Source organism: Peromyscus maniculatus, chromosome 9, assembly GCF_049852395.1.
Source record: "Peromyscus maniculatus bairdii isolate BWxNUB_F1_BW_parent chromosome 9, HU_Pman_BW_mat_3.1, whole genome shotgun sequence".
Lineage (NCBI taxonomy): Eukaryota > Metazoa > Chordata > Mammalia > Rodentia > Cricetidae > Peromyscus > Peromyscus maniculatus.
In genome coordinates, this window is record NC_134860.1 from 11207775 (window position 1) to 11350100 (window position 142326).

The window sequence follows — 142326 nt, forward strand, 5'->3', positions numbered from 1 at the left end:
CCAATACCTTCTAGACTCTACAGGCACCTATACCCACATGCCCATACATACACAGACACATACTTATACACATAGTTAAAAAGTAATAAAAATAAATCTTAAAGTTGGGGCTGGAGAGATGTCTCAGTGGTTAGAGATGTCTCAGTGGTTAGAGATGTCTCAGTGGTTAGAGATGTCTCAGTGGTTAGAGATGTCTCAGTGGTTAAGACCACTTGTTGCTCTTGCAGAGGACCAGGGTGGTTCAAGTCCCAGCACCCACATAGCAGCTCACAATCATCAGTAACTCCAGTTCCAGGGGATCCAACACCCTCTTCTGGCCTCCAAAGATACCGGGCACACAAGTGGTGAATAGACACACATGCAAGCAAAACACTCATACACACAAAATAAAAATAAATACATCTCTTAAAAACAGATAAATTTGCAAATGAACAAACAAAAAGTCTGGGCTGTTGGGATGGCTCAGTGGGTAGCGACATCTGCTTCCAAACATGATGACATGCGTCTGTACTTAGAATCCACGTGGTGGAAGGAGACTCCTGAAAGTTGTCCTTTGACCCCTACATGCACACCATGCATGGCGCATGTGCTCTTACACCTACCCCCCAACACACACACACGAAAAATCATAAAATAAAATAACAATTTAAAAAGAAACAAACAATCTGATCATAGTGTCTGTAGTGCCAGAGGCGGAGGCTGTATCGTGAGAAATACATACAAAATATTGGGCCACCATGTAACTAAAAGCACCTCTCCAAAAATAGAGGCGAGGCCTGCTCTTCGCCTTATGAATTCCTTTTCTATATAAAACATTTGTGTTATTCATACAACTTTGCTTAAATAAAATGACTCAGTTGCTGTTGTGCAACAGACCCAGGAAACAATGTTTCTTATTCACGGGGCACTTTGCCTCATATTTTTATTTGTGGCCATCTAGATGTCAACTATTTTTTTATGACACATGAAAGAACTTGACACAGAATAAAAATCAGCACTTGTACATCTTTTTCTGAATTTTATTTTGCTAAAAAGAATCTACGTGGAACAAAAAAAGAAGAAGAAAAGAAAAAAGAAAAACAAGAAGAAAAAAGAAAAATAAAAAACATGCAAAATAGTTTTGTGCACACCTCTAACATATATTATAGTCCACTTCAGAAAACTTACCAAAAAGAAAGGAAAAAGACCCAAAACAAGATCACTCGGGCTGAAGTTCACATTACAAAGACCAGGTTGGTGGTACAAACACTGCCAGTACAGGTCATTCTGCGCCAGAGGTGAGCGCTCATCAGCACACTAGATTAACGCCAACCTAAGAGGTGAGCGCTCATCGGCACACTAGATTATCGCCAACCTAAGAGGTGAGCGCTCATCGGCACACTAGATTAACGCCAACCTTGGAGGACAAGACAACTGTGTTCCTCCTGCCAACTAGTGAAAACTGCTGCCAGTCACAGGAAAGCCAGGAGAGTTACCTGGACGTCACATAGCCTTCATCTCAACACTACGCAGACTCACCCTGTGTGCATTCTTGAAACTAGCTCCCTTTCCCGCCACCTTTAAACTGGTTTTTGGCAGTGCTGGGGACCAAAGCTGGAGCATCCTGAATGCTAGGAACATTCCGGGCCACTGGATTATACCTAATCCCTAAAATGTTTTGTTTTTTAAAAATAAGAGTCCTTCAAGAATATACATGAACTGTTAACTAGTTAAAAAACAACTATTTAATATAGAATGATAGTGATGCTTTCCTTTGGGATATTTTGCTTTTTTTTTTTTCTTAAAGATCCTACAGAAAATGATAAATTATACAGGAGTGGTGTCTGTGCATATGTATAAAAATCTTTAAAAAGAGATTTGGGAAACATAATGGTAGGGATTTTTATTTCCCTTCTTCAAGACCAGCTCTTGATCATTAAAGAGATACTTTTTCAAAAAAATCAACTGCTTAGAACCTTTGTTTAGTCAGCAAACTCCTTATCCCTATATATTTGAACTTTCCAAAAATAAGAGACCACATAAGGTGCTGTTCTGTATCTCTGAACAAATCTCCAGGCTGTCCCAGCAGGATTTACTCAGCCTGGAGCTTTGCATCTAAAGTAAAGAAGGGCTATGTGGTAGGAGCACAGTTCGGACCTTCCCATGCTGCTTGGTGGGGATTGGGGATTCCATGCTTGGAAAACTGTGGGCTTCCTGCCAAGCTATGTCTAACTGGGAGATGACAGTCTCCTGGAAGCCTTAGTTCTCAAAAGAAAGAGGTTGAATGCATTCCTCAATAGCCTTTCAAATGTGCAAAGAGAAAAATCCAAAACAGGAGCAAAGAGAGAGGGCAGTGAGTCCGCAGAGTGCCTAAATACTGTGCTCCGGTGAGAAACACACATACCATACACACACACACACACACACACACACACACACACACACACACACACACACACACAGCCTGTTTCAATGCCATTTCCAATGTACATCCTTCCTAACAGCACTTCCTAGAAAGGAAAGTGACCGAACCATTTCCAAACCCAGAAAGGAAGCCACTTTCTTTACCTCTACCTAACCCCATGTATCTATAAAGGACTCTGAAGTCCAGGTCTATTTCAATAAATATTCTAAATCCACTCAGCTATTTTCAAACTATTGTCCCAAATGGCAAACGTATCTTTTCCGCTCCTTGCAGCAGTCAGCATGATTACATAATCGGTGTGCTGCATTTAAAGGAGCAAGCAAAGAGCAGGTGCAGCCCTGAAGGTGGGCATCCTGCAGCCCGTGCTGAGGTTGGCAGGGAGCGAGTTCCTCTCCCCATGCACAGGTGGGCCTGAGAGCCTGTTCCGCTATCCCGTGTTTGAGGCCATCTCTCTTTTCTTTCCACTGAGCCTGTCTGAGGGTGGGGATGAGGAAGATCTGGTCTGTTTGAGGGTGGAGATGAGGAAAATGTATTTCATCCCCACCCACAACGTGAGCAGTCATGGGTGGGGGTGAAATACATGCACAGAACAGTCATGCTCAGGACCTTCTTCAAGCAAAACAAAGGTTAAGCCTGACCCAGAGTCCTTTGCAAACCTCTTCTGACACATTGTAAAGCAAAACTGGAGAACCCCACTTTCCCATGACAATTCAAAAAGGAGCAAAGCCTTCCAGGGACATTGGAGGTTTCAGGCTGAAAGGGGGAGATGCAGAGAGAGCTCATCTTTTCTCAGTTGTCTATGGCATGAGCCAAAGACCTTTCTGGAGCCTCTCCATTTGCCCAGTGGTGGCCCGACATCACTTCAGATGTCTGGGATCCCCTTACAGGTTTCACATTTGTTCTACATCTGAAGTCCAGTGTGCAGAGGAAGCCCTGAGATGCTGATGGAACAGCTCTTCCTTTTTTGGTGAGGAAGGCCCAATGGGTCTTAGCTTAGGAGCTCTCAGTGCTGGCTCTAAAAATAACCCCACAGCAAATACTGTTTGGCACATCATTATGTTTGCCAAGGAGCTCTCCAGAACTCTGCTGCGTGCTTTGGATTCTCCATAACTACCCTGAGCTCTGTCCCTACACTGGTGACAGTGATGGCCAGGGAGGTGTATCATTTTTGAACATTGCTTTTTGTTTTTCATTTTTGATTTCTTGGAATCCTTTCCCAAAAGTCTGAAGTGCGGTTCCAGCCATGGATTAATTACTAGCTGGGTTTAGAATCTTCTTTTGGCTTCTAGTCTGAACTATGCAAATACATAATCTGTGTGTACAAGAAAAGACTAAAATTAGACTTCAAAAGGCTCAATCATTCCTCTCCCCCTCCCCCTCTCCCCCCAGAAGAAACATCAGCTTCTTTGACTCCTTCATTGTCGGTAGCAGGAGCAGCCCAGGCCTGGCCCGCACCAGCCACTCTGGGCCCCTACACGTTGATGGCATGTGCATGCTTCTTGCACAGTGGTTTGTCTTTCTTGGAGTAGAATGGCTGACCCTCCAGATTCACATGGCAGACCTGGGCAGGAAAACAGAGTGGTGTGAGATGGGACCTTGCACAGTGGAAGACATGAGCAGAAGATTTCAGACTAGCACAACATGGCAGACACGCTCCTAATCCCAGCATTTGGGAGGCTGATGCAGAAGGGTCTTGAGTTCAAAGACTAAACTTGGCTGTATAGTGAGGTCCTCAGAACCACATAAACCAGGCTTGATGAGCGTGCCTGTAATCCTAACGCTAGGGAGGTGGTAGTAGAAGGATCAAAAAGCTCAAGGTCATTTTAACTGCTTGAAACTCAGTCTATAAAACATATAAATAAATACCAATGTAAGATAAACATAAACATTTTGAAAAGCATAGACTCAAATAAATTAAATCTAGTGGAATAGAGAATACATGTGATTAAAAAAAATGTCTAATTCCTGCTATGCTGTGGGGAGCAGATGAAGTCCTGAGTGAATGTATATTGTTGACATGAGCAGAGGCAAGTAAAGGACCCCAATGCCTCAGACCAACAGGAATAGTAAAGACTTCCCTGATCAGGCACAGGGAAATGACAAAGCAGTCCCCTGGTCTGTGTGCAGATGTTGACTGTGGTGGTTTGAATGAAAATAGCCCTCAGGCCCATAGGGAGTGATATTATTAGGAGGTGTGGGCTTGATGGAGTAGGTGTGGTCTTGTTGGAGGAAGTGTATCACTGCAGGTGGGCTTTGAGGTTTCAGATGCTCAAGCCAGGCCCAGTGGTTCACTCTCTCTTCCTGCTGCCTGCTGATCCAGATGTAGAACTCTCAGCTCCTTCTCCAGCACTGTGTCTGCCTGTGTGCAGCCATGCTTCCTGCTGTGATGATAACAGACTAAACCTCTGAACTGTAAGCCACCCAATGTTTTCTTGTATAAGAGTGGCTATGATCATGGTGTTTCTTCACAGCAATAGAAACCCTAAGACATTGACCATGTGTAGGAAATGTGTACCACAGCTTCCTTCTCCTGGATGTTTACAGCCTGAGACTACTCCCCTATAGATATTAGCTAAACCTGCCTCCCTGTTTAGCTCTATATAATAAGCTGGCCTCCTCGATTCAGATGTATGAAATAAACTCAGTTTCTAAGCTTCTGCTGGTGCCACTCCATCAGAGAACATGATGCACCCAATCCTAACTTTTCCGTTCACGTGTTTCCTCTTTCTTCTTTTCTTGTTGCCCCAGTTAGGACAATCTCTTAAGCCATGCAAGGTTGCAGCACTATCCAAAGTATATGTGGAAGTTAAGTCAATCTCCACAGAAAGGACTAACTTTTTTTTTTTTTTTTTTTGGTTTTTTGAGACAGGGTTTCTCTGTAGCTTTGGAGCCTGTCCTAGACTAGCTCTGTAGACCAGGCTGGCCTCGAACTCACAGAGATCTGTCTGCCTCTGCCTCCCGAGTGCTGGGATTACAGGTGTGTGCCACCACCACCCCGCGATTAACATTTAAGTATATTATATTAGTAAACTAAGAAAACATCAAAAATTATTCTCACTAAATAATTAAGAAGGGAAATAAAGATCTCTCAGAGATACTATACCTATTCATATAACAAAGTAGATAAGACAAAACCCTCAATATCTCATCACCCATAATATGTCATGAGAGTAACCAAAAATTTAAGGGAAAAGAAAGTACCCAATTAAAAAAATCAGTAGTGCCCAACGGGAATGAGGCCTTACTTGTGTACTACTAGGGGCATATTAATGCAGTTTCTTTCAGAAGGAAGGTAACTGTATACATTTTTGTGATACAGCTTCCAATGGGACGCAACCATGGGGGAAAAGATCAATCACACACAGAAAAGTGTGTTCAGGAAAATATTATATGTTAAAACAAACAAACAAACAAACAAACAAACAGAGAAAAACCAAAGCTCTTTGTCCCTATGATAAATATATACAAGAGTAGTTTGGATCTGGAGACATTCTGTAATGGAGGGAACCTAATTCATCCTTTCTGAGGTCACTGTAGGATGGTCTCATTTAAGTCTCACAAAAACTTCATCTGCCTTTTCTCAATTTCACAATTCAAACACTGGGACTCAGAGAGCCCAAATATTTTGCTCAAATCACAGATGTAGTACAGCTGGGAATCATGTCCAGGGCTGTAAGAACCCAGTTCCATGGTCCTTGTTCTTGAATTCCGCAGCAAAATAGGTTGTGTTTATTTGATATGGTTCTGAGCTCCTGGCTTGGCACAGAGGGTGTCTGAGGTGTTGGGTTACCAGTATGTGGGCCAGACCCCAAGTGGGCAAGAGTCAGCTTGGAAGTCACTCTGGCTGGGATGGGCTCCAGTACAGAGGGCACTGAGCATCCCTACCAGGGAACAGAATTAGAGGCTACATCTACATCCTGACCTCAAAATAATTCTGTTGTTAATGTGACAGAATCCAGAATCACCTGTGAGGGATTGTCTTGATTACATTAAGTGATGTGGGAAGACCTATTTCAATTGTGGGTGAAACCATTCCCTAGGCAGGGTGTCTTGGAGCGGATAAAATGAAGAGAGTGAGCCAAGCAACAGCAGCAAGCATGCATTCATCACTCTCCTCTGACTGTGACCAGCTGCGTCCAGCACCCGCTGCCTTGGCTTCCCCACCATGATGGACTGCATCATGAGATAAGATAAAACCTTTTCTCTACTGAGTTGCTTTATCGGAGTATTTTATCACAGCAACAGGAAAGAAACTAAGACAAGTTCTCATAAACAGGTATCCACAGGGGTGGAGATAATTTCCCCCTGAGTTGAGCATGGTGGGGAAGTCAAGGCAGCGGGGGCTGGAGGCAGCTGGTCACAGTCAGAGGAGAGCGGTGAATGCATGCTTGCTGCTGTTCCTCGGCTCACTCTCTCCATTTTATCCACTCAACAAAGGCTGGAAAGGGACATCATGATGGCCCAGTTGGGGAACTTATACTTGGATTATCTGGGGTTTCTAGTGTTTCGTGGAAGCCAACAGACTGAAAATTACCTGGGAACACACCAGGTAGATAGAGTGATGCTGAATGCAACCAGATTTGGAGGTGGTATGTCTCCTAAGGACCCATGTGTCGGAAGCTCACCCCACCTTAGCTTTGTAGCCTTTATTTGCTATGCTTTGAACTCGGGAAGTTGCTGGCTTGTTGCATTCCCAAATTGCTCATAACTGTTAGCTCATTTTCCTGTTGAGATTCTAGATTCCATGAAGACAGATGGAGACTTGCTTCGGGATACTCCTACTCCCCAAATTCCAGGACAATTTGGCAAGCTGAATTCCTCTAAAGAATGTCTACCAGGGCCAGTGGGATGACGCAGCAGGTAAAGCGCTTGCTGTGCTAGCCTGACAGTCTGAGTTCAGTCTCTGGAACCCACGCCATGGCAGAAGGCGAGAACTGGTCCCAGGAAGGTTTCCTGACTTCCACGCTCAGGCCGTGGCACCAGAGCGCCTACTCACATACATCATTCATACACAGATACTTAACACAATGCTAATACAGTTTAACATTTTTTAAAAAATATGCCTTCACAATAATAAAGTTTAAAAAAGAAAATATGTGGGAGATAGAGAGATGGCTCATCAGTTAAGAGCACTCCCTGCTCTTGCAGAGAACCAGAGTTCGGTTCCTAGCACCCACATCAGGCAGCTCACAACCACCTATAACTCAAGCTCAAGAAGCTCTGACTCCTTCTTTTGCCTCTGTAGATACCTGCAGTCACACACACACACACACACACACACACACACACACACACACACACAGAGGCATACACACACAGAGGCATAAATATAAACTTAAAATGGTAAAAATCACACACATACACATATATACACATATATGTGTGCATATAGATATATATTTTATGTGCATATATACATACATATATATATTTTATATGTATGTATACATGCACATACATACATACATGTGACTGAACAGGAGCTGGATAGTGCATACCTATAGTTCCAGCCCTGCCTTGGGAGGTAGAGTCTGGGAAGTGGGTAATTTTCCAGTTTATTTCAATTTATTGGCATCCATGGGCCACTAGAAGCCCTGTGTGATCTTTGGCTAAATACTGAGTTCAAGAGACCAGCCTGAGCTACATAAGACTTTGTCTCAAAAAAAAAATTAACAATGTTCTATACCCCCTGATTTAGCTGATGAAGAAACAGTACAACCATAAAAGAGCTGGTCTGAATCTTTCTTATTGTTTGGTTTGGTTGGCTGGTTGGTTGATTTGTTTTGTTTTTTAATTATCATTGTTGTGTGTGAAGGTTAAAAAAAGTCAGATGAAAACATATGCTCATTAAAAATGATTTGGAGCCAGGTGGTGGTGGTGCACGCCTTTAATCCCCAGCACTCAGGAGGCAGAGCCAGGCTGATCTCTGTGAGTTCGAGGCCAGCCTGGTCTACAGAGCAAGATCCAAGATAGGCACCAAAACTACACTGAGAAACCCTCTCTCAAAAAAACAAAACAAAACAAAACAAAACAAAAAAAAAGATTTGGAAGCTGGGCATTGCAGCACAAACTTGTAACCCTATCACTTGAGAGGCTGAGACAGGAGAATTACTTCAAGTTCAGCCAAAGCTATGTGGTGAGACCTTACTGCAAACAACAAGGGGATTTAGAGCCAGGCTTGATGGTGCACACTTGCACATCCAGAACTCAAGAGGCTGTCGGGAACTTAGGCCTATTCTGGCCTACAGAGTAGACACACAAACAAGGAAGTGATTGGGTAATGTAAAATGATAGACAGAAGACTCTTGAGAAGGAGGAGGAAGAGGAAGAGGAAGAGGAGGATGAAGAGAAGGAGGGGGAAAGTCTGATTTGGGGATTTAGTAAATGGCAGATCATTTGTCTGACACATACAGAGCTCAGGGTCAACTCTTAGCACTGAGGGAGAGAGAGAGGGAGGGAGGGAGGGAGGGAGGGAGGGAGGGAGGGAGGGAGGGAGGGAGGGAGGCAGAGATAGCCCTCAGAGTTTTCTAACCTAAAGATTTCTTCCCGAACACTCGAACCGTGTTCTACTTCAGTGTCCCCACAGGGCAGTGAGTGTCACACGGGACTGGCTCAAGAGGAAGACTCTTATCCCATGTCACTTTCCAAGGACAAGATCTGCACAGTTTCTCTTGGCACATCATCTAGGCATTGCTATGGGTCTCTCGCCCTCGGCTGGTTTAAATTCTCAGAACTTTGTTCTACCCCAAACCTTACTTCCTTCTGCTTCTATTCTAGAACTTCTATGACTCCAGCACAGCAGACTCCAGGGAGCAGCCCCTCGATGACGCCTGCCAGGATCCCCTCTGCATGCAGCACAGCCCCACCCTCTCTCTTCAGCCTCTGTGCCTCTTCCTGGGCCTTCTCCGGGTCTCTTGGATCCTCCTAGACACTGGGTATCCAGTCTTGTGGTCAGTCAAGCATGCTGCAGCTTAAAAGAGTCAAAGCTTCTATGCTCTGTCTGGCTGAGCCCCAGCCATGTGGGAGACCATTCTCCAGGCAGGTAGTTACATGATGTCCCCTTTGGGGGAGAAGCCCTGACATATTTAAGGAACTTTTAAAAGCAACTAAAGAATCTGTTCAAAGAATGTTAGGAGTGGTAAGGGTTTGAATTGTGTGACTTAAAATCCATATACAGAGATCCCAGCACTCGGGAGGCAGAGGCAGGTGGATCTCTGAGTTCAGGGCCAGCCTGGTCTACAGAGCAAGTTCCAAGACAGCCAGGGCTACACAGAGAAACCCTGTCTCAAGGCTGAGGGGAGGTCATACTGGAGGAAGGTAGCCTTTGCTCTTTGCTCCAATATGACTTGTAGCCTTGTAAGAGAAGAGATGCTTGTGGAGACAGATATATACACAAAGGAGAAACCATGAGAAAATATAGATACAACTTGGGAGGTAGAGACAGGAACATCAGAAGCTCAAGGTCACGAGGCTTAATTCCAGCACTTGAGAGGAAGAGGAAGGCAGATCTCTGTGAGTTCAAGGCCAGCCTAGTCTACATAGTGAGTTCCAGGACAGCCAGGGCTACATAGTGAGACCCTGTGAAAAATCAACAATGATGTTCAAGGTCCTCCTCAGCTATAGAGTTCAAGGTCAGCCTTGGCCTGAGATACCTAACACACACACACACACACACAGAGAGAGAGAGAGAGAGAGAGAGAGAGAGAGAGAGAGAGAGAGAGAGAGAGAGAAAGAAAGAGAGAGAGAATGGAAGCAAAGACTAGAACGATATAACTAACCAGGGAATGAAAGATGGTTAGCAACCAGAGGAGAGAGAGTGTGGCTATCTATCAGCACTTTGAGTGTTGATTTCTGTCCTGCTGAACTATGAGAGGATATGTTTCTGCTGTGCCTGGTATAATAACCTTATTATGCCGGGCGGTGGTGGCGCACGCCTTTAATCCCAGCACTCGGGAGGCAGAGGCAGGCGGATCTCTGTGAGTTCGAGGCCAGCCTGGACTACCAAGTGAGTTCCAGGAAAAGGCGCAAAGCTACACAGAGAAACCCTGTCTCGAAAAACCAAAAAAAAAAAAAAAAAAAACAAAAACAACCTTATTATACCGTAGGAAACTAATACACAGTGAACACAATGTACCCCACAAAGAGTGGGGACAAAAGAGTAAAGTACAGAACTCAAAACATATGGCAGTGAACTTGATGACTAGGATTGTTGTCCATGCTAAGTACCTAAAAGATTATTCAGGCTTAAACAGATATTTCTCATCTATCTATCTATCTATCTATCTATCTATCTATCTATCTATCTATCTATCTACCTATCTATCTATCTATCTTTCTATCTATCTACCTATATATCATCTACTATCTATTTATAGACAGGGCTTTCTATATCCAAAATGGCCTTAAGTTTACTGTGTTGCCAGGTGATGGTGGCGCACACCTTTGATTCCAGCACTTGGGAGGCAGAGGCAGGCAGATATCTGTGAGTTCAAGGCCAGCCTGGTCTACAAAGTGAGTTCCAGGACAGCCAGGACTGTTACACAGAGAAACCCTGTCTCTGCAAAACAAAACAAAAATGTTTACTGTGTAACTGAGGATAACCTTGAACTTCTGACCCTCCTGCCTCCATCTCCCAAGTGCTAAGATTATGTGTATATTCTGCCACAGTTGGTTTATATGATGCTTGAGATTGAGCCCTGGGCTTCATGCATGTTAGGTTAAACACTCGATCAACTGAGCTATATCCCCAGCCCCTAAACAGCATGATTATGTCATACATACCCCAAATTCACCTTGAGTAACTCTGGTTCTTAAAATACTAATAGTTCATTTTCCTATATAAAGTTAAACTAGTTAGACTGACATTACAGAGATTTATTAGGGAATGAGTATTTCCTGTTTCTAACTCGAGTCTGGATAGTGGTAACACCGTTTCACAATCTCATCTCGGCTGAAAGCCCTCTAAAGGGAAGGCCAGTCTCCCAGGCAGATGCCCTGATGATTCAGCTAACTACACACAGTTAATAGTTAATCTCAGGCTCATCTGCTGGCCGCTGTACATCCAGCACAGGACCACTTAGGAAAGGAAAGTGATACTCATCCTGCTTTCTAAAGGCTCTACCAAGAGAAACCTTATCTCAGCCTTTCAGAGGCCTAATCAATAAGCCAGGGACTGGGGTTCATGGTGAAGCCTTCACACCACTTCCTAACCAACGCAGCATGTGTCCGGGGAAAGCCACCTGCTTCGCTAGGTCATCGTTCGCTGCCCTCACCTATTGCAGGTAAGACAACATTCTGGTTCTCCAAATCCTAGGATACTTTGCTGCTATTGGTCTGTAAATAATCGTTGGGACTACTGCTTCCTTCACCCGTGACATATCAAGACATGGCATTGGCAAACGTTAAGAGCCAGTAAGGTACCAGAGTGCCACGGTTGTATCCTTGTGTGTCAAGGGGTTGGCCGACCAGGCTGCACTTTGTCCCTTCTATCATCCTGCTCGGACAGCTGGAACTCTCGGCTAGAAACGTACCGCACAGATGAAGCAGGTGTCATGCCAGGTGTGGCCCAGGGCTTCAATAAACTTGTCGCCAGCTTCCACAGGAAAATCACATCCGTGACACTTGGTGCTGAACAGATTGATGTAGTCTGAAATCAAAGTCAAAGTGAGGCAGGCAAAAAGAGCAATCGGCTACATAGACCCAGGACCGGGACAGCCCCCACATGAGTGGGCTGGGGGAGCGAGCTTTGTCATCTCAAACAAAATACTCACTTATGTGATTGATTTTGTTTTTCACTTTTTTGGGAATTTATACCAATGTTGTATTGGCTTAGACTTGGACTTAATTACCACCTTGTGCTAGCTTGATCTGAAAATTCTTTCTGGTATCGTCATGAACTTCCTTGGGGGTGATTGTTTCTTTTATCTCTGTCTCCTCTGGTAGCCCAAAGAAGTCAATCCCCAAACAGGAATTTAAAAAGTATTCTTTATTGCCCATTCACTAGGCTTATTTTGGAAGAATGAGGGTCTTTTTTTTTTCTTTCAGATTTTATTTTATTTTTAGTTTTGTGTGTATACATGAGCCCAGGTGTCTACAGAAACCAGAAAACATTGTTGGATCCCACAGAGCTGGAGTTTGTAGGCTGTTAAAGCACATTATGTGGGTGCTGGGAACAGAACTTGGGTGCTCTGAGCAGTATGTGCTCTTTTTTTCTCCCATCTTTTTGTTTTGTTTTGTTTTCAAGACAGAGTTTCTCTGTGTAGCCCTGGATGGCCTGGAACTCGCTCTGTACTACACCAGGCTGGCCTTGAACTCAAAGACCCACCTGCCTCTGCCTCCCAAGCCCTGGGGTTAAAGGCGTGTGTCATCACAACCTGGCCAGTTTGTGCTCCTAGCTGCTGAGCTCCCTCTCCAGGCCCAAACTCTTTAAGGGGTTTTTTAGATTTTATTTATTTATTTATTTATTTTTGGTTATTTGAGACAGGTTTCTCTGTGTAGCTTTGGAGCCTTTCCTGGAACTCACTCTGTAGACCAGACTGGCCTCAAACTCACAGAGTTCTGCCAGCCTCTACCTCCCTAGTGCTGGGATTAAAGGTGTGTGCCACCACTGCCCGGATATTTTTTATTATTAATTATGTGTATGTGTGTGTGTGTGTGTGTGTGTGTGTGTGTGTGTGTGTGTGTGTGTGTATGGGGGATATTATATGCACATGAGTGCAGGTACCCATGGAGGCCAAAAGAAGGTGTTGGGTCCCCAAGAACTGGAGTTCCAGACAACTGTATGCTCTCTGACATGGGTGCTGGGCAGTGAACTTGGGGTCTCCGTAAGAACTCTATGTCCTCTTAAGCATGAGCCACCTCTGCAGTCCGTCTTTGAGACTCTTCAGTAATTCTAGAATGGCTTTTGCTTGACCATTCTTCTGTCACTGAGCATTCATGGTGACAACAATTTTTAACTACTACAAACCCTATTTGAGCTACTTGACTTGTCCTCCTGCTCCTCCCCCAACAAGGGAGATAATACTACAAAATGCTCTTCATAAACTATACTGACTACTTTCCTAACGACAGTGCTGTGATGTGAATGGGTCCCCAGGTTCACACGTTGGAAGCCTACTCCTTACTGCAATAGTGTTGGGAGGCAGAGCCAACTGGAGGCATTTAGGTCATACGGCCTCTATTTCTTGAATGAATTAATGTTATTATTGAGGGACTAGGTGCAGAAGGAGTGGGATTCTTATAAAATGAGCCTGCCTCCCATTGCCCGTTTTTTTTTCTCTCTTTTGCCCCGCACACCTTCTGCATAGGATGATGTAAGAAGACCCTTAGCAGGTGTGACCTCTTGACCATGGACTTCCCAGCCTTCAGAAGCATGAGCCAAATACATTTCTGTTTATTGTAAATCCCCCTGCCTCAGACGTTTGGTTACACTAGAACATGATGGACTAAGGCAGGTGACTTTCCTTACAAGAACCTTAGCATCAAGAATCACACCTTACTTTTGTTTGTCCTTTCAACATAACAGCTAGTTGGTGGCCAGTACTCAAAGTACGGGTGTAAATCAGTAAATAGTGAATTCACCACATTTGTGGCCAACAAGTGGGTTAGTAAACAGTGAACAAATCTGATCTTCACAATGTCTCACACAGACGGACTTTTTTTTTTTTTTTTTTTTTTTTTTTTTTTTAATTTTGGTCTCGTTTTGCGGATGAAGAAATTGAGACTCAAATAAAGGTCACAGTCCCACACCTGAGGCCTCATCATGTCTGTGCTCCTTTCTCAGAGCACATTCTACTATACGACTATAGACATTTTCTCGATTTTTCTAGAAGAGTTCCATCCCTTTGAAGACTTCATTCCTCTCTGCGTTCCCCAGCTCCCCAGATGTCCTTGTCTCTCCACTGCTCTACCACAGCTGGCTGGGTTCTGTTCACCTCCTGTGGACAGTATGTCTATTCATCGTCTCAGACCACACACTGAGAGGCAGGATGCCATCAAGCTTACAAACATGGAGTGTGAAGAAAGAAAAGGCTAGTTCAAAGTCCAGCTCCATTAAGGAATTCTTTAAACCTGGGGCAGCTTCTTAGAACTGCAGCCTTCCTATCTATATAACTACAGCACCAAACTCGGGGGACTTATCACTATTGACCAGGTAAGAAAAGCATGAAGTATTTGGCGTAAACATTAACTGTTGGCTCCTATTTTAGAACTCTTCATAAATGGTTAAAGGGGAAGAGAACCCATCCATTATTCATCCATCCATCATTCTTGAATGTCCATGCCAGTACACTCCACATTAATGACTTCGCTTAAGATTCCTTTTAATATTTATTTATTTTATGTATACTGATATTTTGTTTGCATGTATGTCTGCACACTGGAAGAAGGGATTGGATCCCATAGAGAGTTGTCAGCAGCCATGTGGGTGCTGGGAATTGAACTCAGGACCTCTGGAAGAGCAGCCAGTGCCCTTAATCACTGAGTCTCTAGCCCAAGATTGTTTAAAGTTTCCTATTACTATTATTAGTGTGTATGACTGTGCCACGGAGTTTGTGTGCAGGTCAGAGGACAACTTACGGGCTTGGCTCTCCCCTTCTACTTTATGTGGATTACAGGAACCACATTTTGGCAGCCAAGCTTTCCTGGCAAGCACCTTTACCCCCTGAATCATTTTGCTGGTCCCTGCTTAAGGTTTTTGAGGACAGAGATCTCACAGAAACGGATATAGATTATACATTCAATATATGTTCTATGGTTAAAAGATGAACAGAAGAAACAAAAATGCTTCAACTAGCCTTATTAAATAGTAATTCCTCCCCTCGCTTTTTTTTTTCATAAATTCGTTCTTAAAACAGCTTGAATCTACTTCTGGAAATTTTAGTCTTGCTTACTGATTGATTTTTCTATTTTAAACTTGATTTTGTGTAATCTGGAAGCTTTGCTTTAAAAATTGATAGCACAGATTGACTAATATTATTTTTTAAAAAAAACATTGGCATTTTCATTTACTCTATAAAGGGAGACTCTCACTAATAATCAGCCTCCTTGTTCTTTCTCATCTGATTTTCTGGTGCTGCTGTTCAGCCTCCAAGTCTGTGTTGCCCTTATAGAACCCTGCCTCAGAAAGAAGCAGGCTGTGAAGGAAGGAGGGAGGGAGGGACTGAAGAGCCCGCCAGCCAGGATGCCTGTGACTCCTGAAATTACCACAGTTCCCCACATGTTACACAAACACGTTACACTTCCAGGTACAGAGAGATGGAAGGAAGCCTGAAAAGCACCACAGGCAGGGAGGAAAGAGCGCTCTCCATTCCACACCTCGGCCCTTCCTGCTTCCATCCTCATAGCAACTCCACAAGGCAGGTGTTTACAATCTCCCGGAAGTTTAGCAGCTTTACTCAAGGTTACAAAGTCATCTCAGGGTAGAGCCAGGAATTGAATCTAGGATGCGGTCTAGAGCCAAGGCCCCCCTTCTTCAGACTAGACCCCTAAGATGACATCTAGAGCCAAGGTCCTTTTCAGAGTAGACCCCTAAGATGACATCTAGAGCCAAGGTCCTTTTCAGAGTAGACTCCTAAGATGACATCTAGAGCCAAGGTCCTTTTCAGAGTAGACCCAAGTTTCCAAGTCAATATAGCTTGAAAGATTTCTCAAGTAGTTAGGGAACCAATGTGTGACTCAAATATTAGAAACAGGGAAGGGAGCAGAGACTGGTGTATAAAGTACATTGTAACTCTGACTGCTTTTCCCCAAAAGCTGAAACCAAATGAGCAGGGGGATTAGTTCAGCTAATGTATAATAGCATGATTCAGCCATTAAAAACAAAATCAGGAGCTTGTGTGAAGCCCTTGGTTTGATTCCCAGTACCGCACATGCAACAAAATGCACAAAACCCCTTCTTTCCCCGACAGTAGGATGCGGGTGGACACAGGCGGGACTTAGTTTTCTATGCCTGCCTGTCAACCCAGATGGGAGATGGTGCAGGGTCTTCCAGCATGGTGTCCCATTGCATCCTCTCTGTACCACATCTCACATGCTTACCTTTCTCACAGTACGGCTCTCCATCCTCCATGTGGAAGAGGCTGTTTCCAAAAGGTTTCTTGCAGGCTGCACAGACGAAGCAGGTGGTATGCCACGTCTGTCTCAGAGCGTGCATCACTTCCTGGAGGGGAAAAAGAAAAAAATCCAAGTTCAGGACAGAAAATATCCCAGGGGAAAGGGAGCTTGGCTTGGCTTCTGAATCAGGCCTGGCTGCTGTCCAAGTAGCCTAGGGAACAGGGCAGGAGGGCTCACAAAGCAGGTGCTGGGGAAGGCAGGGGAGGGTGGAGAAGGGAGGTCCTGCTTATCGGGGCCACTTTGCCCAAAGGGCACTGAGAGTGAGGGCCACAGGTGGATGAGCAGTGGCCAGGCTGTGAAGCAAGGGCTTGCTTTGCAGAGCGCCAGCACCATTCGAAGCTGGTGGCATATGTGTATGCCATTGCTTGCCCCAGCTAACTAGTTCCCTGGCTCAGTAGTTAGGGGGAAACTGATTCCATTCTAGGATGGAAACGGAGTTGCCTTCTCTGTTACCAGCAACTTATTGATAGGGTTTCTAGCGGGACCCCAAAATCTTACGGGAAGGGAAGAAGTCGGTCCAGGTGAAGAAAAGACAAGGGTCGAAAGAGAGGGGTGCTGCCCACTTACCCCCATGATCTTGGTGTTGCACTTGGCACAGAGTGGGGCAAAAAACTGCTCGTAGCACCGTTCGCAGTAAACATTGTTCTGCTCCTCCACAAAGCACACATCTGCCAGGGAGTTCTTGCAGTAGGCACAGTTGAACTCTTCTGGATGCCAAGAGCGACCCATGGCTACCAGGAAAGGGCCCCTGGCATGGCAGAGAACAGCACGAAAGTGAGCCCCAGAAATTAGGACCAGATCTTTTAAGAACCCCAACAATCTTCACACGTTTACCTAGTGATGCCCACTTTGAGGGTCCTTCTAACGAAATAACATGTAATTCTGAGAAAGCTCCACGCAGAAAGACGTCCATTGTCATGTCGGTAACAACAAACAGAACCGGAAGATGGGCATGGGGGTGCACACCAGCACTTGGCAGGCAGCTCTCTAAGAGTTCAAGGCCAGTCTAGTCTACACAGTAAGTTCCAGGCTAGCCAGGACCACACAGGAGACTCTGCCATAAACAATCTGACACCTAACCAACAGAACCTGGACGCAATTCAGTATCTACCACAGAGGACCGAGCAAACACGTCCCAGGATTCAGTTCATCACAGGTTATTCTGTGAGCAGTGATGACCGGGGCCAGCTTTTATTAACTACTGAGTGCTCGGTGCTCTTCCAGAACAGTCTTACATTTGTAACAGTTCTATGAGGGAGGAACTATTGCGATGCCTGAGAATCAGTAAAGAAACAGAAGCACGGGAAGGCCCAGGAACTCATTCAAGGTCCTGGAGCCAGGAAGCGGCAGACTGCACACACACACGATGCTTCCGTTTCAGATTAGTGTTCAGAGCATCAGAAGTGCCAGAAAACTTCACGTTCTGATTTTTTTAGTTCCGTGTTTTCTAGTTCTCTGCTTGTTTGTTTGTTTTTTTGTTGTTGTTTTGTTTTGTTTTTCTTTTTTGTTGTTGTTTTGTTTTTGAGAGGATCTTACTTTCTAGCCCTGGCTAGCCTGGAACTAGCTTTTAGAAGAGTCTAGCTTTGAACTTACAGAGATATTCCTGTTTCTGCCTCTCTAGTGCTGGGGACCAAAGGTGTGTACCACCATGCCTGGCCCCTGTTTGTTTTTTAAAGAGTATGCTTTTCACATATGGAAGCACATACCATGCATATACTCAGACAAACTGCATTTAATAAGCATGGCCTGAGACCCCTGAAATATATATATATATATATATATATATATATATATATATATATATATATATATATATATTTTTTTTTTTTTTTTTTTCCCAAGACAGGGTTTCTCTGTGTATCTCTGGCCATCCTGGAACTCACTTTGTAGACCAGGCTGGCCTCGAACTCATGACTTCTAAAGAAAATTACTTGCTTTAATTTCAGTGAAGTGTCTATCAGAGCCTTAAGAGGCATGGGACTGTCTGTAGAAAGATCCAGAAGCAACTCTATAGGAAAGCTGGGTCAAAACCAGCACTGTCATCCAGCTTGCAACGTGCTCAATAAACCTACTGACAACAAGGCTGAAGATTCCCAGAACCCAGCCTTAGCCCAAGGGGGAGCTCCTGGCACCGGGCACCAAGCTGGGAGCTTCACCCACTTACCTCATGGAATCCTCCCAACTCCCCAGGGATGTGGGTGTCACACAGGCATGGAAGCTAAAGCTAATAGAGGTGAGCCCGAGAGACCCGAGGCTGCCCTGTGGGGCCGGCCTTTTGCCTCTATCTGCCCTCCCAAAGCCCGTACCTGATGACATTGTTGCAGTGCCCACAGAGGGGAGCCCGGCTGCTGGCTGGGAAGCGCTCAGCTCTCTGGAAGGTGCCCCTGGTGAGAGGGGTCACCTGTGGACCTGTTGGGTTGTAGGCTGGAGCTCCCCGGGGCAGGGTCTGCTTGCTGACAGAGGTAGTGCTCTTTCCAGGAGCAAACTTCTGAGAGAAGTTGTCATCGGTCACCCAGGGTGGGCGGCTGGCAGACTCAGCAGGGCCCCCACCGTAGGCTGCTGATGGTGTGGGGTTATAGTTTGGAGCAGGGGACGGGGTATAAGCTGGTGCAGGGGAGGGGGAATAGGTGGGAGCAGGGGAGGGGGTGTAAGCAGGAGCAGGGGAGGGGGTGTAAGCAGGAGCAGGGGAGGGGGTATAGGGAGTGGGACTGTAATTGGCTCCTGGGGACGGGCTGTAGGTAGATGCAGGCACTGTAAGCCAAAAACACCCAAAGAATACGCGTTAGGAATTCTTTCTCCCTCATCCGTCGCCCCAGCCAGAGAACCATAAAAGATGAGCTTAATATTGGAACAGTATAACTCCAATTGTTAAAGGAGAGGTAGGTGTTCGTGTGTGTGTGTGTGTGTGTGTGTGTGTGTGTGTGTGTGTGTGTGTGTTGGAAGGAATCCAGGAACTCAAGTACACTAAGCAAATGCACTACCACTAAGCTACAGACCCACATGCCTGAACTTCTCAGTGAACCAGATTTTCACTCTCAGCAAGAGCCTGGATAAACAAGGGTGGCAGCAGAGCCCTGGGGAGCCTTGCACAGGCCCCAGGAGGAATGTAGCTGTAAATATTGTGGCTGTTCAGGGTGGGGTTCTGCCAAGCTTTGGCTACTCTGGTCCTATAAAAGATGGGGAGCAAGATTAGGGAGTGTCTGGACAGGAAGTGGGTAAGAGCCGGTCAACTCAGCCTGGAGTGGAGGATGTTTCAGTGGGGCCCTGGATGGTGATCTGACTCCCAGACATCCCAATCAGAATGTGTTTGCTCTACTTGTAACTAGTCTAGTCTTCAAGACAGAGCAGATGTCCAGGAAGCTGGGTTCTCAGGTTCATGTTTCAAGTTCATCTACTATCGCTGTCTTGAAAATAAGGTTTGACTTGATTTGTGCTGGGAAGAAATTCTGTCTTGATTTGATAGGTTGCCACCTATCCTAGTCACTCAGTGAACCTGGGCAGAGGTGTGAGCACCATGCAGCCCAGGGCTAGCTGCTCAGTTGGTCTTTGGCTGGCCCTGCCAGGTCCCTGCTCCCTTCTCCTGCTCACCAACATCACCCTGTGCAGACTGAGAGTGCACATGACCCCCTAGAGGTTACCATGAGGGACAAGAATGGATTGCACTCCCACTGAAACCTCCTGCTTGCCTCCTCCGAGAGTGGAGAAACTGAGTTCATCACACAGAAAGGGCATTGTAGTTGCTAACATTCTGCCAGGGCCCTCACAACCCAAGATTGCGCTGTAGAGAACCCCACTGCAGAGACAGCTGAAGAGATATAGCTGTGTGTCCTGAGCACCTGGTCAGCCAGTTCTTTGACTATAGCAAAGATGGTTCTAGAAAGCCTCACCTCTGTTCCCAGTCTATTCTTCTGGGCAGAGCACTATTTTACCAACAAGGAAGCATTTCGTGATAGCCTCCCTGCCCACATCCAAGGGGTGAGATGGATTGTACTGAAGCAGTTCTCTCTGGATCACAGCTGGTCTCAGAACCGTGACCCTGTCTGGTCTCTTTTTCCCATCGGGTGCCCTGAGCCATCTTGGGTGGCTCCAACTCTATGCCTATTATTCCCAGATGACTGGTACTTCAGAACTGGGAAGTGCAGAGCACCTATGTATCCCCTTGCTAAACCCTCCACAGCCCTGCCCTAGAGTGATACTGGCTCCCAAAGGTGGATTCTCCAGCTGGAGTCTTCCTCCTCCCTTATGGGTGAGGCACATAGCAGGTCGGTCAACTGAGTCAGATTCGGCATTATTCCCTTTTACACTCGAGGGCTTGACAGCTCAGGGGAAGTGGCAGAGCAAGACTGTAAACCTTCCTAAACCCCAGGCTGCCTCTCTAAAGAACACAAATCCAACTTCCATTGGCGTACAACATCACGGAGAAGTCACGTTTAACACCCAGAGGAGACCCCGTGCTCTGGAAGGAAGCACAGTCCTAATCCGAGGCTTGGGACTCAGTGCTTAGAGCACCTGCCTGGCATTTTTGAGACTCTGGGCTCCCTACCTAGACTTCTCCCTCAGGAGAGCCCTGGTTTCACACTCTTCTAAGACTTTCTGGCCGTGCATCCTTGAGTAAATAAATTCATTAACCTTTCTGAGCCTGTTTCTTCATCTAAAAATGATATTGAAATAACTGTAAGGATTGAAGAATGTAAGAAACACAGTGCTTAATTAAGTACCTGATACAGTGTGTGTGTGTGTGTGTGTGTGTGTGTGTGTGTGTGTGTGTGTGTGTGTGTGTGGAGAGAGAGGGAGAGAGAGAGAGAGAGAGAGAGAGAGAGAGAGAGAGAGAGAGAGAATGTGATTGAGGGCAAGGATGGCAGGGACAGTAGCATCTGGGTTTCAGGGTTGGAATGGACTATCAGCTCATCTCAAGGCCTCCCATGGTCATGTGGCAAGCCCCGAGCAGGTGTACTGGAGGACAGCATGGGGAGGAGGTGTGATTCTCTGAAGTCGGATTGCTGGGAATTGAACCTATTTTCCGGGCTGGAATGAAGGATGCCCTGCCTACCTCCCGGGGTGTGGTGGGAACCTGCAGGAGTGACAGCACTTTGTAAAGCTGTAAGTCCCAAGCTCAAGGTGATCCACCCACTTCAACAGTTTTACCTTGCTTCCTCGGGTCCAGGGGGTCTCAAGATGGGAGGGGCAAGGGCCACTTTAGAGAAAGAGAGCGGGGATCCCACAGAACTTCAAAGCAGCTTCAGCCCTCTTTTGTACACTTTGGGATTCTCTGGAAGTTATATCTTCCTTTCTCTTTGCTTTCATCTCATTTTTTCCTATCCTTCTTTTCCTTCTTCCTCGTTTTATAAACCACAGTCCTCTGCTAAAAGTGATTACGAGCGGTAGTTTTTGCTTGTTTTTTATATGTTTGTTTGAGACAGGGTTTCTCTGTGTAGCTCTGGCTGTCCTGGAACTTGCTCTATCAACCAGGCTGGCCTCGAACTCAAAGATCCACCTGCTTCTGCCTCCTGAGTGCTGGGACTAAAGGCAAGCACCATCACATCTGGTGCCAAACCTTTTTTTTTTTTTTTTTTGCTTTTTTTGTTTTGTTTTGTTTTTACATATAGCCCAGCCTGGCCTGGAGCTTACTATGTATTCCAGGCTAGCCTCAAAAGTTCAATGATCTAGGGGCTGGAGAGATGCCTCAGCGGTTAAGAGTACTGGCTGCCATTCCAGATGTCCTGAGTTCAATTCCCAGCAACCACACGGTGACTCACAACCATCTGTAATGAGGTCTGATGCCCTCTTCTGGCCTGTATACATAATAAATAAATAAATCAAAAAAAGTTCAGTGATCCTTGTGCCTTGGCCTCTTGAGTGCTGGATTACAGGCTTGTGCCCTGACACCTCACTCTAACAGGGATTATGAGCAAAAGCCCTGTGATGTCCAAACCATGGCCTTATGTGGTCTCTAAGTACCTGAAATGCTTAGTATAAATTAAGATGTGCTATTAAGTGCAAAAATTTGAAGACTTAACAAAAGAATATAAATTGTCTCAGTAGTAATTATCTTATATTGATTATATGTTAAAAACTGTTTATTTCTTTATTGAATGTGCTCAGACATATGCCTGCATGTATGTCTCTGTACCACTCACATGCCTGGTACCTGGGGAAGCCAAAAGAGGGTGCAGATTCTCTGGAACTGGAGTAACAGATGGTTGTGGGTCCTATAGAAGAGCAGCTAGTGCTCTTGACCACTGGTCCACCTCTTCAGCCCCTTGTTTGTTTATTGTTTGAGCCAGGTCTTGGTGTTACCCAGACTGACCTCAGTGACTTTCCTGCCTCAACTTCCCAAATAGCTAGCATATACCAGCACAGTGTCTGGCTCTAAAACATTTTTAATATACTGAGCTGCATCTGGAAAGATGCCCAGTGGTTAAGAGCATGTACTACTCTGATGGAAGACAGGAGTTGGGTTCCTAACACTCATGTCTCACAGCTCTCTCTCTCTCTCTCTCTCTCTCTCTCTCTCTCTCTCTCTCCAGAACTTTTCTGTGTAACGACCCAAGCTGTCCTGGAACTCACTTTATAGACCAGGCTGGCCTCGAACTCACAGAGATTCACCTGCCTTTGCCTCCCGAGTACATGTCTCACAGCTCTTAACTTTATACTCAGGCTTCAGGGGATTCTACACCCTCTTCAGGCCTGTGTGTGGGCAGCTGCACTCAAGGGCACATACCCACACACAGCCACACACATACATACATACAATTAAAAGGGAGTGAGGAAGCTGAAGATATGGCTCTGGAGATATGGCTCAGTGGTTAAGAGCACTGGCTGCTCTTCTGGAGGACCTGGGGTTCAATTCCCAGTACCCACAAGGCAGCTCACAACTGTCTGTAATTCCAGTTCCAGGTGATCCAACACCCCCACATGCAGGCAGACCACCTATGCACATAAAATAAAATAAATATGTATATACATACATACATACATACGTGCATATATATAATCTCCTGGTGTGATGGCACACACCTTTGATCTCAGAACCAGGGAGGCAGAGGCAGGAGGATCTTTGAGTTCGAGGCCAGCCTGGTTTACAGAGTGAGTTCCAGGACAATCCCAGCTACACAGAGAAACCCTGTCTCAAAACAAGCAAACAAACAAAAATTCCCTGAAAATGTTATATGCTGAGCTAAATTAAAGTATTTAAATCAATTTCACCCCGCTTTCTTTTACTTTTTAAAACTGTAAAGATGGGTTCCTCTTGGATGGCAGCCCTCCTCGTTGAAACAGTGGCTGTTGAAGCAAGTGCTGTTGGCTTCCTCACAGAATTTTGTGTTAACAGTCTACAAGAAGGCAGAATACTTGCGAGTCAACTTTACTTGGAGAGCTTAAGCGGCCACTCAAGGTCGGCCAGCTTGCAAGCTTCCTACCTGCCCGCACCCCTCTGGGCTCCAGATCTCTCTACACCACTCTGAAGGCGGAAACAGGTTTCAGCATGCCGGTTCCAAGTCAACCGGGCCTTCGCCCACCTTACCGTCTCCTGCCCCAACCACTCCCTCTGCAGGGCAGACGTTCTCTCCCTCCCATCCGAGGCCTTTCGACTCCCTGAACCTCCTGCGTTTTCCATACCCCAACACAAGGCCTCAGAGAGGAAGGCTGGAACCCGGACCGGGTTTAGACACCCCCTTCCCACTGGGGCTACAGCGGCCGGCCGGAGGAGGACTTTCCACTTGGAGCGGCTCCTCTAGCAGATCCCTGGGAAGAGGGGTGCAGAGAGCATGGTCCCCTCTCCCTACAGTTCTTGCCTGCCTCGCCCCTCCATCCCCCCGAATGCCGGAAAAGACCTGACATCCCATCTAGGAGCCCCGGGCTGTTGCTATTTCTACGTGACGGAATTAAGCCGGTTCAAATTAGAAGGTGATATTTCATCTCTAATTGGCACGTTCAAAAGGCTCCTATCGCACTCGGCGGCCCCGGGACTGTGTAATTAAACAAGGTGATCTGAGTCACTCCGGCCCGGGGTTGGTGCTCAGCGAGCGCCCCGGTCGGTCGCCGCCCGGCCCGCGGGCCAACGTGGCCGTCCCCGGGCCCACAGTGTCCTCCGCCCACTGGTCAAGCAGGCCCGGGCCCCAGGTGTTCTGGGGAGCGGACGCCCAACCCCGGCGCCAGAGATAAGATCCCAGGGCGAACGCCACCCTGCCTCCGCCAGCCGGAAGCTGCGGCCGGGGACTGGCCTTGAGCGGACTGCTAGTGCTCGCCGGTGCCCTGGTCCCCGAAGCCCAGCAGCGGCGCAGCGGGGTGCGGACCCGCACTGCCTCCCTCCCCCGGCCTGGCAGACTGTCAGCCGCCCCCGGAGCCCCGAGAAGGAAGGGTGGAGGCAGGCCTCTCCTCCGCTCCAGGCAGGAATGAGTTAACGTCTGCACCGCCTGGGAACCGCCAAGAGGCCTGGGCTCCGGCACGTCTGGCCCGCCTCGGCCGGCCGGAGCCGGAGAAGCTACTGGAAAGCCGGGCCGCCCCCTGGCGGGCCTGGAGAGGACAGGTCAGGGAAGGTGCCGGAAGCGCCTGGCGGTGCTGCCAGGAAAGGGCTTCCTTGTGCAGTCACAAGGCCTCACCTGCACCTGACACTACTCCATCCTCCTTCTGCAAGCTTCGTCCTGGGTTTCCAGTCTGCACCGGGGCGTTTTTTTCTGTCTCCTACATAGATTTGTACCGATCCCCTTCCAAAATGCCACTTCGGCCTGTGAAGTTTTGACTTTAGAACTTCCTTTCCTTGGCCAAGAAGTGGCTTCATCTGCAGAGAGCCCCCGTCTTACTCAAGTGAGAAAGTTCAGGTCTCAGAGGTGAGGCGGTTTGCCTGTTACTTATGGCAGGCCGGGTGTTCCTCTCAAGCTGATATGCGTCCTGTCCACATTCAGTTCTCTTTATACAGCAGATTCTGTCGCCTCTCAGCAAGTGTGTGCTCCCCCAAGCAAGGCCCCCAGAGGGAAGCTTCCTAGGGTCTCACTCACATCTTAGCAGGATACACTTGGGAGGCTAGACTTTGGACGTGCTGTTCTTTACCGCAAGGCTGCTTGGCCAGTTCACACTCGTGGAACACATGCCTCTCTTCCTTCTCCCTTGAAATGACCCATACCTTTCTTAAACACGTCTGTAACCTACCCCCTCAGCTTACCATGAATTCCTGGCATGTGCGCTGGAAAAGGCCGGTTGTGTGCATGGGGCGAGGGGACGGGATGTTTGGAAAATGACACCTTTTGTTCAGTTTTGCTGTGAACTGAAAACTTCCTTTAAAAGTCTGTTAAACTGGGTGTGGTGGCACATGTTTACAATCCCAGTACTTGGGAGGTCCAGGCAGGAGGATCAACAGCCAGCCTGGGCTACATGAGCCGCCCTGCCAACAAACAGGCACACAAAAAGTCTATTAAAAGTTTTATGTGTGCTGGGCGATGGTGGTGCATGCCTTTAAACCCAGTACTTGGAAGGCAGAGGCAGGTGGATATCTGAGTTTAAGGCCCCCTTGGTCTATAGGGCTAGTTCCAGGACAGCCAGTCAGAACTGGCTACATAGAGAGACCCTGTCTCAAAAGCAAAACAAATTATATGTGTATAATAATTTTGAGGAGAGAAAGACATTTGTATTATGATAGTAAATGGAAAATCATCGTTGCTTTCTATAAACTCAAGATAACAATAACTACATGCTGAAGGTATAATGTTTCATTCTTTTTTTTCGGTTTTTCAAGACAGGGTCTGTCTGTGTAATCTTGGTTGCCCTGGAACACGCTCTGTAGACCAGGCTGGCCTTGAACTCACAGAGATCCACCTGTCTCTGCCTCCTGAGTGCTGAAATTAAAGGCGTGCGCCACCACTGCCTGGCTAGGAAGGTATAGTGATTAAGTGGAAATAATGTGCCCACCTAAAATCCTATTTTGTCAGCCCGTGAAATGTACACCAAGTGATCATTATAAGAATACTGAAGACTCATTCCCTGTGTGTACACAGCTGCCGGAGTACAGAATGCAAGTTCATGGTCTCTCTGTTGCTCCATGATGTGTTCAGCCTGCTTCCCTGCCTGCCTACCTGTCTGTCATGAGTGCATGCGTGCATGCGTGTGTGTGTGTGTGTGTGTGTGTGTGTGTGTGTGTGTGTGTGTGTGTGGCTAGGGACTGAACCCAGGGGCCTCACATGTGCGAGGCACACACTCTACCACCAAGTTGACACCTCTAGCCCCTGCCTATTTTTCTACGCCTTTGTTGGATGTCTCCTCATGGCAAGCTCAAGTCAGGCATATACAAAAGAGAAAGTCTGTCACAGCCCTGGCCTCCTAAAGTTCAGGATCAGAACCGGAAGACAGTGACTAGATGCAGGGCTTGGATGTCAAGGGCCTTCCTATAGGCAGAGCCAGAGCACATGGGGAAAAAAAAATCAGGGAGAACCTGAAACAAACAAACAAAAAAACAAAAAAACAAAACAAAAAAAACCCTGCTAGAGCATTCTTGGGTTCTTGGAGCAATGGCTGACAGGAAAGTGGGTCTCGCACCAGCCTGAGACCTACCTTGGGCTCTGAGGAAGAAGGCCCATTCTGCCTAGGAGATTAGGAAACAGGCTACCTCTCAGCCCTGGAGGAAACCCCTGGGCACTGACTGGAGGGGCCGCAGAGACAGGACTACAAGGAGTTCTGCCTGGGGCCCACTGTGAGGAGACCCCCCCCCCCCCACTGCTATGTCCTGTGTCACCGAGGAAACCAGACTGGCTGAGCAGCTTGCTCAAAGGACAAAGTGACACAGTGACCTGGCCGAAAGCCTGGGGCTTTTTTCTTAGTTTCTTGTCTTCCAGTTTGAGGCTGATCCAGATTCTCAGAGAAACAGCTTTTGACTTCGGCCACCCCGCTCTCCAATGCCCAGCCCTCTTTTCTCTCAACCCAGTCTGGAAACATCCAGCCATGAGCATCCCTTCCCTAAGAGCTAGATGGCTCCATCCCGGCCTGGTACAGCCCACCTGTCTTCCAAGGTCAAACTCGGGCTCGAGGTCTCCCTAGGACTCTACCCTGCAAGCAGGGGCGGGCAGGGAGAACTGAGTCTCCTTGACTTCTGGAGCAGATGACCCTTTGCGCCCTGCCCCCACCTCCCTCTGGCTCTCACCTGGCTGGTAAACAGAAGGCCGGATGCTGGCAGTGGTTACGACTCGGGGCTTGGGTGCAGGGGCAGCTGGACCCTCACTGTAGCTGGTGTCGGCAGAGGGTGCTGGAGAAGAGGCTGCCGCGGGGCTGTAGGCAGAGGCCTGTGGCCTGGAACCAAGACAGAAGAGTTAGAAGAAGAACCGTCCATTGGTCTCCGGTACCCAAAGCCATGGCAGGTCTGCTATCTGAGCTCTAGGCAGGACCATGACAGAAACACCCATTGGATCGTTTCCAGAGTCTACGCAGAAGCCAAAGGGTCTTAGAGGGGATGAAGCTACTCCCTTGGCTAGCGCTGCCCCCTTGGAAAAGAGAGAGGGAAGGTGCCAGCCAGGCAGAGCACATGGAAATCCCACAGAGGGATTTGTAGTCAGAGGACTGTGACCTAGGCAGAGGGAGAAGGGAGGAGAGCAGGGAGATGGAGATGGTCACAGCTACTCCCCTTTCAGGGACGCCCTGGCCACCTGGTCTCCTTATCTTATTCTTTTATGTTGCTGCTGGAAGAAGCAGTAGTCTCACGTTTTTTGAGCGGGGGGGGGGGGGGGGTGTTCTGACATTGTTCATGGGAAGAAGTGAGGAGGCCCAGCAGCTCCCCAGCAAACCACTCTACTTCTTAGACAATCGCTTCCTCCCATTGGCTCAGCTGTCAAGATTCTAGAGCAAGCAGCCTTTTCTCACATGTGGCTCAGGGGGAATGGTAGCAAGGAGATGTACCAAGCGTGCCAGTTCTTTGCCCTCAGGAGCCTGCTGAACCTCGCCTCTCTCTTGGGGGAGCTGAAGGCTCCAGGAACTCCCAGCATCCAGCAGCTTAGTCCTGCCTGATGCAGTGTTTTCCAGCCTTACTTGTTTGTGAAACCTTTTTCTTCATTTCAAACGGATGAATATCTTTCCCTCCTTACATGCTCTGTATCCTAAAGAGGACCTTGACCACACCCAGCAAATGGGCCATTGGCGAGATGCTGGAGAAACGAACCTTAGAAATACACCCCAACCTTTGGCATCCTGTGTCTCTCCCATCTCTTCCCTATGGGCTTACTAGACCTGCTGGGCCAAGCTGTGGAATGAAGGGTTGCCTTATTGTCCTGGTCTCTGGAAGGGATGGCCCTGGCATAACAATCTGCCACTGATAACCTGAGTGGACCCAAGGAAGTCTGGGTACTGTCCCAGGCAGAGGTAAAGTAATCTTCAGAGCAGCATCCCATCCCTGGGGGGCTATGCATCCTTCCTTTCCCTTCCCACAACATTTATAGTTAAGGCTTCCTCTGCCCTTCTGTGGCTAGATCCCTGAGCTAAGGGCAGAGGAGTAAGCACACTGGTGGGAAGGAGGACACAGTACGCAAAGGGTGCCCAGCTTCTGTGTGGCTGGATGAAGCTACAGGCCAGTGGGTCAGGGCCAGACTTTCCCACCACTGGGGAATACCTTGCCTGCATCCTGGATTGGCACGGGGAAAGGAAGCAGAAGCCGAAGACATCCGGTGAAGGGCCAAGGTGTACATCCAATGAGCACCTCTAGCTCCAGCTCTTTTTGAGCCCACGTGTAAGGAAGGGAGGCATCTGTGCTCAGAGCACACTCCCTGACCCCTCCCAGTGTAGCCCAGTGCCCTGTGGAATCCTCCTCTGCCCTCTTGGTAAGGTCATGAAAAGGAAGAATTCACCCTCATGGGGGTCTCCTAAGGCCATCAGCAGTGAGTGGGCAGCCCAGACACGGAGGCCTGGAGCATGGAGCTGGAGTTTGCCCTTCAGTGAGAGATAGGGTTGGGGCTAGACTACTCGTGGACTTCGGCAGCCAGGACTTCTCTTTCCCTGTGCACGTTGGAAGGCTTCCCCCACCTCTCCACAACAGGGACATTTCTCATCTTGCATCAGAGCTCCTGCTCTGTGAAGGAAACAAGGCCCTAACGAGAGGAGGGTCTGCAGAGGAAGAGTGGAGGCAGTCTGCTTGAGCCTGTCCTAGGCAAATGGGACAGAAGCACTCTGGCAGCCAGGACCAGGCTCCCCCCGCCCCCCAGTGATTGAACTGGGCTGGAGAAAGGCTGGGCTTGCCACCACATGGGATGCTGGGAAGCTGCCTCAGGCTGCACTATGACCCTATACACCATGACCCAAAGAGGCATCTTTTCCCTGGGTGCTGGGGAGTCTGGGTCCCGGCCCAACAACAGTTGAGCAGTTCCTGGAAGCCTGCAAAACACAACTGGGCCAAGCCTGCTCTGGAGTGACCCACCCAGCCTCCCTCTTCCTCCTCCCTGCATGCCCCCTTCCTTTGGCCTCTGTTTTGGTCGGTACCCAGGAAGATAGGCTGAGACACCGGAATTTAAAGTACTTATTTTAACTGTTTCATGTGTGCTAGGTGCTTTATGGACGAGTCTTCCCAATAATGACCTCAATATACATGTGCATCTTTAGACATCATAGCTGATGAGGGAACTGAGGTTCAGAGGTTAAATCACTTTCTCAGGGTTTCAAATAGTAAAGTTCTGCACAGAGTGGGAGATTTAAATCCGAGTACGATGGGGACATCTGAAGTTAGACTGTTTCTACACCAAGGGAAGAAAAGGATGAGGAGGCGGGCAAGTTAGCAGCTAAGCTGTCTGACCTGACTAGTTCAACGTTCCCACCTCCCAGGAGCCTGCCTTGATTTCCTCCAGCCCATGTGGATGACTGTCATCTTCCTTTTCTGTGTTCTAAGAACAGACTGCATAGTGTTCCTTTGATATGTGTGATGTGTTGCTCATGTTCACATGTATGTGTGTGTGTGCGTGTGCGTGCGCGTGCCCATGGATGTGCATGACTTTTATCTATCACCAGGGATGTTCCCCTGGCCGGTGGAGGGTGGAGGGGGCTGCAGAGCAATAACAAAACTCTCATTAATCATGGCTGGTGTACCCCACAAAATGCATCCTGACTTCCCCTTCACACTCCGCACCAAGTAGTAGCAGCCTTGGCTTCTTCGGAAAACATCAGGGACCTAACTATTTGGACTTCGCTGCCCACAAAGAGGCTTGCAGTGGAACCTTTCTTGCCTCCTTTTCCCAGTGTTAGGTCTGGCATCTGTGGACCACCAGTTACCTCGGACTCTCCACAGGGCTTGAGGCAGGACCTGCAGCAGAGGCAGTAGCAGCATGGGCAGCAGCAGCTGTGGCCAGGGTTGGCGAGGCCGCAATGGGAGAGGCAGCAGCAGGCGGCTGGGCAGAAGCAGGCAGCAGCGGGGTAGAGGCCTGGCTGGTGCACACTGGAGCATGCTCAATAGGGGTGCTGATGGGGTGGGATCAAAAAGACAACAGGTCATGTGGGCCCCAGGTCTGGGGAGGCCCTCTCCATGGTGTGGGGTGAATGGAAAGTTCTGGATACGAAGCAGGATGCAGGTGTGTGACAGGGAACATCCTAAGGTGCTGGGAAAGAGCTCCTCTGGAATCCCAGCAGGGCATGATCAGACCTCAGGGAGGGGCCTGGCAACATGATCTTGGAGGGATGTTTACCCCTCAGTCTTTCAGTACTTCCTGGTTTTTCTTTCCCAGTGAACCTCAATGCAGTGGGGAAACACATTAAGTTATCAACCCGGTCCCTTCCTGTCCAGTTTGCCTTTGCCTTCTCCCTCATGCTTGCACATTCAGTCGGGGGCATAAATTACATCTGGGAAAGGAGGCTATAGCCTCCTTTCCCTCAAAAAGATATTTGAGTTTAAAAGTCCTAGGCTTGCCGGGCGTTGGTGGCGCACGCCTTTAATCCCAGCACTCGGGAGGCAGAGCCAGGCGGATCTCTGTGAGTTCGAGGCCAGCCTGGGCTACCAAGTGAGCTCCAGGAAAGGCGCAAAGCTACACAGAGAAACCCTGTCTCAAAAAACAAAAAACAAAAAACAAAAAACAAAAACAAAACAAAACAAAAAAAAGTCCTAGGCTCTAGGGCCACAAGAAGGTGGGCTTTAGCCCAGGGCACTGACGATACATCTGACGGAAGGTGGACAGACAGAAGCTACCATGGAAAGCAGACCAAGGGTACATGAACCAGAAGGGGTAATGTGGTCAAGGACCATTCAGGGATACAGAAATTTGTGCCCCTTTTCGTGACATACTCTGAGGAGTGGCAGGACCTATAGGGAGGGCACAGGTAGACCCTACTGAGCTGATAGAGCCTCATGTCACCAGGTATCTGGGTGTGCTACCCATTCAAGAGTGACGTGAACTTGGCTCTAAGCACATATAGAGCTGAAGGCTCTTTCTACTGAGAAGCAAGCAGCCTCTCTGCCTGTGTAGAGCAGTGTAATCAGGTAGGATGGACATACCCAGTACCAGCCTTTGCTAGCAGGTAGACCAGATGCCCACATGCCTCCACCCGAATGCCTGGGTATTCTGAGAGCCCAGACTGTCCCAAAAGTCCTCTAAGAAGGCAGATCAGTCAGAGTTTGGATTGAGAGGATTAGTTCTGCTCCCTGGGAATGGGACAGAGAATAAAAACTCAGCCATAGGGCTGGGGAGATGTCTTGGTCAGTAAAATGCTCACTGCTTAAGTGTGAGGACTTGAATTCAGATGCCTAGCACCCACATAAGAAACGTAAAAAGCCAGGTGCAGCAGCCTGAAATTCTAGCACAGGGAAAACAAGAGAAGAGGATCTCTGGGGCTTGCTAGCCAGCTGATCTTCAGGTTCAGTGGGAGACCCTGTCTCAAAAACTAAAGTAGACAGCAACTGAGGAAGACACTTGACATTGACCTCTGGCTTCCAGACACATGCATAGAATTGTGCATGTATACCCCTTCCCCAACAAGCACTCACTACAATCTACAATTCCGGCCCTCCCACACAAGCCGTGAGAAAACAGAGAGACACACATCCTGTCTTGTCCTTTCCTCTTTCTCCCCCTCTCCCCCCTCTCCTCTCCTCTCCCCACCCCCTCAACTGCTCTAACACCTGTATTCAAGTCATTCTCCTGCTTCAGCTTCCCTGTTAATTGGGACCACAGGAAGGAACCACCATACCCAGCTCATTCTTAGATCTTTGACTGACATTTCTCTTTGTAACAATAGCAATAGAACATACGAAACTTCTACAAGTTGTAGTAGCTCCCCCAGAACCAGGCCATTTATTTGCTCACGTTATACTGTGTTTCCACCATTATTCCTTTAAGATCTCACAACAGCCCTCCGATGGGGGCTAATCAACCCTATTTAATAAGTGAGGAAATGGAAACAGAATTCATCTACCCAAGGTTCTGGAACTTACCCATGGGAACAAAATGACTGAGGGTCAGTTTGACTTTCAGCCTTAACCAGTGTTTCACAGAGGAAGAAAGAGACCTCTTCTTGTGGTCAGCCAAGATGATCTGTCTCTGTTCAAAGGCTGGACCCAGTAACATCTCAGCACTTTCCTCTTCCACGTGCTCCACAGTGCCAAGTCAGCCCGTTCTCCCCTTTTTCCCTCCCCCCTCCCTGGATGATTCGTCTTATAGGTCTCATCTGGAGACCAGGGACCCGGGGTTGAGAGACACGGCCTCTCCGGTGAAACATCACACAGCTAGGTAAACTGGTGGTACACACCAATTATCCCAGCATTTGGCTGGCTTTGTGAGTTTGAGGCCAGCCTGGGCAGCACATAGCGAGTTCCAGGACAATCTGGACTATATCGTGAGACCCTGTCTTAAAACAAAACCAGCAGAAAATATCACACAGCAGCTTCTAGTTTGGAAGTGGGGTTGAGACTGATTTCCAGCAAGTTCCCTGGTAATGCTGATGCTGTTGGCCTATGGACCACACATGGAGGAGCAAATTGTGAGATATCTCTGTCTGTCCCAGATAGGAATGCCAGGAAGCCACAAGCCGCTTACCCAAGCATCTCCTAAATGACCTCCATTCAGTTGGAAAGGAAAAAGGTACAAAACAGAAGGGTTAGAGCTGGAGAAGCAGTGAAGTCGTGGGCTGGCTATCCCATAGCGAAGAGCGCATTCAAATGGGCCCGTGTTAGCTACGTCCTGCCCAAGACTGTCATGGTTTAGTTGTCAGAGAGGAGGCCTTGGACAGTGCTGTCCTTGACACTTCTATGAGGCCACTTGCCCATCCTCTGTGAAACACCTTTGCTCCTGAAATCCATGCTGATTACGTGGCTATCCCAGAGAAACTGTAGACCTCGAACGCTCCTAAGCTGGCTGTTGGAGGCCTCCTCACAGGGTGGCCAAGTATGGGAAGGCTCAGGGTGACATAGACCGTCGTGCCCCTCCCTGGTTCCGTCCCACATTTCCAGTGGACCACTGGAAACTGAAGACCCTGCCCAGGGTGGGAGTGATGGAAAATGTCCGGGCTATGCGAAGAAGACACTGGCTGTCTGTCCCCTTTGTCCCAGTGTGCTACAGCCCAGCATATCTGCAGCTTTCCCTAGCAATAGTTCCGAATGAAGCCTGGATTTCAGGCAATGAAGATGGAGTAGGCCCCAGAAAAGTTCACCATTGACCACAGAGCTGGGACAAAGGTTACCATCAGGGATGCATGGGCACGCACATGTGCCTGCTACTCTGTTCTTGCTGAGTGCATCCTATCTAGGATCACACTCTTTCCCAACACCAAGCAGTCACCAGGGTCTAGAGAGGGGAGAAGAGACATCAAAGTACATCCTGAAGGATCTTGGGTTCTTGTTCCACGTCAGTTTCTGCATGAGGTTCCACGAGTCTCCAGAAATTCCAAAAAGTAGGCACCAGCAAGCAAGCATTACAGAGAACTTACATAGCCTCGGCCTTAGTCCTAAAGAGATGCCCACGAGATCGCCCCGGCCTGGCCTACAATTCCACAGCTGCTTCCTGACTTGTCATACACTCAGATTCTTTTTTTCATTTTTCATGAAAAATGTTTGGTGTTGGGCAAAGAATTCAGGGCCTTATATATGTGCTAAGCACACACTCTACCCCCAAATCCATAATTCAGTTTAAACAGCCAGTTAAAAATAAAACCCAAGCAAACGAGACTCAGATCTGCCTAAGGGAGAGTGTGGCCAGACAGCATTGTGCAGCTGCGGTCCCCCTTTCGATCTGGGAGGTATCAAGGTGGCCCCATGCCTTCACTCTGTGGGGTGAATTGGAGTTCTGTTGACGTTGTGGTTGGTGGCTGTGGTATGTCTGCAACAGAGGGGGCTGATAGCGGAGGTGTCAGGTCTGGGGATTTGTGGTCACTGGACTCAGGTTGGAACTGTTGGTAACGGGGATACTATGATTGGTCCTGGTGGTGTGGAAGAGGATTCGCCATGATTAGGATGTTCATGCTGCCTGTGTTAGCTAAGACAGTGAAGTATGACAATTTCTGTTGATTGGATGATGAGAGAACATCACTCAGGTGTTAGGCATAAAACTGTTCATGCTGCTATCCACCTAGTGGATATTCTACCTTTCATTTTGGTGACTATAGCTCAGGGCAGTTCAGCTAATGCCACTTTGTAACGAGGCCAGGGCCCCCAATACACCCTGGGCTTTGGGAATGTTGCCTATCAGCTGCAGTGGGAATAGTGTCCTGCAAACTTTGCCCATTCCATGTTGCCCTCAAAATATATTCCAGATCCCATAGCCTGGAACTCTACATCTGGATCCCAGCTCTTCATGACCTTCTCTGCGGCCATTCATCCTGGTCAAAATGATTATTCTGGGATCTTCCATTCTGTTCTTTGACTCACCATGTCTGTGCCCTCAGATTAGATGGCCAGCCGGCCCTGTCTAAACATACCCCATCCCTCAAGACCAAGAACACTAACCTCTTCTTCCAGGAAGCCTTATCCTTCAGTTAGAGGGGCTCCTCCCTCTGAAGTCCACAATATCAACCTTGTATTGTGGTTACAGTTACACAGTCCTTTCCGAGTCTATTAGCATTCTTGGTACCCAGGAGCCTCACTCATAGATGTAGGGTGCTAAGTGAGGGAAACACTATTTACTTTGAGGATTTTATGTACGTCCTCGGCCTGGAGCCATACAAGGTGCTGCTCACAGTGGCCTGGAGGAGCTGAGAGGCACCAGGCTGCTAGAAAGCAAACATTTTAGTGCTTTAACTAATGGGCTCCAAGAGAGTACTAACAGTCTCGGGACTGGTGACAGAGGTTTAGGGTCCAACGACTTGGAGTGATCTCCTCAGGTCCTTTCCCACCCACAGGTTACCCACTGTCTGGGACCACTACTACCTCTGTGTCTAGCCGCCTCCTACCCTGCAACCTACTCTGGGACCTCACAAGTCATCAGTCCAAATACGGGTGAGTTCCAGCTTGCCTAGATGAAGGTAGACGTCTCTTGTCCTCCCCCGGGTGTATCCCCCAGCCAGGATGACGATTGTTTGGACTTGCCCTGGCCCTGGCTTCAGGCTGTTAGAAGAAGGAAGGGGTAGGAGGCGAAGGAGGAACAGGCTGGTAGAGAGATTAGAGAGAGCATCTCAGGGGTGGGTAGGAGTGAGCAGCTTCCCCGGCTGGCCATTCCAGATGAGCTCACCAGAAAGAAAGGGTGTTTTCAGACAGCAGGGTGGGAGCAGGGTTCCAGCCATCCAGCCTCAGGGGAGGTAGGGCATCCTCAGAGTTGGTCCTCTGTACCTCCTTCATTTTCCAAATGCCATCGTCCTTATGTCCTCAGCCTATGATTCCGTGGAGCGAGGAACCAGGGTGCTTGTAGGGCAGGTGGGTGGAGGGTTGGCTTTGAAACAGTAACCCTGCTGGTGGGGGCTAGCACTCTTCAGTCAGGCTGCTCGGACCAGCTTGGCTAAGTGCTCCAGAGTAGCACAAGGCCACAGGTGGGGCCCAGAGGAGGAGCCAGCTGGAGGCCGCCCCCCACACTCCTGTCACCAAGACTCTGCTAGGCCCTTCCATCTCCCTGTCACCGACCCCCACCTCCATCCCCTGGGCTGTCCTGTAAACGGTCCCATTGTCTAGGTGTGCCTGTCGGAGTACTTCTCAGATGATGCTGGGCATAAGGATGGCCCGGGTGAGAGGCTTTTAGCATATTTCCTGACGGTGAGAGAAGATGGTGCCACCTTTCAGTCATAGCTGGGCGTGGAGGAGAAGCCACAGTCCTGGGGCAGCCCCCATCCACATTGCCAGGGAGAGGCAGACAGACTATCCCGTGTGGATCCCTCATCCTGGGCCCTTAGCCTGGGGCGTAGGGAAGCAGGGTGAGCAGAGCTGCGTGGGGCCTCACCTGCTGGACACTGTCCCTGCCTCTCTGTTGGCCATACCTATCCTGTCTGTCCCAGACACTGTCCTTGAAGGCCCTCCCAAGGTGGGGTGCAGGCATACACGCAGGCACAGCATGATTGGGGCTTGGTTTGTTCATTTCAGATCCTCTTTATTTCAAAACAAGCATGCTTATATGTACATGAGAAAGAACTATGAAGCCAGCACACAGGTACAGAGAAGAGGGTGCCCACTCAGGACCCTGATCTGCAGGCAACGTGTTCCAGGTGAGTATAAGGCCAGGTGCTGAGTGGGGTGGGCGCATGGGCAGTGGCCAGTACATTTTCATACTGCGTTAGGCCAGCAAACCCTGTCTTGTCCCCTCTGGACTACAGCTAAGGATTTACACAGGGGTGTTCAGAGGCTCTGCTTGTGGGAGCTGGGGTGGTCACACTGGGGTGGGGAGTGGAGAGGTAGGAAGGAGGGGCTGAGTGCGTGGCACTGGCCCCCAGCTGTCAGCTCTGGGATAGGCAGAGAGCAGAAGTACTACCGGAAGCTACCAGAGGTGCCCCCCACACAGCCGTTCATTATCAAGCATCACCATGGGGCTCACATGCCAGATCTGTGTGGGAGGGGGGTGGGGGTCCAGCCTGCCATGGGTCAGGGGAATCCAGGCAGCCTTTTAGCTTTTAACATTAAGGATTTGGGCTGAAAGGCCGTGGTGCCAGTTGCGCAATTTGGCAAAACGTGGGCTGTTACGTTCCGTTTCAAACCTTTCCCTGTGGCACAGAGACAGAGACAGAGAGAGAGACAGAAACAGAGACAGAGAAACAGAAAGAGAAAGAAAGGGAGAAAGAGAGGGGTTAGGGGACATGTCCACCATTTCCCTGCCTGAAGCTGGGATAGCATGAGGGGTGGGGATGGACGGTGCCATCCTTAGGGTACTTACTCTCCAGAGGGCAGGCTTGGGCTGGATGGGGCAAGACTAGAGTTCTGGGACAAAATGGAGGGACTGAAGTCCCTGCCTTGCTTGGAGGGGGAATAGGGGCCTGGTTAGTGGGCCAATGGGCAGAATGGGCAAAGGGAGGCAGGCTCCCTGGCCCACGTGGCTAGGGCTGGGCAGAGCTGCTTTGGCTGTGGGCTCTTGGAACTGAACCAACCAGGCAGGCAGGCCCGGAACAGTCTCTGTCCTCTAGCTGGGCACCAAGAAGAAGGAACACTTAACTTCTATGATGAGGACTGTGGGTAGACCTGTCACCTCCCTGTACTGCCTGGCATTCCTCACCTTCACCATCTCCAGAGAGAAGCCTTCACATGCTACCCTGGGCTCCTGCAGGCCCAGGCCTGAGAACAGCCCAGGCCTACCCCAGCTCACAAGCACACACACATACTCACTGTCTCAGAAACAAAGGGGCTGGACTTACTACTTCCTGTCAGTGGGGCCTCTGGGAGGCCCGACCCACAGCTGGCCAGGTGAAGGTGCAGTGCAGGCCCCCCGTGGCCAGAACGCAGAAAGGGAAGAGCAGCGAGAGGCCGGCCAGTGATGCTGGGATGCTAACCCTCCCGACAGAAGGGCCTCGAACACCTCCATAGCAGAGGTGGCAGGGACCACATCTAACCACAAACGTAGTGCCCTCAACCTGAACCGAGACACAGTTTTTAAAAAGTAATGCTGGCATTGTCGTCCAGAGGTAGAACTGTGAATAGTTAACTAAGTAAAAACAAAAATCAAAATCTAACTGCTGTATCCACATCATGGGATACTACTTAACAGTAAAAAGGAACAAATGAATCATAGGCTGAATAACCTTGATCCAAAATGCATGGGACAGAACTGTTTTGGATTTCGGATCGTTTGGGGATATTTGCACATATATAATGAGATATCTTGGGGACCCAACATAAAATTCATGTATATCGCATATACACTTGCTACACCCAACTCAAATGTAATATTTTTATGAGACCTGTGTTTTGCCCCTCCCACGGCTCCAGTCCCGGAGATTGAACCCGGGGTCTCGTGCATGTAGGCAAGCCCCCTGCCACTGAGCTACACCCCAGCCTGGCACCCGAGTCTATTGTTTCTGTTTTTCTTTTTGGGACAAGGTCTTGCTATGTAATAGCTGGTCTGGAATTCTCTGGTCTGGACCAGGCTAGCCTCGAACTCACAGAGATCCGCTTGCCTCTGCTTCCCAAGTGCTGGGATTAAAAGCATGCATCACCACTGCCTGGCCTAGCATCATTGACATAAGGTCAAAGGTAAAATTTTCCACCTTTGGTGTTCATGGTGCTCAGAAAAGTTTTGGGTTTGGGGCACTTAGGATTTTGGAATCAGTGTGTGTGTGTGTGTGTGTGTGTGTGTGTGTGTGTGTGTGTGTGTAATTTTGTACTGATTCATTTAACAACTTAGATAAAGTCCAAAGGAATTTTGTGGATAGAAAAAGCCAACCCCAAAATGGTCCTATACTATTTGGTTCATTGCTGGTCACTGGTAAGGGGGTGGGCAGGGTGTGTGTGTGACTGTATGGAGACATGTGAAACAGTCTTAGGTGTGAGACAGTCTGTGTTTGTGGTTGAAGTGATGTCATCATTACCAGTGTGACATTGTGCTAAGACTTTGCCAGTGGAAATGCAAGTGGGGAAAAGGCACAAGAGTCTCTCTGTTCTCTCTCTCTCTCCATTCTCTCTCTCTCTCTTGTTGTTTACATTTTATTTTTGTGTTTTGTTTTTTGTTTTGGATAGGTTTTCTCTGTGTAATCCTGGCTGTCCTGGAATTCAATCTATAGACCAGGGTGGTGTCGAACTCAGAGATCCACCAGCCTCTGCCTCCTGAGCACTGGGATTCAAGGCATGTGCCACCAATGCCCAGCATCTCTGTCATTTCTTACAACTGAAAGTAAATTGGCAATTGCCTCAAAATGAAACGCCCAATTTTAAAAATGAGTTGCCAGCGTGCACAAACCAGAGAGACTGACCTGGGGCACAGCTGGTCTTACAGTTACACATGGTCACGATCACCAGGGCATGGTCCTTGCATCCCCACATTGCCATGTTCACAGAGGTCGTTTCCCGTCTGCATGACCTGGCATGCTCTCACCCTACTCCTTGAATCCAGCACACTGGAACTCTATAAGGTTGTCACACAAAGGTGGCGGCCACGAGTTGCTAACATAGTTGTAATACACTGGTCTGATCCAACCTTTGCACTGTACCAAGAGACTCAGATGTCCACATGAGTAATCCAAAGCCACACACAAGTTCAACAGCAAAAACCATCTAAGTGCGGAGCCTTTTCCCCGGCCACACACCTGCCCCTCGAAGACCAGGGTGAATGGATGAAAGAAGTGCAGGCGAAGACCTTGTGGCAAGGCCCACACAGCCCTGCCTGCACTCACCGTCGTCTCATAGAGACTTTGGAGGTGCAAAATGAGACAGGGCTAGTTGCCAGTGAATTTCCAGTTTAAACAAAGTCCACCGAGGCTCAACGACAGTTTGACATCAGTGTTCAATGACAAAGTGAAGGGCATTTCTAGAACCTCTGTGAATCTCGAGAACCTACTCTGTTTGGTACAGTGGGGGAGTTCCTGGCTAGCCAAAGCGAAGACAAGAAGAGGAATGCACAGAGACGAGGGAGAGCAAGAGACAGGAAGGAAGGAGGCCTCCCGGGCCTGCTCAGGCTACGGTGCTGGGACGACCCAGTGTCTCCAGCTGCGGCTTTCAGACTTGCCAGCGTGCCAGGACACTAGGGGCCAATGTGGGAGGAGAAACGAGCAGGGTGGTAGCTGTCATCAGCCCACAGGATGGATCAGCAAGTCCCAGGGCTCAGCCTCCAACTCTGGAGTCAGGGTGTGGCTCTGACCACCGAGGAGCGGGTCCCCTGAGCAGTCCCAAGGCAGCACATGAGGACAAACATGCTTTCTTCTGCTCACATGGCCACTTGAGTGAGTGCGCCTAGGGCCCCAGTGGCTGCAGACTTGACTTGGCACTTGAACGGAACGAGGGCATGCACAGCCTCTGCCCCAGAGCCCTGGGCTGCTGGGATTTGGGGACATGAAAGACTCTGTCGACGAGGATAACTCTCAACAAGCTAAAGTCAGGAAAAGAGACAGAATCAAGAGGCTTGCACCCTCTGGTCCTGGGGGTGGGGGGAGTCTGCTGGAACCTCAGAGTCTCCACCCGAAGGACCTGGAATCCTGGGAGGGACGGCCTGGGGCTAAGTCAAGAAGCAGGCTGAAGCCTCTCCTTGGGAGCTCTTGTAGGATTTTCTTCTGTGGAAACCCCATGGCAGTGCCTGCTAATGTTCCAGGGGAACAGGAAACAGATGGGCTCACAACAGGGCGTACGCTTAGCGTGACTAGTATGCATATTGGACAGAAGAAGAGCACGAAGTGACCAGAAGAGGTGACGGAGGCCATGAAGGAAGGATGCTGTGTCTTGTAGAGGGGAGAAAAAGGCCTCCAGTTGACTTCCTGATGGAAAGAGTTTGGGGTGTAAGCTGTTGACTGTGTCAGGGAGGTGCCATAAAGACCCCTCTATTGAGTCTTGGGGGAAGTCTGCATTACCCCCTTGGACAGCTGTGTGGGTGGCGTCCATGAAGAGGGTGAGGAAAACACAGAAAGAGCATGGGGGGCCTGCGGAGCGCAGGAGGAGCGGAGAGCTGAGAGCTCAGCCTCACGAGCCAGCTGACTCTCCACATCGGAGCTAAATGCAGCAGCATTGTCCTTGGTACTGTTCGCGCACAAAGGAGCGAAGAGGTTAAACGCATTTCCGGGACTACATGCCACCCTTCACAGGGCTGGGAGGAGCCCACTCCCAGCCAGAAAGTGGGAGCAGCTTGGCTTGGCAAAAACACAAGTTCAACAATCAAATGCACATGGAGTCCCAGCTGGCCCCAGAGCCCTACTCTTCTCGAGTTCTGTGGCCACCGTGTGTGGTTAGCGAGTACAGAAAGCTTGGCTGAGGGTGGAACATGCCTTTGAGTCCCAGACCCTCCCAGAGAGGCCATCACAGGACCCCCTGGCCCCAGACAGACCGTCCAAGAACATGCAGATGTCACACTCACTACCAGAAGTAGACAGATAATCACACAGGCCCCATGCCTCACCATGGAAGGCCCTGACAGGTTCCAGTGGGTTTCAAGCCAGCCATGCCCCCACTCATGCCCAGGGCTACAGCTCCTAACAGGGCACAGGCAGTAGGCAAGTGGTGGTGGTCCCAGACTTGCCACTGACCAGGAGACCATGCCCTGAGATGCCTAGCCCTATACAAGCCCCTCCTGGTGCCAAGGGCTTGTAGTTCCCTGCAGCAGCTGTTACACTTGGAGCAATTTCTAGAACTGGTGCCTCGTGTGCATGGGCCGGTGAATCTAGGGGCCGGGTCTTCACGCCTAGCCTGGCCCTCTGAGTGCCTGCTCACAGTGCCAAGCCTTCAGACTCACAAGGGGACAAGCCCAAAGATGAGTGTGCAGGCGAGGCGTTGGCTCACTGCCCTCACAGGGAGAGATGCCCTCATTTCTCCAAAGCCCAGTGAAGGCCAAAGCAGCCCTGCCCCTGCCCAGGAAGGGAGCCAGGGGAGCCGAGATTCCCCACTCTTGAATCTACCTCACTGGGAAAGCCACCGAAGCCCGCATCTGCCGAAACCCTTTAAGGGCTGAGCTTTTCGAATACATAAACACGAAAGGTTCTTTCTGTGAGTCATGTGGCCTGGGGGCTCCCCGGGGAGGGATGAGGTTAGAAGACAAGGCGTGGAACCCAAGTCTAGGCACCTACCTGGATCTTCGCAGAGCCTCTTCGTCAGGGTCTTGCACTGTGGGAGAAAGAAGTTGGTCAGGAGGATTCACACTGAACATAGGAAGAGAGTCCACTAGAGCTCTGAGGACAGTTCGGTCCCCAGGAATCAGCCAGGCCCTGAACACTTCCGACACCATCTTGTCAGGGCTGGCAATGAGAGTGTGCGTGCGTGCCAGGCCTCTGCCACGGGGAGTTGAGAGGACACGATGCAGTGGAGAGGGGGTGGTCCCAGAGGGACCGCAGGTCCTCTTCTCCCAGTCGTGAGCCATCACCTCGCGGGAAACTGTACGGCAAGGCTTCTGCTCACGTTTGGAGTTAGCGGTTAACGTGGAAGGCCCGCCTAGGGACTCAGAGGCTCTCTCCCAGCTGCCAACTCTATCAGTGTTAGTTAACCATCGAAGGCAGGTGGCTTGACTCCTCCGCTCCCATAGGCTTTACGACTGTGCGGGAGCCGGGCCCACTCCGTCTCACCGCCCCTCCCTCGCTTTACACTGTGCGGGAGCCGGGCCCACCCCGTCTCACGTCCCCCCTCGCTTTACACTGTGCGGGAGCCGGGCCCACCCCGTCTCACCCCCCCCCCTCGCTTTACACTGTGCAGGAGCCGGGCCCACCCCGTCTCACCCCCCCCCCCCACGTCCACGCTTCCACTCACTGTATTCCGTCCCTGTCATCTGGGCCAGGATGCGGAAGGAGCGGGACTGCAGGTTGGAGGAGCGGCGGGCCCACTCGTCAGCCTCGTCTTCCGGCTTGCTTTGGTTTTTGATCACGGCCTGGTACACTGGAGAGGCGCTGTCCACGGCCAAGTCTTTCACGGGGAGGCTCCTGGAGGGCAGGAAGGGGTGTGGGCGGAGGCCAGGCTGGAACTCAGACCCCCCCCCCACCCGACCACCACCTTGTTCTCCCACTGCATCCCGCCCTCCCCACAGCTGGACCCACTGTTTTCACCCACTGTTATCGGAAGAGCTGAGAAGCCTGGGGTCTCGGCTCTCGGGAGCTCAGAGGTGAGGGAAGGCCCAGTGGGGCAGTGGCTCTTCTTGCCCATGAGGTTTCTATCCTTCCTTCTGGCCCCACCCCAGTGCTAATCCTGGCCTGAACAAGTTCCCACCCCATAGGCCAGAGTCCCTTTAGGAAAGGAGAAGGTAGTTCCCCTTGAAGTGATTTTTAGCTTTCCCTGAGAGCCAGCTCTGCATGGGGCAGGGTGAGAACAGCCTGCCTGAGGGACCTGCTCAGGACCCATCCCATGGCCTCCCCACACCCGCAGATCCAGACAGGGAGCTGCCGCAAGATGCCTGGGGCTTCCTGGGGCTTCGGGCTCAGCTGCAGGAGACAGCCTGGCTACCAAGTGTGAAACAAGGCGGGACATTTTGCTCAGCACTGGCATGATCGGCACGGACACTGGGAGTTAGAGCTGCAGGTGGAGGTAGGATTTAGGAATGCGGCTGCAGGCATGGTCTCGGCCCCAAAGCGGCATAGTCTTTTGAGGGGAACCTGGTCCCTGAGCTCCCGGGGTCTGACGTATAATGGGTGCTCAAAGTTCTTAGCTGAATGAATTTTTCAACTCCAGATCAAAGCCAGCAGGGATCCCAGGGCCCCTCAGGTGCTGGAATTTCCAGCTGCCTGGAGTGGATTTGTGACGCCCAGAAAGCCTCTCAGATGTCACAGGTGCTCAGGCCAGGCCTATGGCAGTAACCGCCTGCCAGCTAGCCCTTTCCGCTAACAGATGTTGAAACTGAGGTCCAGAGAGGTCAACTGACTAGTGCCAGGCTATAGTGGACAGGGGCGCCACTGGATGATAACTTAGGTGGCCCAGCCCCCAGCCCAATGTCCTTTTTGTTCCCTTCTGCTGTGGTTAGTTTTTATTTCACCTTTATTTCTTTGGAAGCAGAATCTTGCTATGTAGCCATCCTTGCCCCATCCCCCTGAGTACTGAGATTATGTACCACCGTTCCTGGTTTGCCCTGTGTCCTTTCTGTCAGGTGTTTTATGGTCAGGAAGCTCAAAGGCCATGTCTGCCTACCAGGGACTTCACAACTCAGATGCTCTGACCACATGGAGACACAGCCCAGCTGAGGCATGCCCTAGCTCGCACCCTCCTGCCTGGCTCCATCTGCCCCAGTGGCGACTGGCTAGCTGGGACAGCATTTCCCTAGTCCACACATCTCTCCGAGGAGCTGGCTAGAACTGGCCTAGTTTCCCAGGATTGGTTCCTTAGGCTCGGCTCAGCGTGAGTTATAAGAGTGCAGAGAGTAAAAGGATGGAGGGCGAGCAGCCCTGTTCCTTCCCGAAGACTTTCTCTCTAGCCTAGAGAGCCAGGGACTGTCAGATTGTGATGGAGATCGGTTGTGGGCCACCCAGATTCCTCTGGGGTCCATCCAGGGAGAGGCTTACAGCTGCGCGAGAACCGAAGGAAAGACTGGGTTCTTGTTCTTTGCGCAGAAAGCCGTTTCTCATACAGGAAAGATTGTAAGGGTTCCTGAGGTCTTTGGGCACAACCAGATCTCTTTGGTTCTTGTGGGCTCTGGGCTTTCTAAAAGAGCAGCCTATGACTTTGTAACATTCTGGCACTGAATAACAGCCCGGTGTGCATTCTGACCCCCAAGTGCGCCATGTCCCAGGAAGCTAGGAAAGGCTGGGAAAACCTCACCAAAGCCTGGCAAGGAGAAGGCAGGAATGAAGCCTCAGGCTGGGATGGGAGCACTGTGAATACCACCACTAGATTTCCATAGCCACATCGACATGGGCGGACTTCAAAAGACAAGCATCTGCCTGTGGAGGCTGCAGGGGATGCCGTGTGGCTGCGAGGTGGGGGTGAGGAAAAAGGTGGCCAGGGCGCACGGGCTGACCACTTGTCCTCAGACACATCCCACCAAGCCCACACACCATCCTGCAACAACTAGACAGATGACCAGACAGACACTGCGGGTCTACTTACGCCAGCGGCGACGCCCTGCCAAGCAGAAGGAAACCCAGCCGCGAGTGCGCATCCATCATGGGATAGCAGAGGGGCAGCGCACGCAAGAGAGCGGGGTTAGGACCAGAAATGAGTTAGGGGAGTGGGGTGGGTGAAGGAAGAAGAGAGAGAAAAAGAAAACTGTCAGTGAGGAAGGAACCGTGGAAATTGACAGCAGAAACGGAACACGTTATGGTCAGGAGGATTCCTCACTGCACCATAGCAGCGGCAGCTCAGCGCGCTTGAGCTAAAAGGAAGGGGAAAGGTTGATCCTTTCCAGGCACGCTAGCAAAACAAGAGGCAGGGGAGGGAAGGGAACGGCGAGAGACAGCTAGGTTAATCGACAGAGCACCGTAGTCTCCAAACCACAGGTGCCCCACAACAAAATCAAATAATAGTTTCCCCAGTATGCAGAAAGTGAAGTGTGATGAGCAGGTCGTCCATCATTTCCCAGTTGACTTTCCCTTGGTGACTCCTACCTACTGCTTTTCAGGGCACACCAAGGACCATGTGACAAATGGTAACTTTTGGGCTTAGTCAGGCAGATTTGCTTTTCTGGGTATACATGAGCTAATGGCTGTTTTTAAAAGTTGCATGGTCATTTTTTTTTTCTTTGAATGAACGTTTAAGTAAATCAACACAGTCCAGATGTCTGCAAGGGCTGCCTGCAATCATGAACGCTGCAGGTTTTGGACTAAGTGGCTGCAAAATGGACAACCTCTGCCCCCTGGTGGTCGATGGGAAGTAGTACCTCTCTGAGACGAGGTCAGACTCCAAAAATGGAGCTCGGGACATGTAGCTGGGTGCCTTATCCTCAGGCCTCTGCGTGTATACCAAATGGCCACAAGTGTTTGTCCTTGTCCTGGAGGAACTGCCTGGGACATTTCTGTGTCCCTCTTACAGTATCGGCTTTTATAGTTTCAGAAAAAAAGTTTAATATCCCCTTAGGCTTTTTCTCCTGAGTTGCTGGGAATCTCTGATCTAGGGATAATATATTGCCTTTGCCTAGAGGTAAGCTCGGCACTGTGACATTCCCCAACAGAAAAAAAGTAATGGCCTTCCTCCTTCAGGCCCCCCACTTGTGTGTGTGTGTGTGTGTGTGTGTGTGTGTGTGTGTGTGTGCATGTGTGTGCATGCATGTGTGCATGTGTGTGTGTGTAAGAAAACAAATGAGAGAGACAGATCAAAACAAGAAACAATAGAGAGGAAGACTGAGAAAAGAGACAGATACAGAGAGGAGAAGAGAGGTACACAGAGGAACAGAGACAAAGACAGACAGAAATGAGGGAGGAGAAGATAGAAGAGATAATGGCCCTGTTAACACCTGAATAGTACCAGCATCCTCTGAGTTTCTACCAGCTCTGTCCCTAGTCCACCCTCAAGTTCCCCCACCAAGCGAGTAGACCAAGCCCAGGAACCAAGGACATTTTAAACCCCACAGCTCTGAAGCCAGGCTTCCTGGGGCAAAGAGGAAGAGAGAGGTGCCCATCATGAGGTTGACTGCCAATGGCACCCAAGGCCTCTTCCAATACCAAACCCACCAAGTGCTAGACTGACGCTCATTGCTAGAAGAGCAGGACAATGTCCTCCACTCCCCCAGCATGGCTTTAGTTACAAGAGGCCCGGGGAGTCCCCGGGGCTCCTTTAAAAGCACCGCAGAAGTCTCCAACCAGCCCCTCTCATGAAGCCTGGGACACGCAGGGTCTCACAACCCCTTCGAGGAAACACAACATTCTGCGTTTTGCCACTTCTACAGCTGAACGCAGGGCCGACTCTGAAGAGAGAGAGGGCAACACATGCTGAAAGTCCCTGGTGAAGGCTGGCCCACCTCCTCCACGGGCCTGAGCCCGGGAGGTGCTAGGTGAGAGAAGAGAGCTGGTCCTGTGAGTGCTTGGCAGCCTCCGTAGGCATGTGATGCTGGTAGGCGCTTACCCACTGAAGTCACTGCCCTGGGCCTGGGCCTGCCCAGCGATGGCATCCATGATGGCATCCTGCGAGTACATGCTGATTGGGGTGTTGTACTGTGCGTGGATGATGGTAGCCTTGCCGCCCAGACCCTTCACCTCAATGGGCTTGTGGGTGGACAGGGCTGAGTCCTTCAGGACGCTGGGGTTGAAGCGTTCCTGGTAGTCGGCGCTGAGGAGGGCGGGCAGGAAAGGTAGGGGAGGGGTGGAGGAGGGAAGGGAGGAGAGAGGGCAACAGGTGATGGTTACATGGGAAATCAAGGCCAGGGAGGCTGGTGGGAATGTGGAGAGAGATCTCCCAAAGCTGAGGTCTTGGCCCAAGTAAGTTACCCAAGTTCCCCCACCGTGGGCTGTCTGGGTGTGGCCAGGAAAATTCTTGGCCTCTCCCGAGACCCTGGGCAGAAGATCTTTCATGCCCACCTGAATCAACTCTCCCAGCTCCCTTTCAGGCTCCACTTCAGCCTGAACTCCCTCTTAGGGTCAGCAGGGGCACCAGGCATGGTGCCCACTCCCATGGCACACCGCAGCATGGAGAAGCAGACACAAGAGGGGTCAGGGGAGTGGGACTTGGGAAGAGGACAGAAGCTGGGCCATGTGACAGAAGAGGCAGCAGCACAAGCAGATTCTAGAACGTTCCAAAGGCGAAAAGCAGTCACACTGGGTGCACTCGGAGACGCCGAGGTTCTGAGCAAAGTTCCTCCGTGAAGGGGCTTATCCTGCCAGTCATTCCTCTGTGGCCTGGGACTCTTCTTCCAGATCCTTCGGTGTGTGAGCTTATTCCTTGGAGGATGGCTCAGGCTGCCCAGGCCCCCCTTGTCCAGCATGCTGTAGCTTGCCAGCCTCTACCCATCCAGGTTCTTCCCTTCAACAGGTAGGTGCATGCCCAAGCAGAGATAAAATCACATGTAGTCCTTCTCAGGGGTCCCACTGGGACAGAAAAGTCTCCAGACCCACGCAGGCCAGTGACAGTGCAGCACAGCCCCCCCCCCCCCCCACACACACACCTGAATTAACCTGCAAGCTGCTGGAGCGGGAAATTGGGAGGAAAATTGAGACCATCCCATAGACACCCATCCCTTGCGATGGCTTCCCTCCAGACTCCAGCAAACACCGGTGCAGGCTCACCCAGGGCACAATGCACCCCCACTCACACATGCACCTATGCACACATGCCGACAGGCACACGCCATCCACACCCAACAGATGGCAGGTGCATGCTGGAAGGGCACACGGGGACACACACATGCTGTCCTTGGATACTAACTTGGCTGGAGAATTGGCTACCACCTAGAAGGAGAGGAAAGAGCAAAGAAGACAGAGAAGTCAGAGAGAGGCTTCTACGGGGGAGTGCGAATGCGGGGGACCGTCTTCAGACTGGCCATGACGGAGGCCGCACTGGCAAAACCTCAGTCTGCAAGAAGTAAGAATCAAGGGAGGCGAGAGTGCAGAGCCGGGAATCGGCTCTCTGGAACCCTTGGTTTGGGTGGGAGGTGCCAGGACTCCCTCTGTGGTGGACCCCAGCACTCCCAGCTTTGCCAGGGGGAAGAGATTTCATGTCCGTCTCAAGAACTCCTGTAGAGGTACATGGATCACATAGGTAGACCCTGGCTGTAGACCCTGGAGAGAAAGCTGAGCTACAGACCGGTGGCTGCTTCAAGAAGGACTGAGGCCCCGGGTTCCTTCTGGCTAGATCCCCCAACTGCAAAAGGCCGCAGTGCAGCCCTGTTCGTGGGGACAGCTTATGCATTCATGGCCCAAGGAGGCGTTGCAGTGCTGTTCTGTGGGCAGCAGGATTATCCATGGACCCTGGGCCCTACTCTCTCTCCCACAGGACAGGCCAACAGCCCTGGTCACTCCTCCCGGAGCAGGGAGTTGATACAGTCCCCAGTGACCATTCCAAAGGCCTTGTGGGCCATCAGTGAGGCAGGAGGAGGCCCAGGAGGAGTGCATGTCCAAGGCTTGCTTAGGAAAGCCCCCAGCAGGGGCCCCCGGCATATCCTCACCCTGATAGGACAATGAGCCTCTTGGAATACGAATTTCTTTGGGGAAGCATTATCTGTATGATGCTTCTCTAAATGTAGAATGCCTGTGGTGGCAGACCCTGTGGCCCTGTCTAGCACTCAAGATGAGAGCACATGGAGGGAAATGGACGTCTCCAAATAGCCTGCTTTCCTACATCTGTCCACTACAAACTCTGGAAGAGGGAAACTTAGCCCCAGTTAGCCTGGACCTGGTCACCCCACCACCAGGGTGCTAGGAAGCCAAAAACTCCCAACCCCAGAGAGCCTGTGGTGTATCTGCACAGGCCCAGGTCCCCCACTGTCTCAGAGCTGATAAAATTCCTCCTGTCGTCCCATGCTGGAAATAGCCACAAGTGGATCTATATTAGGAAAAGGCCAGCTTGGCTTTGGCATTTCCTCTCCATGTTTGGCTAGTGCTGACAGCTGCAGAGTCGGCTCCGGTGATGACCAGGCAGCCCAGTGTCCCTGCAGAGGGCAGTGTGGACCTGGCTGGGTGGGGGCTGCCTCTGCGCTGTGCGGCAGCCAACTCCTTTGACACTAACGTCCCCTGCTAAGTTCTCGCCCCATCCCAAGGCTTGGATGCCCACGGCACACACAGTTCAGAGAGGAGCTAGGCCTCAGAGCTCAGGAGGAGGCACCAGGCAGGGGTGCAGTGGCTGCCCAGGGCCACTCTGAGCCAGGCTTGCTCGTGGGGCCACGGAAGGTGAGGCGTGGAGCCTGCAGGTTGTTCAGGCCTTTCTGTCCTTGATCTCCACTGGTTCCCTCCATGTCTCCCCAGAGATCCAGTTGCCAAGAATCAAGCCACAGGCTTCTCAGAGGAGAGGAAGGAAGGAAGGAAGGGGCTTCCTTTTGGAGCATGACAGAACAGAGGTCAGTCCCTAACCTTGACTCTTCTCAACATTGTAACTCTGGGCACGTTCCTCCATCTCCATTCTATTCATAAGAAGGAAGTGGGGAAACTGGAGAAGACGGCTCCATGGTTAAGAGCATCGGCGGCGCTGGGCGGCAGTGGCGGCGCTGGGCGGTGGTGGTGCACGCCTTTAATCTCAGCACTCGGGAGGCAGAGGCAGGCGGATCTCTGTGAGTTTGAGGCCAGCCTGGTCTACAGAGTGAGATCCAGAACAGGCACCAAAACTACACTAAAGGGAGAAACCCTGCCCTGAAAAATCAGAGAAAGGGCTGGAGAGATGGCTCAGAGGTTAAGAGCACTGACTGCTCTTCCAAAGGTTCTGAGTTCAATTCCCAGCAACCACATGGTGGCTCACAACCATCTTCTGGCCTGCAGGCACACATGCAGGCAGAACACAGTATACATAATAAATAAACAAACAAACAAACAAATAAATAAATAAATCTTAAAAAAAAAAAGAGAGAGAGCATTGGCTGCTCTTCCAGAAGACCGGAATTTAATTCCCAGCACCCACATGGCAGTTCACAACCATCTGTAACTCCAGTTCTAGGGGATCTGATACCTTCTTCTGGTGGTGCCCAGACATACATGCAGACAAAACGTGTAAAAATAAAATAAAATTTAAAAAAATAAAAAAGACTGAAGTGAGGGTTTCCACCTTGCAGATGGGTCCTGCCAGGTCACTGTTCCCCGAGTCTAAGCCCTCAGCATGGGATGTACGCACTAGATGGGCACGGTGATGTACGCACTAGATGGGCACGGTGATGTACGCACTAGATGGGCACGGTGAACTGCCAGCTCTGTTGCTTTTGAGCAGTGAGACACTTAGCAAATCGGGGCCTCAGGCCAGCCGAGGTCCCACCCCTCTCCGCCTACAGCTGTTGACACTGACCACCACATCAGCTCTTACTTTGAACAAAGCACCGACCTCACTTCCTCCTCTGGTCCACCTTCCCCCTGAAGACACTGTTGGATCCCACTTCTCTGATCATCAAGTGAGAATTTCCTGCATTTGCTAAGTAGATTCTGGACATCATCTGCACCAAAGGACTGGCACCCAGGAGTCTGGGCGAGGGGGTGAGGGTGGGAGGCGGTGGTGGCGGAACAGGGCTCCTGACCTCCTAGCTTCCCTGTTCCATCTCAAATCAAGATGGAATCGGGCAGATCGAGTGCTAGTTCTTCTGTCTGCCTCTTACTAGCTGTATGAGCTGGGGTCAATTTCACACTATATCTGACTTGTTAAGATGAAGGACATCAAGCCCACCTCAGAAGTTAATGACGAAGCCAGTTCCTATGGGGCTGGAGAGATGGCTCAGCAGTTAAGAGCACTGACTGCTCTTCCAAAGGAGCTGGGTTTGATTCCCAGCACCCACATGGCAGCTCACAACTGTCTGTAACTCCAGTCCTAGGGGATCAGACAGTCTCTTAGATATGCATGCCGGCAAAACACCCGTACACATAAAGTAAATTAATTAATAAAAAAGAGCCAGTTCCTAGCTCAGAGTCAGAGCTCAGCCACGAAGACATTGTCATCATTTCAAGTGGGCTCTCAGGATTCCCAGTCAACCAGAAGGCAACTTTTTTGCCTGGGGAGGGTCCAGAAGGGACCAGAAAGACCTACCCATCAGAGGCAGAAAAAGGAGGCCATCTTTATCCTGCCATTCCTAAAATTTTCTGCTTCCTTACTGGGAAAACCTTGGCTTGGGGAAGTCATGATGTGCTAGAGGCTGGCCTTGCTCAGATTCCAGAAGGAGCTGGGGAAATTGAGAAATCAGAGAGCTCTGGTCTAGTGGACACAGAAGAGCCAAGGATGTGGCTGGGGCCACGCTGATGGGGTTCCTGTGTTGACGCTCGCTCGACTCTCAGCTGGGAGAGTCCAGGCAATCAATGAGTATGTGTCGTGAGTGTGTGACAGGTGCCATTCTTTCTCCTCGCAGTAACCTGAAGACAACCACGTGGCTCCTCTCACTGAGACACTGGGCTACCATGCCTCGACTCAGCCAGCGGTGCCTTTGGCACCTAGAGATAAGCACACCCATGGCACAGGGCAGTAGCAGAGTCACCATGAGACCAGAGGGGAGACCTGGCAGCCGATACGTGCTCATATGCGGATCCCTCCTTTCTCTGCCTTCGGTAACCTAGATCCATGTGTCTTCAACCCCTGCTCCCATGGAGTCTCACTGGCCAGACTGGGGGGCCAGAGGTGGGCTGTTGTTTTCCACAGACCCTCTCTCCTCGGAGTTCTGCTTCCTTGCTGTCCGCCCAGCCTGGGTCAGTCCTGCAAACCGCCTCCTCTCATGCCATTGCCCAGTCTCTCTTTGGGTACTTCCTGCGCTTCCTCCTCTGGGTAGCCTTCCTAGAGCACTCTCATCATTAGAGAACTTTCTTTCTTTCGCTTTTTTGTTTTTGTTTTGAGACAAGGTCTCTCTGTGTAGCCCTGGCTGTCCTGGAACTCACTCTGTAGACCAGGCTGGCCTATAATTCAGGGATCTGCCTACCTCTGCCTCCTGAGTGCTGGGGTTAAAGGTGTGAGCCACCACCGTCCAGCTGAGAATTTACTTTCTTCCCTGTTCTTGCCGTAGGGACCCCAGGGATGTGGGGACTAGTCTTTCTTTTAGAACTTTAGTTCCCAAAGGCAGTGGGCAGTGTCATCTCATGGGATGGAATGTGACCTGGAGTAAAGATTTGGGGGGTCAGAGTCTCCTATATGCAGGCTTAGCTCCATCACGTAGTAGCTGGACATCTGGACCTCAGCTTAACCTTTTCTGAGCCTCAGTTTCAATTTCTGAAGAAAGCTGACATGTCACTCCAGAGTGGTTGTATGAAGCAATGATATGCATGGCTGACAGCAAACGTCAGTGGGATCCCGGCTGGTGTTGCTCTCGGCTGGCACTACCTCATGGGCTCAGGGCTGGCTGTGGTGAGACCCCTTCCTCCCCCTGACCACCTGACCAGGCTGTTGTAGTGAGCACTGACGACCCAGGTGCCTCCAGACCAGATGGCAGGATGCCCTTTACCTACCCTCCTAGGAGTCCGGCACCTGAGGCCTTCCCTCGGAGGCCCATCTGATACATCTGAGCCATCTCCCTCAGGGTCTCTGCTGAGTACAGGCCAATGGGGTTGTTATATTGTCTCGGTTGGCTGGGGCCTGGCAGAACTTTGGGGCTGACTGTGCCCTGTACACCCTCTGGGCTGGCCTTGGCCACTGGGCTGCCCTGAGGAAGGACAGGCTCCAGGGCCTCCATGTGTGGGGTGCAGACAGAGGTCTGGGAGAAGGAGGAGCTAAAGGTGTCCCCGAACTCCAGGGTGCCTGGGCTGGCCCTCGCCTCAGGGCTGGGGCTGGGAGTCACCAGGCTGCCGTTCGTGTCCAGAGCAGGGTCCTGGCATAGGGCAGCACCATGCAGAGGAGAGAGAAGACAGTGGTTAGAGGGCCACACACGGCTGTGCTTCCGTGTGGACCTGGAACAGACATGTTAGTGTGAGCACCTGTGGCCCACCACCCACAGCCTGCAGCCTGCTGCACGAAGCACCCAGACGGGCCACGGGGAAGGAAGGTCCTTTGCAAGAGGAGCGGCAGAGGGAAGCCTGTGGTTCCTGGTCCAGAGGCTGGCATCCGCCTGGACAGAATGCCAAGCTCCTCCCAGAAAGCCAGGCCTGCCCCCAAGGACTAAGAAGGAGGGTGTGGGGCTCAGGGGAGAGTACGGTACCACTGTCCCGTCTAGGGGCCTCTTTTCCCTTTGAATGGGTACCCTGTGAGTGCAAACAAGCCTCCTGATTCACTGGCCCAACCTGGAGAAGACCCTTCATAACCAGGGCTGGCTGACATTTGGGGTGGAGGTACAGAGGGCAACCTAAGGAAGCAGCTGGCTGTTTGGCCATCTCTGTCTACCTTGGCAATTTCTCCCAGCAGCCCTCTGTCCAGTTCCCCAATCTATGACACCCCCCCCCACTCCCACCACTGTGAGCCTTTTCTTCCCATCTCGCCTGCTGTCCAGTCTCCCCATTGGACAGACTGGAGTCAGTCTACAGTTGTAGTGTGAGAATGGGTAAGGGAGCTCTGGGTAGGCCTTCCCAGGCTTAGGTTAGACCCTTGGACCAGCCTTCCCAATTGTAAGTTAGACCCTTGGACCAGCCTTCCCAGGCTTAGGTTAGGCCCTTGGACCAGCCTTCCCAGGCTTAGGTTAGACCCTTAGACCAGCCTTCCCAGGCTTAGGTTAGACCTTGGACCAGCCTTCCCAGGCTTAGGTTAGACCTTGGACCAGCCTTCCCAAGCTTAGGTTAGGCCCTTGGACCAGCCTTCCCAGGCTTAGGTTAGACCCTTGGACCAGCCTTCCCAGGCTTAGGTTAGACCTTGGGCCAGCCTTCCCAAGTGTAAGTTAGGCCCTTGGGCCCATAGCTTAGAGAAGATTTGGGAAGGATTCTGGCTCTAGTGGTGAGATTTGGGGCCAGGGCTCAGCTGCCCCTCCACTCCTGGGCTAGCCTCTAGGACTATAACTAGCCTTCCTAATGGACAGAGGGGTCTGTAGCTGTGAGAGATGGGTAGACACTTAGAAACTGGAAGCATCTGTGTGGAGGAAAAACCCTGAGGGCCAGTGAGGTCCCTTCACACCTTGGGGGGCCTCCTGGGGTGACTGACTCAAGCTGGGTCCTTTCCCAGCAGCTCTAGTCTCGGTGTTCCCAGACGATGAGGGTCAGAGCCCTCTAGACAGACGCCTGGTTCCTGTTGGACTAGAATGGCTGTCCCTCTTCCCAGCACACTGCTTTCCAAACTGGGTTCTTCTCAGAACAGCTGCTGGACCTGGGATGGTGGCTTGGGCCCAGGGAGGTATCCCCACAACTGGATGTGTCTTAGGTAAGGGGACTCAAACACTTCTCATGAGAGTCAGCAGTGGTAAGGACAGGCAGGCAGGGTTACACTCCAGGAACCGTGGCTGGTCAGCACCTACCTTCTGGTGGGGAATCACTGGCAGTGGGGACTGGATAGGGGGCGCTGCTGTGGAGATGGCAATGGGACGCTTGGACCTAGAGAAGCCAGAAACAAGAGCCAGTGAGGACACTTGCTCCTGGCCAGCAGGGGAGACCGAGAGATGGACAGTGGAGTCACAGGGCCCAAGTGCACATCAACCCATGCGCTAGGTCTCCTAAGGGAGGCCCTGGGCTTGACCAGGAGAAGGAGTCATAACCCTGGGGTTTTCTCATCAGCACTCATGGGCCTCTTCTGCATGCGGTGAGGGCAGGGTTGCCTGAGGAAAGAGGAAGCAGGGCCTCCAGGTCCAGCCCTCCATATACCTGTGGCACTGTGGCCACGCTCTCTGCCTAAGCCACTGCCGTAAAGCAAGGCAATGGTAGCTTGACCAGAATTTCAGCTCACCCCTCCTGTACACTTCTGTAGCACAGGGCTGGACCCACGCAAATGCTGAGGACGACCTCTCTTTTGTCCCCATCGCGTGCCTACACCAAACCTGTGTCCCCTTCTCTGGAGGGCTTCCACCTACTTCTGCAGGGTAAGGCTCAGGTTGTAGCTGGCAGACTTGATCTTGTTCTGGGCCTCCAGGTGGGTCATGGTGTCCGTGTTGACCCCATCAATGGCCACCACAAGGTCTCCTTGGCTGAGCTGGGACTGGGCTGCCTTGCTGCCTGGAGTGATCTGGTCAGATAGCAGAGAAAGGACGAGTCAGGAAAGGATCGCCTGTAGTGCCCAGCAGATGCCCATTACACTGTTCATTCCCAATGGCTGGCACTGGCTGCTCACCAAGCCTGTTTTCTCTCTCTCTCTCTCTCTCTCTCTCTCTCTCTCTCTCTCTCTCTCTCTCTCTCTCTCTCTCTCTAGTTTTTCCAGACAGGGGATCTCTCTGTAACAGCCCTGGCTGTCCTGGAACTTACTCTGTAGACCAGGCTGGCTTTGAACTCATAGAGATCCACCTGCCTCTGCCTCCTGAGTGCTGAGATTAAAGGCATGTGCTACCACCGTCTAGCTTCCTAGGACTTTTTGACAGCCATCAAAGGACCAGCTTTGGCCAGGGAATGCTGGTGGACGTATCACACACCACTGCCAGGTCTTTCCTCAGTAACCACCACTAGAATCCTGCACGTTGCTTGTTGACTGACTAAATGCACATGTTCGAGAGAAGGATAGCCAAAAATGATTACTGGAAAGGGCCTGGATCCCAGAGTCACTACCTGGAGCAGGCGTGGTATGTCAGGCTCCTTAAATGAGGAATAAACTCCCACTGTGCTAGGCCATCGACATTTGGGGGCTATATATTGCACCAATTAACCTATTACCGCCCACACCCTGCAAAGCCCTAGAGTACTTTCCAGTCCCAGAAATGAGGGTGAGACTTGGCACCTTCCTGTCCCCAGTCATTCCAGGCATTGCCAAGCCAAAGGGCAGCATCCAAGCACCAGGTGCTCCACGCTACCGAGGACAGGTACACAGAAAACTATCAGAGCCATCAGCCCTGCTTGGGTGAGAACAGGGCAGGCTGTGACGTGAGGTAGGCTAAAGGCTCTCTGGCTACCCGCATACCTATGAAAGGAAAAGTATAATCATGAAGCTAGTTCCTCATTCCTGTGACCCACTGACACCAAAAATAATGTCTGGAGGCTCCATCTTTGACTGCACGAAATGCCACTGAGACTTCACTCTGGAAACACCGCATGGGGTGTTGGGAAAGCTACACCCACTGTTACATGGGAAGCTGTGGTGGCTCACACTGAACTTTCAATGGCATCATACACAATACCAGATTTTGCATAGCCACCCCTTAGGAGCAGTACTTTGAGTGCTGTGGTGACCCTACCCACAGTGACATCTTCTGAGATGCAAACTTCCGGAAGGTCTGGTGACATCATTTAGAGTGGGTTCATGGAATGGTTACTGACTGAGGGGACAAGCGGGGGTGTGGGTGGGGGGTGGGGACAGCCCGTTAGTGTGTGGTACATACGCATAGAAGTGTTTTAGGAGCTGACCCTGTGACAGTAGGCAGTCCCTCTGTGATACCACATGGAATGTGACACGGGCCTTATCCTCAAGGACATCACGGGAAAGAGGAGGCTCTGAGCCCCCCTCCCCCATTGCCAGATGGCTGGAGGCTGCCGCTTAGCTCTGTCCCCTTACCTGCCCAAGTTCTCCTGGCGTCTCTGGCCACATCCTACCCACCTTCCTGGCTGTGCTGCATGAATAAGACTAGTCACTGATGCTGTCAGAAGCTGGATTTTGGTTAAGGTCTGGGGACCATCCTGAAAGACGATCACAGATGACCTGGGGACAGTTTTATGTTCCATGCGCCCAGCCTGTGTGGCCTCTGGTCAAGCTCTAGGCATGGATGGAAGCCTCCTTCCACGTTCCTTAAAGGGAATTATACACAAATCAAGGTGCTCTGCAGTCATTGTGCCCAGAGAATGAAGGATTTTGTTGTAACTTTATCACTGGTCCCAGAGCTGGTCCTACACCCTGTGGGTGATGACAAGACCAACTGCCAACTGCTGTCACCAGCCTTTGCGGTCCCAGGTATCTTCTTTTTTTTTTCTCCCGAGATAAGTTTCTTTGTGTAGCCTTGACTATCCTGGAACTCATGCTGTAGACCGGGCTGGCCTTGAACTCATGGAGATCCACCTGCCTCTGCCTCCCGAGTGCTGGGGATTAAAGGCGTGTGCCGTTACACCCCACTCCAAGTGTCTTCTCAAACACTGCCCACTTGTACCCAGAACATTCCTCTTCTGGACCCCAAATGGCCAGGCAAAGAACAGTAAATGAAAGCGTCCATGGCCAAGAAAACACACCTGATCTGCAAAGCTCACTCTCCAGATGCCAGAGGGGCATCATAGAACCATCATTATCCCTTAATACCATCATTATCCCCTAGCCCGCCACCACAGGAAGCCCATGGTAAGAGAAGTGTGTTGCTGTCTTGAATGCAGAGGTGAAAAATACTGACAGAGGCTGGAGAGATGGCTCAGTCACTAAGTGTTTGCTGTGCGAGCGGGAGGACCCGGGTTCGAGCCCTGGCACACAACTGAAAAACAGGTGTAGGCATATGCTTATAATTCCAGGGCTGGGAAGGCAGAGACGGATGGATTCCGAGGGCTTGCCGGCCAGCCAGCCTCCCTGAATAGGCGAGTCCCAGGTCAATGAGAGAACCTGTTCCAAAAAACAAGGTGAATGACTTCGGAGGTACAATACCCAAAGTTATCTTCTGATAGACACACACACACACACACACACACACACACACACACACACACACACACACACACACACACACACACACGAGGAAAAAACAAGATGCTTTCCTAGGCCAGAGGCCTCTTGCTGCCATGCAGAAAGTACACCTGGCCTCCTGCCTTTCGGCGCAGGGCTGTGCTATCTCTAACAACTTACTACAGTAATCTTTAAGCTGAAAAACATGAACACCCAATTCTCATCATCACTGTCCAACCATAACACCCGACTCTTCCACCTTATCACACTTCACTTTCACGACTCTCCATCCACCAAGCCATCTTACTTTAGAAGCACTTCGAAGGCAGAGGAAAACACCCGGGATAAAGTTTCCAGCACCACGCTGTCCTAGCGGACTGCCCAGGCCCCACAACTGGCTACCCCGTGGCAGGACGTTCCTAGGGAAAGCTATCTCATAGCAAAGCTGCCCTGGGGTGTGCCATCCCTTAAAATGCTCTCCATAGCAGGACATCCCTACAGGACGATACCCCGATGCTCCTCACTATCCGTGGAATAGGAATTGCTCCTTGCAGCAAATAGTTCGGGGTGAGGTAGAGGGAAGCAGCTACCAAGGCCACACAGAAGGGTGGGGCTCCAAAGCCAGAAGGGATACCGCCGGGCAGGACGGGAGTGTTCAGATCGTGATGCCAGTGTAAGCAAGGGCATCAGGGTGACATCCAAAGGAGGCCGGGCCCGGTCAGCCGGTGCCAGCTGCAGGCCATCAGGAATGCCGTGTCTTTAGAGCTGCCTGGTGACATATTTCTCCCTAGAGCATGGCCAACTTGTACTTATTCTTCCCTGTGCCTGGCCCTGTCTGATATCCAGGCGTGTGTGGGCTGGGGTAATCCTTCCTCCAGAGGCCTGGTCAGTCGCCAAACATTCCAGAGGGAGCCACCAGGCTGGATCCCCCTGTTCCTGGCGTCAGTCTCCCTGCATCTGTGTCTGCCCATCAGGGCTCAGCTGGCCTGGCCCTTGGCTGCCCTAAGCGGGGCTCAGTGTCCCTCAAGCAGGGGTGAGATATTCACATATGGGGAGATGTCCTTCTTTTCTGCTCAAGTGTCCTTAGAGAAGGAGGCCAGATGGAGGCAGGGATGCTAAAGACAGCCAAGGACCATCAGATCCCTTCCCTCCACCACAGGAGCAGCCTTGGCTGGCTGGGGGAGGGGACTGGCACTGTTGGACCCTTGCCTAGAGCCCAGGGCTCATGAAAAAAGTTCATGCGTTTCTTCTCTAACTTTACACCTTCCTTTCTCTGTTGACTTTGTCTCAGAAAAGTATCAAAGCTCACACGTTCTTGGAGACACTTGTTTTTTTTTTTTTTTTTTTTTTTTAAAGTCTTTCTATATCTTTTTGAGCATTTAAAATTCTCTCTGGATGAGTGTTTCATTCCTACCTAATGTTTCAAATGTTTCAAGCTGACAGTCACTTTTCAGTGTTGATCTGAACACTAAGCAGAGCCTAGAGGGGCCTCAGGGTGGGATACCAAGGACAAACTGGGCCAAGACTAGCCACTCGGGCCCTGCTTGCTGCGCCATGACCCTAAGAAACCCCACATCGCTGGTCCCAGAAGCACTGTCCTCCACCTTGTGGGTGACACAACAAGACTAACTGTTGTCACCAGCCTTTGAAGTCCCAGGCGTCTTCCTAAACCCTGCCCACCTTGTGCCCAGAGCGCCCCTCTTGTAGACCCCATATGTGTCAGCCGGGCAAGGACAACAGAGGAATAAAGGCCATGGTGGCCAAGAGGACACATCTGATTTTCAAGGCACAACCCACTCTCCGGAGGCAGCCCCAGGGTAGCTGATGTCATGGCCACTGTCATGCCTAGGAGGAAGGTGACAAAGGAAAGCATGTGGACACGGAATGGGTCAACTTAAGTCTGCTTTGGTTGACTTCACATTCCGGTGAGTGCCCAGAGCACAGGGCAAGGCCTTCCTCTGGGGCGTGGTGTGAGGACTGCATTGTTAAACAGGCTATGACATAAGGATGCTGCAAAGCTGAGACAGTTTTGATGGAATCTCTAATCCAAGGGAGCTTAAGTTCTGACTCCAACCTCCTTCTCCCTAGAAGCCCCAGAGAGTCAAGGACTGCCCTGGGGCGCAGCAGGTGTGTGATCGGTATGGCTGTACCCCAGGGTTCCATGAGAAACAAGACAGAGCAGACAGAAGGTGGAAGGCAAGGGGTCAGCCCCCAGGGACCAGTCCCGAGCAAGCCTACTATTCCTAGAAGGGTGTGGTGGACTAGCAGGGATTCTGTCCAGGGTCTTAGGGAATCGAGGTGCCATGCAGCGGTTCAAAGCTCCCATGCCACGACCTCCTGACCCGCTAGCTCCCTGGAAGCAGGGAGGACAGCCGCAGCCTCTCTGGGGCACCTGGACTCTACAGGCATGTTTAGCATCCCTCCCCATATTCAGAAGCACATAGGCCCTGCCTTCCTTCTCCGTGTGACTTGTCAGGTGGGGTGGAGCTGGCTAAGGGCAGGTAACAGGCCTAGAAGGAGCGAAACCTTCCCAGGCCCTTCTTTGAAGCCTGGCAGGGATTTCCCCTAAAGTCCTAAGTGCATTTAAACCCTGTGGGATTAAATTACCACGTGCCAGCCTGGCTCTTTCCCCATCTGGCTTTTCCTGGGGCCTTGACCCAGTCCTCGGCTTTTTTCTGAGAACTTCTGTCTCCCAGTGGTCTCAACCTCTATTCCATCTCTGCCGTATAAGTAAGCCAGGCTCTCCTATGCCCTGCTTGGCTTGTCCAAATAGTAGCTCCCACTTCACCTCTCTCCCTTCTGTGCTCTCAGAGTTCCCTCAAGAAGTGACCATGGGTCCCCCCACTCCTCCATATCCCATCTCTCACACTCCAACACCTGGCCTTGGCAACTAATTGTCCACACATACTAACGATCTCTCTCTCTCTCTCTCTCTCTCTCTCTCTCTCTCTCTCTCTCTCTCTCTCTCTCTCTCTGTGTGTGTGTGTGTGTGTGTGTTTTGCGGGTCTTCCTCTGTTTCTCCAGGTTCTGACACTGTTCCTCTCTGTTTCTCTAACAAATTGCCCGGGATTCTTGTGTGTACTTGGCCCTGGAAAACCGGCTTCATGCTTCCAAGGGTGGTTCCCATGAAAGCAGGACCCTGGCTCCAGCAGAGTGGAGAAGCCATGTTTGGGACTGGGAAGCCTGGAGGTAAGGACCTGAGGGCCTTCACAATCGGGGGATTTCCTCCTGTCCCTGGTGCCTCTGTTCTCCTCATATCTGCTGTCCCCACAGTCTCCCGTCTCCCCACAGCATCTGCCCCGATTCCTGTCTACCCGTAGAGTTGCCCTTGGCTTGTGTTCTGATTCGGGGACCTACAAGGACCCCCTCCTAGGACCTAGTGGGCCTCTGGTCTGCTTCCTTCAGGGCCTTCAAGGGGTCAGAGGTGAGTCTGAGTCACAGGAGGACCTGGAGAGATGCACCTCTAAGAATGCAGTCTTCAGCTAGGACTGTTCCTTATCTTCCAGCCAGATAGATGGTTGCCTGACCTTCAACAGAGCTATAAACAGCACGGCCTGTCAGCACTGCTAGGCGCTGCCGAGAACGGCTCAAGATGCTTCGCTCCAGGGGCCTGGAAATTCCAGGAATTGCCAGCACAGCCACCCCCCAGAATAGTTTCACACTGTCCTCCCTTCTCTTCCCAAGGGTTCTCTGCTCTCAGCGTCCCCATCTCAGCTAGGAGAGTTCAATAATGCTGAAACTGAAGCCCGAGGGAGGCGGAAGGCCTCTGGACTGTGGCCCAGGCAAGCCTGCCAGGTAGGATGGAGGTCCCGAGAGCAAAGGCCTTCTAATAAGGAGGCAGGCCTGACCCAGCCCACAGCCCCTCTGCACACTAGCCTCACAGCCAGCCTCCTTTCCACACTTGCACTCTCCCAAGTGTGGACCGCACTCTCCCATTTCACAGGTGAGACAATTCAGGCTGTGCTAGAATGGAACAGAGACACTTGCTTCTTTCCTAAGGCAGAGGGTGCCCCAGCCACGAGGGGGCAAGGCCCCACACCCAGCTCCAGCATCTGGCCAGAGGCAGGGGCCCGGTGAGGGCTGGACCTGTTGATCTGCTTCCTCAACTCTGCTTCATGGAGAACTGGCTAAGGTAGGGGAGGGGTGGGGGAGAGGCCAGCTCAGGTTGCAGGCCTCTGCACCTGTCCAGGATAAATAAAGGCATTTGCGCTCCACCCTAGAGTGTCCCTCCTGAACCCCACCTCTGCAGAGTCCCAGGCTTAAGCTCACTGAAAGAGGGTCTTGGGGGGTCTTCTGCTCAGGTTGATGCCATAGTGCCTGTGTGGAGGGTGTGGGCAAGGGGATAGCCAAGCTATCACCCAACATGCAGGTGGCAGCTGCTCTTCCTGGGAGGAACACATACCTGCTTTTGAGAGAGGCCAGCTTCCACCGGGGCCTAGAGACTGACAGGCAAAGGACCAGGCTTGGGAGTTAAGCTGTGCCAGGACATGTGAGTGCTACCCAGGGGCATCTCTATCCCGTGCAAGCCTTAGTTTGCTGGGCTCCAAGTTGGTAACCCCAGACTTCCTGCCTGACCACCCCTCACAATTGCAGTGACTGTGCTTGAAGCAGGGGACTGCTGAAGATGGATGGCGTCATGGCACTGTGTCTCTGTGAGTAGACTGTTTCTGGTCCAGAAGGTACTTGTAAGCCTCAGCAGCAAATGCCACAGGCCTGGTGTTCACGGAGTCTGTCTTTCCATCGGCACTGGGCCTGACATGCCCAAGCCGGGGGTGCCAAGCCCACTGTATCTGTGGCCCACTAGTTGTATTTTCCAGGAGACTGCAAGACCTGACAAGACCATTGCTCCGGCCACCCTGCTCCAGGTGATTTGAGGTATGCATCAGAAAAGAGCCCATCTCCCAATGCCCTGGCTTCTATTTTGAAATGTCTCCCTAGCTTTAGCTTCCAGCACACCCCAACTACCCCCTCTTTGAATGAGGATGTTCTTCCTGCTGTCTAGCTTAAAGCCTCTGTGCTGTCATTTAAGCCCTGGCCATCCGGGGCCAGGTGGTGCATAGGTCCTGAGTGAGGTCATTGGCTTTTCTGGGTGTCACTGATCCTGGAGATGAATTTGTTCCCATTAGACAGAGCAGGGCACACCAGCAATGAGCCTTGGGGATGGTGGGCTCAATTCTAGGCACTGGAGGCTGGAGGGTACAGGAGGATGATTCAAGAGAACCCATCTTATACAGGGAGGAAACTCATAGCCATGGGGGTGGGGATTGTGCAGAGCCTGGGCTGGGGGTAGCCACTGGACTCACATGCCCACATGTCACCACATCGTCAAGCAGAATGTACATGGTTTAGGGTGTCCTCTTAATAGGGGCCCTGTGGTTTTCAGGGCAGTAGGTCTGGAGGGCAGAGACTCCAGATCTACAGCTGAGAGGTGAGGACAACGTCCTTCCCCAAAGGCCACTCTAAGTGCCCAGCTTAAAGGTAGTCTAAGGAACAAGATTGCTTCAGTGGAAATACTGGGCCCTGCCCCTCTGTCAAGCGCCTCCAGGCTTCCCCACTAACCCTGAGTGCTAGCCCCAGGTCTGAGGCAAGTCTCTGGCACTCTGTGGAAGAAAGAGCCATCCAATATACCTGATTCCACCCTCCAACTTCACAGTGACATCCTGGAGTCTAACCTTGCCCCTTAAGCCAGCCCAGATCAGTCCTGCCAGGGGCTCAGCCACCAAGCAGGTTATACTTGTTCCCTGTGTGCTTCTCAGTACCCTAAGCCATGGGGCCTTCTGTCCCAGATCTAGCAGCACTTACTTGTAGGGTGCCTTATCTAACAAGTACTGAGCCGATAGCAACAGGCATGGCCCAGGTGCTGGGACTATAGCAATAAAGACCCTCCTCTCTTCCTTTCAAGCATGTTTACTTGTTTTCTCTGGGCCTCAGTTTCTCCAACCAATGGGAACTACCCTCATAACACCTTAGGTTCAGTGCCATTTCCATTGGGCAGAGCTGTTTCTCACCATATACTACAAGACCCAGGGGCCATTGCCCCAGCCTAGCAGGGCAAAGGTGTGAGACAGGCACCCCTGGGCTCAAATGAGGAAGACAGGCTCAGCCCAAGAGGCAGGTGGTGCGACGTTCCTGCCAGGCCCACTACGGCAGGGAGAGGAGGGGTTGCTGTGGTGGTCTGGGGACACTAGGGACCAGCAACCAGTCTAGCCTGGACTTACATCATGACAGCAAGGCAGCGGGATGACAGTCCGTCCACTCACCTGCCTGGTACCTGCCTTCCTTATGCTGGGAATGCTCTTTTCTATGCAACTACCTGCTTTTAGGGAGGGACTCCAAGCTTGGGAGCACCCCAAGCCTACCCTGCTAGTGAAGGGCTTAGGGAGGCCCCGCGCTCTCTGCCCACACGCCTACCCACCCTGCAAACTCAGCATTTTCTCCTCTGCTCAAAATGCCAGCTATTTGCCCATGACGTCTTGCTTAGGTGGGCAAAGTCCGGGGAACACCCTGGGGTGGGGGAGCAAATTCAGCTGTGGCCAAGATCAGACCAGTCCAGTCCTAGACCCCAGACCAGGAATAGGGCAAGCTCTGCTTTCCAAGAGCCCTGGGGAAGACAGACTGACTGACTGACAGACAGATGGACATGAGCATGCCCTCCTCCAAGAATGCCCTGCCCCTTTGGGAATAAGGCTGTGGGCAATGTGCACTTACCCGGGAGATAGTGAGGGGCATATTGAAGTCCTTGCCTCCCTGAAGACGGAAGCCCCAGGGCCCGGGCCCTGTCAGAGTCACACTGTAGGACATACTGGTGCTGACAGCGACGGCCTTCTCTGCAGACAAATAGTACGAAGAGTCAGGTAAGAGGACACTCATGCACCCTGTCTTTCCAGCCTCTAGCTCTGTTCCCGGCCCCAGAACCCCGACCCCTGGCCTTGCCTGCTCTCTGCCTGGCCAGGCTGTGCAGAGCTCCTGGGAGGCTCCTAAGAATAGCTGAGAGCGAATGCCATCGACACTGATATCGGCCCTTGGTGCGCCCATAAATGGACTGTAACCCTACACTGGGCCCGCCTGCCTGTGGCCTCCCAGCCAGTCCACCATGACTCACACGGTTAATATAGTCCCTGGGGAGGGGTGTCAGGCACCCAGAACACCCATCCCCAAGGGGTAGGCAGGGAGGACGGCCCCCTTTGTGCCCTCTGCAGAGCCCACACACCCTTATCTAATCAGTGGGTCCACTCTGGATCCTCTTCTGGGTAGGAGTTTTGCTATTCTGTTGTTCCTGGGAAGGACCACGATTTGGCCCCTTATCCATCGTGGGGCCCTGCGGGCGGGGCCTTGGACTTAGCTTGGCCTCCACAGGTCTGAAAAATCTTCAGTTCAGAAGAGTGCTGATTGGCCCCCGGATCACTTTTATGGGACCAGACATAAAAATGACCATGTAATGGTAGTACTTTGAACTTGGCCAAGTTCAGAAAAGGGCTCTTCACACTGGCTTCCGTGGGGTCCTAAGGGGCTGCCACCTTGGATTGTAAGAGCTGAGGTTCAGAGAAGTTAAACATTCTCCAAGGTCACACAGGGAATGCACTCGGGTCCCACTGGAGCCTGGACTCATTTTAATGAGACTCATGTCAGATAATGGCTCCTAGTGGCTGTAGACATCTTCCAAAACCCTGGCCTGGGGGCAGGGGTGCTGCTTGACCCCTGGGGAAAAGGCCTAAAGCCAGGTCTGGGGTTGCCCCACCCCTCCAGACCCTCTGGGGCCCAGGCAGTTATTCCTGGCTCTCCCGTTCTCATTTGTGCCCTGGAAAAGTTGACAGTAGCATGGAAAGCCACAGCTGCCAGCACTGCGTGCCAGGCCCCATGCCCTTTGCGCAGGGATGACAGGGGGCAGGGAGAAGTGCCATTTGTTCAGCTGCTAGGACAGAGAGCCACAGGGACAGGGGAGGGAAGCATGTGTGGCATGCTCAGCCTGTACCCCAGAGACAGTGTGCTCTGGGTGGGGGCCTTGGTCCTTTGGGCCTTCAGCCAGCACGGCATTCTCATTAAGACACCCCTAGAAGCCCACCTTCCCCCCAAGAAAGACTTCAGATCTCATGTAGTCTGGCGACAGATCGAGGTTCACTCTGGCTCCCAGCTCGGGAAACCGAGGTTCGGGGAAGACGGATGATGGGTTGGCTTCTTGCTGGCCTTCTCAAAGACGCTAACCTGGAGGACTCAATGCGGGTCTGGATGTCAGTAATTTCCTAGCTGCCACAACTCCAGCCTTACACCCTGAGCCCGGCGTACATAGGGTGCATAAGAGTGCTGATGTCGCAGGGTCATTTAATAATTCCCTCGAGGTCACAAAAATAGCAAGTGGCGGAAGCCAGGGAGGGACTTGCCCTCTTTCCCTTTGTTTTGCTTCCTCCTCTTTGTACCATGCAACTCCACCTGCAAGGGCTAGGAGGTCAGCACCCCACCCCATCCCATCCCATCCCATCCCATCCCATCCCATCCCATCCCATCCCATCCCATCCCATCCCATCCCATCCCATCCCTTCGCCTACACCATCCCATCCTATCCCATCCCATCTCATCCTCTACACCATTCCATCCCATCCCTTCCTCTACTCCATCCCATCTATCCCTAGCTCTGGCCTTGTCACCCAGGCCCCTCTGTCCGTCCCAGCTGGGGAAGATCCAGCCACACAGCATAACCAGAAAGAAAGGGCTGACCCTGGCCCTGGAGCCCCAGCAAGGCTGACCTGGAGCTGAAGGCTCTTTCTCTGGAGTCTGGCACTGCCTGGTGACTTGCTTCTGGGTAAGGGAGGGGTGGTGGGAAGATGTTCTTAAAGGGGCAGGCCAGCCTCCCTCTGCCTCCCCTGGGAGACCCGAAGCCAGTTGGAGAGCAGCTGGTACCCATGGGCTGGGCGAAGCTCCACATCTCCCTGGGGAGGAGCGGGGCGGGGCGGGGCGAGGGGGGGGGGCGCGAACGGCCTTTGTCCCTCCTCTGTTTTGCTCTCCTACAGTTTGAAATGGATTTTCAGGAGTGAGAGTCGCTAGGAAAGGGAAAAAGAAGTTGCTGGAGACATGGAGACAAGGCCCAGGTCTCTTCTCCAACAGAAGCACCAGTAGACATGTTTATCACAAAAGACCTTGTTTATTGTATTTCTGTGCCCTGTCAGATCCACATCTGGAAGGAACTTAGACACGAAACATTAAGGGCAGGGTGTGCATACATGTGCTTGGTGTGCATACAGATAGGTACCTAAGTGCCTGTACATGTGAGTGTGGGCCACAGTGTGAATGCTAGGGGATAGCTAGAGGTGAAGGAGTATTTCTAGTGTGCAAAGCAAAGTCTGTGTCCAACTTGTGACCACTGGCCACAGGGGACGCCGGGCTGAGCTTTCTGAACCAATGAGCTGTGCAGCCTGGTCACAAAGGCTAGCCAAGATGCTTGGCTCGTAAATAACTGATGAGTCCCCCAGTGCCATCGCTATTGTCGTCGCCGCCTGGACAATCGCAGCATACAGTGTCTGAGGAGAGGCAGCGGCTGCTGGAAGTGAAGCAGCAGAGAGAGCCTGGGTCCCTGCTTTGGGCAGAGCCCGGGTGAGGCTGCCGAGCTAAGTAGTGAGGACCCCCTTCAAGACAGGAGTTTCACAGTGTGGGAAGGGCCGGAGCTGTGCATCCAGAGTAGCACAGGTTCCAGGCTTGTGAGATAATCCCGGGTCTGTGCATGTGATAGGGAGGTGATGGGCTGGACAAGGAGCAGAAGAAATGGAGGGCCGGTGGGCATCCTACATCCCGAGGTCCAGGCTGGGGAGCTGTCCCTTGGTCTGAAAATAAACAGTACACGTCTGTTCATCTCTGGGATTGTCTCACAGGGGCAGCCTTCTGATGCCTCTTCACACTTGAGAACACTGACAGGTGACGATAACTACGTAGATGGGCCCAGGCTGAGCTGGGCAGTGGTGGCGCACGCCTTTAGTTCCGGCACTCCGGGGGCAGAGGCAGGCAGATCTCTGTGAGTTCAAGGCCAGCCTGGTCTACAGAGATCCAGGACAGGCACCAAAGCTACACAGAGAAACCCTGTCTCAAAAATAAGGGGTGGAGGGGCTGGAGAGACGGCTCAGAGGTTAAGAGCACCAACTGCTTTTCCTGAGGTCCTGAGTTCAATTCCCAGCAACCACATGGTGGCTCATAACCATCTGTAATGAGATCTGGTGCCCTCTTCTGTATACATAATGAATAAATAAATCTTTAAAAATATAAAAAAGGGGGGGGGGTCAGGCTGTGGTCAAGGTTGGGGTGGACCTTCTCAAGGATCACACCTCGAACAAGGAGCCATAAAAGCCTTAGGCTGTTTTCAGGATAACCTCTGGGATATCCTCAGGCCCTTGGACTCCTGAGGCTCAGACTCCCATGCTCCCTCCCCAGTTCATCTTTCTTCTGTAATCCTGTATGTGTGTGAGGCCCGGCAGCTCTTTATCTCTGCTGCCCTAACTCACTCACCCTTTTCCTGCCCTGTAGCACTGGCCTCCTATGAAAGTACACCTCACAGGCTTACTGTACCCACCACAGCCTCCCTGGGGTCACATCAGAAGGGCCTGGCTACACTGCTGGGTGATTAAGCCCCTCTCTGTCTCTTTGCTCCTTAGGGTCTGGAGACCCCACCCAGATCATCACTCTTACCACCTGCCCCCCTTCCTTTCTACATCCCCAATGTTGTCCCCAGGGTCTCATTGCATGCTCTCAAAGTCAGCCTCTCTCTCTCTCTCTCTCTCTCTCTCTCTCTCTCTCTCTCTCTCTCCACACACACACACACACACACACACACACACACACACACACACACAGTTCCAGGACACCAAGTTCCTTTGACTGATCCCAAGTGTGATCACTGAGGATGTTCACACAGACAGCTCAACCCCTTCCCCCAGGGAAGCCCAGGGAGTTGCCTCTGTGTGCCTGTGGTTTTTGATTTTTTTTTTTTTCATAACAGGCTTTCTCTGTGTCATTTTGGTGCCTGTCCTGGATCTCACTCTGTAGCCCAGGCTGGCTTCAAACTCACAGAGATCCACCTGGCTCTGCCTCCGAGTGCTGGGATTAAAGGCGTGCGCCGCCGCCGCCGCCGCCGCCACCACCACCCGGCTTCTTTGTGTGCTTGTGACTTGATGGCAGTGCTTGCCACTTGTGTTTGTCAACTGCTGATGGCTGACCCTCCATGCTAAGAGCCCTCCCGCCCCCCCACCCACCCCGTGGTCCTGCCTCCATCCAGGATAGATATTATGTCTTCAACCATTCCCCAATCACCGTCGGCCCCTGTGGCTCTGCGTAGCGCCTGGGATACAACATGGGGGGACAGGAGCTCCCCAACAACTGCAGGAGCAGCGCCAGGCATAGGGAAGCAGCATAGGGCGGAAGACGGGACACGCCCACGATCCCAGAGTGGCTAAGGAAGCCCCAGAATAATACCCAGCGGCTGACAGGGACTGCGCATGCGGGAGAGGAGGGCAGGGGAACTGCCAGCTGAGGGGAGGCTGCCTGGGCGCCTGTGCTCATGGCATTTCCAGTGTTCCAAAATACGGCCTTCTCGAACACCATCGACATTCCATAGGCACTGGGGCTGACAGCTGGCCTTCTTTTTATAGCTGCGAGTATTCTGGGGGACCTCTTGAGCTCAGGGCATTGGCGGCGAGTACTGATACAGCTTGCAGCGTCCACCCCAGGTATGTCCAGCATCAAAATCACACAGAAAGGTGTGTGCCATCTACACTCCATCACCCAGACGACACAGAGGCATCGCAGTGACGGAGAGCATATGCCAGGAACGTGGGTCCCACATGCACGAGCTGTTCTCTGACACAGACCGCACATCTTCATGAGCACATGCAATTACAGCTCTGCATCTGTCATGGCACCACATGCCAACAGCACTCCACGCACACATAGTTACACAGTCACATGCACATACTCCCCCGGTCATAGACCACGCTCGGACCCTGCTAGGGAAGTCTGGGAGTCACAGAGCCCTCCAGGCGGACAAAGCAAAGCTGGGGTGTATGGGAAGGGGTGATTCTGAGAGCCTGTTCACACGGCAAGCCTGCCTTTCAGACTGCTTGGCCTGGCTCCCTACCCTTTCACAGATTGGCAGGTACTAGGTCCAGGCACCCTGGGAGTCTTGGATTCCTGTACCTGGGGGCTGGAAGGAGCCTTGACTTCCCTATCTTCCAGGTCTTGACTGCAGGACGATGGCCCACTTGTTTGTGGGGCGGCTCCCCACGCAGCTGTTCCTTCTGTGTCTGTCCATCCCTGGGAAGGTGGGAGAGCAACTTCGAGGTGAGAGGAACAACTTACAGCATACTCGTACCCCACCCCACCTGCGCCCCAGCCTCCACACTGGTATTCAGTGATGGGGACCCATGACATCATTTGCAAAGTTGTGGTCACCAGAGCCCAGGAAAATACTACCCGTGTTGGCAGTGTTTGTCTGCTTCAGCATGTGGGTATTTAGATAGGCGGCCTTCATAAGAGTCAAGGCCTCGGTTAGCAAAGAAGGCAGACTCCTCATTTTCTGTTTGTGGTATAGAGACCCCCAGGAAGCCCTACAGCTTAATGGAAGGCCTCGAGGATAGAACGGTGGGAGAGAGCTGGGCAGTCCAGCCGTGCTGGCTCTCAGATCACACAGTGAGTGTGTGGTGGGCCAAGGCTTGAAGCCAGGTCTGATCCCAGGCTAGTGCCCCCACCCTTTCCTGCAGGTTGTAGCTCTTCACACCTCCTGTAAGGTGATGGCTGAGTGCTAAGGAACAAGGACCCTGGCTCAGCTCTTGCCATGGAGAAAGGGGTGACTTAGAAAGCCCCTGTTTAGACTGGACTACTGCTGGGTGGCTTCATACCACCCACCCCTCTCTGTCTGGGTATTCCTGGTTGTCATGGAGGTGACACACTGGGCGTTAGAAGAGGTGAAGTGTCCCCCAGTCTAATATGTGGCCTTGCCAACCAGGTCCAGGTCCCTGAGGGCTGGCCGGGAAAGGAAAGGTGAGGTACCAGCCAATGAGGGCCCAGCATCCTTACCACCTCACTCTCAGAACCCAGGGACTCTTGACGCTTCCGTCCAGAGATCCAGCTGAGGTCGGAGGACTGGCTACTCAGTGTGGAGCGATGGGTAGAGCGGTAGCTGAGGGAGGGGTGCCTGTGCTGGCCCGACACTCCAAGAAGGACCCCGAGGCAGGGCAGGTGCTGGGCAATGGCTGCCCTGCAGGAGTCACAGATCTGGTTAGAGTGAAGGGACGTGACCGGGAAGAGGGAAGGACAGACTGATCCAGGGCTAGAGTTGGCGAACAGACAGATGCTGGTAATGGGGACAGACAGACAGCTAGGTAAGAGACTGATGGGATTAACAACAGATCCAGGGTGTGGTAAACACAAAGGGACAGCCTTGGGGTAGTGGGTCCAACCAAGCAGACATCGCTTCAAGTCCTGGTTGCCCTGGGCCGCATCTCTGGGAATGGATGCCATGGACACACTTAAGTACTGTAGGCTGGACTGAGTGAGGTCTGCACCAGGAGATTAGCTGAAAACGACTCTGAGGGTCCACAGCAGTGCCTGGCTGCCATTCTTCTTAGTAAAGCTCGAACCTGACCACAGTACCTCAGGATGCTGCCAGTCTGGGGGCTTGCCTTTGCGTAGGAAGTACTGCTAATAACCCACCCTGGCTGCCTTATGACATAGCTCTGTAGTTAGGACTGGCTTCCTCCCTTGTAGGATACGGGAAAGAAGAGGGGGCGTGCCAACTGCAGACCCTTCCCAGTGTTGCTGGCTGCACCAAGACGCTCGTGACCCCCCCAACTAATACACATACAAGAAATCAGAGGGAGACAGATAACCTCTGCCTTCTTCTGCAGGCTTAGGCCCTCCATGCCCGAGGTGGGCTTGGAGGCCTGGAGGAGGCCGCACCTGTACTTGGGGTGGGTGATGGCGTAAATGATGGGGTTGTGGATGGCAGAAGCCTTGGCGATGACAGCTGGCACCGAGCTCATGTAGGGCGTCAGGACGTGCGAGTACCTAGGATAGAGAAGGTGTGGGGTCCCCCCTCTTCATACCCCCAGTTGTCTCTATGCCCAACTCTGCCAAGGCCCAAACTAAACCGACATGGCCAACCCAGCCCCTTAGCGAGAGACTGGCAGGAGCTGTGAGGATTCTGGTTGAGGGTGGGTAGGAAGCGGAGTAAGGATGGTTGAGGGTGGGCTTCTGGGAGGAAGGCATGTCACACCTGCAGAGGAAGTGGCTAGGTCCCACTGTCCCTCAGAACCTGTGCGGCTGGCAGTACCTCTCTGTGGCACTCAGTTGTCCCTGGTCTTCCGATCCCACATGCCATGCCACCAAACCCTCACCCCATCTTGTACACTGTCCCCTTGGAAGTCCTAGAGAAACTTCTGGTAGGCCCCTGGAGGAGACTGCATTATTACTACTCAAGAAGACTGGCACCTGAATAGTTCAAAGTACCAAAATCTCATTCTCACAGAAGTGCTTTGGAAACCTAGTCCATGTGCATGCTGCTGAAGGTGCCATGGTTACCAGAATCAAGCCACGGAAGGTACTAGAGAGAACCTCTTAGGGATCCATTCTTAAGCAGCAGCAGCCCTGGCTGTGTGCCTATGGCTCAGGCTGAGAGGGAACCTGAACCTCGATATATCTGTACGTTCCCAAGGAGATGGAAGGACCCCAGATTGCCTGTGTGTCGTCAGGGCTCCCCTAGTAAATCTCTGAAGCTTCCAGGAACCAGGTAAGCCTTGTGGGGTGAGGCCTGTCACATGGGGAGGGTGCCAGGATGCCTGGTTTGGGCCAGGCTGGAGGGAGAGGGAACCTGGATCTGTGCCTTAATCCCCTATCCCAGTGCTATGGCTCCTGCTCACCCAGCAAAGGCCACCAGGGCCACAGTGGAGTAGGGAGCCCAGGAGAGCACGAAGAGGAGGATGACAATCAGTGCGACCTTGGCCATCTTCCACTCACTCTGCAGCCGGTGCCACTGCCGCCGCCGTTGAGGGGACTCACTGCGGTCCTCACAGGCCCTAGGAAGGTTGCATCTGGGTTGTCACAAGTACCAGGGTCACAGCCACTGGGCACACATAGGAGGCGTCATCCTTTCCCACCCTGACAGCTCTGACTTCCAGAAAGTCCTTCCGCTGAGCATCAGCTGCCCTCCAGGGGTTCTGCCAGGAGCACAGTCTACCAGCCCTCCTCAGAGGACCTTGTCCCTGGGAACTTTCCTGGGTAGCCTCTCCCCGTAAGCACGGGAGTTCACCGATCTCAACCTATCTGCATCCGAGTACGTTCTGATGGGCGGGCCCCACCTTCTTTGGGTCAGCTCTTCACAGCACACTCACCGGCCTGTCTCTCGGATGGCCCTGAAGATGAAGATGTAGCAGCAGATGATGATGAGCAGGGGGAGGAAGAATACGAAGCAGAAGAGCAGCATGGTATAGGCGCGCACCCGGGGCGTGAAGGTCATGTAGTCCCAGGAGCAGGACGTCAGCAGCCCCTCGGGCACGTAGGCACCTGGGAGCCAGGGACAGGGGCTCAGCCCTCACCATGTCGTTGCTTAAGGCACCTTGCTCAGTAGGGGCCTCAAACGCCGAGCTTGGGGTTCCTGGGCACAACCTGGCCTCAGCCGCAAGCCTGCCCTGCCCAGAACCGAGGAAGCCAGAGACGGTTGAGAGATGTGAAGGGAGATTCCCGAGTTGGCTCTAGTGGGAACCTTGCCGCTTGTCCTGCCCGCTGAGGCCTCACAGGCCCAGCCCCTGGCTGGTCTGACTGGCTACAAACTCAGCATTAAACATGCCTCACTTGCTCCCACCCAATAACCCCCGTATTTGGTGACAGGCACCCTGACTGATCCTCTAGTCCCTGGCAAAGCACCCCGAGCTTCCCCCAGTGCTGGCTGTACCCCTGAACATCCATCTGACTTGAGACTTAGGTGATCCCTGAGGCCCTCTGCCAGCCGGCCAGCCCAACCTTCCCTTAAACCTCCTCTCTCAGCCTATCTACCCCTCCGCCAATAGCCCCGGCCCACTTACTCCAGCCAAAGAAGGGTGGCAGACTCCACGCCAGAGCATAGAGCCAGACACCCAGCAAGACAAGTGCTGTCCGTCTTTTGGATCCCATCCCGATGGTGGCCAGGGGACGTGTGATCACCAGATAGCGGTCCAGGGCTATGGCGGTCAGGGTGATCATGGACGTGATGCCGAAGACAGCCCCACAGAAGGCATAGAACTCGCAACCTGTGGGTAAACCCACTTCCCTAAGTCCCTGGGGAAGAAATTCCCGAAGGATGGAATACAGGACCAAGCCATCTCCACCCTGTTGCTTGCCACATCTGGCCGGGCTGGCAGGGCTCTCGGGACCAGAACCCCATCTTTCCTCCTCACTCAGTCACGGGGTTCAGGGTGCTGCCCACTGTGCCCAGCAAGAGCAAGCCACCTCATCTGGGCTACCTTCCACCCCTGTGGCATCCCTCTGTTAAGACCCCTTCCTCCCTATAGCAAAAAGGAACCCCAGGTGTCTACCTGTCTCCCCAAAGAGCCACTTCTTATAGAGGCTGCTGGCAAAGAAGACCGGGGCCTGAGTGAATGACATGAGGAAGTCGCTGACTGCGAGGTTGATGATGAACATGTTGGCCGGTGTCCGCAGGCCTCTGTTCCTGTGAGGTCAGAGAAGTCAGGGCATGCTTCCTAGGACCTCCGGAGCTGTGGGAGCCTGCCTTCCCTCACCCTCAGCTATTCATGCATACACATATACATTCGTGCTAATATGCTAAACGTACATGGACGCACAAACATGTCGCGCATGCACAAACCCCACACACATGAACAGACACAGGCTGGGGCTCCTGGGCCACAGGCATGTCTCTCAGTCCAGCAGGTATCACCAGTGCTATGGGCTAAGGGATCTCCCATGGTCAGTCCCTCAGAGTGAAGGGAGGAAGAGTGTCTCCAGAAACAGCTGTGCAGCCCGGAGGCTGGCTCTCGGTCACACCCTTTCTTTGTCTCCCCCTCTGGATTATTCCCTCTGTGTGGCTCACTCTGACCCCTTGGACAATCCTTTCTGGCCACAGTGTCCCAACAGCGTCCCTCTGGCTACCCCTCCCACTTGCTCTGACACCTTCTTGCTATCTTCTCGGGCCTCCTCCTCCTCTTCTTCCCTGACTCCTTTTTCTTTCTCCTCTTCCTCCTTCTGCTGCTCAGTTCGGCCCTGCCCCACCCAGCCCGTCTCTTTACTGTTGACTTTTGAGGTGGCAAAGGACCCAAGACCTGTAACTCTGACTGTGGGACAGTTATCTTCACAACCCTCTTCTAGCACTATCCATCTGAATATTCGCTCCTATGGGAGCGCACAAACAGGAGGAAGTACGGTGATGAGAAAGCCATAGTCCACGTGGCAGAGCAGAGACGTGGGCTCAAGGAGAACAAATGACGGCCTCGGTCCTTCCACTGGTCTGTGACGGAGCCTGAAGTCTGTGCTCACTTCCCAACCTGCCTGTGCCAGCCAGCGGGGCAGGTGGGGAGGGGAGCCAGGGTGGCTGCTAGGACCGGCTGCTGGGAGTTAGAGGGTCCTGGTGTCCAGGGATGCTCTTCAAGGTAGAGGAAGGATTCCTCTGGGAGCAGAGGATGCCAGAGGTGAGCTGAGAGCAGGGTAGAATGAACAGAGACCTGAAGGTCCCGGAGTACCTGCCTGCCTCGGAGGGTACGCCTGAAGCCCAGTGGGCATGCCTGTGCTAGTCAAGGTTCCCTGGGCCATTTTTTCCCTTTTCATCAGCTTGAAAGTTGGTGCCTAGACCTGATACTATAGAAGGTGTGGTCCTTGCTTCTCTGCCCATTCTACGGTGCCCTGGATAGAACTGGGTGACACTTTGCCCTTGTATTCTGCCCTCTCTGCATGGCTGGATATGCACAGTGCCCTTGACCCAACCCCACCAACCAGGCACCTGCAGAAGGTGTAGATGACTGTCAGATTGCCCAGCATCCCTGTGAGCCCCACCAGCAGGATCACCGTACCCAGGATATAGTGAGCATGGTCTGGGACATTGACCGTGGGGAAGGGGACCCAGGCAGCAGCCTCAGGTCCAGACACCTATGGAGGGAGAAAGAGGAGGGCATCACCTACAGATGTCCCTGGAAAGGAAAAGTAAGTTCCCAATGAGGCAAGTGGGGAAACGGAGGTACAGGTGAAAAGCTATGGCCAAGCCACAGGAGAGACAAGTACAGATCTTCCAAATTTAAACCCCAGACCCATTTATGTGCAGGTGCCTGGCTCTTAGGAAGGTGAGCGGCTCAGTCCCTGCTGGAGGCTGGCAGGACAGGCGTGTGCCTGCAGAACAGGGACAGCTTGAGTGACATTGAGTAGAAACGGCTCCTGGGCACTGCCCTCCCGATGTATGGATACCCCACAGCAAGCCTCAAGGGAGAGCATGCAACCCTGTAACGTAACTGAGGACTGACATCGAAGCCTGACAGAGGAGGGAGGAAACTTTCCATTAGAAAGAAAGGTTCCTCCGGGTCACTGCAGAGAGGTCACTGCCCTGGGAGGTTAGGATACAAAGATGAGAAGGATATCTCCCAGGAAAAGGGAGTGGTCTGCTCTTTGTCCTGCCCAGCATCCCACTCTGGCCTGTACAAATCCAGAAGCCCAGGGCATACCTTTTTCTCTATAACACCTCCACAGGACATCTAGCCAATGTCTGGAAAGACTAGATGTCACCAAGGGCAGGGCAGGGCCTGCCTTTCTGGTCCTCTAGTGGTCTCTGCCAATGAAGACATTGCCTATCCCCTCTTTTCTCAGCCAGTTTGTAAGGAAAGCCCAGAGAAGTTCAGTGGTGCCCATGGTCTTTCACCTAAGCTCAGACCCTTTCTATCTCCCTTTTTGTCAAAGTCGGGGTAGGAGACGGGGTTGGGGACTGGGTCTCTGTGCACACACATGCTCCCCAAACTTACCGTGGGGCTTACAGGTAGAAGCTGGGCTCTTGCAGAGACGTTCTGAGTGCTGTTCCAATGGCTGTGTAGGGCAGGGCTGGCCATCAAGCTGGGGCCCTGAGTTAAGCCTGGTGGGGCTCTGGGCCCTGAAGGAGAGTCCATTGTAAGGCAAAGCGGTACCTGCTTGGGCTCGGAGAAGTTAAGGGCAGGGAGAGCTCTGGGACTTGTCCCCGGACTTCCAGTGCTACTCAATCCTTAACACTGCGGCCTGGCCCGCTCGCTGCCTGGCCTGCTCGCTGCCTGGTCCACTTGCTGCTGCTCTCCTGCCCAGCATAGATCCAGCCTGGAGCTGCCCTTCAGGGGCTGACTGCTCAATGTCTGATGAAGCGCAAAGGAATGAGTGTCACAGAGGCAGGATTCCTCCACACTTTTAAGTAGCCGTACTGGGTAGGGAGGGGACTACACATGCTCAGTGGCTCCCTGCTTCTGGCTGTCTCCTAAGTGGGTCCCTGGTGGGTCCCACATGATGGGAGTGACATGAATATGTGTGTATATATATACATGTGGATGTTTAAGGGACACTGGCATGCTCAGCTCCTGGATACTGGGCAGGAGGCTTTGTCCTTTGTACTCCCTTTCTTCCTAGAACTCAAGAACGGCCCTGTTGTTCTGGGAGTCATGGTGGTCACTGGGGAAGAAAACCTATGTAAGGTCCGTGAGTCCATGGCATCTTCACACCGCCCTGCCTGAAGGAAGAGTCTCCAGTGTCACATGGTATTCAGGGACAAGAAGTGGTATTTATGTAGGTGCAGGGCTATGTACCTGCCATCTCAGTGAAAAGGATCACTTGAATTCATCAGTTCGAGACCAACCTGGGCAACATATCAATACTTTGTCTGAAAAAAAAAGTAGATCCGGGGCTGGAGAGACAGCTCAGGGGTTAAGAGCATGTGCTAGTCCTTTAAGAGGATCCAAGTTTGGAACCCAGCACCTATGTTTCTAACGCCAGCCTCTGACTCCCTCTTCTGGCCTCTCCCAGTAACTGCACTCACATGCAGACACCCACATGCAGATACACACACTTACACACAATAAAAAATACCTTTAAAAAAATTGGTTTTTACTGGGGAGACTAAACCACCAAGGCTCACCAGGTATATGCTGTCCCCTTCTTATGTCTGAGTACATGGGCCAAGCTTCTGTTACACCATGGAGCCAAGTTGGGGGTCAGTCACCCACTGGTTCCTACTGTCCCTTTCCGGTGATGCTCCACAACAGTCTGACCTTGGAGCACTGAGCAGCCAAGCTCAGGTACTAGACTGTCAGATCATGGCTGCCAGAGGAGAAAGGAAGTGTCTGTGAACACCAGCTTCCGGTACCTTGGGACTTTCCTGAAAGTTAGCTTCCGAACCTGGCAAAGGGTTAGGGAGGCTTGATCACGTGGAAAGTGGGGGTCACAGGCAGTGTCTTATGCTGGGGGGAAGAGCAGCCATTGAACCTGCCTCCTTGAGAAAGCATACAGTTCTGGCCACCAGCCTCTGCTCACATGCGGCTCCCCAAACCTTGCCTGTCCCCTACTCTGGATTGCAGCTCAAACAGGTTGTCAGCGTCATCAAGGAAGCTCTCCCAAGGACCTGGGATGGTCACAATCACCTGTGCATCCTCTTCAGGGGCCATCAGAGATGCCATTGGATCGGGCCCCTCTCTCCTGGGGCCACAGACAGCCTTGTTTTGCTTCCTTCTGGGATCCCCTGTATAGTGCACTGTACCAGGAACCACAAAGTCCCCTTGGCCCTGCTTTTCAAGGTGTGGCCTGAGGGCCAGCCACTCAAAGCCTGTGGGACTCAGGTGATTTGCGGTGGTAGGATGGACTTCTTTGCCTGGGGCTGGAAGGGCTACAGGAGGGAAGGAATCCCGGGGGTGTCATAGAAGGAAGGTGCTCCCGTGTGGGGTGCCGCTGGAACGGTGCTGTAGAGTGGGGTTGGGGTGCAGAGAACCCACCGCTGTCTTCTTCGGCCTCCTGCTTCAGCAGGTGCCAGCACTCCCCTGGAAGTCTGCTAAAGGGCTGGGAAGACTGGTGCCTGTGACCCTGAGCTGCAGGGGGATGGTGCAAACTGGCATGGGCTAGCCTCCACCCCTCATCTGGAGGCTCATCTCCCCACCCTTACTACCCACCTGGAACTGGAACCAGCGGGGGTCACTGGGCTGCAATTCACTTGCTGCAAGCTTGTTCTTAGATTCCCTCACTCGCCCCGGCTCAGGGGCCCCCTTCCAAGTGGTGGTTTGAGCCAGGGGAGGGGCAGTGGCGCCAACTTTTGGCTTTGACTAGATTCTGTGGTGTCTCTGTTTATCCCGGGCCACCCTTCTGCTCACCCTGGTTTCAGCATCTGTGACTGATCCCACTTGTACCCCACCCTCACCCCACTCCTAGCCACTGGCCTAAGGGAGACCAAGGGCTTACAGCTCAGCACTGCCTGAAGTCTGCTCTTCTCGCCTCCACAGCATGCCTGGCTGGAGGTGAGAAAAGCTCTTTAGGCCTCTCCTCCCCAGAGGTGCAGCCAGGGGCATGGGAAGTGGGAAGCTCAGAGGGTTGAGAGCTGGGTGAGAGGCTGCCACAGAGACGGGAGTGTGTTGTTCATTTAATGTTAGGCCAGCAGTGGGCGAAGGGAAGGGGCGAGACTGCGCTCGGGGAACATAATCAATCTGGTAACACAGGGCCCCATGCTGACTTTGTTTAAGGGTGTCCAAGTCCCAGAATGCTTGTAGAAAAGTCCTGAAAGTCCTCACCAGAAAAATCTGATTGCGAAGTCAGTAGGGTAGGAGGCTCCTGGCCCCTGGCCAACCATCATTTATGGCCACAGCATCCACAGCACAGACATCTCAAATCCATTCGAGGCAGTGGTATTGTAATTCCAGTTTCAAGCCTTCCAGTCCTCCTCTGGGGATTGGCTTCCCCACCCATGGCCTATATGGTTACCCAAAGGCTCCTGGGAAATTCCAAAGAGCTGTTTCCAAGGGAATATTCAATGTCATAACAGGCACCTGGCCAACAGCTCACCTGGGCTTCCTTTACCTGGAATCTGGCAAACCCCTTGAGAATGGGAGCCTCCTTCTCCTCATGGCCCAGGGGAGGGGCTAGAAACAAAAACCTCTCCAGCGGCCTTTTGCTGTGTGTGGTACCTGTGCATCTCTTCCTCCTTCCCTGACCTGGGCCTGAGGATGCTATTCCCAGTCTAGTCTACCCAAGGAGCCAGAGGCATGACCGGGACCCTGTTAATGCCCTGAGACATCCAAAATAACTTGTTTCCTCTAGATTTCTCCTCCTCTGGATGATACCCCAGGCCATTACATGATGCTCTTCAGCATTTCCCCCGAGTCCCTTCCTTAGAACCCTGCGTTAGCCAAAGGAAGCAGGTAAAGGAAACTGGGAATTCCCAGGAGGCATGGAGAATGTGACAGTCTACATACCCTGTGAGGCCATTTCCTGTCCCCACAGAACACCTGCACCACTTCCTAATGGTGCCCACATTCCTGGCCCAGAGTGCTGGCCCCAGGTACTCAGCCCTGCCCCCAATGATGGAAGTATTTAGTCTATCTGTGCTGTCCTGGTGAGTGCAGTCTGGGGCACTCCAATGTCATTCCAAGAGTGGCATTCATTCATTAAGCTCCAATAGTGCAGATTGCCATCAGATACAACAGCTGCCCTGGGTGAGCTCAGGGTCTAATTTGGGAGGGGGTGATGTCGTCATATCCCAGAAAGCAGAAGCCTGTTCTTCCCTCAGCCAAGCATTCTATAGGGAAGTACAGGTAAGAGAAAGTGAGACAGAGGAATTAGGAAACACAAAGTCAAGGAAGCGAAAGCAAAGCCCCTGATTCAAACTTTTAGCTTGAAAACTGACCACACACCCAAGATGGACATGTGGGTATAGAAAACTTGCCATACGGGTGGGGTGACCCGTGTTTCACATCCCACTGCCCACCGGAAGTGATTGCATGTTGCCAGATTTAAAAACTGAAACGCGTTCCTTAGGGTTTCATTGCTTCCTTGTTCATGCACAAAGCACCATGGCCTATGCAGAGGCTTACGATTTACACAGACATCGACGATTTAGGGTTCTGTACTGGAACAGAGGGAAAATACTGTGTTTTCCAATGTAGTTCTGCTGATCCAAGTCATTTCGTACAGAGTAAGGCATCTGTGTGAGGAGGGAAAAGGAGGAAGGTGCTGTGCCCATTTTGATGTATGACAGTCTAGAGTAATTTCTGACGGCCGAGAGAGCAGAGGTATCAAAGACAGATGAAGCAGGATGGAAATCTACGGGGACTCTCAGAGACATTCTCAGCCGGAGTATTCTGCCACAGAACTGCGTACCTGGGTCCGCTCGGGCTCCACCCCACCAGCCCCGGCTTATCTCGGCACAACCCTAGGACGGTTCTGCATGGAAGCTGCATTTATCTTTTGCTGTGGTTGTCCACATGCCAGCTTTACAGCAAAACCTCAAAGCTGCAGGCAGTGCAGATTTTCTTGTCTCCTCAGCCCAGCACTGTCCTCAAGACACTAGGAAACAAAAAGTCAAGACTTGTGAGTAAAGTACCCAAAACAAACTTTTAACTTGAAAACTGACCGCACACATAAGATAGGCGTGCGGGCATAGAAAAACCTGCCATGTGGGTGACCACATGTTTCACACACCTTGAGCCCATCCCTCTGCCCCTCACAAGCAGGTGACCTATAGCATTACAGCTTTGCTGCTGTCTGCCCCAAAGGTCTGCGTAGTGACACAGAACCACACGCCTCTGAGCTCCTTGCCCACAGGCTGAACATAGAGCTATGTACCACGTGATATGATGCTCATGGACCATCACAAATGGTGACCCCATAAGGTTATCCACCCAGTGACATGTTGTGAATGTGCTTTGCGATACTGGCAACGCAGTGAAATCACCTATATACAGACTTCCTGGAACATATCCCTTTCAAAAGCAAAGCACAACTATACTGAGACCTGCCTCCGAGGCCTCCCAACTGCTTTAAGAAACACATGGTAGTGCTGGACACTTGCCTTACCCAGAGTCCAGGTTCCACCTTTGTAAGGCTGTGGAGATGAGGCAACATATTGCCGTTCCCCAGGATCATTAAGTCTGTACAGCACACCCTCCAGGTGATTTCCTGGGGCTTTTCAAAATGTCTGCATCTGAGTCCATCATCAGAGACTCTGATTTAGTTGGCACTGGAAGCTTTTAAAAACGCTGCCTGTCAGGCATCTCTGGAGAGATGGCTCAGCAGTTAAGAGCACTGGCTACTCTTCAAGAGGTCCTGAGTTCAAGTCCCAGCAACCACTTGGTGGCTCACAGCCATCTGTAATGAGATCTGATGCCCTCTTCTGGCATGCAGGTATACATGCAGACAGAACACTGTCTACACAACAAATAAATCTTTTTTAAAAAAGGCTGCCTGCCATTTGCATCTCCTACTGCTCTAGGTCAATGCCAGGCATCCAACACCCACGACTTACAGGAGATTCCCATCACAGCCTCTCATGCACTGCCGATGCCCGGGCTCCCGCCTCTTTCCCTGCCCTTGATGCAGCTGGGGCCGAGAGTAGACGTCCATTTTCTTTGCTCTGCAGCTGCCAAGGCCTAGATTCAGACCCCTGCCTGGTCTGTCTGAGCCCCTGACAGATGGGGACAATGGGTGGTGATGACAGACCAGACACTTGGTGTATCAGGAGCTGAAGGGCATGGGAGGGGAGTCTGGTGAATAGAGCTGTGATGGGCACAAGCTGTGAGGCAGAGGGATCAGACTGAGAGGACCAGGTTCTCAGCCTGGGTTGTGTGGGTTGAACTCAAGGCAACTGTCTCAGTTAGGGTTTTTATTGCTGTGAAGAGAACCATGACCACGGCAACTCTTTTTTTTTTCTTTTTTAAGGTTTATTTATTTATTATGTATACAGTGTTTTGCCTACATGTATGCCTGCAGGCTAGAAGAAGGCACGAGATCTCATTACAGATGGTTGTGAGCCACCATGTAACTGCCTGGAATTGAACTCAGGATCTCTGGAAGAGCAACTCATGCTCTTAACCTCTGAGTCATCTCTCCATCACAACTCTTACAAAGGAAAACACATAACTGGGCCTGGCTTACAGTTCAGAGGTTTAGTTCATTATCATCATGGCCAGAAGTAAGGCAGCAGGCAGACATGGTGCTAGAGAAGGAGCTGAGAGTTCTACATCTTGACTCACAGGTAACAGGAAGTGGTCGGAGACACAGGGTGATGCTGGAGCATATATGAGACCTCAAAACCCTCCTCCACATTGACACACTCACTCCAATAAGACTATACACACTCAAAGAAGGCCACATTCTCTAATAGTGACACTGCCCTTGTGGGCCATTTTCCTTTCAAACCACCACAGCAACCATGAATTTGGATGAGACAAAGAAAAAGAAAAATGAACATTATTCTTCCCATTAACCTTTAGTTTAATGGTGGTTTGGTTTTGCCCTCCATGATGAGCACGGGCAAACCCCACACTGTGGTACTTACTGTGTGACTGTGATAACAAACCCACACCGTGTTACATATTACTCACGACTGTAATGAGTGCTATGACTGGAAATCATGAGCCGGAGTAAGCTGCAGACATCACTACATTAAATTATGCTTCTGCTCAGATGTGAGGTCCGACCTTTTTGTTGAAGCACGTTGATCATCCAGGCACAAATCCACCATTTGACCTCTTAGTAACAATATTTCAGTGTTCTTTGTTGTAGTTGTTGGCTGTTTTTACTCTTTTCCTCTTTGGCTCTTTTGGCAGCCTGCCATCCAGCACCCAAATAAATACATGGAGGCTTATTCTTATTTATAAATGCCCAGCCTTAGCTTGTCTTGGTTCTAACCAGCTCTTCTTTCTTTTTTCTTTCTTTCTTGTTTCTTTCTATCTTCCTTCCTTTCTCTCTCTCTCTCTCTCTCTCTCTCTCTCTCTCTCTCTCTCTCTCTCTCTCTCTTTCTTAAAGATTAATTTATTTATTGTGTATACAGTGTTCTGTCTGCATGTGTGCCTGCAGGCCAGAAGAGGGCACCGGATCTGAATCTCATTACCGACGGTTATGAGCCATTATGTGGTTGCTGGGAACTGAACTCAGGACCTCTGGAAGAGCAAGCAGTGCTCTAAACCACTGAACCATCTCTCCAGCCCCTTAGCTAGTTTTTCTTAACATAAATTACCCCACCTAATTTTTGCCTTTGGGCTTTTACCTTTCTTTATTTCTGTATATTTTTCTTTCCTTCTTATCCCATGTCTGGCTGTGTGGCTGGGTGGCTGGCCCCTTCTTTTCTCAATCCTCAATCTGCTCCTCCCAGATTTCTATTTATTCTCTCTGCCTGCCAGGCCCTCCTGTCCTTTCTCTTGTCTTGCTATTGGCTGTTCAGCTCTTTATTAGACCAATCAGGTGTTTTAGACAGGCACAGTAACACAGTTTCACAGACTTAAACAAATGCAACATAAAAGAATGCAACCCATCTTTGCATCATTAAACAGATGTTCCACAGCATAAACAAATGTAACACAAATTAATATCCACAACACTTTGTAATCTTGTGTATTTTATTTATGTATCAGACAACACTCCTGGAGCTAAGTAAGATGGCCCAGTGGGTAAACAGTTGCAGTACAAGTCTGGTGACCAGAATTTGATCCCTAGAACCCAGGTGGAAGGAGAAAGCTGAGGCTTCACATGAGCATCTGGCCGCCACATGTGCACCACGGCTCATGCCACCCACACATACACAGACACATCATATATGGGCAGGCACACACACATACACAAAGTGATGTAAGAACACTCCCAGAAGTGGTGATGGTGGAGTGTGCTTGGGATCCCAGCACTAAAGAGGTCAAGGAAATAAGATCAGGAGCTAAGAGCAGCCCAGGCTATAGTGAGTCTGCATGGAGACCTGTCTCTAAAAGCAAAACAAAACCAAGGCCAACAACAAACCCTACCGGAACTGGGTGTGGTGGTGTATAGAAGGCCAACACTCAGAACCCTGAGGGAGGAGGACCTGGAATATGAAGTTAGCTGGGCTACATAGACAGAGCTGGTTTAAAAAAAAATGAAAACAAAACCAAACATTCCTGAAAAATTCCCCGTGAGCATCTCAGAACTCAAGGCGGGCACAGACAAGGCTCAGAGCTATGGAGCCAAAGATAAAGTAGCGGGTGTCAGAGCCATGATTGCAGGGGGTAGAGGCGGCTCCCTCTGGGACCTCCACCCACTGCCTGGGGGTCCTCAGATCTGCTTCTTCTATTAGGGAGGTGCCTGGACGCGTCGGGTCCTCCGAGACCTTTCATCTGCACCCCTGAGCCCCGGGATCTGGCTTGTTGCCCATCTTCCCACATCCTGGCATCAGCTCTAATTCCTCGGAGCTTGCAGAGCCACAGAGCCACCTGTGTAGGTGGGGAATCTTTAGGAGGCTCTGGCCACCCCAAGACCAATGAGGTGCAGGGTTTGGTATCCCCCGAAGCAGAGACTGATAGTGATCTGAACTTGGGACAGTGCCTTACCTCAGGGACAGGGCGCGACAGGCAGAGCATGGCACTGGAGAAAAACACTGAGGATGACTGCTAAAGTAGAGTGTGACAGTGAACGCTTGTAGCTCTCTCTCCCTGTAGAGATACAAGGAATGCAAGCCCAGGGCTGTGCCCTGAAACCAGGCCTCAGAAAGCAACCCTCACAGCCCATCCTGTCCTCTGCGCTTCTCACTTTGAAAGTCCGCGGTCCCCACTAGGAACCTTGGTTTTTCTCTAGTCATTAGAAAAGCTCCAAGAGTCACAGTTCTGCTAGCAAAAACCTCACAGTTGCTCCCCAAGGACTCCCAAGATTTCACATCAACTTGAAGAACAGGGGACCCTTATCCGCAAGTACAGCAGAGAACTTTGTGTCCCCAGCAGAGGGCAGGGGTGAGTCATCTGAATGGTACTCAAGTCTGGGACAGGGTAGGGAGTTGTGGCAAACTCCTGAGTTGAATTTGTACTTTTGGTTTTCACAATCTAAGAGATGAACACATCCTTTAGAAATGAAAGGTTTCTATGAAAGCTTGTTCCCTGATCCATCCCTCCAGCCCTGTAGTCCCGCCTCCTTGAAATCTGGTTTAGGATTTGTGGAAAGGGACTTTTCCTCTTGTCAGCTGACCCCCCAAAGCAGTAACTGAGAGGTTTAAAGGTACCAACTTTCTGGAAGGACTGTCACTGAGCTGCTGCATAGCCTTCCAAAGCTTCAAAGGAGCTCACACTTGGCCTTGATCTGAAGCCATCATCCTTTAAGCCACATTCAAGAGACCTGCAGAGGTGCTTTTCTTCCTATGGGTCTGGCAGCAGACTGTCCCTCTGAAATAAAATCAACCCCTTGTGACTAGGGATGTAGCTGAATTGGTAGAGTGCATGCCTAACATGTCCAATACCGTGGGTTCAATCCCCAGCAACACACACACACCACCACCACCACCACCACCACAACAACAACAACAACAACACTCACAAAGGGTATAATGGCATATGCCTATAATACCAGTACTCAATAAGTACAGAAAACCCAAAAGTTCAAGGTTACCCTAGGATCAGTATAGAGTTCAAGCTACCCTAGGCTAATGGAGACCTGTCTTTAAAAAAGCATAATTTTTTGCTATCTAGACCACTAACTTGGTCCACCAATCAGCCTGTCCTAGGCAGCCTTTGCGTACGACAATAGAATGCCTGAGGAAGCTCAAGGGTCTGTATTAGTTAGCTTTATCAAAGGGTCTCCCAGCTGCAACCTCGTCGTGATGGAGGTTCATATGCATGGGAGTACTTACACTACCAAACAAAAAGTCAGAGACTGGAGTACCACAATCCCATCTCCCCAGGGACCTAAGGGCTTCCCATCAGCCCCACCTCCTAAAGTGATTCCCAAGGGAGCCACCTTGAGGACCAAACCTTCAATTACAATGGATCCTTGAACACATGATTAAGTCAAATCTAAACCATAGCATAATATATCACTATGACGGACAGTAACAAGCGATAGTCCATCAAGTGATAACCAAAGCTTTAAGCAAGGTTGACAAGAGGCTCACCGGCAGCATGCATCTAGGCATTGTAGTTTCTGAGTAGATAGATGGGATCAATGGCCTCATGTGATGGAATGCTTCTTGACTTAAAGAATAAGTCCATTACCTGAGGGGTGGAGGGTGGCGCACACCTTTAACCCCAGTACTCAGGAAGCAGAGGCAGGAGGATCTCTGAGTTTGAGGGCAACCTGGTCTACAAAATGAGTTCCAGGACAGTCGGGATTACACAGAGAAATCCTGTCTTGGTGTGTGTGTGTGTGTGTGTGTGTGTGTGTGTGTGTGTGTGCGCGCGCGCACAGGGTGTTGGGGGTTGGGAGAGGGGATGGGGGGTGGGGAGTGGGGGTGTGGAGGCAGCAAGCAAAAGCCAGAGGAATGGACCTCCTGACCAAAGGAGGACATGAAAAGGAATTTAACTCCTTGGCTATTGAGGTTTGAGGTGATTGGAGCTGTGTTTACCCGATTCTTCTACTTAAATGTTCAAGCTAGCAATTCTTCTCATATGGCATGAGGGACATAAATGTCCCTAAAGTCTCCTGTGGAATCATTCAATGAGTATTTTAGACACCTGACTTCTTGAGTCTGGGGGTGTGGCTCAATGACAGAACACTTAACTTAGCATATGTGAGACCCTGACAGCCTAAGGTCCCTAGGATCTCAAACAAAAACAACCCCCAAAACAAACCACCTCATTTCTTGAGGCCGCAAGACCAAACAGTCTTGAGAAATCCATTTCCCGGCTCGGTGTCCTAAAGCTCTTGAGGAAGTAAGTTTTCAGATGATGCACTTACTGTAGGTGGAAATGGCGACCCAGCTGACCCCTGTGTGGAGGTGCAAGGCTGGTGTGGCACTGAGGGGCACCCAAAGCCCTGCACGCCAAAGGGTGGGAAAAGCAAACAGCTCTGGCATTTGCCACATGGTCACAAAGGACTAGGTTACAGACAAAGAATCTGAAAGGATGGTTTCTTAACAAAGCAGGGCGATTCTAATAGATTCAAAGAAACTTAAAACTTATATAATGACTCAAATAGACTTCTTGGAGCAATCAAGGGAATTTGATCTCTGCCTCAACAGTAGATGTTTTAAAGGAGCCATTGCTTTTTTAAAAATGAGGTAATGGTACGGTTGGTGGTTGTGTCAAACCTTCTTGGATAGACATATAATGCCTAGAGTTTTCTTTAATATTTTGAAGAAATACAGTACAGGAGATGGGGATGAGATGGGAAGGAAGCGTGTGTGAGAGAGAGTGGGGGTCTGGAGGAAACAATTGGCTGAAGCTGATAATCAGCTATGTGGTGTGTACTTGAGGATGTCTATATTTTTCTTTTGCTGCTGTTGTTTTTACTTTCTTTTGAGACAGGGTCTTATTATGTAGATCTGGCTGTCCTGGATCTCACTATATAGACCAGGCTGGCCTTGAACTCACAGAGATCTGCCTGCCTCTGCCTCCTGAGTGCTGGGATTAAAGGTGTGTGCCAGCATGCCCAGGTATGCGTTCTTTCTAACCACTACATCCTCCCATAAAAACAAAAGATATTCAACATTTGTGGTTTAAACTGAGGTAATTTAAAGACCATCTCCTAGCGAGGCGTTCATTGGAAGGAGTGGAGTCTGACTCCTCTGATAATTGATAGCTCTGCACAGCTCTTAGTAACTTGGCTAAAGTCACGTGGCATCTAAACAGTGGAGCTGGTGTTTACTCTTCAGCAGTTCACTCCTGAGCTCTTGCCCTAAGCCGTCCATGGTATGCTGAGTCAGAGCCAATCCCTTCAGAACCAGAAACTCTCTATCCTATCCCTGTGGCGGAGTTTGAGTTTTGGTCATCAATCACTCACAAATGAGCATTTTTTGCTGGGTAGTGGCTGATTAGTCTCCAGCGTTTGGTGCGCCATGGACATCGTCGGTGTGCTGTAAGAAAGGAAAAAAGAGCACGTGTCAACCTGAGGGTCATTTCGATGGCTCAGCTAGGAGACATGCTCCTGGGTCCTGGAGAAGTGGTGCGTGGTCAGCTTTGCTGTGGTAGCAAACAGTGGTTTATAAACATGTACATGTGTGGCAGTGTCCACATGGCTGTGGTGGAGGCTGGCTATCTCTTTCATTTCAGAACTAGCTTGGACAAGCAAGAGAGAGTGGAACTTCTTAATACCCCTCAGTTTTTCTGCCCAGCTGTGATATAAAATGCATGCTCCTGTAGCATTCCACTCACCAGAGCAGGTCAAGGAACTGACTGTACCTTTGAGAAGAAGCTTCAGATCACGTGAATAATCCTCTTAGGGGGCACAGAGCACATGGTTGGCATCAGTGATCCAATTACTTGCATATCTCAGGATAGTAACTATAGATGCAGGACGGGATGGGGCTGTTGCTGGTATTTTTCCTTTCTCGTGTTTCTCATTTGTTCAGTATTTGTATATATTGTTATAACTCAACACCCATTCAGTTAGACTGAATCATAGTGTCTGGAGGAGCTTGCCTTCTCTACTACCTGGCCTGGAGCATGTTGGACAGCTCTTCTGAAGGGAAATCCCACCACTCATCTTGAATCAGTTATCTGTTCACTTGACTTTTGTTTGTGCATTTGTTTTGAGACAGGATCTCTCTACACAGCCCTGCCTGTCCTGGGACTCACTCTGTAGACAGGCTGCCTAGGACTCTCAGAGATCCACCTGCCTCTGCCTCCCCAGTGCTGGGATTAAAAGAGTCTGCCATCAAGCCCAGACCACTTGACTTCCAAAAAATTATTTTACTATTTTTTTGTGCGTGTGTGTGTGTGTGTGTGTGTGTGTGTGTGTGTGTGTGTACACGCGCACATGCTCAGGTACCTGTTCAAATACCAAGTGTTTAGGTACCCGAAGAGGCCAGAAGAGGGCACCAGATCCCTTGGAACTGGAGTTACAAGCAGTTGTGAATCCATTGGATGTTAGTACTGGGAATTGAACTTGGATCTTCTGGAAGAGCAGCAAGCTCACTTAACTGAGTCACCTCTCCAATTACCACTTAATTTCTTTTTAAATAGGTCCACATCGCTTTGCTTTCTCTTACCACATTTCTGGTAGGTCATTAAGCACCCTTAAGCATTAATGAAAATACCTACAGGAAAGAGGCCAACAAGTTCCAGGTGCTCATAGAGACCTCTTCAATCCAAGTGATGTGTTACTTCTATTGGTAACATTTCCAGTGTAACAGGCAGGGCATTTGCTTTCATTTCCAGCATTTGATTTTGTTATTCACCTTTTGTTACTGAACTAACAAATACTTATTTTCCAGTCAAGCAGAACCACACCGCAATTGGCCAGTTTCACTTCTCTGTGTGGTGTGATTATTTCTCTGTGTCTCTTCTCTTAGGTCTTATTCTTTATTGTTTATGGCTGTAAGATATCTCACCTTATGAGAGCAACATATTTTATTTAAACTAATCTTCTAGTACTTTTTAATTCCATTATAAGTTGACTTACAAATTAATAACTTCAAACAGCCACAATTACATCAATAAAATACATATTAAATAAGGCATTGTACCTAACAACTGCAATTTTTTAAAAAGATTTATTTATTATGTATACAGCTTTCTGTCTGTATGTCTGCTTGCAGGCCAGAATAGGGCACCTGATCTCATTATGGGTGGCTGTGAACCACCACGTAGTTGCTGGGAATTGAACCCAGGACCTCTGGAAGAGCAGTCAGTGCTCTTAACCACTGAGCCATCCATCTCTCCAGCCCCACAATTGCAAATTTTGTAAATTTTTTTCAAGGGCATAAAGGTCATTTTCTGGGCTGCAAAATAGATCTCAACAGACTGGAAAAGCAGTGTCTTGTGATTACAAAGTAATTAAATGCTCCATAACAAAATCATAAATAGAAAGTCTATGTGTGTCTAGAATTCATTCAGGGGCACTAGGAATTGAACCCCGGGTACACATGCTAGACAAGCACTTTACCACTGAGCTGCCTCCTTGAGCTCAGGCCTGCAATACAAACACTTGGGAGGTGGAGGCACATGTATCAGTATTCTAAGGTCATACACAGCAAGTTCAAGGTCAGCCTGGACTGAGTAAGACTGTCTCAAATCTCAAACAAGCTGAGGAGTGTAGATGTAACCAACCGTCTTATTAAATAAGAAATACAGAACCAATGCAAAGAAGAAAGCCAAGAGGTCAGAGCTAAAAGTTAAAACCTTACCCTTCCTCCTATGGTCGTCCTACCTCTCCGAAAGAGAGCTACTTCCTGTGTTAAAGTCTTTATAAAGAATAAAGACTTTCTGTTCTGCCTTCTCATTGGTTGTAAACCCAACCACATGACCGCCTCATCACTGCCTGTCTGTACAGACCTCCAGGTCTTCTATGGTTGGTATTGAGATTAAAGGCGTGTGTCTCCAATGCTGGCTGTATCCCTGAACACACAGAGACTTACGTAGTTCTGCCTCCCAAGTGCTGGGATTAAAGGTATGCACCACCACCACCCAGCTTTCCTATGGCTTGCTAATAGCTCTGACCCCCGGGCAACTTTATTTATTAACATACAAATAACATTTTAGTACAAATAAAACATCACCATAGAGGAGATCGATGCTCTTCTCTTATTGGAGCTCCCTGAGAAGAACTCTGGTTGCATGAAGTTTACTTAGGGATGTCACTGAAATGCAGAAGTGAGGGAGAGGCAAGAGTGTGAAGTGGGAGCAGGAAAACCAATAGAGACGGTGAGTGGTCCTGCTGTGGCTACGGGGGTCCTCTGAAGGGCCTACAGAATGGATGGGGACGCTAGAGGCATGTCCACAGGCATGCACCTAAGACAGAGAAGCAGAGGCCCCGGTGCCTAACATGGTACTCTGCTAACTTGCATGGAACTGTCTAGAGCAGTGTTTCTCAACCTCCCTAATGCTGCAACCCTTTAGTACAGTAGCTCTTCAGGTTGTGGTGACCCCAACCATAAACTTATTTTTGTTGCTACTTCTTAACGGTAATTTTGCTGCTGTTATGAAATGTAATATAAATATCTGTGTTTTCTGATGATCTCAGACAATTCTGTGAAAGGGCTTTTTACCTCCAGGGGTCGTGACCCCCAGGGTGAGAACATCTTGTCTAAAGTTTTGAATAATATATGTGGGTTGTAGAGAAAGCACAATACAGCTCCTTGAGGTACAGTAGTACCTCAACCATTGTAACCAAAGTCACTCCAGGACCTGAAAGGGCAGGAGTCAGAGAAACCTGGGTATCACAGCTGTAAAAAGAGGGTCTTCCTGGAGGGGAGCAGCAACGTAGAACCTCGCAAGCAAGGAGGAAAGGACAAAGGGAGGGAGAGGGTGTATACACTCCGCCCCACTCTCTCTGTCCTCTGCTCCCTTGCTCAAGACACCAGGTCCTTCCTGGAAAGTGGATGAGCCATGAGCCACTTAAACAAAACAACACAAAACTGTGTGTGTGTGTGTGTGTGTGTGTGTGTGTGTGTGTGTGTGCACTGCAGGTGCCCTTGGAGGCCAGAAGAAGGTGTTGAATACTCTACAGCTGGATTTACAGTTAGCTGTGGTTGCTGAGAACCAAATGCAGGACCTCTACCCGAACAATGCATGCTCTTAACCACTGAACCATTCAGTCTAGACCCAAGACCACACATTCACTGTTACTATTTCACTAATAAACATTTCAGGTTTTATGGGATAAACTATGCTCTTAGAAACTAAAAGCAACAGATAACACAATATGATATGGCTGCATTCTAATCAAACTCTTTACAGACCCCAAAATGTAAATTTCTTATACTTTCTAAATGGCATGAAATATCATTTAGATTAAATTGTTATGGTTGTTGTTTGACGCAGAGTCTCCCTGTGTAGGTCAGGCTGGCCTTGAACTCTGGTCCCCTTTCCTTCCTTCCCTCTCTCCTTGCCAGGTTGCTAAGGTTGCTGCTTTCCCTCCTGGGGAGATTCATTCGTGGTCATACTTGGTTTTCTCCGATGCCTGCTCTTCCGGGCCCAGGTGTGCTCTCAGCTCCTGGGTGTTTAGTCCCAGGACACTGCACCTGCACTGTCTTTACTGGTCTCTTTTCACACACACACACACACACACACACACACACACACACACACACACACACGAGTGATTCTCAACCTGTGGGTCATGACCCCTTTGGTGAGCAAACAACCTTTTCACGGGGGGGGGGGGGGGGTGCAGATCAGATATCCTGTGTATCAGATGTTTACATTATGGTTCGTAACCGTGCCAAATTATAGTTATGAAGTAAGCAACAAAAATAATTTATGGTTGGGGGTCACCACCACGTGAGTTATCGAAGCATTAGGAAGGTTGAGAACCACTGCCATACATCATTATGAATGGTCCCATTTAATAAGCATTTGCTGTTTTGGAGACAGGCTCTCAAGAAGTTCGGGCTGGCCTTGAACTTGCTGTATAGCCAAGCACGACTTTGAACTTCTAAGTCTCTTGCTTCCTTAGTGTTGGAATTACAGGTTCGTCAGTGTGGCGTATGGGGTGCTGGGGCTCAAACCCAGGGCTTTGTGTATGCTAGACAAGCATTCCACCAACTGAGCCTCATCCCACTTCAGGAGGGGTGCAGACCTGCCTGTAACCCCAGCTCTGGAGAAGCAGCCTCGGGGAAAAGTCAAGGCCAGTCTAGTCTCCAGAGTTTCAAAGCTGCATAGAGAAACCCTGTCGTAAAACAAAGCAAACAGAAACCAAAGACAAACACAAAAAAGAGTTCCAGTTCATGTGTCACCTGTCTGTCACCACACCGATCCGCTCTGTCACCCAGGGTTTCTCTCACCCTGCCTTCTGCATGAGTTCACTGGCTCAGAAGAGTCTCTTGAAGTTTATGCTCTAGGTTTTACTATTGTCGTGGGTCATTTAATATTTTTTTTATTTTTGTGGCTCCATTCCTTCCAAGACGGAAACACTTTCCTTCAGAGCTGATTGTCTCGCTGTCTGGAAGCACCAGCCACATTGGCTTCCGTCTGTCCTGACACATCGAGAGCTTCAGATGTCCGGGTAGCCACCCCACTCATTCTCTCCTAATGAGGGGGGCACTTGTCTCTTTGTCCCTCCATCTTGCTGGCAGGTACAAGATGCCTGTCTGACCTAACCCTGGGATCTATCTTGAGATACAGGAGGGAGCCCATCCCTCTTCCCTGGTGGACCCTCGCTCTGCTCCGAGTCAGAAGAAGCTGCGACCTGGCCAGGTGGTGGCACACACCTTTAATCCCAGCACTCAAGAGGCAAAGCCAAGCAGATCTCTGTGAATTCGAGACCAGCCTGATCTACAGAGTGAGATCCAGGACAGGCACCAAAACTACACAGAGAAACCCTGTCTTGAAAAGAAGAAGAAGGAGAAGGAGGAGGAGGAGAAGAAGAGGAAGCAGAAGAAGAAAGAAGAAGAAGAAGAAGAAGAAGAAGAAGAAGAAGAAGAAGAAGAAGAAGAAGAAGAAGAAGCTGCAACCTTAGTATCTGAGCTAACTGAACATCTGATTTAGGAGTGTGATGGTCCCCCTTATCTGAGGGACCTGTGTTTCAAGATGTTCCATGAATGCCTGAACGCACTGATTGCACTAGGTATGCTGGTTTTTCCTACACGTACCCATGATAAAATTTAATTTACATTAAGCACAGTGAGAGATTAATAATAGCCAATAATAAATTTGAAAAATTGTAACCACACATAATAAAAGTATTTTAAAATTTATCATTTGGCTGGGTATTTAGCTCAGTGGTAGACTGTAGGCTCCTCATGAGGGGTGGGGAGCTGTATGAATTTATACCTCACACTACAAAACATTAAAATTCAAAATACATATGAATTTTCTAATTGGGGGGCATTTTTCATTTAATATTTTAGGATCCCAGTTGACATTGAAAGTTCAAATAGAGACCATTGTTACTTTTGTGGTAAGTAGCTGACTGCCAGCCAATCACAGCTTCCAGCCAATCACAGACAGCCTGCTAGCTGAATCATATCCCAATAGATCAGACTGTGAGTTGTGACCGGAGCACCTTGCCTGATCCTGCCGGAGATCCTGTTCTCGGAGCCTACCCTGATTCCGAGGGACTCCCTTGTCACTACTGTCTGTTCTTGCGGAGCTGAGACTGAGAAACTGAGTCTTCAATTCTCCTCTCCTTCTCAAGGCCAATCACGCACCCTCCTCCATTCTTCTCTCAAGCGCTTCTTCAGGAACCCCAGGCTCCCTGGTAGGAATGAGAGGTCAGATACTGATGTGGAAACTGAGTCTCTGCCCTTAGACACACATGTGGCGACTCGGAACAACACATTCCCAGCTTCGGATCAGTTACAAGAGTGCCTTACCCCACTGGGAAAGAAAAATGCATAGGGGCTGAATCCTGAGCTACGATGAGTCTAAAGGTCACTTAAGACTGTATGACCAGGGCTGTCCTGTTGTGTGCATACACCTGTTAAATGGGCTCTTGATGGGGTACCTGTCTATAAACTCATTTCCAAGGTCAGTATTCTTGGAATCTGACCTCAGTGACCCAGGAGCAAATGAACTCATTCTGGGGAGAAGCCCTAGATCCCGCAGATGTGACTATAACTCTTTAGGGGTAAAGAAATAATATATTAAATAATAAATAAATAATAAATAAATAAATAAATAATAAATAAATAAAATAAATAACCTATTTATTTCAGCCACTCATCTGTATAAATCACTTTCATTTGCCTCTGGGAACACGCTGTAGATTGCATCAGGGGGCTCCTGATGGGTTTGGCCAGTGGGAAGGACCACAAGAGGTGAGTGGAGGGGAGCAAGGATGGGGACTATCTCCCTCCCTCCCCCTCCCCCCTTCCTCCCCCTCACCCCTCACCCTGGCCACAGCTTCTCTCTCCACACAGCTCTGCTGATGGCCACTGCCTAGCTTTCTCCCAGACCTGCCCCATCAGGGAAGCAGTGCTCTGTAAGGAGCCCTACTGGCTGCCTTAGCCCTAGGCCTCAGTTTTGCCAACAGTCTCTTTCTCAAAGTCTCTTCAAATTACACATGTGAGCGCACCACCTTTCCCCTGTCAGGAAACTAATTCAGTGTCTAATATTTAACTCTGTGGATATTAAAGCGATTTCCTTCCAGCCCGACCATCAGCCACCGTGGCTTGGACCTGGTGGTCATGGCAATGAAATAAACAGAATAGTACAGTGATATCTGCATCTAGGGTGTTAACACACACCAGCAGAAGGAGGTGGAGGAGAGTCGGAGGGCACTCGCTTGATGTTCTAACCATGACTCCATCCCGCCTCTCAGCTGTTCATGATTTTGGGGGGCGCTAGAGTACACAGGAAGTGGAAAGTTAACTGAATTTGGGTGCCACGGTGCAGCTCCTGTAAGGTTCCACCCAAGATGGGGTAAACATTTTCAAAGATACAGCTGTCTTTGGGTCACCCACACGTCTGCAAATACCGCCCCACCCCCAACAAGTAATCTGTCAACCTCAAATCACAGCTCTCACCTCAGAGGGAATAAGAGTTTGCTCTGGAGCCCAAAGTGGGTGACAATGTCCCCAGGAACACAGAGTTGGGTTACCCGAGGTACTGTGTTTGATGTGTGAAGAATGAGACCCCACTTTCTATTGGGGAATGCCGAAGACTCAGAGCATCAAGGAAGAGAGGCCGTTTTTGTTTCACAACCTTGCGGAGTCTGGAGTGATCTCAGACGAACCTCAGGTGTGCCAAGTGAGCACACAAAACAGTTTTTATAACTGTGTGCAGGTCCCTTCCTGCCTTCCCACAGGAGCTGAGCACTTAGCGGGTACACACTTACACGTCATCTGCCGCTTATGGCTATCTATTTCTCAGCAAAAACAATTCGTGGGTTTGTCTTGTGGTGATATTTTATTTGTGCTTTAATAAATAAAGCTTGCCTGGAGATCAGAGGTAAAAGGCCAGCCATTAAAAGTAAACACAGAAGTCGGGCAGCAGTAGCACACGCCCTTAATCCTATCACTCGGCAGGCAGGATCTCTGTGTGTTCAAAGCCATACTGGAAACAGAGCCAGGTGTGGTGGCATGCACCTTAAAATTCTAACACTAGTTAACCATGGAGGTCTGGAGGTCTGTACAGACAGACAGGAAGTGTCAGAGCTGGGCAGAAAGAGGAAGTGATGTAGCTGAGTGGAGAGAGCAAATCAGATGGCAGAACAGTAAGTCTAATTTAAAGTACTTTTGTCTGAAGATGAACCACTTTATTTTGTTTCTTACACAATATGTATCACACACAAAAAAACCCTAACCAACCAAACAAAAAAGCCAGTTAGTTCAATCCAACTATTAGCAAAGCTTTCAAAAACATAAAAGCTAAAAAAAAAAAAAAAAAAAGAAAAAAAAAAAGTAAGTATATTGGGCAGTGGTGGTGCACACACCTTTAATCCCAGTGCTTGGGAGGCCGAGGCAGGCCTATCTCTGTGAGTTCGAGGCCAGCCTAGTCTACAGGGCAAGTTCCAGGATAGCCAAGACTACACAGAGAAACCCTGTCTTGGAAAACAACAACAACAAACCACCACAAACAAATAAACACAATATGTAACAGTTTTGTGAAATTTTTGTGGCTATAGACCAAAGGAAATCATAAATCAAGGTGCTGTATCCAGTGGTAGGAAAAGTAGATAAGCAGGTGGAGAGTGGGAATTTCTGCTGTGGGCTCCAGGCACTGTCTGATGACACTGTTAGCTTGGGGTTGGTAGAAACTAGTGATCGATAAAGTTAATCCTTTTTAAAAAGGCTTCATGTGACAGTCTCAAAGATGCAAAGATGCCAGACAAAGGTGGGGGATGGATGCCTACGAAGGGCACTGAAGTAGCCCAAGACATTTGGCTCTGCATCTGTAACATTCCAACTCTCCACATCACAACATTCTAATCAGTTTTGCAAATCTTTAACGCAGATGTGACACCCCCCAGCCCCCACTCCCCCACCCCCTTACTCCCCCACCCCCCCACCCCCACCCCCATGCGCTCTGGGAATGTCGGTTCACAGACTGTAATTAACTCACCTACTCAACAAGTTGGATTTGGGGGCAACGTTCTTTGGCTTGGCGTTGGTCGCCCATCTGGGGCAAACTGACACGTGTTCATATCTCCTTAGAAGAGTCGTATAACAGCCAAAAAGCCCCGTAGTTTTGGATATGCCTTTAATGTGCTGATACTTCTAAATTTCTTGAGACAAGGTTTCTCTCTATGTAGCGCATGGCCTTAAACCCCAGGAGTCCTGCCTTCTGCTCCTGAGTGTAGGCATGCACCAGGACACCCGGCGCATTTCTGAACTGTGAGGTAGCAGCTTTGAAGGCTGTCTGCATTGTTACCGTCACACTACATTCCAGAGAGGCCCTTAATACCCCAGGGCATCTTTCTGGCCAAGCAGCAAAGTGCTCTGCTCCTGCTCCCTCAGGAGCAGTGTCTAGGAGTGCACAGAACCATGGCAGCGGAGGTCGTGTGTGTGTGTGTGTGTGTGTGTGTGTGTGTGTGTGTGTGTGTGTGTGTGTGTATGCATGCGTCCGCTCCACTCAAGTTCCTTCTGAGTATAGCAACTCTAAGCAGAACCATGTCCACTGGGAACAGACCAGGTCTCCCTTCTACAGCCACCCATTGAGGAAGCCTGGAGCACACCCAGCAGAAAGAGAAGGGTTCCTGGCATCGATGGGGGAGGTGACCGGCACACCTGCACATTCCTGGGAAAGGGGGGGGGCGGTAGACAGTGCTGCAGGGTGATGGGATGCAGGGTGATGGGAACCTGAACCCCATGTTTGCTCCTGTCCCAGTGGGGCCAGGCACCCCGAGTGTGCACATGCTCACAGGTACCTCCACATTGCCTGAGGACTGGGATCTTGTCCGGTACACAGGCATGAAGTCCCCACCCCAGTCCCACAGGGACGAGTGGTTTGCCAGGGCAGCCAGCACCTTTACTGTGGCGTCATCTCACCAGCACCTCTAGGGACCTTTGCTATCAGCTCCGCCTTCTACACAATACGATACTGAGTCTGGGATGAGGAGCTTGAGAAGCAATCCTCCGAGACTAGGACGGATGGAGCTAGGTGTGTCACAGGCTGGTCAGCAGGCAGGGACCAAAGCAGAGACAGACTCTGAGAAGACAGGGAGGGAGGTTTGCCCAGTGCCACTCTGTGGGTGATGAAGTAATTGTATTGAGACTACCCGGGAGGTCTCTCTCTCTCTCTCTCTCTCTCTCTCTCTCTCTCTCTCTCTCTCTCTCTCTCTCAGATTTATTTATTATGTATACAGTGTTCTGCCTGCATGCCAGAAGAGGGCGCCAGTTCTCATTACAGATGGTTGGGAGCCCCCATGTGGTTGCTGGGAACTGAACTCAGGATCTCTGTAACCACTGAGCCATCTCTCCAGCGCCCTGGGAGGTCTCTTGATTTTTTTTTTATGTGTATGAATGTCTTGATTGATGATTGATGTGGGAAGGTCCAGCCAATTGTCCAGGGTGATATAAGAAAGCAAGTTAAGCAAAGCTACAAGAAAACAAGCCAGTAAGCAGCATTTCTCTGTGACACCCTACACTCAACTACGTCAACACAGGCGTGCAGAAGCCAAGAATTCCTTTGAGGATTTGGAGCACTGGGAGTTGGCAGTATTACATTATCTGCCCGGTGTACATGAAGCTCCTTTCTCTGGCCACACAGCTCCCAGCCTTGGGTACATCATGTCTTAGCTCTACCAGCCAGAGCCCATCTGCTTCATGGTCAAGGGGTGGATCCTGGAGAGTTCCACCCAAGGAGCATCCCACCTATGGAAGAGTCTGAGTCCACCCAGCGAGGACTACACACAGCTCTGAAAAGTGCAGCCTGGGTAGCCGCAGTGGTGGGAAAGGCAGAGAAGAGACCTGGGGCATCCCTTCCCACCCCCAAGCCTGCTCCAGGCAAAACACACATGGCCTTGCTAAACCTCTTCTCTGGATGGGACCCACATGGAAGAGAGTGCTGACTCCCCCAGAGCTGTACTCCGTCCTTCACACCATGACACACATGCACGACACACACACATGCACACCCCAAAATATGATACAAAGGGTAAATACAAAGAATGGAATCCCGGGGAGGTTCAAGTCACCGGTAAGACAGGACACTCAGCACCAAGAGAGGAGGAGGTGTATCGAAGGGACAGCTGTAGTGGCTGTGTCTCCTGCCCACGAGCCCGGATTCTTCAGAGGCAAACTGGCAGATCCAGGAGAGAGGGATCTACCAGCTTCCAGTAAGACGGCTTCAAGAACTGGTTAACAGATAATAACTGTGTTTTTCTGCCCTGATGGCTCCTATTGGGCATCTGTCTAGATGTTTTGAATGTCCTTGTTGGAGGGCGGGTTCAGATCCAAGTTTGCCTCCATAGTCACTGGGATGGATTTGCCCTAATCTACCACAGGAGCAAAGATCCTCACATTCTTCAAAAGTAGATTTCAATTCTCCTCTCTGGGGAAGTCTACCCAACATCTCAAATGTTCCATTTCCAGACGACCTCTTTTCTCTGTTGTATTTACCTCCCGAGGGCTGAGATAACAGGTGTGCACCACCACGCCCGATTGTATGCAGTGCTGGGGGTCAAACCCAGGCTTTTATGAATACTAGGCAAGCACTCTACTGACTGAGTTACATCCTGAGCCCCAGAAGTTGATTTTGACAGACTAGAAACAGGGAAATAGAGGGCAGGGAGCCTTTCATGGGCAGCTAGCTCACTATATCTCCAAACTGTCAAAAGACACAAGCCCACCTCTCTGCCACTTCATGTTCATGTTGGCCTTGGCTGAGGAGTGAGTGTCAGGTGTGGTGGGGGTGGGGCCTGTCTCTAGGGGAACCCCGATTTTTTTTTTGGTTTTTCGAGACAGGGTTTCTCTGTGTATCTTTGCGCCTTTCCTGGAGCTCACTTGGTAGCCCAGGCTGGCCTCGAACTCACCGAGATCCGCCTGGCTCTGCCTCCCCAGTGCTGGGATTAAAGGCGTGCGCCACCACCGCCCGGCGAACCCCGATTTTTTTTAAGGATACTGCAGAGGCAGCCGCACTACAACCAGCCTGCCACTGGGTGGCACTGCAGCACCTCAGGAAGGGGACCTCAAACCAGGGGAGCTGGGCAGAGGGCTCTATACCTGCTGCTTCTGCGCTAGAGTTACTACAGACAGGTACAAGACATAGTAACGGCATGTAACAAATAAAATCAAAGAAAAAGAGGCTGGCAACTTGAGAGTGGGGGGGTCATGGGAAGGGATTCGAGGGAGGGTAGCTGGGAGGGGCTGGAGAGAAGAAAGAGGGAAGGGTGTGTAATTCTATTTCAATTAAAAACATTTTTTTAAATAAAACATAAAGTTAAAAATAAAATAAATATTTTGAAGCAAAAATTTAAAAATAAGAACTAGTTCCTGCCCTCCGGGAGCCCACAGTGGAACAAATGCTTAGATAACAAATTACTTGCTCCAATAATAGACATAATTACTTGCTTCAGCAGAAGAACAAGGAGCGGCGGGCTCCATCTGAAGGGCCCAGGGGAGGGGCCAGCGTTTGATTCGGCTGTAGCCCGTTCTAGGACGGCACGTCTCCGGGGTGCTTCTCACCCAGAGCCCTTTGAGCAGGCGCCTTGGGAGGAGGGGTTGGGAGTGAGCTCCAGGGAAGTCTTGTAGAGTTCCAAGGAGGGGCAACTCTAGGTCGCTGAGGGCTGGTGGACCCTGTCGGTGTCCTGACGCAGGCGGCATAAAGTGGGCCACTCTGTCTAGGGCCTCATCACACCACCCGGGGTGCCTTCTGCTCCCTTACAGCACTTATCTACGCTCCTGGTTTCGGGACAACTAGAACATTCTGAATAACATTAATTGTTCCACTTAGCCCCTCTTATTCCTGGGAAAGGAAAGCAAGTGGCCTTCTGTCCTCACAGGGTGGGGCTGGACCTCATGACCCAGGTTTCCAGCCTGCACTTGACCTTGACCCAGGAGCTCTCGGGGCTCAGTGACTACATCTGTAGAAAGGGTCCTTCCTGGTGGGTTGTAGGAGGTGGGAATTCTCCTCTGGTGGGTTGTAGGAGGTGGGAATAGCATAGGATGGGATTCTCCTCTGCTAACTTCAGCAAGGAAGGCACCATAAGAGGCCAGCATGTCTTTGTCCACAGCATCAGTAAATACGAGGGCCCAGCTTTGCAGTATAGGCAGTTTAATACTCAGTAGATACATTTTCACTAAATACTTAAAGAAGGGGCTGTAAGGTTTCAACCCTGGATCAAACAGCTGAGGTGTCTATTGAACACATCAAAGCAGACCTGGCTGCCAGGTTCTCCCAGCATCCCTCAGTCCCTACCTGTTACAGGGCCCTCCTGGCTGGTACACCTGGCCCACTACCCTGAACTCGCCAGCCAATGGGGCTGGGAAGCTCTTCCCAGACATTTTTCGTTACCTGTTCCTTTGGACATTTGGACCTTCTGGCTGCTGAACCTGGTTCTGCTTCCCACCCCCTGTCTTCCCCCCTCCCCACAGGGCCCAGCTCAGGATCATGTCCACTCTGGACTTTCCCAGATGTGGCTGACTCTGGCTATACTCTCCCATAAATCTACAATAAAATTTCTCCTCTATCATACCTAGGAGAAGCCATGTATCTTTTTCTTTTCCTCTTTATTTATTTTTTCATTCAAGGACAAATCTAGATTTTCATCAGGGTACAGTGGCGTGTGCTTCTAACATGAACATCCTGGAGGATTATTGCAAGTTTGAGGCCACCTTTGTCTGGTATTAGACCAGTCAGGATGATAGAACAAGATTCTGTCTCAAAAAAAAAAAAAAAGAGCAAATGAATAAAAATTTGTAAAGTCCATGTTTTCACATCCTCTCTTTAGAACTTAACTGTCATGGGGTTGAAACTCATATTCAAATGTTTTAACTAAAGTCATTTTGGAGAATCAAAACTCAAATGGAGATGGAGTGGCTAAGCTTTTGGGTTTTGTTGTTTTTGTTGGAGACGAGGTCTCACTGTGTTATCCACGCTGAACCTGTGGCAATTTTCCTGGAGTGGCTGAGGTTTGAGACAGGCCCCTCCAAAGCTGCTCGACATGGTTGGTGAGCGCCCAGGGGACGCTGGACTCCATGCCCCTGTCACCGTCATAGGGAATGCCTGTCACCCCATGTCAGAGCGTGGCACTTCAAGCAGATCCTCGGCCTTTCCTGCCGTCAAGTGCCTGTGACCTGTGACTCTGGGGATCTCAGGTGGGAACTCCCAGGCCTGGTGCTTCACAGGGATAGGGGGCTCCTAATGTACCCCTTCCCAGTGTCCAGCCTCAGAACTAGCTTTGCTCACCCCTGCTGGGGAGCCCAGGTTTTCCATTTATTGTATTACACATCAAATGGTTGCAGGGTCCGGTGATGCTTTTGTTTTGATCTTTTGTTCGGGGGGCGTGGGAACTGGAGCGATTTAAGGGAGACAAAGCCGATTACACTCCTGTCTATCTCTGTTTTTGCCTCTGCTTGCTCCAAAACAATTCATTTTGAAAAACACATCTATTTTGGTGACACATGTTTGAGAACCCCACATTTGGGAGGCAGAGGCAGGTGGATTTCCTTATGGTCTGGTCTGCCCTAGTGAATTCCAGGGCAGCCAGGGTGGCACAGGGAGAATCTGTCGTCGAGCTGGGACTTGGTGGTACAAGCCTTTAATCGCAGTACTTGGGAGGCAGGCGGGATCTCCATGAATCTAGGCCAGCCTGGTCTACAGAGTGAGTTCCAGAATAGCCAGGGCTGCACAGAGAAACCCTATCCTGAAAAACAAAAATAAAAACAAAGAAAAGAAAGAAAGAGAGAAAGGAAAGGAAAGAAAAGAAAAAAAACTGAAAGAGAGGAATTAGAGAGGGATACAGGGCGGATGGTGGTGGTGCATGCCTTTAACTCCAGCACTCGGGAGGCAGAGCCAGGCAGATCTCTGTGAGTTCGAGGCCTACAGAGTGAGATCCAGGACAGGCACCAAAACTACACAGAGAAACCCTGTCTCCAAAAAACCAAAAAATAAAAATAAAGAGGGATACAGTAATCAGATCAAGGCATACACTTGACACAAGCTTTGGCTACAACCCTCTGCAGGCAGATTCTATGTAATTAGCCTCCAAGTTAACAAGGAGCTATTGGTTCAAACCAGATGGTGTTCTTCAACTTTATGTGCCTATACCTGAACACGGAGCAGGGAGACTGAGGGCCCCCGCACATGCAGCCAAGTCAGGAAATATGCTGCAGGCCACAGGAAGGAAGAAGGAATTCAGTTGAATATGGTAAAGCTATACCTGGACGTATCAAGGAATTCTTCCAGAGGAAAGCCAGGTCTCAAGGAGTACTTGGTGTTATTTGGCTTTTAATAGATCAGCTGTTTCCTGCTATGAATTTCTTGTGTGCTCTCATAGCTTCCCCAAGAACTTCTAACAGTGTGGATGGATCATTCCTTGGGCATATACATTTAAGGTATTTGGTGCCTCAAGGCTTCTGCTCCATTTTTATCATTTAAATTAGATGTCTGCCTTCTGCAACTATCCCCTTTAGCAAGCATCCAAACCTAGGGCCAGGTCCAAACAAAGCATCCAAGGACAAGTGGCCAACAGAATAGAATAGATGGTCAAGACCACCTGCTAGGCTCCTGAGGCCCCTGAATTAAGGTAAACACCCATATGGAGACAGAGATGAGGCTCACATTAGGTACATAGCTTTGCTTCTTGTGCAAATTAAGCTCAGACCCTCCTTTCTTACACAGCCTTAGTGGCATCCCCAGATTCCCCCCTCCGGCAATTAACTCAGAAAAAAAAAAAGGGCTTTTTGCATATTAGGTGCAGTGAAGCTATGAAGCTGGTTTCCTAGCTCTGAGCAGAGTTCTCCCACCCTGCCAGAAAAAGGTGACATAGGAAAATAGAGGCAATTTTATTTTAGTGACTTATAGACTCTTTTACCTAACCACCTGTAAGATTGTAGTTTGAGCACATTTATGAAAAACTTGTAACATTTCACCTAATCACCTCTAGGAATATATTTTGAGCACATAAATTCCCTTTTGTCTGATATATTAACTGATTTTAGCTCTTAGTTGACCTCCTCCTTGAACCACTCCCCTTTTGGGTTGTAAAAGAAAGCCTGACAGTCACTGCCTGAGGAAAACTCCTACCCGCCTTGATGACCCTGAGGGAACTCAAGCCTGGTGACCTTGCCTTAGGCAGAGCATTGCTACTGCATGGGTATATAACTGCAAACATCAGAGAACTTGGGAACTAGATTGGAGAACTGGATGGAGAACTGAAAGGACAAGATGGGAGATGAGGAAGCACCTGACGGGGAAGAACTAGGCAGGGAAGAGCGAGATGAGAAAGACCAAGATGGGCCAGAGCTAAGATGAAGGAATCAAGATAGCATTTAGAGGGAGCAGCAGCAAGATGCAGAGAGACTCAGGCAAGAAAGGAGCTAAGTAAGAGAGCAGAAAAGAAGCAGTGTAGAGAGAGAACTGACTCAGGAAAATAAAGTGAATGAACTAAAAAGTTTCATGTACGTAGATTCATTTAATATCGTCAAAGATTAGTGTAACTGAAGTTTTCTCTGGTCCTGCCCAGCCCCACGGACCCCACAGCCACTTATAAAATAATCACTCAGAAGCTTACATTAATTAAACTGCTTGGCCATTAGCTCAGGCCTACCACTGACTAGTTCTTACACTTAAACTCAGCCCACTTCTGTTAATCTATATGCTGCCAAGTGTTCCATGGCTTTACATGTGTGCCATTACATGCTGCTCCCTGGACTGCAGGCTGGCATCTCCCCTGACTCAGCCTTCCTCTTCCCAGAATTCTCCTCTCTCTTTGTCCCACCTATATGTCCTGCCTGGCTACTGGCCAATCAGCTTTTTATTTATCAGCCAATCTGAGCAACACATTCACAGCATACAGACCATCCCGCAGCAGATTAGAATATCAGCTGGTTGTAGATTCTTCCATGGACCCTGGGAGAGAGCTATCAAGGGGCTGGACCCCAACAGACCTTGTCAGAAGCAATTCCAGCTCTGTCTACAGTTAATCCAAGTCTCGCTTTACGAACTTCAGACAAGCTTTCCATTTAACTCCTATGCTAATAGGTCATTGTCTTTCTCGGTGGGAACAGCATTGCTGAAGACTCCCCAGGAGGAAAAGCAATTAATATCTTTAGTGACATAAAATGATGAATTTAACTGATATTTTAAATAAGATGAGGTATACAAAACTTGATTATAAAGCTGGTGAGATGGTTCCGTGGGTAAAAGCACTTGTTAAACAAGCTGATGACCTGGGTTTAAATTCCAGAACTCACATTAAATTAATAATAATAATAATGTCTTTTTTTTTCTCGAGACAGGGTTTCTCTGTGTAGCTTTGCGCCTTTCTTTCTTTCTTTTTTTTTTTTTTTTTGGTTTTTTTTCGAGACAGGGTTTCTCTGTGTAGCTTTGAGCCTTTTCCTGGAGCTCACTTGGTAGCCCAGGCTGGCCTCAAACTCACAGAGATCCGCCTGGCTCTGCCTCCCGAGTGCTGGGATTAAAGGCGTGCGCCACCACTGCCCGGCTAATAATAATAATGTCTTAGTTAAGGTTTTTATTGATGTGAGGAGACACCATGACCACAGCAACTCTTATAAGAAAAACATTTAATTGAGGTGGCTCATTTACAGTTTTGGAGGCTCAGTCCATTATGATCATGATGCTGTGCAGGCAGATGTGGTGCTGGAGCTGAGAGTGCTACATCCTGGAGGCAACAGGAAGTCAACTGACTGTCACACTAAGGGAATCTTGAGCAAAAGAGACTTCAAAGCCCACCCCCACGGTGACACCTCCTAATAGTGCCACTCCCTTTGGGGGCCATTTTCTTTCAAACCACCACCACCAATAATAATAATAATAATAATAATAATAATAATAATAATAATAATGTGTATCCCACCTATAATCCCAGCACTCCTACAGATAGATGAAAAGTGGAAACAGGAAACTTGACCAACAGTTTCATATAGACAGTACAGCAGTTGAAGCAAGGGAGACTGTTTTTTTTTTTTTTTTTTTTTTTTTGGTTTTTCGAGACAGGGTTTCTCTGTGTAGCTTTGCGCCTCTCCTGGAACTCACTTGGTAGCCCAGGCTGGCCTCGAACTCACAGAGATCCGCCTGCCTCTGCCTCCCAAGTGCTGGGATTAAAGGCGTGCGCCGCCACTGCCCGGCTGGGAGACTGTTTTAAAAACAAGGCAGAAGGAGAGAACTGATTCCCAAAAAGTTGTTGTGAAGTAGCACACACACACACACACACACACACACACACACACGCACGCACGCACACACACACACACACACACACACACACACACACACAAATTGATCACAAATAACTTGCTGAGTATTAGATGACCTTTTCTGCAGCAAACCAAAACTATGATATTGATAGAACATGGTGAGAAACCTGTAGCTCACATCTGCAATCCCACCACTTTAGAGGCAGATGTAGGAAGACTGTGAGTTTGAGGCTAACCTGGGCTACACTGCTAGACCCTTAAATGAAAAAAGATGATGAGAAAGTCTTTCCTTATGGCACCAAATTCATGAAGAAGGAACCTATCCAAAGATGGGTAAAGATGTTGGAAAGATGACCGCATTAGATGACCTGAGTCTAAGCTAGAAAAGGATAATGTTCTGGTATAAACGTTCTGGTAGCTAGCATATGAGCCAACTCCAGTCAATCATCACTTCAAATTTCCACTGTGGGCAGAACCATTCCCTGGGCAGGTGGTCCTAGGTTCTATGAGGAAGCTAGCTGAACAGAAGCCTGAGAGATCTGGAGAATGAGCTAGCAAGCAGCATTCTTCCACAGTTTCTGCTTTGAGTTCCTGTTTAAGTTCCTGTGAAAACTTCCCTCAAAGACAGACTGTGAGGTGGAAGTGTAAACCAAAGCAACCCTTCCCTCCCTCCCTCCCTAAGTTGCTTTTGGTCAAGTTTGTGGGTTTGGTGTTTCATCTTTTTTTATCACAGCAACAGAAGTCAAACTAGAAGAGCTTGGAAGAAGAATTCCTGAGGTCATCCTAGGTATTTCTAAGAGTCTTGGCTGACTATTAAGATGTGAATGTATGCTGGGCGGTGGTGGCACACACCTATAGTGTAAGACTCCACAAGGATCAGTAAAGAGCAACCTCGGTCCCTATGCTAATTCCCTGCCAGGTTCCACCCTCCTGAATGCTTAAGGGAAGTTCCTTGTCTGTGTATCCTGAATAATGGGCATTAACAGCTTAGATGCAAGATTGTAAAACATCAGTAGCGAACTTCTGCCCTCCAGGGTCCTCCCATTGTGCTGTAAGCCTGTATTTAAGACCTCCTACCCCCTTCAAGAAATGACATTCAACATTTAAAATCATATATATATATATATATATTTGTATGAATACTGCGAATGTGATTAATATCATGAGTGTAATTAATGAATATCATGAGTGTAATTTTAAAAAATAAATAAAAAAAAAAAATTAAAAAAAAAAAAAGAGCAACCTCGGAGCTGGATGCGTTTGCATTCTAACAGAATAGGGAGCTCTAATTAATCACTTGATGCTTTCATTAGAAGCCCTGGATAACTTTGACTTAATAAAATGGCTACACTATGCCCAGATTATAGGCTTTTCTTTAAAATAAAAATTGAAATTAAAATATAGTTAAATCATTTTCCCTTTTCCCTTTCCTCCTTTCAACCGTCCTTGTGTATGTTGTGCCCAGATCATGACCCCCAGAGAGACCACCAAAGACGAGCATGCCGGAATGCAAAAGCAAGGTTTAATTCTGGATATACAAGCCTAGACAGGGACTTCGTCCAATAGATCCAACGCAGTGGAGGCTGGAGGAAGTGCCCACCTATCTGCAAGCTCAGCTTTTAAAGGGAAAAATCACAAGGTTACATCATTTAGGGGTGCTAGTACGGGTACAATTCTGATTGGTTCACTTCTAGGGACTTCTAGAAATTACTTCTAAGGGAGTGGTTGCCCGCCACCATTTCTCATTGGCTGCCCTCAGGTGGGGGCATTTCTGTGGTCAGTTACCCTGGAAACCGGGGAGAGGACATTCCATAGTCTGGCAGGCATTACCTTGTGACTCTGTACTTTTATACTTCCTGGTTTCTGGAATCTGAACTGACTGGCTTCAGTAACTAATGGCCTATTCCCAAAAGGAGAAATCCTAGGCCTTAATTTTAGGGAGAAAGCATTTTGGTCTTATTTCTAAGATGGCTCATTTTGGTCTCACGGTGTATACATTTTTTGTTTTTGTTTTTGTTTTTTGAGACAGGGTTTCTCTGTGTAGCCTTTGGAGTCTGTCCTGGAACACACTCTGTACCGTGTATTCATTCTTAAATAGGTGGATACAAACTGCCCAGTCCTTATAATGTTACTTGTATGTATATAATTTCAGGGTTGACCACTTGGTACTAGATAACCAGTTGGGATGCTCTTTCCTGGGAAATACTATTTCTCTTGCTCTCAGCATTCCAGAGTTGCCTGTAGTTCTTTATCTCAGGGTAGGGCCCCATGAGATAGATTTCTTCCTTCCATGGTAGCATGACATCATGATAACATGATAGCATAACTATTGGTGTTGTCCTTGTTCAGACATTTCTAGGAGGAGCCATAATCCATAGCAGACATTTTGTTTCTCTGACTCTTTCAATCTTCCTACCTGCCTCTTCCATGTGTTATAGACAGATCAGTTGGAACTGGGCACCGCGTGATCACTTGCTCTCTTGGTGTGGTTTTCTGCAATGGTCTCCATCTGTTGCAAAGAGAAATGTCTTTATTGATGGGTGAGAGCTAGATTTTTATCTGAAGACTTGGAGTTTGTAGCTGCAGATGAGATAGGACATTTGACCTTTGCCCTTCAGGGACTAGGCTACCTCATTCAACATAATCTTCTCTAATTCTATCCACTTACCTGAAAGTTTCATGATTTCATTTTTTAACAGCTTAATAGTATTCCATAGTGTATATGTACCACATTTTCATTACCCATTCTTCAGCTGAAAAACATTTAGGTTGTTTCTATTTCCTGGCTATTGGATATAAAGAAGCAACGAATATGACTGAGCAAGTCTGTATAGAGTGTGATGTCGAGTCCTTTGGGTATATACCAAGGAATGGTAGAGCTGGGGTGCGTGGTAGGTTTTATTTTTAGCCTTCTGAAGGTTGTCCACACTGGTCTCCAGGATGGCTGGACCAGTTAGTAATCCCCCCAACTGTGACTGGGGTTCTCTTTATCCCACACTCTCTCCAGCACTTATTGTCAGTTGTTTCGTTGATCTTGGCTGTTCTGACTGGGGTAAGAAATTGTTTGGATTTGTATTTTCCTAATTCCTAGAGGTGATGGACATTTTTTGAGATTTTTTTTAAAGCCATTTTTATTTCTTCTTTTGAGAACTTTCTGTTCAGGTCCCAGGCCCATTTTTCAAATGGGTCACTTTGACATTTTGTGTTTTGAGTTCCTTATATATTTTGGATATTAACCCTCTGTCAGCTGTAAAGCTGGCAAAGACTCTCCCCTACTCTATGAAACTCCTCCTCACCTGGTTGATTGTTTCTTTAGTGTGCAGAAGCCTTTAGTTCTATGAGGTCCTGTATAGGCTTTCTTAACCCACTTTGTTACTGCTTTAAAAGGGCCTAAGTGAGTTGCAGGCAATTGACTCTAAAAAGAAAGATTTGAAAATGTATATACTTGCCAGGCAGTGGTGGCACACGCCTTTAATCCCAGCACTCCCGGGAGGCAGAGCCAGGTGGATCTCTGTGAGTTCAAGGTCCACCTGGGCTACAGAGTGAGTTCTAGGAAAGGAGCAAAGCTACACAGAGAAACCCTGTCTCAAAAAACAAAACAAAAATGTATCTACTCAACAATTAAAAAGTAGATGATGTCTAGCATTTACTCAACATTGCTAGACAAGGAAAGACACACACACACACACACACACACACACACACACACACACACACACTACATCTTATAGTAATAAAAACAGACAATGGAAACGAGGCAGATGAAGAGACCCAACTTTTGCTGGGGTGCAGGCCATGGCAAGAGCTGAACATTGTTAAAAGAGTCATTTTATTAAAAAGCTTTTAAGGGACCGACAGGATGGCTTCCCAGGTACTGCCAAGCCCGAGGAGGAAAGTTTGATTCCCCAGATCCACACAGTAGAGGGAGAGAACTGACTCAGACAAGTTGTCCTCTGATTTCTACACATACACCAAAGTTCACACACTCGCTCACATCCACAAAACAAACTAAAATGTAGACAGCTATTAAAATCAGTATCACTGCCAATGGTAAGTTCTTACTCTAAGAACTTCTGGTGTTTATTTTCTTGTGAAAAAGCAAAGATGTTGGGCATGGAGCAGCTGTGGCCTCTCCCTTTCTGTCCTTGGGTAAAGGACTGTTAGTCCAACAGCCATGTAAACACCATTATACCAGCACTGGCTGTGTTGAACACTGCTGGACATCTTGGGGATGCTAGATGATAACCACAGCTGAGTGCTTCTTCTCCCAAGGGTGTGGCCCCACCACAACTATTTTAAGCAGCTAATGATGGTCTTTCCCTGTAGCCATTTTCATCAAGACCAGAGGGGGAGCACTTCCACTGAGAGCCAACTAGAGGAACCCTTGGGACTGGTACACAAGGGGAAATGCGGTGATTGGTCTGAAAACGACCAACCCTCCGTTTGCATGAAAGGCCCCTGTGATTGGCACAAGCTCATCTCTTCTGTCCACACAGGCAAGCTGCTTCGGCTCCATTTGTGAACTGACCAGGAGCCACTTTCCTGTGCTGCAGCCCCTGGTGCTGCAACATTAAGTCCAATAAGAAACTTCTCTCGGAGGCTGGAGAGATGCCTCAACAGTTAAGAGTCACTGACTGCCCTTCCAGAGGACCCGGGTTCAATTCCCAGCACCCATATGACAGCTCACAGCTGTCTGTAGCTCCGGTTCCAGGGGACTGGACACCTTTGGGAAAACACCAATGCACATAAAATAAAAATAAATAAATTTAAAAAAAAGAGAGAAGCTCCTCTTAAGAGGCCTTTTCTTGCCTGCTTTCAGTAGAGCGAGCAGAGCTACTGACATGAAGAAAAAGTGGCAGTGGACAGTGGACATTGGGGGCCGAGCAGCTGGCAGGCTGAAGCACAGCATCCCAGAGCCGGAGAATTACCAGCAACCTTGACAGTGGCCGAAGCAGAGCCTTGAGTGAAGTGTCACTGGGGGAGCAGTGGTAACGGTAGTGGCAGAGGCCACAGCATCAGCAACATCTGTAGTAGAAGCAGCAGCTGTGGCCTTAAGGCCTTCGGCACCCCAGGCTCCCAGCTGCAAACACTGGCCACTGGCAGGGACTGGAAAACACTCATACCTGGCCAAAGCTGCAATGCTTTCCCTACAACCTGCAACCGTTTCCATGCCGACCAGTGGTTCTCAACATGTGGGTTGCGTCCCCCCACAGGGGTCACATCTCAGATATTTACATTATGATTCGTAACAGTAGCAATTTTACAGTTATGAAGTAGCAATGAAATAATTTAATGGTTGGGGGCCACCACGACACGAGGAACTGTATCAAAGGGTCGCAGCATTATGGAGGTTGGGAACCGCTGATGTAGACAAAGGGGAGAGAACTCTATCAAGGGCTGAGGAAACCCAACAGTCCAGACCCACACAGGAGCTGTAACATTTGTTAAAGTAGGACTAAGCATTCCAGAACCACTAGAGGGCACTACTGGCCTCTGCTCCCAACTGTCTGCTGCCTCTAAAATCTGTCAAAGACCAGCACACAGTTTCTTGTCTTCACAAGCTTTCTTTTCTTTGTTTCCTTCCTTCCTTTCTTTGTGGTTCTGAGGATCAAACTAAGGTCTCACACATACTAGACAAGCACTCTCATCCCCAACATTTTGTTTTGTTTTGTTTTATTTAGGGACATGGTTTGCTAAGGCACCCAGGCTGGCCTTGAACTAATTTTATAGCTCAAACAGGCCTTGACCGCACAAATCCTCCAGCCTCAGCTTCCAAAGTAGCTAGGCTCATCGACCTGCTCCACCAGGCCTGGCTGCCCTCACATGATCTCTCTGTGGGTAAAGCAAAAGGACCAGCCAGATGGGTCATCAACAGGCAAGAATATTAAAGCAGTCATATAGATTCTTTCAAGTATTTTAAATGAAATATGAGTAAGATAAATACAATTTTAAAAGACTGGAAATGGTGAGCAGTTTCCAGTGACCTCTGAGACACTAGCCAATAACCTAGCCTGTTCATCACTGTAAATCTAAACCTATGAGAAACATACAACATAAGAGTAGTTGAAGAAGCCAGTTGGTGGTGGTGCACACCTTTAATTCCAGCACTCAGGAGGCAGAGGCAGGCGGTTCTCTGTGAGTTTGAGGCCAGCCTGAGCTACAGAGTGAGTTCCAGGACAGGCTCCAAAGCTACACAGAGAAACCCTGCCTCAAATAAATAAATAAATAAATAAATAGTTGAAGAGATAATGGCTCAAAAAGTATTTTCAGGGGGCTGGAGAGATGGCTTAGCACTTAGGAGTACTGGCTGCTCTTTCAGAGGACCCAGGTTCAATTACCCGCACCCACATGGCAGCTCATAACTGTCTATAATTCCTGTTTCAGGGGATCTGATATCTTCACTCAGACATGCATACAGGCAAAACATGAATGCACATGAAATAAAAATAAATAAGTTATTTTTTTAAAAGTATTTTCAAACCAGATGTGGAGGCACTTGCCTGTAATCCTAGCACTCAAGAGGCAGAAGCAGGAGTTTCTAGACTTGGAATTCAGGCTCAGCTTCCATGCTTCTATAGAAGACCTTATCTTGAAGAAAAGAAAGCCTCGTAAGTCATGAAAACAGCATGACTGTAGACCTGAGAGCCTCAAGAAAGATGAAGCAGGTGAACCACACACCACCACCAAGACACATTAGTAACAAAATTGCTGAAAGCCAACATGTGATTAGAAGAAAGGATTAACAATCATCTGGAGATGAGAAGAAGGAACAAGATAAGAAGAACCAAGACTTCTTCCTTACAGAAACTAGGCAAGAGTACACCAGAGAGGAGCTCCCTCCCTCTCCCTCCCTCTGTCCATTCTTTTTTTTATCATTTTGTGAGAGGGAATCACATTCTGTAGTCCTGAATGGCCTCAAACTCATGATCCTCCTGCTTCAACCTCCAAAGCTGTAAGATTGCAGACATTCACCACCAGTCTTGGCCATTTAAAAACATCTTTAAAAGACTAAAAATTTTGTCTGCCTGGGATCTCATATCTCTAATATCACTTATAAATTAAAGTAAGAACAATTTTTCAGGCACTGCATAGAGGAGCACTGAATAAATTTGTCTTGAGTTGGCTGATTCAGCAAGAACTAACAAAAGGAATGATTCAAACAGAAAAAAAATGAACATAGAAACTTTGATCTAAAGAAAGAAAAGAATGGCACATAAAAAGATGGAGATGCTTGGTGCTACCATGCCCTGTGATTCAAGTCATTAGGAAACTACAACAATCTAATCCAAGAAGGATGGCAAAGGGCACAGACCAATCAGCAATGAAGGTATGGGTCACTTTTCCAGGAAAAGAACCATGACCATCTCATGTGCTTTTAGAGGGTAAAAGAAATACAGAATGTATAGTAGAGAAATGTAATTTTAAATACCATCTAAGGCCATGTGACCAGTTGCAGAAATGAGGATTACAACGGAAAAAAAAAAGATGGAGATAATGAAATAATAGGTAAAATGTGTGAAAATGCTAGCGAAGTGTGCAGAAGAAGGAAAATTTGTGTATGCCATTTAAAATTTCTTATAGTTTGCATTAGGTGGTATGAGATCATTTGAAGGTAGACCAAGAAGTTGAAGGTATGTACTGAGTACCCTAGAGCAGACATAAATACTGATGAGATGGAGAGGTAGCACTAATAAGCCAACAGAAGAAATAGAATCAAGTATAAAAAGTAATTCAGCTGGGTAGTAGTAGGGCACACCTTTAATTCCAGCACTGGGGAGACAGAGGCAGGTGGATCTCTGAGTTTGAGGCCAGTCCTGGTCTATAGAATGAGTTCCAGGACAGCCAGAGCTACACAGAGAAGCCCTGACTTGAAAAACCAATAAGAAACAAACAAAAAAAACAAAACAAAACAAAAAACCCAGAAAACAAAAAGTAATTCAAACTCAGAAATAAAAGAAGAACAGATGACAGAAACAGAAACCAAATAGAAGATAGTAGATTTAAATCTAATCATAGCAATTATTACAATGAATGTAAATGGTCTAAACATTGCAATTGGAGGCAGAGGATACCAGATTGATTAGAAAAGCAATATCAAGCCATATGTTATATGTAAGAAACACTAATTTATGATTGTTGGGGTAAAACCAAGGTCTGGTCCATGTTAGTCAAATTATCCACCACTCAAGTCAGAAAATTCTATTTAAACATAAAAGTATAGATAGGTTTCAAGAAAAACAGTGTAAAATATATACTATGCAAACAATAATCATTAGGAAGCTAGAACAGCTATAATAGTATTAGACAACATAAAACAAAAAATACTGTACGACTAGATGAAATGTATTATGTCATGACAAAGGTGTCAACCCGTACAGAGAAACATGAAAATCCTAAAGAGCAGAGCTCCCAAAATATTATCAAAATGAAAAAGCTAAGAAAACAGATAAATCTGCATTGTAGCTGGAAATAAACATGCCTTGTTCAGTATATCAACACAAGTGGAAATAAAATTAGTAAGGCGCACGCCTTTAATCCCAGCACTCGGGAGGCAGAGCCAGGCGGATCTCTGTGAGTTCGAGGCCAGCCTGGTCTCCAAAGCGAGTTCCATGAAAGGTGCAAAGCTACACAGAGAAACCCTGTCTCGAAAACCAAAACCAAAACCAAAACCAAAAACAAAAACAAAAAAAAAAAAAGAACAGAGAAACCTTGAAAACATTGCCAACTTAATTTAATTGAAAGTCATAGGCCACTGTAAAATAGAGATAATCATGTTAAGAGAATCAAACCAACCTGAGAACAATAAATATAGTACGTTTTCTCCTATTTGTGGCTTTCAGATTTTATATAGATACATAGAATCATGTATGTATACATATGACATGAAAGTAGAAACGAAACTTGTAGCTGGAGTTTTTCTGCTTTGCCCACAGTCAGGACAAATCTTTGTCACCCGCCAGTCCCACAGCCACTCTAGACCCAACCAAGTAAACACAAAGACTTATATTGCTTACAAACTGTATGGCCGTGGCAGGCTTCTTGCTAACTGTTCTTTTATCTTAAATTAATCCATTTCCATAAATCTATACCTTGCCACGTGGCTGGTGGCTTACTGGCGTCTTCACATGCTGCTTGTCATGGCGGCGGCTGCAGTGTCTCCCCCTCAGCCTTCTGCTTCCCAGAATTCTCCTCTCTCCTTGTCCCATCTACTTCCTGCCTGGCCACTGGCCAACCAGTGTTTTATTTATTGACCAATCAGAGCAATTTGACATACAGACCGTCCCACAGCAGAAACTGCCTAGGCCCAGGACCCTAGGGGAACCAAGGGGACTCATGGGGTAGAAGGAAAGGGAGAGAGAGTAAGTGATCTGGGGGAAAGCACTCAAAGCACATTATATATTTGTGTGAAAATGGCCTCATGTAACCCAGGACCACATACAATGTATACACCATTGAAAAGAAAGAGGGGGAAACAATGAAGAATATAACAATAGAAATAATTAAGGCCTTAAATCTGATTTAAAACTATAACTAAAGCCCAAGATCCTTTAATTTTAATGTCTTTTATTACTAAAAATTATTATAATGAGGTTCTTATAATTAAAAAGTATAACATTGAATTAGGAACAAATTTTTGCTAATATAAAAATATGCTGCCTTATGCCATATCACCATAAACAAATTTTCACAATATCAAAAGTACTATAGGGGTTGGAGAGATGGCTCAGTGGTTAAGAGCACTGGCTGCTCTTCCAGAGGTCCTGAGTTCAAGTCCCAGCACCCACGTGGTGGCTCAAAATTATCTATAGTGCGATCTGATGCTCTCTTCTGGCATGCAGGCGTACATGCAGATAGAGCACTCAGACATAAAATAAATAAATAAATCTTAAAAGTACTACAATTATGTAAATACAAAATGAAGCCAAGAGAAAAGTCTGTAAAAAGTGACTAGAACTCAGTGATCCAGCAGTGAGGCTACCATGTCCGTTATTGGAATTCAATTAAGAATTAGTAGGTAAATAGCTTTAAATGATAAATTAATATCAGAAATACACTAGAGACTGGCGAGATGCCTCACAAGGTAAAGGTATTTGCCATTTGCCACCAAGCTTGACAACCTGTGTTCTGTCCCCGGAACCCACATGGTGGAAGACCCACCTCCTGTAAGTCATCTCAGACCTGCACACAGGCCATGGCATGTGTGTACAGACACATGAAATAAATGAATGCAAGGGGAGAAAAGAAATGCAAGTAGAAAATACCTCAATATTTGCTAATTGTCCAACATATCTGAACAATCAGGGACATGAGAAATAAACAACACGGAAAATAATAAAATATACTGAACAGATTGAAAATAAATTACAGTATATCAAAACATATGGGATGAGGGTAAATTATTGCCAACACAGAAAATTAGAGCTGAGTTTTTATACTAAAAAATAAAAAAGGTATAACACTGATAATTTAATCAGGTACTTGGAGAAGATAGAAAAACTGAATCCCAAATAATAGAATAAAGGAAATGCGCTAAATAGAAAACAAATATCGCCGGGCAGTGGTGGCGCACGCCTTTAATCCCAGCACTCGGGAGGCAGAACCAGGCGGATCTCTGTGAGTTCGAGGCCAGCCTGGTCTCCATAAGCGAGTTCCAGGAAAGGCGCAAAGCTACACAGAGAAACCCTGTCTCGAAAAACCAAAAAAAAAAAAAAAAAAAAAAAAAATCAAGAAAAATAAATTTAAAAGCCTAGTTCATGAAAAAATATTAATCAAATTGACAAAATTGTAATTGGACAGATCAAGATTTAAAAGAGAAAATTTTAATTACCAATATTAAGAATTAGCCAGGCAATAGTGATGCACGCCTTTAATCCTAGCACTCAGGAGGCAGAGACAGGTGGATTTCTAGTTCGAGGCCAGTCTGGTCTACAGAGTGAGTTCTAGGACAGCCAAGACTACACAGAGAAACCCTGTCTCTAAAAAGCCAAACAACCAAACCAAAACAACAACAACAACAAAGGAGAGAGGGACATATCTGCACATTCACTGGGTATTAAAAGTAGTGAGGCTAGAAAGAAATCTCAGAGATTAAGACCACTTGCTGGTTTTGCAGTATTGGGCCCCATAAGGCCGGGGCATGAGGCCCAGCATAACTTCCCGAGCCTAGCTCGAGTTTGGAGACCTGTCTTCGGGCATGACTTCCACATATGAGTGACCCAGCTCAACCCAGAATCACCTCTGCCTAGTAACTGCTGAGATAGCATCACCTCATTGGCCCGCTATCCTCACCGCATCCCTCGTCACCCCCAACCTATATAAGTCCACTCCTGATGCAATAAAACAAGTTCCTGCTTTGACAAGACTCCCAGCTCAGTGTGCTTCTCTCAGGTGGACAGGGGAGGTCTGGGCCATTAACACTCACCTGATCCTGCTCAGCTCCAGGGAGAGACTGGCTGGACCGGTCCTACCTCCTCCCGACCTGTCCCTGTCGGTCAGCTCATGAGCAGAGGGCCTGGGTTCAAGTCCCAGTACCCACATGGTAGCTTACACCCTTTGTAATTCTGTGCCAGAGCATCTGATGCCCTCTTCTGGGCATCCTCAAGCATGAGACATACACATGATGAATATACATGTGTGCAAGCAAAACACTCATACACATAAGAGAAGAAATCTAAACAACAATAAAAAACAAACAAAAAAACTCCAAGTGGATTGTAAGATGATGGGAATGAGACTTCCTGGAAGGAAGCTGGGTCTGCAAAGACTGATAGACCCATTAGAGCTGCAGTGATAAGGAGAAGGTTGGAATGTTGCAGGTCCAGAGGCTAATTACACTTTATCTTGAACTAGATCAACCTGGGTTTCTTTTCTTTATGTGAAGCCTAAACAATCCCAAATGCAATGAATATAGTATTATTAAGGTCTGAGAGTGAATTGCTAAATAATATTGTGATCTAATAGGTAGACATCTTCTAAGTTTATTACAAAAGAAAATGCTGGGGCTGGAGAGATGGCTCATGGGTAAGAATGTTCACAGAGCCAGGCAGTGGTAGCACACTCCTTTAATCTCATCACTCGGGGTTAGAGGCAGGCAGATCTCTATGTCTTGCTCTATGTCTACAGAGCAGATTCCAGAACAGCCAGGGATACACACGAGAAACCCTGTCTCAAAACAACAACAACACACAAACAAACAACAAAAGAATGCTCACTGCTCTGCAGAGGACTCCACTTCAGTTTCCAGCACCCAAATAAGACAGCTCACAGTGACCTACATAACTCTAGAGGACCCAATGCCCTCTTCAGACAGATCTCAAACACCTGTACTCAGGTGCTTTCACCCACACTCAGACAAACATATACACACATATTTAAAAAAAAAGAATAACTTTGAGTGTGGCAATTAGAGGCCCTGACTTAGTGGCAGGGACTCTAGACCACAGTGGCCACTGATAAACTAATCTTGGAGAAGATATTGCTAGATAGAGAAAAGGAAAAAGAACATAAGATATATCTGTTTCTCCTACAGTCTCAAGATATCATTATTCAAGATCAATGTCAAAGTCAAGAGAAAGAAAACCAAGGAGCTGGAGCTGAAGCAAAGCCAGTACTGGTCCAGGAAGAGAACACACTGGAGACACCGCATAGTCAAATAGCAAAATAAAAGCCAGCTTCATGATAAGCAGCAGCTTCAAACAGGCAAGAAGACCGAAGTCCAAAGATAAATCTCCCAAGAGTCTCAGTCCGAGGAACACGGTGACAAAGAACATTCTGATAAAGGGAGAGAAGGACAAAATTCTTTTGAAAACCTCTAGGATGGACACAGATTCAAAGTATGTCATCTGGGGGTAGAAGTCACTCAAGACCAGATCTCATGAAAGGCCATTGCAGCAGAAGCAGGAACTGCGGCAGACCTGTGAGCTAAAGCATGCAGGGAGGACAGCAAGACCGCAGACCCACACGGAGAGGAATGGGGGTGGGCTTCGTGTCTTGGGTGCGTGGAACAATTACAGGTTGAAAAGATGACATATTTATTTGATGTAGGGATTTTATAGACTTCCTACTCTGGTGTCAGCTCCCTGTTCACCAAACAGCTACTTCCAGCTTGCATGGGTATTGCTTTGACTTTAATTTTCCCATTAAACTTGACAAGACTAGGACAATAAATAAACAAACAATAGAAATAAAATGCAGATGATCTCTTAAAACAAAAATGAAGAACTAAATATTTGAAAAGAGAGTTAGGGAGCAAGAGCTGGAGAGATGGTTCCGTGATGGCTCTTTTCTTCAAACCAGATGGTCTGACACATGACGGGAGGAGAAGATTGACTCTCATACATTGTCCTCTGACAAACTATATGTCACACACACACACACACCAAATAAATAAATGTATTTTTCCAAAACTACGATTAATTAATTTTGGGAAAGAATACACATAGATCAAGAGTGGACTTGAGAGCCCAAGAATAAGCTCTCACACTTATGGTCAGTTGATATTGGCACCATGTCAAGACAGTGGCTGGAAAGGTAGCGTAGCAGTTGAGAGTACTTGCTGTTCTCTTTAGAGGATCTGAGTTCTGATCCCAGCAACCACATGGCAACTATAAACACCAGGTGTGTTTGTGGTGCACATATATAAATGCAGGCAAAACACTCATACACATAAGATAAAGTCAACCGTTTTTAAATGTTAGGACACTTCAATGGAATAGGATGATCTTTCAAACAACAGGTATTGGGGAGAATTGGATACCCACATGGGAGAATGGAGTTGGATGTTTATCTTATGCCCTACAGAAAAATGAGCTCCAGCTGGATTATTTTTCGAAGTATAAGAGCTGCAACTAGGCTGGATGGTGATGGCCCATGCTTTTGATCTCAGCACTCCGGAGGCAGAGGCAGGTAATCTCCGAGTTCAAGGCCAGTCTGGTCTACAGAGCAAGTTCCAGGACAGCCAGAGATACTTGGGAAAACCTTGTCTAAAAATCCAAAAACAACAACAATAAAACAAACAAACAAAAAGAGCTACAACTACAAAACTCCTAGAAGAAACCATGGACTGAAACCTTCCTCACTTTGGGGTAGGCCAGGGTGACTTAAAGACAACGAAAGCACAAGAAAAAAGAAGCAAAAGAGTACACCAGACCTTGTCAGTGTCCCCCAAAGGACCCAAAGGCAGCAGCATCAAGATGGTGAAGAGAGAGCCCACAGATGGGAGAAGACAGTGACAAATCACATGTTAAACACTGTGAATTCCTAGAATCTACCAAGCATTCCTACAGCCTAACAATAAGGCGACTAAAAAGTTAAAAATAGGCAGAAGGCTCAAACAGACATTTCTCCAAAGACATGCAAATCGCCAATAAGCAAATGAAAAATTTGCAACATTAAGGAAATGAAAATCAGAACCATGAAGAGCTGGGCGAGGTAGCGCAGCACTTGAGAAACTGAGGCAGGAGAATGGGCGTTTGAGGCCAGCCTATGCTGCAGAGGAAGGCCTGTCTCAAAAAACCAAGACAACAAACCAACAAAAAAGAAACAAAATAGCCGGGCGGTGGTGGCACAAGCCTTTGATCCCAGCACTCGGGAGGCAGAGCCAGGTGCATCTCTGTGAGTTCGAGGCTAGCCTGGCTTACAGAGCTAGTTCCAGGATAGACTCCAAAGCTACACAGAGAAACCCTGTGTCAAGAAAAAAAAAAAAAAAAAAAAAAAAAAAACTCACAGTGAGACATTCCTCACACTCACTCAATGGCTGTCGGCTTTTGCTTCTTTGACTCATGGTTTTGCTCTGTAACCTAGACTGCTCTAGAGTTCAAGATCCTCAAGGCCCAGTCTCCATCTCCTTAGAGTTGGGATTAGATGTGTCTGCCATTTCACCCAGCTTTATGCAGTTTTTCAAAAATGAATAATAACAAATGTTGACAGAGTGAGAAAAAAAGTTGGACCTTCATCTTTTGTTTTGTTTCGTTTTGTTTTTTGAGACAGGGTAGCCTTGGCTGTCCTGGAACTAGCTCTATAGACCAGGCTGGCCTCGAACTCACTGAGGTCTGCCTGTCTCTGCCTCCTGAGTGGCAAGATTAAAGGCCTGCGCCACCACTGCCTGGCTTGTTGACCTTCGTCTTACTGGTGGGAATATAAAATTGTGTAACTTCTGTGCAAAAATCAGTTCTGAAGTTTCTAAAAAAATTAAACATAAATATATTCAATTATAATATTCAAATGCATAATACATAGTTATATAAATATAAAGTTATCCCTTTACCCAGAAACTCACTAACTACTTATCCAAGAGTATTGAAGTTCAGGTGCTGGGGATATAAGTTAGTGAAGGGTGCTTGCTCAGCACACAGAAGGCTCTGGGTTCTGTACACAGTACCACAAAAGGAAGGAAAGCAAGCAAGCATATACTCATACAAAAATGTGCACGTGATTATCCATAGCATTATTCTTTTTTAAAATAATTTATTCATTTTTATTTTATGTGCATGTCTGTATTTATATATATGTATACACATATATAAATGTATAAAAATTTATATATATATTTTTTAGTGTATGTATGTCTGTGTGAGGGTGTCTAGTATCCTAGAACTGGAGTTACAGACAGTTGTGAGCTGCCATGTGGGTCCTGGGAATTGAACCCGGGTCCTCTGGAAGAACAGTCAGTGCTCTTAACCGCTGAGCCATCTCTCCAGCCCCAGCATTATTCTTAATAAAGGAAAAGGGTAGTTTGAATGTGTACGAATAAGCTTGATGAGGATACATTGAAGAATTATTCAATAATAAAATATAATGAAATACTGATTGTGTACGTCATGGATAATAACAAGCATTTTATTGATCGATAATATAGCTTAAAGGTAGAATACTTGCCTAGTACTTGTAAGGTTCTGGGTTCCATCCCCAGCCAGAGAAAAGCACAGTAGACTAAGTGAAAACCTTGAGCTACAAATTATGATTCCATCCATAGGAATTATCTGGAATAAGCAAATCAAGAGAGAGGGAATGTAGTTAATGATTGCAAGAGCTTAGGGGGAGGGGCTCTGGGCTAGCCTTGAGCTCTCTGTGTAGCCCAGGGTGGTCTCAAACTCATGATCTTCTTGCTTCAACTTCTTGAGCTTTGGAATTACAGGAAATGTCCCTACAGTTCCCTCCCTCCCTCTTTTTGTTCCTCTTTCCTTCCTTTGGCAAGGTCTAACCTTGTGACCTGAATGGATTTTTTTTTTCCCTTGGGGAGAAGGGTTGGATAAGGTCTCCTGTATCTGAGGCTGGCCTGAGGCTCCTTCTTTGGTAGGATGACCTCGACCTTCTGAGGCCCTTGTTTCCACATCCGCCTCCCCAGGGCTGGGATCACAGGTGTGACCCACCATGCCCAGTTTACGAGGCGCTGGAGACTGAACCTAGGGCTTTGGACAAGCTAGGCAAGCACTCTGCCAGCTGAGCTACAGCCTCAGCCCCCAGCTGTATACTTTTAAAGAATAGTGTTTATGATCTTTAAATGATTTTTTAAATAATTTTTTAAAATTAAATCATTTTATGATTTTTTAATGATTATTTTTATTGCATTCATTAATTTATTCACTTATATATTTAAGGTGTGTGTGTGTGTGTGTGTGTGTGTGTGTGTGTGTGTGTGTATGTGTGTGTATGCATACACCTTAGCATACTTGTGGATCAGAGATCAGAGGATAACTTACAGGAGTTGACTCTCTACTTCCATCATGTGGGTCCCAGGAATTTAACTCAGGGCATCTGCTTAGTAATAAGTCCTTTCACTCTGCATCATCTTAATCAGTCTTGACTCATTGCTTTAAAATGGATCACACTGATTGTAGTAGCACAGGCCTGCAATCCCATCGCTTGAGGGGCCAAAGTAGGGGGATTTTGCATTTGAGGCTAACCTGGGGTACATAGTGAAGTCTTGTTTTCAAAACAAAACAGGGGGCCCAGCTGCCGATCCTGCCAAGCCCAACAACTTGGAGGCATTGGTGAGATTGCCCTACTGATCAACCTGTTCAACTGAGATCCATTTGGGAGAGGTTTCAGAAGCCTGCAGCCTTCAGGAAACAAGATCAGCTGAAGAGTGGGTGAATGACCTGAGAATGCAAGAGAAGGAGCCCTCCAGCCACTGACCCAGATCACCAGTCATAAGCCTACACTATACCGACTGGGAACAGGCAAGGCCCCATCTCTGGACGGGCAGACCAGGTCTCTAGCCCCTAGGCCCCAGCCATCACACACACACACACACACACACACACACACACACACACACACACACACACACAGCCCCTACAAACCTAACAACCACCAGAGTCACAAGGCCAACCTCCGCTGATTGGGAGCAACTGCTCCCTGAGACAGAACCCACTAACACTGATTGGACTAAGCTGCTCCCAGAGAAACAGAGCCCAACAGCACCAATTCGACCAAGACTATCAATTGAAACAAGAGAGGCCCCCTCAGACACAGACACCGCCTGCACTGAGCAGAGGAAGAGATGAGTAGATGCCAGTGCAAAAATATAGACAACATAAAGACCTATATATATCAGAATCTAGGGATTCTATTCAATGCAATCCCAACACAATTTTTCACAGACTTGGAAAGAGCAATACTCAACTTTATATGGAAAAACAAAAAACCCATAATAGCTAAAAGAATCCTGTACAATAAAGCAACCTCTGGAGGTATCACCATCCCTGACCCCAAGCTCTACTATAGAGCTACAGTAATAAAAAACAGCTTGGTATTGGCATAAAAACAGACATACAGACCAATGGAAACAAATTGAAGACCCTGACATTAATTCATACACCTACGAACACCTGATTTTTGACAAAGAAGCCAAAACTATACAATGGAAAAAAGAAAGTATCTTCAACAAATGGTGCTGGCATAACTTGATGTCAACATGTAAAAGATTACAAATAGGGCTGGAGAGATGGCTCAGTGGTTAAGAGCACTGACTACTCTTCCAAAGGACCTAAGTTCAATTCCTAGCACCCACATGGCAGCTCACAACTGTCTGTAACTCCAGTTCCAGGGCATCTGACACCTTCACACCAATGTGCACAAAATAAAGTTAAATAAATTATTTTTTTTAAAAAAAGATTGCAAGTAGATCCACATCTGTCACCATGCACAAAACTCAAGTCCAAGTAGATCAAAGACATCAACATAAATTCAGTTACACTGAACTTGATAGAAGAGAAAGTAGGAAGTACTCTTGAACACATTGGCACAGGAGACCACTCCCTAAATATAACACCAGTAGCACAGACACTGAGAGCAACAATTAATAAATGGGACCTCTTGAAACTGAGAAACTTCTGTAAGGCAAAGGACACGATCAATAAGACAAAAAGACAGCCTACAGAATGGGAAAAAATCTTCACCAACCCCACATCTGACAGAGGACTGATCTCCACAGTATATAAAGAACTCAAGAAACTAGACATCAAGATACTGAACAATCCAATTAAAAAATGGGCTAAAGAACTAAACAGAGAATTCTCAAAAGAAGAATCTCAAATGGATGAAAGACATTTAAGGAATGCTCAACATCCTTAGTCATCAGAGAAATGCAAATCAAAACGACTCTGAGATACCACCTTATACCTGTCAGAATGGCTATGATCAAAAATATTAATGACAGTCAGTGTTGGAGAGGATGCGGAGCAAAGGGAACACTCCTCCACTGTTGGTGGGAATTCAAGCTTGTACAACCACTGTGGAAATCATTATGGTGGTTTCTCAGAAAATTGGAACAAACTGCTCTTTTTATTTTTTATTTTTTTAATTAATTTATTTTTATTTTATGTGTATTGGTGTTTTGCCTGCATGCATGTCTGTGTGGGAATGCCAGATCCCCCAGAACTGGAGTTGCAGGCAGTTGTGAGCTGCTGTGTAGGTGCTGGAGATTGAACCTGGGTCCTCTGGAAGAGCAGTCAGTGCTCTTAACCACTGAACCATCTCTCCAGCCCCCCAAACTGCTCTTTTTAAAAAGATAATTTATTGCTGGGATGGTGGTGCACACCTTTAATCCCAGCATTTGGGAGGCAGAGGCAGGTGGATCTTAGTGAGTTCAAGGTCAGCCTGGTCTACAGAGAGAGTTCCAGGACAGCCAGAGATACATAGAGAAACCCTGTCTCAAAAAAAAAAAAAAAAAAAAAAAAGATGATTTTTTTTTGTTTTGTTTTGTTTTGTTTTTTCAAGACAGGGTTTCTCTGTGTAGCTTTGCGCCTTTCCTGGGACTCACAGATCCGCCTGGCTCTGCCTCCCGAGTGCTGGGATTAAAGGCGTGCGCCACCACTGCCCGGCAAAAGATGATTTTTTAAAATGCTGTATTTTTATTTTATGTGCTTTGGTGTTTTGCCTGCATGTGTGTCTGTGTGAGGGTGTCGGGTCTCCAAATCTGAATTTACAGACAGCTGTGAGCTGCCATGTGGGTTCTGGGAGTCGAACCTGGGCCCTCTGGAAGAGCAGTCAGTGCTCTTAACCACTAAGCCATCTCTCCAGCCCCCTGTTTTTATCTTATGTGTATGAGTGTTTGTCTGCATGTATGTCTGCCTCCACATGTGTGCCTGGTATTCACAGAGGCCAGAAGGCGTCAGATCTGGAACTGGGATAACAGGTGGTTGTAAGCCTTCATGTGTGTTGGGGAATTGAACGCAGGTCCTCTGGAAGAGCAGCCAGGGCTCTTAACTGCTGAGTCATCTCTCTAGTCCCCACAAATTGCTCTTGAACTTAGAGAAACACTCAGTTTCACTCCCAATAGGAGAAATGCATATCTAAGCCACACTGGGATCACAAGCCTCACCTATCAGATTGGCAAAAATTCAAAAACCTGACAACACAGCTTGAGAGCTGTGGGAAAGCAACATGCTCATGCATAGTTTGTCCAGGTGCATAACAGTACCACCCCACAGAGAAGAATTTGGCAACATCCAACAAAATCACAAAGCATATACTTGGATCCAGCAAATTCACTTCTAAGAGTGTATATAGCAAATATTCTTCATATGGGCAAAATGAAGTACTTTTCCTATGAAATTAAATTTGAATCTTTTCATGCAATGTAAAATTGTTTACTTCATTACTATTTTTTTCTACAGCTTATTTATTATAAGATAAAATTCATTTATTGTAAGATTGTTTTTAAAAGCAAAATCCTGGAATTTCTCCTAAATGTCTAGGTATTGGTGATTGGTTAAATAAGCCATGGTTCACCTACATACTAGATGGAAGTACTCAAAAAATGAGTTGGTGGGGACTGGCTAGAGAAATGGCCTACCAATTAACCACACTGACCTCATTTGCAGAAGGGGACTCAATTCTCAGCACCCACATGTTGGCTGATAACCATCCATAAATCCAGTTCCAAGGGATTTGACATCCTCCAAGAGCACCATGCAGGCAAATACTCATACATATAAAATAAAATGAAATGAAATGAAATGAAATAAAAATAAAATAAAATAAAAAATTGCAGGGTAGTCTTTAATCCCAGCACTTGGGAGGCAGAGGCAGGCAGATCTCTGTGAGTTCTAGGCCAGCCTGGTCTACAGAGTGAAATCCAGGGCAGGCACCAGAGCTACACAGAGAAACCCTGTCTCAAAAAAAAATCCTAGCACTCGGGAGGCAGAGTGAGTTCCAGGACAGGCCCCAAAGCTATACAGAGAAACCCTGTCTCAAAAATCAAAACAAAATAGAAATAGCAAATAAATAAATAAATAAATAAATAAATAAAATCCTTTTTTTTTTTTTTTATTAAAAAAAATGAGTAAGAGGGAGGGCCTGTAATCCCAGCTACTTGGGAGACTAGGGCAGAAAGACTGCAAGTTCAAGCATGCCCTGGACAAGTCTTCAATTTCATATGCACATGCAATGTATGGTGATTATATTCCACCTTATTTTTTTATTTTTTTTTTTTTATTATTTTTTTTTTTTTATTTTTTTTATTTTTTTTGGTTTTTCGAGACAGGGTTTCTCTGTGTAGCTTTGCGCCTTTCCTGGAGCTCACTTGGTAGCCCAGGCTGGCCTCGAACTCACAGAGATCCACCTGGCTCTGCCTCCCGAGTGCTGGGATTAAAGGCGTGCGCCACCAACGCCCGGCTCACCTTATTTTTTTAAATGAACATAATATTTGCAATTGTAACCAGTTTTAAGTTCACAATTCAGTGGTGTGAATAGAAGGAAATTCTTTTATATATTGGTTACTTTTTTTTGATTTAATAAAGTTTTATTTTTCCAAGTGTACAGCTGATTAAACCTGTTCAAGCATCTTCACCAGCAGCTGAAGCATCTCCACACTTTGTGTTTTGGTGAAAAATTACTTGGGTTCTATGCTATGAAATCAGCTTGATAAGTCCTTTGCTAAATAGCTCCTGAAGGGCTGCCCTGGCCGAAGAAGTGCAAATCTTTAGTCTCTCAGAGACCACAGCTGGAGTGATGAGCTTGTAGGTGGGAACCTCCCTACAGAGTTTGTCGTATGCAGCTTTGTCAAACAGGACCAGATTGTTGAGCTTGTCCTGAACTCTGCCTTTGGACCACTTCTTCTTTTTGACCTTGCCACACCAGACTTATTTACTGGGTCTTTGTCTTTTTTGCCTGACTTTCCGGCATCTTTCTTCTTCTTGTCATCCTTGGGTGGCATGATGAAGCTCGGAGAGTGGTGACAACCACTGCAGCCTCCCTAAGATGTCAGGAAAAAAGGAAACTTGGTTACTTTTGTATTGCTGTGACAAAACGCCATGACTAAGCCGAAGGCTTTATTAGAGGCTTACAGTTCCGGAGGGCTGAGAGCCCATCACCACCGTGGCGGGGAGCATGGCAGCGGAGAGACAAGAATGGCAATGGAGCAGCACCTGAGAGCTCACATCCTGGTCCACAAACAGGAAGCAGAGAACACACTGGGGATGGTGGGAAGCTTTTGAATCCTCAAAGCCCTTCCCTGTGACACACTTCCTCCAAAGAGACCACACCTCCTAATTCTTCTCAAACAGTTCCACCAACTGGGGCCAAGTAGTCAAGCACATGAACACATGGGGCCATTCTCATTCAAACCACCAACTCCATTCCCTCACCCCATAGGCTTGTGGCCATATTGTAATTCAAAACGCATTTAACCCAGTATCAAAAGTCTGCATTGTCTTTCAGTCTCAAGACTTTTTAAAAGTCCAAGTCTTTTCTGAGACTCAGGCCAATCTCTTAATTGCAGCCTCCTGTAAAATCAAAAATAAAATTACATACTTCCAACATACAATGGCACAGAATATGCATCGCCATTCTAAAGGGAAGACTGGGGCATAGTGGGCTGACCAGAGGAAGGCTGAAACCCACCAGGGCAAACCCCCAATCCTGTAGCTCCATGTCTAATGTCAAAGGGTTCTCCCCTTTGATGGCGTTTCCTTTCCAGCTTTGCTGCCTGAAAGACACACCTTTATTTGAGGACGTTTTCATTTCCGGTAGAGCCATCTTATCAGATATCCCATGGCTCCAGCACCTCTAACATCTTGGCATCTTGGCTAAAATCTAGGCTTCACTTTCACAGCTTTCAAACTTTGGCTTCTTAGGGTCACCATGCAAGGACTGCCCTGCTGTACACTCCTGCCTCTTTGGTTCTCTGTAACAATGATGGAAGACTCCACAATCCCTTTATCCTTGTATCCTTCATGACTCTAAAGCTAGAGCCATGTGGGTGACCTCACCAAGTTCAGCTGCCGGCATGGGTGGAGCCTGGTCCTCTTGAATTGCATTTGCAGCAATTTTCACATTTTCTTTTCAGGAGCAGAAAATTCCTCAGGCCTTTTTCTTTTACAGGTTGGAAGCTGGGTGGGGTCTTGCTCCAAGGACCGCTCCCTTTATTCCATGGGGGGCCAGGCCTTTCCTTAATCTCCTCCTCATCTTTTTCCAAACAGGTGTTGGCTCCTGCATTAACTACCCTACTCTTTTTCTTGTCAAACTGTCCATTTTTTCATTTCTTTTTACCCTGCTTGCTCTTTTCCTCCTCCTCCTCCTCCTCCTCCTCCTCCTCCTCCTCCTCCCTCTTCTTCTTCTTCTTCTTCTTTTTTTTTTTTTTTTTTTTTGACAGGGTTTCTCTGTGTAGCTTTGCGCCTTTCCTGGATCTTGCTCTGTAGACCAGGCTGGCCTCGAACTCACAGAGATCTGCCTGCCTCTGCCTCCCAAGTGCTGGGATTAAAGGCGTGCGCCGCCACCGCCGCCGCCGCCGCCGCCGCCGCCGCCGCCGCCGCCGCCACCGCCGCCACCACCGCCCAGCGCTCTTTTTCATCATAGACCTGCTTAAGAGTGATCACTAATAACCACCTGGCACAGTCAGTATTAGGCTGCCTTGAAATCCTTTCTACCAAAGAAAGTGGTCCATTATTTTGAAATTTAACCTCAGACAAATTCTAAAGACAAGGGCCACATTCTTTGCCCAAAAATCACAAGAATGGTGTCTACCCCAGTTGCTCACGTTGCCCTCTGAAGCCTCTTGAGCTAGGCCTCCACAGTTTCATGACTCTCAGCATGGCTGACTGCCAAGCTTCTACTGGGCTGGCTCATTAAGCTCTGCTTACAGTATTCAACTACATTCCTTCAAAAACCATCATGGTCAAGTTTTCCTAGCAGAGGAGGAGATGGAGGTGGAAGTGGAGAAGCTAGTGATTATACGAGAGGAGGAAGCACTAGTAGATGTAGGTTTTTGTTTTTAAGGTTCAAAAGACAGGAAAAATAGTTTGAAGGGTGGAAGTGTGAATCATAGCTTTTTCTGTACATTGAGCACATTGGTTCATTCACTTAACACATAGTCATTGAACAGATAAAGGTGAAGTAAACACACATATATAATATCCTTTCCTAGAAACTCCAATAGATTCCTTAGAGCTACAATAATAGGGCTTAAAATTACTCTTTAAATATTTGTGTTGGTTTTAATAAGTGGCAAGAAAGGTCACGAGGCACAACAAAACCCATTATCTGAGCAGCGTTTTATTAGAAGGGGGAGGGGGACAGGACGGGATGGGACAGAAGATAGCGTGACCAGGCCTGTGGAAGACAGAGAGAGAGAGAGAGAGAGGGAGGGAGGGAGGGAGGGAGGGAGGGAGGGAGGGAGGGAGGAAGAAGAAGGAGAAGAAGGAAGAAGAGGAAGAGCAGGGAGGGAGTCTGTGATCCGCTTCTTATGGATTCCCCTGCACATGCGCATATGGGCTTATGAGCTACGCCACGCATGTGCAGATGGTGTGACCACACTGTGTGCATTGCACAATTACGCAGCACAGGGATTACGTAGGAGCTAAGGCCCTTACTTGGCTACTAAACTGCGCATGTACAGTGGCCCGAATTCCAACAATTTGGATTGATTTTTTTTTTTTGAGTTAAAAAGTTTAGATTCAGTTTATTTGTTATACAGTAAGTACACCACCAGCTTTATCACAAGACCTGTCAGTGTCCAATGCCTCATGTCATCCAGGAGAGATTTATAATGTGCACTTTTTAAAATAAAAAAAAGGTCTCCATTTGTTTGTGTGCATGCATGTGTATGTGTTCGTGAGCAGGCGTCCATGTGTGCACATATACGTGTGTGTGTGTGTGTGTGTGTGTGTGTGTGTGTATAAATGTGTGCATTCGAGTGTGTTGTTGCTTAGGACTATCAGTCCTCTTTAGGAACTGCCACTTCAGGGCTCCTACAAGATTTGAACATAATGAAGGGAAATGGTTATGTTTCAAAATGGCTTCATCAGGAATTATTTAAAACAAATTTAGTGTCATTGCAAAACAGAAGTAGGAAGGAAATAAGCTTTTGAAGAAACATTCAAAGACCTATTTCCATTCAGCTTCCATCAGGTTTGTTAGGAGCTGTGAATGTTTATGGCAGGTCAGGAATTTTATGTATCTCAAATATATAATCAATGCTACACCGCCTCTTGCCTTATTTTAATTTGGAAAAGGTGAGGAAAAATGCTTTATTTAAATTTGACTGGCTTATTAGATTGAGAGTGCAGATTGGTGGTAGAATTTCCCAGCATATGTCAAGTCCTGAGTTTGATCCCCTGAATCCAAATAAAAAGACTGGCACTAAGCTCCTAATTACAGATGGCTGTGAGTTCCTTAGATTTGGTTTCCCATAAATCTTAATACAGTATAATACAATAAACAAATCTTAACACAATACAATAGGATTGATATTTTTATTGTGTTGAAATATACACAGTATGAATACTATTCTTTTGATTTTTTTTTTTTTTGGCCCCAGAGTAAAGATCTGGCTATGCTGTCTAGTATGTCCTCAAACTCATGAGCCTCCTGCCTGTCTCCTGAATGTTGGCATGACAGATGTGTACCACAATATCTGGCTCAGACACTCATTCATTTTTTAAGGCTGCATGCTATTACAGTAAATGTACATGCTGTATTTTGTTTGCCCATTTATCCATCAATGGACACTAAAATTAGAACTATCATGTGAGTCAGCTGTAACAAAAATCATTATGTCAGAATACTACAGAGGTACTTGTATGCTCATGGTGTTTTGTTTTGTTTTGTCTTTTTTGTTTTTATTTTTTGAGACAGAGTTTCTCTGTGTAGCTTTGCGTCTTTCCTGGAACTCACTCTGTAGCCCAGGCTGGCCTCGAACTCACAGAGATCCATCTGCCTCTGCCTCCCGAGTGCTGGGATTAAAGGTGTGTGCCACCACCACCCGGCACATGCCCATGTTTATTTCTACACTACTCAATAGCTAAGATATTGTGATACCTATCAACAGATGAGTGAATATAAAACATGTGTGAGATATACACAATAGAGTTTTATTTAGCTGTGAAGAAAAAGAAAGTTTGTTGTTTTCAGGGAGATAGATGGGGCTAGAGATCACCATGTTAAATAAAATAAGAGAGAACCAGAAAGACAAATGCTGCATGTTTTCTCTCATATATGGAATCTGGACTTTTAAAAATAGTGTCCATAAGCTATGAATGTAGAAAGAGAGCTGTGTAGGGAGAGGAGGGAGTGTAAGGGGAGATGGGAGGGGGGAAGAGGGGAAGATGGGGGGGGGGGAGAAGGGAAGCAAATACTGAATGCTCTCTCACACCCGCAGAAGCTGGATTGCTGGGCACATGTGTGCGTGTGCGTGTTAATAACACAACACAAACAGAGTAGAATAAACATAAAATAGAGGCTTTCCTGATAAACCATCCCCTGTTCCCTCAATTCATGGTAGGCAGTGAATAAAGACTGATAATTCTCCATCCTTTCTTGAACTGTTGCGGCTTAGAAAATGGTTCTCCAAAGTGCAGTCCTTGAGAGCACTTTCAGGAACAAAGTCTCTCTCTGACCTTCTGCTGTCTTCCTCTCTTTCATCCCTTATTCTCACTCTCCCTGAGGTCAGCCACAGAAACTAAAATACCTTTTCTTCAAGGCAGGTGATAGAAATCAGAAGTCCTTTCCCCAAAGCCAACCATGAAACCTAAAAATGTTGTTTTAACTTCCCTCCACCTGTCTGTATTAAAGCTTGCCATAAAGAAATTGTCTGACCTACTTTGTTTGATAGCAGATCATGAGACACACCACCCCCCACACTCTCCATTCCAGAAAATACCTCGTCTCATATGCAGAAGAAAGAGCTGCACAATGAAGCCAGGAAGAATGTGAACAGACAGGCCTTGCTGGCTGCCCACCCCTTCCCCACAGTCTTACAGTGAGGGTATGTCCTTTTGTGGTGTTGCTCAGTCGTATTTCTGCTGTGCTGTCCCAACACCATGCATAAAAACTATGCATAAAAGTGGATAGTTCATCCTGTTTACAGTGAGTATGTAGGTAGATACATTTGTGTCTTCCCACAATGTCCTAATTTACTTACATCACAAACCATGACGATGTCATTGGCTCTAAGTCACCAAGCACTATTGAGTTCATTTGCTGGACATGGCCATTGAAAATCACAATTTCTTTTATTCTGCTATTCATCACTAACATTAACTCCAGCTTGCACATTACACGCCATACGCTAATAGACACAATGGTGATGAATGGGTTAAAATGGCAACAAGGTTTCAAAGATGCCTTATTGAAGGCAAGAGCAGAAATTGGAAACAGGTGCAAAGGGAGTCATCACTGGTAGATGAGGTGCTGGTGAGCCCTCTCTCAGAACCGTTTGGAGACATAGAACTGGTTTTAAGTCCTGGACAGCTAGAGAGATTCAAGATGGCTGGGCTGGGTCTGGATAAATGGCCAACCAGGGGGATCTTACTGAGCTGAACCCCAGGGTGTGTGTGGGGTTGGAGGTACAGAGTAAGGAGTTCATTACCTCACGGATATCATGATACATGCATGAATGGTCTGGTGATAGGTTGGTGGACGCTGCTGTGCCCCAGTGTGGTGTCTCTGCCTTTTCATATGGCCCAGGTGAGAGGGCTGCATCATTAACTGGTCTGCATTATTTGACAAGTTCATGGGCTAGTTTTCTGATACAGTTTTGGTACCACTGTGTGTCCATGTGTCCTTGAATTAATTTGATAAGTTCATCGGTCAAAACATTTTATTTGTGTGGATAAGTTAACTATCAGTTTGTGCCATGGTCTGTGCTGGACAGATGATGTCTGATCACTTACATATCCAAGATGTGAGGTCATTCTGCCTCATCATCTGTGCTTAAAATGAGGCAGATCGCTCTTTTACAAAGTCAAGTCACTCAAAGCAAGGCACAGCTGCTGCTCTATACCATGTGGAGGAACTAAGAACTGGACACAGCTTCAAGTCCGCAGCACCTGACTCCTCAATCTGAAGGTTCCCTTGTCATATGAAACCATGATCCATAAAACAAAGTATATTTTTCTCTTGTTAACCCATCTGTTGCTTAAGCTTGGTCTAAGCTGCCACCCTTTAAAATGAGCAACTCAGCAGGGCAGTGGTGGCATACGCCTTTAATCACAGCACTCTAGAGGCAAAGACAGGGGGATCTCTGTGAGTTCGAGGCCAGCCTACTCTACAGAATAAGTTCCAGGACAGCCAAGGTTACATAAAGAAACCTTGTCTTGAAAAACCAAAATAATAATAATAACAACAACAATAATAAAATGAGCAAGCCAATCAGGCATGGTAGTTCATACCTGTAATTCTAGCATTAGGGAGGTTGGGGTAGAAGGATTGCTATAAGTTTGAGGGCACATAAGAAGTTCCAGGCCAGCCTGAACTACACAGCAAGACCCTGTCTCTATTATCTAACAACTAACTAACTAGATAGGTAACTAGCAACTAACTAATGACTAATAAAATGGGCAGAAGAGAGATCAGATCCCTTCTTCCACCATACAGAACTACTAACAACACAAGTAGAGGAAATTACCTACAATTATATAATGAGATCAACTTACATGATCAAAAGCCAAAAACTATCACCCTCCAAAAGTGGCTGTGTTAGGATATAAGATTGTAGGTAATTTTCTTCATAAAAAGTCCATTTGTGTCCTTATATTTCTAATTTCCAAAGGGAAGATCGAAAGTGAAGCATACAGTTCTTGAGGTCAGCTGATGGATGAAAGCCAAATATCAGTTGCAGTTGGTTGTTTTGCTCTTTTGGGGGGGGGCCACCATGCAGCTACCAAATAAACACATGGAGGCTTATTCTTAGTTATAAATGCCTGACCATAGATTGGCTTGTTTCTTGCCAGCTTTTCTTAACTTTAAATTTTCCCATCTATCTTTTGCCTCTGGGCTTTTCCTTTTCTTACTTCTGTATATCTCACTTTCACTCTACTCCGTGGCTGGTTGTGGGGATGGCCCCTAGCATCCTCCTCTCCTTGTTCTCTTGCTCTTTCTTCTTTTCCTCCCAGATTTCTCCTCCTATTTATTCTCTCTGCCTGCCAGCCCCACCTATCCTTTCTCCTGCCTTGCTATTGGCCGTTCCACTCTTTATAGACCATCAAGTATTTTAGACAGGCAAAGTAACACAGCTTCACAGTTAGGCAAATGCAACATAAAAGAATGCAACACATCTTTGCATCATTAAATAAACGTTCCATGGCATAAAAAAATGTAACACATCTTAAAATGATATTCTACAACAATCAGTTCTCATTTTTATCAGGCAGAAAGCCTTAGTAGTTATGAAATTTCTTCCAAATCTTCAAATGGTCTAAAATGGAAAAACCCATGTTTTGTCTTTGCCTTCTTTTCTTAGCATGGTCTCTCCTTAAAACCCTTGAAATCAAAAAACAAACAAACAAACAAACAAACAAAACCCTTGGAATCTTGGAAGTACCAAGTATCATTTTATATGCTAATGAGTTTACTCTGGTCCCCAGTCCCTAGATAATCCAACTTATGGATGGACATTGGTTACCAGAAACCAAGGCAGGACTAGCGGGTTGGGATTTTTCAGCTCTGCCCACCCTCCTCCCAGTCTCCAGAAGAGGAGGGACTGAAGGAAGTAGATTGCTGATGACCAGTGATTTAACAAATCATGTCTGTGCAATGAAGCTTCCATAGAAAATCAGAGAACGTGCAGGTAGAAGACTGTGTGGTGATCTTTTGGAGATGGTGTTGGTGAATATTATTATAAGGTGTGTTACTTTTGTTTATGTTGCATTTGTTTAACTCTGTGAGGCTGTGTTACTGTACCTGTCTAAAACACTTGATGGTTTAATAAAGAACTGAACGACCAATAGAAAGGCAGGAGAAAGGCTAGGTGGGGCTGACAGGCAAAGAGGATATATGGAAGGAGAAATCTGGGAAGAAGAATTAGCCAGAGAAAGAGGAGGACCCAGGGGTCAGCCACTCAGCTAAACAGCAAGCCATGGAGTAAGAGTAAGATTTACAGAAGTAAGAGAATGAGAAAAGCCCAGAAGTAAAAGTAGATGGATAAATTAAGGAAAGCTGGCATAAACAAGCCAAGCTAAGGCAGGACATTTATAAATAAGAATAAGCTTTTGTGTTAATTCATTTGGGAGCTGGTGGTGGGTCCCCCGAAAGAGCAAAAACAAACAACAGGGTAGGATGCCTGGAGAGGGTTTGCAAGCTTCCCCCCTTACTTCACTCCATGAACATCTTCATCTGTATCCTTTATAACAGTCCTTATGATCGAGAGGAAATGTGTTTCTCCCCCTTCTGTCAGCTGCTCTAGCAAATTAATCAAACCCACCCAAGGAATGGCTCATGGGAACCTCAATTTATTGACAATCAATCAGAAGTTCTGAACAAGTTGGCCTTGTTCCTATCATTTGAAGTTTGAGGACAGGCTTAGGGACTTGAATCCCAAGCTATGGCTGAATTGAACTGAATGAGGGAGAGAAACCCAGCTGGTGTTCATTGCGGAACTAATTTAAAAGATTTTAAACTTTATTTGTGTGTGTGTGTGTGTGTGTGTGTGTGTGTGTGTGTGTGTGTGCAGCCTTGGATGAAGTATGTGTGGGCACACACGCACAGCATCCTCTGTGGAGTTAGCTCTTACCTTCCACCTTCCACCTTTACCTGGGTTGTGTGGATTTGAACTCAGACCCCCAGGCTTATGGTGCAAGCATCTTTACAAGCTGAGCCAGCTCTCTTGCCTCAGAACTGATTTTTTTAATTAATTAATTTATTTTTCAAAACAGAGTACACCTCTGCAATGTTTGCTGCCAATAACATGTTGCATCAATAATTCAGAAGCCTGGGTGTGATGTTATTTTGTTTGTATTCTAACAAATAAAATTTGCCTGAAGATCAGGACATAGCCAGATTAAACATAGAGGCCAAGTTAGGGGAAGAAATTATTTATTTTTCTATTATCAGCTTGATATAATATAATTCTTATCCTAATAGTAAAATGTTACATTGAGGCTTGCCCAGTAATTGAGTAAAACCAAAACTTATTATAAGCCACAGTCGTCCTAGGGTCCCCCATGCTATATATATATCTCCTCCATGGTTCTGTGGGTTGCAGTCTGATTGTTCTTTATTTTATATCTAGAATCCACTTATGAGTGAGTACATACCATGTTTGTCCTTCTGGGTCTGGGTTACCTCACTCAGGATGATATTTTCTAGTTCCATTCATTTGCCTGCTAATTTCATGCTGTCATTGTTTTTCTCTTCTGAGTAGTACTCCATTGTGTATATGTACCACGTTTTCTTTTTTTTTTAAACGTGGGTGCCTATTTATTAAGGCAACTTATTGAAACACAGATTTGTACAATAACGTTGACTGAGGCATATAGCTAGTGTCTCCCAGAAATAGAACAATTATCTTCTTGGTTTTAGCTTTTGAAATGAAAAATTTCCCCAAAGAAGTTAGTCTGTAAATGTCTGCCTCCAAAACACTAGTACTGGATATGAAATGAAGACAGGGTGAAACTCACTCTGAAGCTTTACACAGAGATAATTCTCCAGGTTTCAAACAGCCAACTCATGCAACGAGCACAGGACTCAGTCCCACTGCCTAGTTGCCTCCCAAAGAGATCAAGCCAATCAACTGTCTCACCTATTCAGAGGGCCTGATCCAGCTGGGGGCCCCTCAGCCTTTGGTTCATAGTTCATGTGTTTCCATTCACTTGGCTATTTTTTTTTCAATAATTGAGTAAAACCGAAATTTATTATAAGCCACAGTCGTCCTAGGGACCTCCATGCTATATATATATAGCCTCCATGGTTCTATGGATTGTGGTCTGATTGTTCTTTATTTTATATCTAGAATCCACCTATGAGTGAGTACATACCATGACTGTCTTTCTGGGTTTGGGTTACCTCACTCAGGATGATTTTTTCTAGTTCCATCCATTTGCCTGCAAATTTCATGCTGTCATTGTGTATATGTACCACATTTTTTCCATCCATTCTTCCATTGATGGGCATCTAGGTTGTTTCCAGGTTCTGGCTATTACAAATAGTGCTGCTATGAACATAGCTGAGCATGTATCTTTAAGGTATGAATCAGCATTCCTTGGCTATATGCCCAAGAGTGGGATGGCTGGGTCTTGAGGTAGTTCGATTCCTAACTTTCTGAGAAACCGCCATACTGATTTCCACAGTGGTTGTACAAGTTTACATTCCCACCAACAGTGGAGGAATGTTCCCTTTGCTCCACATCCTCTCCAACATTGGCTGTCATTGGTGTTTTTGATCTTAGCCATTCTGACAGGTGTAAGGTGGTATCTCAGAGTCGTTTTGATTTGCATTTCTCTGATGATTAAGGATGTTGAGCATTTCTTTAAATGTCTTTCAGCCATTTGTAGTTCTTGCTTTGGTACCACATTTTCTTAATCCATTCTTCAGTTGATAGGCATCTAGGTTGTTTCCAGATTCTGGCTATTACAAATAATGCTGCTATGAACATAGTTGAGCATGTATCTTTGTGGTATGATTGAGCACAGAACTGATTTCTTATTTACTATGGAGGGAAAACCACTCAGGCATTTGGTATTTGTCTTGTGAGAGGATAACAGAAGCAGATTTTCATTTCCCCTATATTTTCACAGATGAGTTACAAGAAAGGGTGATTAAAAGCAGGTGTCCTCAGGCAGAAGAGGTGGCATGTACTTCTCTCCCAGAGGACTCAAGTTCAATTCCCAGCTTCCATGTCAGGTGGCTCGCAACCACCTGTAACTCCAGCTCCAGGGCTATCCAACATCTCTGGCCTCTGCAGGCACCTGTATATGTGGATACACTCCCACACAGATATACGTGATTTAAAAAAATTTACCTTTTAAAAAGATAAATCTTTGGCCGGGCGGTGGTGGCGCACGCCTTTAATCCCAGCACTCAGGAGGCAGAGCCAGGCGGATCTCTGTGAGTTCGAGGCCAGCCTGGTCTACCAAGTGAGTCCCAGGAAAGGCGCAAAGCTACACAGAGAAACCCTGTCTCGAAAAACCAATAATAATAATAATAATAATAATAAAAATAAATAAATAAATAAATAAATAAATAAATAAATAAATAAATAAATAAATCTTTAAAAGCAGGTGCCTTGGGGCTGGGATATCACTTAGTAACCTGCTCGGCACGTGTAAGGCCCTGGGTTTGAATCGGGTAATGGAGAAGAAAGTGTGCTGTCTGGTTGTTGGAATCTAGCACAAATCTATGAAATCTGAGTGGAAATTATTATTCATTGTAATAGTGGTTTGATAGAAATACCTTGAATCCTCCTCTTTTTTTATGTATTAACCAGCCGCCAGGACTGGAAATGCAGCTAGGCCCGGGTACAATCTCTGGCATCATAAAACTGTCTGCCTTTGTCGTCTTCTTTCCTGTAGGCAAATGACAGGTTCCCTGAAAGGGATTTGCATAAGGCCAAGCTATGTTGTGTGTGGTGGTGCAATCTTTTAATTGTACCACTTGGGAGGCATAGGCCAGCCTGGTCTACCTATGGAATTTCAGGCCAGCCAGGACTATGTCTCAAAGACAGAACAAAACAAGCAAAACCACACATGAGGATATGGTATTTATTTGTTTGCTTGTTTACAGGTTTGTTTATTTTTGGTTTTTCGAGACAGGGTTTCTCTGTGTTGTTTTGGTGCCTGTCCTGGGTCTCGCTCTGTAGACCAGGCTGGCCTTGAACTCACAGAGATCCGCCTGGCTCTGCCTCCCGAGTGCTGGGATTAAAGGCATGTGCCACCACCGCCCTGGCGTGGATATGGTTTTTTAATCTTTGCTTTTTCTTTTTTTCTCCTTTTCTGGAAATCGAACCCAAGATTTCGCAGCATGCTTGTTAAATGCTGTTTGGGAAGCATTTCCATTCCTTCTCTTTGCATGGCTCTCTCTAAGCAAAGATTTGAACAGGGAGTTGGAACTAAGGCTTACTGAGTGTCTTCTCTGGGCCAAGCAGTTTGATGAACCTGGGGGTGGGGGGGTGGGTGAGCGCGTGCTTGTGTGTATAATCTCTTCAGAGTATCTTCTCTGCTCTTAGATCATTGGCTTTCCTCCCCCCTAGAGGCTGAGTTATTGAAACAGCCTCAAAATGCTCCCTCTGTGACCTTCCCTTGGGAACTGCCAAGGAGGGAGCCTCAGAATGAGGGGACAGGTGGAAAACAGGACATGCCCCCCCCAGCTCTCCCTGCAGATCTCCCTGCCCCAACTGCTGTGAGCACCACCCAAACGTTCTGTTCCCACCTGGTGGGTCCTCACACAGCCTCTCTGTTTCCAGGTTCTGAAAGCCACTCTTTTTTTGGCTCCCATGGGCTCAGGGGAGACGGCAGCCCTTTTGTCCTTAGCTCTGAGTCCCACAGTACTGCCTTCTCCCTGGTGGTTACTCTACACCTTCCCTTCACCTTTGTGAATAGTGCCTTTATTACACATGACACTCTCCTCAAATTCCCCAATCGAGTGTGTCATCTGTTCTCTGCCAGGTCCCTGACAGATAGGATCCCTCAAGAGATAGGGAGTAACTCATCCAAGCTGAAGTGTTGGTGGGTGGTAGAACCG

General features: G+C 48.5%; 2 protein-coding genes, 2 long non-coding RNA genes and 1 pseudogene across 19 annotated transcripts; 1 reads left to right on the forward strand and 4 right to left on the reverse strand.

Annotated features, from left to right (window-relative positions):
• Positions 1-1005: 1005 nt before the first annotated feature.
• Positions 1006-65545, reverse strand: Ldb3 (LIM domain binding 3). Of its 12 annotated transcripts, XM_042284335.2 has the most exons (15): positions 65340-65545; positions 55924-56075; positions 55375-55450; positions 48762-48784; positions 47466-47669; positions 45516-45530; positions 43236-43405; positions 42563-42599; positions 30746-30931; positions 27645-27790; positions 18823-19267; positions 17084-17264; positions 16442-16562; positions 11935-12050; positions 1006-3965 (listed from the first exon to the last, which is right to left on the reverse strand). In XM_042284335.2, exons 1-15 carry the CDS (start codon positions 65499-65501, stop codon positions 3876-3878), a joined length of 2124 nt encoding a protein of 707 aa, XP_042140269.2. In that variant the 5' UTR covers positions 65502-65545; the 3' UTR covers positions 1006-3875. The 12 variants fall into 12 exon arrangements, 11 of the variants coding, with proteins under 11 accessions (XP_042140269.2, XP_042140270.2, XP_006976754.2 ...); XR_013042211.1 differs by lacking the exons at positions 45516-45530; positions 47466-47669; positions 48762-48784 and adding an exon at positions 53450-53808 and having other exon boundaries at positions 1006-1312; positions 1355-3965; positions 65340-65543; XM_042284336.2 differs by lacking the exon at positions 45516-45530.
• LOC143267260 (uncharacterized) lies at positions 54616-55368 on the reverse strand. The gene is made up of 2 exons (XR_013042217.1): positions 54779-55368; positions 54616-54746 (listed from the first exon to the last, which is right to left on the reverse strand). It is a non-coding gene; the product is annotated as an uncharacterized LOC143267260 (long non-coding RNA).
• Positions 62507-74770, forward strand: LOC143267259 (uncharacterized). Of its 5 annotated transcripts, none has more exons than XR_013042216.1 (7): positions 62507-62763; positions 62933-65485; positions 67278-67428; positions 70259-70336; positions 70842-70946; positions 72372-74086; positions 74646-74770. It is a non-coding gene; the product is annotated as an uncharacterized LOC143267259 (long non-coding RNA). The 5 variants fall into 5 exon arrangements; XR_013042213.1 differs by having other exon boundaries at positions 62933-63283; positions 63449-65485; positions 72372-74713; XR_013042212.1 differs by having other exon boundaries at positions 72372-74713.
• On the reverse strand, positions 67751-80548 carry Opn4 (opsin 4). Its single transcript, XM_006976740.4, has 13 exons — positions 80363-80548; positions 78727-78908; positions 78398-78471; positions 77597-77953; positions 76591-76736; positions 75173-75306; positions 74684-74887; positions 73994-74165; positions 73523-73678; positions 72564-72671; positions 71682-71862; positions 70803-70919; positions 67751-68443 (listed from the first exon to the last, which is right to left on the reverse strand). Exons 4-13 carry the CDS (start codon positions 77735-77737, stop codon positions 68405-68407), a joined length of 1398 nt encoding a protein of 465 aa, XP_006976802.2. The 5' UTR covers positions 77738-77953; positions 78398-78471; positions 78727-78908; positions 80363-80548; the 3' UTR covers positions 67751-68404.
• A 48511-nt stretch (positions 80549-129059) lies between these two features.
• LOC102927804 (small ribosomal subunit protein eS25 pseudogene) lies at positions 129060-129627 on the reverse strand (annotated as a pseudogene).
• Positions 129628-142326: the final 12699 nt, after the last annotated feature.

Excerpts from the sequence above, each read along its gene's own strand:
- Opn4 (XM_006976740.4), bottom strand. The coding sequence starts at position 77,737 with ATGGACTCTCCTTCAGGGCCCAGAGCCCCACCAGGCTTAACTCAGGGC. Across the intron at positions 74,166-74,683 it reads GCCACCCTTCTTTGGCTGGA|GTGCCTACGTGCCCGAGGGG; the intron begins GTAAGTGGGCCG and ends CCTGGCTCCCAG. Across the intron at positions 68,444-70,802 it reads AGGCTCCTTCCAGCCCCCAG|ACCAAGGGACAGCTCCCCAG; the intron begins GTACAGGAATCC and ends GTTTATTTTCAG.
- Ldb3 (XM_076544408.1), bottom strand. The coding sequence starts at position 65,501 with ATGAGTGTCCTCTTACCTGACTCTTCGTACTATTTGTCTGCAGAGAAG. Across the intron at positions 55,451-55,923 it reads CTGAGCCTTACCCTGCAGAA|GTCCAAGCGTCCCATTGCCA; the intron begins GTAGGTGGAAGC and ends TGGCTTCTCTAG. Across the intron at positions 19,268-27,644 it reads GCCTTCTGTTTACCAGCCAG|TGCCTGCATCTACCTACAGC; the intron begins GTGAGAGCCAGA and ends TTTGGCTTACAG.